At 47.5% G+C, this 116,899-nt stretch overlaps 3 protein-coding genes, 1 long non-coding RNA gene and 1 other non-coding gene across 7 annotated transcripts; 3 read left to right on the forward strand and 2 right to left on the reverse strand.

Annotated features, from left to right (window-relative positions):
• Positions 1 to 12,829: 12,829 nt before the first annotated feature.
• On the reverse strand, positions 12,830 to 12,935 carry LOC121450245. Its single transcript, XR_005974574.1, has one exon. It is a non-coding gene; the product is annotated as a U6 spliceosomal RNA (small nuclear RNA).
• Positions 12,936 to 23,577: 10,642 nt separating this feature from the next.
• LOC121449684 lies at positions 23,578 to 27,421 on the reverse strand. Its single transcript, XR_005974539.1, has 3 exons — positions 26,886 to 27,421; positions 26,697 to 26,753; positions 23,578 to 24,154 (listed from the first exon to the last, which is right to left on the reverse strand). It is a non-coding gene; the product is annotated as an uncharacterized LOC121449684 (long non-coding RNA).
• Positions 27,422 to 33,375: 5,954 nt separating this feature from the next.
• On the forward strand, positions 33,376 to 44,207 carry Myadm (myeloid associated differentiation marker). 3 transcript variants are annotated; one of them, XM_041654706.1, is made up of 3 exons: positions 33,376 to 33,615; positions 37,555 to 37,642; positions 42,195 to 44,207. In XM_041654706.1, the coding sequence occupies exon 3, from the start codon at positions 42,197 to 42,199 to the stop codon at positions 43,148 to 43,150; it is 954 nt and encodes a 317-aa protein (XP_041510640.1). In that variant the 5' UTR covers positions 33,376 to 33,615; positions 37,555 to 37,642; positions 42,195 to 42,196; the 3' UTR covers positions 43,151 to 44,207. The 3 variants fall into 3 exon arrangements, with proteins under 3 accessions (XP_041510640.1, XP_041510641.1, XP_041510642.1); XM_041654707.1 differs by lacking the exon at positions 33,376 to 33,615 and adding an exon at positions 34,877 to 34,970; XM_041654708.1 differs by lacking the exon at positions 33,376 to 33,615 and adding an exon at positions 36,311 to 36,329.
• Positions 44,208 to 48,927: 4,720 nt separating this feature from the next.
• On the forward strand, positions 48,928 to 74,293 carry Prkcg (protein kinase C gamma). Its single transcript, XM_041654382.1, has 18 exons — positions 48,928 to 49,371; positions 49,734 to 49,765; positions 50,707 to 50,789; positions 55,793 to 55,904; positions 56,065 to 56,196; positions 57,450 to 57,606; positions 58,738 to 58,872; positions 59,172 to 59,259; positions 59,554 to 59,583; positions 63,451 to 63,603; positions 64,336 to 64,524; positions 67,953 to 68,044; positions 68,131 to 68,193; positions 69,162 to 69,300; positions 71,260 to 71,340; positions 72,189 to 72,296; positions 73,034 to 73,174; positions 73,352 to 74,293. Exons 1-18 carry the CDS (start codon positions 49,202 to 49,204, stop codon positions 73,538 to 73,540), a joined length of 2,094 nt encoding a protein of 697 aa, XP_041510316.1. The 5' UTR covers positions 48,928 to 49,201; the 3' UTR covers positions 73,541 to 74,293.
• A 1,799-nt stretch (positions 74,294 to 76,092) lies between these two features.
• Positions 76,093 to 109,170, forward strand: Cacng7 (calcium voltage-gated channel auxiliary subunit gamma 7). The gene is made up of 6 exons (XM_041654661.1): positions 76,093 to 76,255; positions 79,542 to 79,766; positions 81,234 to 81,320; positions 81,681 to 81,821; positions 106,883 to 107,028; positions 107,840 to 109,170. Exons 2-6 carry the CDS (start codon positions 79,571 to 79,573, stop codon positions 108,095 to 108,097), a joined length of 828 nt encoding a protein of 275 aa, XP_041510595.1. The 5' UTR covers positions 76,093 to 76,255; positions 79,542 to 79,570; the 3' UTR covers positions 108,098 to 109,170.
• The last annotated feature ends 7,729 nt before the right edge of the window (positions 109,171 to 116,899 follow it).

Below are 116,899 nucleotides of genomic sequence, written 5' to 3' on the forward strand. Positions count from 1 at the left end.
AATTTTTGTTGTTGCTTTGGGGCAAGCCTCCCTGTCCTGTCTCCATAGAACTTGCATTGATCTTCCTGCATGCCGGGGTTACGGCCGTGTACAATTATACCTTGCTTAATTTTTCACAGTTTTTCTGAACACCCCAAGGAGCTTCATTTCAATTACTTACAAGAGGTTTTATTTATAGGCATCTTTCCAGTGGCTACCCCACTGAAGGGGAAGTGGATATGTTAAAACTCCATGTCCAAAAGCAATTTGGGAAGAAAAAGATTTATTTCAGCTTGTAACTGTCAGGTCACAGTTCATCACTGAGAGAAGTCAGGGCAGTAACTCAAAGCAGGAATCTGGAAGCAAGAACAGAAGTGGAGGCCGCAGAGAAGCACTTAAGGCTGGCTCAGTCTGCTTTCTTTTATATCCCAGGATAACCTGCCAAGGGTTGTACCATCTACAGCAGGCTCAGCCATTCTACATGAATCATTAATCAGGAAAATTCCCTATAGATTTGCCTACAGACCAATTTTATTGCAGCATTTTCTTGATTAAGATTCCTTCTTTTGCCAGGCAGTGATAGCACACGCCTTTAATCCCAGCACTCGAGAGGCAGAGGCAGGAGGATCTCTGTGAGTTCAAGGCCACCTTGGTCAACAAAGTGAGTTCCAGGGCAGACAAAGCTAGCAGAGAAACCCTGTCTCAAAATAAAAACAAACAAAGCAACAACAAGAAAAGATTCCTTCTTTACAGCAGACTGTAGCTCAGCAATTCTTAATCTATGGTTTGCAATCATGGGGGTTGGGTGGTGGTGGCGCACGCCTTTAATTCCAGCACTCAGGAGGGAGAGGCAGGTGGATCTCTGTGAGTTCAAGGCCAGCCTAGTCTACAACAGCTAGTTCTATGACAGGCTCCAAAGCTACAGACAAGGTACAGAGAAACCCTGTCTCAAAAAACCAAAGAGAAAAAAAAACCCAACCCAAAAAACAGAAATAGTGTCTTACCTTAATTCTGGTAGGCAATAAATAGTAAATAATAGTAATATCAATAGCCTGTATTGTGTTTTGGGGGGTATAAGGGACTTTCCTGGGTTACACACTGAACACAGGAATCTTCCATTTAATAACCCTGTTCTGGAACAAGCTTATTCGCTCACGCAACACTTTTGTTTAATCTGTTTAAAGTTTTTGTTTGAAATCAGTTTAGCAAATTTCCATTTCCTTTACAGTTTTGTTGTTGTTGTTTTATTTGTTTTTCAAAATAGGGCTTCTCTGTGTAGCCCTGGCTGTCCTGAAACTCTTGCGGACAAGGCTGGCCTCAAACTCTCTGGCTTCTGCCTCCCAAGTGCTGGGACTAAAGGGGTGTACTGATACTCTCATGGCTTTTTTTTTTTCCTGTTTTTTTTTTTTAATTTATTTTATGTGCATTGGTGTTTTTGCCTACATGTATGTCTGTGTGAGGATGCCAGATCCCCTGGAGCTGGAGTTACAGACAGTTCAGATGTGAGCTGCCATGTGGGTGCTGGGAATTGAACCAGGGTCCTCTGGCAGAGCAGCCGGTGCCCTTAACCACCATCTCTCCAGCTTCTTTATGGCTTTATTGTACATCCTTAGTTTTGGTTGATTCTCTGCTCTTCTCCTCTTTCCCATCTCCCCTGGAATCTTTCCATTATCAGTTATCCCCCTTCATCATTTTTTCTTTCTTTCTTCCTTCCTTTCTTTCTTTCTTTCTTTCTTCCCTCTTTCTTTTATAAAAACAGGCAGCTATTAAGTGAAGGGCATCAGGTCAGAGTCCAACCATGGTGTCAGATCTAAAGGAGAAGGGACTGGGACAAGGAGAGACCCTCCTCTCGAATGGTGAAGCAATTTACCTCTCCTGGGAACAGAGGGGTGCCTTATGATTCTTCGGTCGAGTGGGGACCAGGTCTTTATCCCCCTTACCCGTCCTAGGATTCCCAGTATCCTGTCTTAGGTTGGGGGATTTCCTGCCATAAGTCACCCGTCCTTGGAGCTCCTCAAATGAGAGTATCTAGCGAGATTTAAAGTAAACAGATCACAGGGCGCCCTGGCTTAGGCTATGTGGAGGGTACTCCTCGTGCCTGGCACCATGCCATTTTGAGCCGGTTTCTACAACCTCTGTATGGTGTGCTGTTCAGGCGAGGATCCACACTAACTCCCGTCATTGGGCCCCTGCATCTATCATTAATGAAAAGGCTGTGAGGAGCTCCTCAAACAAAATATAATGATATAATTTTGGGCACCAATAACTCCATCTTCCAGACAAGAAGAAAGGGTGTTTTCCAAACCCAGTATTCACCTTTTAATCTGGCCTTAGGTATCCTCCTTTCTAATGCCTATTCCACACAAAATTACGTGTGCTGCCTGCCAACAATTAGGGCAGTGTAAAAGGGATCTAAATCTAAAATTTTTAACATATGCATTAAACCCAAACACTTTACAGCGTGTGTCAATCCTTTCCCAACATCTATAAGCAGTTATAAGTATCAGGTCAATTGTAGTAAGAGCACAATGACATACATTGTTGTTATTAAATACTACCAGTTCCAGTCTCTGAACAGCAGGGACAGGAACCCCAATCTTTCCCCTTCTTAAGAGGCGTTAATATTTTAATTAAAATTAGTTCAGTGTCCCAAAGATTAAAACTGTCAGATGTTTAGTCTGCATCAGAAGCAGCTTAGCATTTGTGCTTCAGGGCAGGTGGGATTTCTGAGTGAGGTGAGCTGGAGTCAGCTATCTAAAGCACATCCTGGCACTTATCTCAGGCGGGTCTCCCTGGACTCTCTAGGGGCAGAAATGACACCCTGCAGAGTGGCCTAGCAGGTTCTGTTATCAGGCACTCCTCTCCTTGGGGGCAGGAAAGGCCGGACCAAGGAACTCTCCCCAGTCGCCTCTGGAACTCCTCTGTGGGCATCTGCAGCCTCGACATCAGATCCAGCTTTTATTTTCTTTCTGTGAAAAAAGCATAAACATATCCTCGACCCCAAATATACATAGGTCGGGTTTTTTCATAATGCATTGTAAGGGCTTTTCCACCTTGCCCTAGCAAAGGTTAGCTTGGTGTTATCAAGCCAGATCCGTTTGTATCAGGATCTGTTGGCAACATTTTATGAGTTGCTTTCAAGGAGCCTTGTTACGCTCCACAATTTTTTTTTTATTATTATTAGCCATATATGCACTTCTTCCATTGGAAGAGCCATTTGTAAAATTTAGCATAAAATCCTTTAAGGGATTTTTTGCTATAATATTAGCAAAATACAGGTGTGTGAATTGTAGCAATGATCTGGGAAAAGATTATTGTTTTTGCCTTTGAATTGAGCAAAGACAACTGTCTAGGAATCAATCTTAAAATTATCAATGAATGGGGGCTGGAGAGATGGCTCAGCGGTTGAGAGCATTGCCTGCTCTTCCAAAGGTCCTGAGTTCAATTCCCAGCAACCACATGGTGGCTCACAACCATCTGTAATGAGGTCTGGTGCCCTCTTCTGGCCTGCAGGCATAAAAGCAGACAGAATACTGTATAAATAATAAATAAATAAATAAATAAATAAATAAAATATTTAAAAAAATTATCAATGAATTTATTGTTTAGTATAAGAAACATTGATCATAGTCAATATTTTGTCAAACCATTTTTTAGCCTTTATCCTGTCCTTTTGTATCAGACAGGCTACTATTTTAAATTAAGAGTTTAATATCTTAACTGGCAAAACTGAGAAGGTTTAGCCATAAACAGCATTTTTTATAAAACTGTTGTAGAATAAGTTTTATATTTAATATACACATACTTGCGATAGCTGAATTATAATTAATATACTGTATTTGTTGATTACTGTATACTTTACCTGTTGATTTATGTTTTACCTGCTTGAGTACCTGTTAGGCAGCTTTCTTTAAACTCTCTATTGGAAACTGTTTTTTTTTTGTAAGAATTTTACCTAGCGGCTTAAGGTCTTACATAAGAATATTATAACTAGGGCTTTAACCATTGGACATCCAACCAAAAGTTTGTAAGCTATCCTCCTAAGTTTTAAGTCTGCCTTGCAGATAGGAAAATGGAAAAAGGAAGGACTTTAACTAATAATGCTGGCCTCGTTAGACACCAACATGTAAAAGAATGAAAATAGATCTACATCCATCTCCATGTACAAAACTTAAGTTTAAATGAGCCAAAGGCCTTAGCATATAAAAATTATGTTGAACCTCACAGAGAAAAAATTTTTGAAGCACACTTTGCCACATCTCAAACACAGCCTCAGTGGCACAAACATTTGGAGAAACCATAAATCTCCTGAACTGAGAAACTTTTGTATAACAAGGCTATATAGTGAGAAAAGATCTTTACTTATCATAAATCCATTCCAAAAATATATGAAGAACTCAGGAAATTAGTTATTAAAAATTTAATCCAAGGGCAGTGGTGGCGCACGCCTTTAATCCCAGCACTCAGGAGGCAGAGACAGGCGGAACTCTGTGAGTTCAAGGCCAGCCTGGTCTACAAGAGCTAGTTCCAAGTCAGGCTCCAAAACCACAGAGACCACCACTGGCAGGAACCGGTCATTGCAAATAAAAAAAAAAAATTTCTTTGCCGGGCGGTGGTGGCACACGCCTTTAATCCCAGCACTCGGGAGGCAGAGGCAGGTGGATCTCTGTGAGTTCGAGGCCAGCCTGGTCTACAAAGGGAGTTCCAGAACAGGCTCCAAAGCTACAGAGAAACCCTGTCTCGAAAAAACCAAAAAAGAAAAAAAAAAAAAAAGAAAAAAAATTTAATCCAAAAAATTTGTTATCTAAACTGAAAACTCTCAGACGAACTTAAAAATGACCGAGACACTTAAAAAATGTTCAAACATAACAACCGTTAGCCCTCAGAGAATGCAAACCAAAACTCTGAGATTTTATCTTATCCTTGTAGAAATGACCAAGATTAAAAATTATTGTTAACAATTTATGCTTAAGAAAAGGTGGATAAGGAAAAAAACCTTATTTTTCGAAGTGTAACTGGTGCTGGAAGTATAAACTGACAGTCACCTTTTGATCACACATAGTATTGAAAAACCTGGATAAACCAGACTCCTCCAGCAGGAAGAGAAGAAACAAAAATCCAGGGCCAGCCTGTTCAGCGACCCTGCATCAGGAACTAGCAGAAGACAAAGCCAGACTGCAATCCTGATAACAATCCCGAGAAACAGTGAGTCTCCCCAGTGAGATTATCATTGTACTGTTTTAGGAACTAGCCCAAGAGAAAGCCAGACCAGATTTTAAGAATAATCTTGAGAAAGAGGGAGTTTCCCCCTGCAGGTACTACTGTTTTAGGAACTAGCTGATTACGACCTTGGGAGTGGTCCCCAGAGGCAGGAAGTTGTCCCCCCCGTGACCACCACTGGATTTTTGGAATTTATGACCCTCCTGGACCACTGGGCTGTGGTCCCTTTTTTCAAAAATTCTTTCTCCCGGTCACTCGGGGTCGAACTCCTCCCCCGCCAACCAAGGCCACGTGTGCGACCTCAGCAAGGATGGTCTTTGGCGAACCATGGGGGGCCCCATGCCATCCCAAGACCCAAGTGAGAGTCTCCCCAGCACTGAGGGACCCTCATTCTGTCTATTTTTTGAAATTAGGCAAATATCTACCTCAAAACTTAGCAATACCCCTTTTGGGCCTAAATACAAAGTTGTTTAACCATAAGACCATGTGCTCAGCTATGTTTACAGCAGAATTACTTTATCATAGCCAGAATCTGAAAATCCAAATGTATCTCTTTTACATCTAGGATAAATGAGACATCTTTCTTCTAAATATCCATGAAAACCACAAAATATCTTGGTGTAACTTTAAGCAAGCAGGACAGAAGTTTTGGGTCCTGTCATCTCTGCCTGTGAAGGCGGAAATGTTTTTTATTTTTAACCATTATCATTTGTTAGAGTATAACTCTGGCCCTTAATAAATTTAATTAAGAGGCCTGAGGCCTGAGTCTCAGCATTCCATCCTGAAGCCACACCTGGCAGCAGGAAAGAACCTCAAGCTGAAACAATAGGACTCCCACCCAAGAGCAGGCCGTACAAAAGGAAAAACTTTTTCCATGCCGGGCGGTGGTGGCGCACGCCTTTAATCCCAGCACTCGGGAGGCAGAGGCAGGCGGATCTCTGTGAGTTCGAGACCAGCCTGGTCTACAAGAGCTAGTTCCAGGACAGGCTCCAAAACCACAGAGAAACCCTGTCTCGAAAAAAAAAAAAAAAAAAAAGAAATAAACAAAAGGAAAAACTTGTATAAGAACTTTAAATCTTGAAAGATCCCCTACTTTCTTGGGAAAGCAGAAGAAACATAGCAAAAATGACAATTTTACTGAAAGTAGTTTACAGATTCAGTGTAAATATCCATTAAAAATTATAGCAACATTCCTCACAGAACTCACATACAGATTTTAATGTAAATGTTCATTAAAATTATAGCAAAACTTTTCACAGAACTCAAAAGAACAATGTAGAACTCAAAAGAACAATCCTCAACCTTATACGAAAGAAATAAAAACTCAGGATAGCCTAAACAACTCTAAAAATCCTCTGAATGTATCACAATCTTTGATTTTAAAACTTTTTTTTTTTTACAGAAACACATCATTTTTTCTTTCTTTCTTCCTTCCTTTCTTTCTTTCTTTCTTTAATCTAACTTTATTTTTTATGTGCATTGGTGCAAAGGTATCAGATCCCCTGGAACTGAAGTAACAGACATTTGGGAGCTGCCATGTGGGTTGGGAATTGAACGTGGGTCCTCTGGAAGAGCACTCAGTGTTCTTAGCTGCTGAGCCATCTCTCCAGCCCCCTTCATTTTCTTATCATATGGGCCTTAAAGGCCCCTCCTCCCTTAAAGCCCCTTTCTAGTTTCCTTGGCTCTACATCCACACTCCCACATACATGTATGTATGCGTGTGTGTTTGGGAAAGCAGGATCTGCATATAAAAGCAAACGTTCAGTATTAGTCTTTCTGAGCCTGGTGCCTCACTTAACATTTTTCCATCTTTTAGCCATTTTCCTGAAATTTCACAATTTTACTTTTCTTCGCAGCCCCAAACAGTTTCATGGTGGGTAGGTAGCACATTTTCATGATCCGTTCGTGAGTTGATGGACAACTGTACTGATCATTTTTCCTGGCCGCTGTGAATAGAGCAGCAATGAACATGGAGACACAAGCATCTTCCTGGAAGAATCTAGAATCCTTTGAGGACACACCTAGGAGTGACACAGCTATAATACGATAGCTCTATTTTTTAAAAAGACGGTTTCAGACTGATTTACATCGTGGCTACACACTTTACACTGCACACAATCAATAAAAATTCTCTTTTCCCCACATTCTCACCAGCATTCGCTGTCATCAATTAATTAATTCATTTATTCATTTGTTTGTTTAGGTGGTAGCCATTCTCACTGGGGTGAGATAAAATCTCAAAGTGCGGGCTGGAAAGACGGCTCAGAGGTTAAGAGCAGTAGCAGCACTTCCAGAGGTTCCAAGTTCAATTCCCAGCACCCACATGGCTCACAACCATCTATAACGAGAGCTGGTACCCTCTTCTGGCCTGCAGGCGGAACACTATATACATAATAAATAAAACTTTTAGCCGGGCGGTGGTGGCGCACGCCTTTAATCCCAGCACTTGGGAGGCAGAGGCAGGCGGATCTCTGTGAGTTCGAGACCAGCCTGGTCTACAAGAGCTAGTTCCAGGACAGGCTCCAAAGCCACAGAGAAACCCTGTCTCAAAAAACCAAAAAAAAAAAAATCTCAAAGTAGTTTTAATTTGCATTTTCCCCAATGGTTGAAGAAATTAAACATTAAAAAAATATTTTCCATTTGTATTTTTTCTTCTGAGACCTCTTTGTTCATTTCTTAGCCCATTTTTAGAATGATTTTTTTTTTGTTTGTTTGTTTTTCGAGACAGGGTTTCACTGTAGCTTTGGAGCCTGTTCTGGAACTTGGAACTAGCTCTTGTAGAGCTGGCCTCAAACTCACCTGCCTGCTGGGATTAAAGGCAAGCACCACCACTGACCGGCATGATTTGTTTTTGTTTTAATTGTGTGTATACATGTGTGTCTGTGAGATCTGGGTATGTGCCTGTGAGTGTAGTGGTCAGTAAAGGCCAGAAGAGGGCACTAGATCCCTGAAGTTGGAGTTTAAGTGCTCGTGAGTGTGTGTGTGTGTGTGTGTGTGTGTGTGTGTGTGTGTGTGTGTGTGTGTGTTTAGGTCCTCTGCAACCATCCACTCTTTTTTAATTTTTAAAAAATAAAGCCGAACATGGTGACACACACTTTTACTCCTGGCACTCAGGAGGCAGAAGCAGGTGGATCTCTGTGAGTTTGAGGCCAGCCTGGTCTACAGATGAAGTTCCAGGACAGCAAAGATATTACACAGAAAAACCAATCCTGTCTTGAGAAAGCAAATAAAATAAAATGCTTATTTATTTACTTTAGGTGTATGAGTGTTTTGCTTGCATATTCTACCAAAGCGCCAAATGCTCAAGGAGGCCAATAGCCTGCAGAGGTTCTCTGTCCTGTCCTCCTCAGCAGGTGGCAGGTCCTGCAGAGAGCTGCAGGTTTCACGAGTAAGCACCCGTGCTGAAGTCAAAGTCGGGTTTTGTTTTCTTTTTTGGGGTTTATTTTCTTTGCTTCTTCTTCTTCTTCTTCTTCTTCTTCTTCTTCTTCTTCTTCTTCTCCTTCTCCTCCTCCTCCTCCTCCTCCTCCTCCTCCTCCTCCTCCTCCTCCTTCTCCTTCTCCCTCTCCCTCTTCTTCTTCCTCCTCCTCCTTCTTCTTTTATTGATTTTTCAGGACAGGGTTTCTCAGTAGCTATGGAGCCTGTCACTCATGTTTCTGTTAGTAACCCAAATAAACACACAGGTCCACCAGACTCTAATGTAATTGTAAAACTGGTGGATGTCTATGAGCTTGGGGTCAGCCTAGTAGTCTATATAGTGAGTTCCAGGACAGCCAAGGCTACATAAAGAGACTCTGTCTCAAAATTAATTAATTAGTTAATTAAAAACTGTACACAAAGTTCAGTTGGTAGAGTGCTTGCCTTTCAAGCATGAGACCATAGGTTTGATTTCCCAGTGTTAGAAAAAGGAATAATTAGGGGTTGGAGAGATGGCTCAGTGGTTAAGAGCACTGGCTGCTCTTCCAAAGTACCTGGGATTAATTCCCAGCACCCACATGGCAGCTCCCAACTATTTGCAGCTCCAAGATCTGATACCCTCATTGCAGGCAAAACACCAATACACACAAAAAAATAAATAAAAATTTAGGGGGAGGGGGAGGGGGAGGGAAATGGGAAGCGGTGGTGGGGAGGAGGCAGAAATCTTAAATAAATAAATAAATAAATAAATAAAGGAAATAAATAAATAAAATTTATAATTTTTTTCTTCTATTTTTTTTGTTTTTTTAATGGTTTTATTCAATTTATTTTAATTTATATGTATGACTGTTTAATTTTTTTTTGTTTTTAAGATTTTGTTGTTGTTGTTGTTTGTTTTTCGAGATAGGGTTTCTCTGTGGCTTTGGAACCTGTCCTAGTAAATAAAAATTTAAAAAGGAATAATGATAATAATAATCACACAATGAAGATATCTTTTTCACGCAATCAAATTGAAGCTTGAGTTACATAGCTAGCTCTACCCAGGCAAGTGATTCCTTCCTTCCTTCCTTCCTTCCTTCCTTTCTTTTTCCTCTCTTTCTTTCTTTTTTCTTAAATTTATTTATTTAATTTTCAAGTGTGTGGGTGCTTTGCCTGCTTGTACATCTGCGCAGCACATGTGCCTGGTGCCCGAAGAGGTCAGAAGAGAGCATTAGATTCCTCAGAACTGGAACCATGGATGCCTGTGAGCTATCACATGAAAGCTAGGAATTGAACTCCAGTCCTCTGCAAGCGCAACCAGTATTCGTAACCACTGAGCCATCTCAACCTCAATTTCTTTCATCCTCAATAGCTACTGAAAATCATTAATCAGTTTAATCACTGGGGTGGGGGGGGCGCATGCGCGCATAGACGCTAAGGACAACCTAACACGTGTCATTCTTTAGGCATCATTCACTCTACAAAAAAGTTATTTTTTAAAGATTTGGGTTTTTTGGGGGTTTTTTGGTGGTGTTGTTGCTGCTTTCTTTCTGTTTTTTTGTTTGTTTGTTTGTTTGTTGTTTTGAATTTTCGAGACAGGGTTTCTCCGTAGCTTTTGGTTCCTGTCCCGGAACTAGCTCTGTAGACCAGGCTGGTCTCGAACTCATAGAGATCCACCTGCCTCTGCCTCCCAAGTGCTGGGATTAAAGGTGTGCGCCACTACCGCCCAGCCTGTTTTTGTTTTTTTGAGACAGGGTTTCTCTGTATAGCCCCTGGCTATCATAGAAGTCATTCTGTGGACCATGATGGACTCAAATTCAGAGATCCACCTGGGGATTAAAAGTGTGCATCACCACTGCCCAGCTTAAAGATGTCCTTTTATTGTTTTAAGTTACATGGAGGTGTGTGTGTGTGTGTGTGTGTGTGTGTGTGCATGTGTGCACACGAGTGCAGGTTAGGGCAGGGCTCAGATTTCCTGGAACTAGAGTTACCTTATGACGTAGGTGCCAGTGGTTCCATTCCTGGTCCTCTGGAAGAGCAGCGTGCTCTTAACCACTGAGCCATCTCCCTGGCCCTGCCTCCAATTTCTTTTTGAGACAGGATCTCTTGACCTGAAATTCACAAAGGAGGCAAGGCTGGTTGGCTTATGAGCCCCAGGAATATGCCTGTCTCTGCTTCCCAGGACTGCGATTACAAGTGGCTACCTAGCACCACACCTGGCTTTAGGGCTCTGGGGATTGATTGCAGGTCCTTGGACAAGCACTATACCTACAGTCTCAAATAAGCTTCATATTCAGATTAAGAGCCTAGTAAAGAAAGGTATTCAACTGGCATTTTTAAGGTTAGTAATAATCAAAAGTGAACTGTTTTCTTTTCTTTGATTATTTATTTTATATGCACTGATGTTTTGTCTGCATGTATATCTGTGTGGGGGTGTCAGATCCCCTAGAACTGTAGTTACGGACAGTTGTGAGCTGCAAGTGTGGGTGTTTGGATTTGGACCCAGGTCCTCTGGAAGAGCAGCCAGTGCTCAACCACTGAATGGTCTCTCCAACCCATTAACTATTTTTTCTTTCTTCCTTCCTTCTTTTTCCTTCTTTTTTTTCCTTTCTTTCTTTTTCTTTTTTCTTTTGTTTTTTCAAGACAGAGTTTCTCAGTAGCTATGGAGCCAGTCCTGAAATTCGCTCTGCAGACCAGGCTGGCCTTGAACTCACAGAGATCCACCTGCCTCTGCCTCCGAGTGTGATGTGCATCACCACAGCCCAGAGCGAACTGTTTTCTTATGGGATGTAGAAGTACACTACTTTCTGAGTCCTTATTAGAAAATTTTGCATAATTTCTGAGATGCTGGGATCAAACCCTGGCTTCAGCCACACTCTACTAAAGGGAGCCACATCCCAGGCCTCTTTCTGGACTTTATAGATGTCCTCTGGCCTCTCTGGAGAGCCAAATATAGCGGGCCTCTGACTTGCAGAGGACGTTGGAGCTCAGCAGGGGGCGCTGGAACGGAGCAAGTGTAAACAGAGAACAAGCCTTGAAAGAGTCCTATAAACCACGAAGTGACTCACTCATTCCTGGGCGCAGTTAGTTAAGTAAGATAAATAGAAATCGTAAGGAGCAAAGGCTTTAGCTGCAGAGGAGTGCAGAGACCTTAATAAAACAAGTGCAAATTCAAGGTCATTGCTTTGTGAGGGGGAAAAAGGGGTCTTAATTACCTCAAGTCAGGCGACAGTTGCGGAGAGTAAAGCCGGTTCACAAGGTCAGTCAGCAGCTGAGGAGATTAACAGCTCTTGCATTAGTACTTAGAAACGTAAATTCATAAGGGCTCACGCTACGATCCTTCGATCCGATCCTTCGCCACACAGAGGGATAAAGAAAAGCTACCAGTAACACCAGCTCTAGGGGAGCTGGGGCCAAAGGTCACTCTGGGCCACAAGGGGAGGCCCCATTTTTTTTTTCAAGAAAAGAAAAGAAACAACAACAACAAAACTTTTAAAAACCACAACCTAATAAATTCTACCGACTGTTTACTTAGAAAATACTTGTGAGGTCATTGCACCATGGACCCAAACATCAGAGATACCCAATGCTGCCAGAGGATACAGGAACTTACAGACATTCAACGTTTTCAGTTAAGGAGAGAGGGAAGGATGGGAAAGATTGAGAGGAGGAGAGGAGGAAGGAGGGCATGCAAGGATTAAACTCAGATCGTCAAGCTTGGCGGCAAATATTTTCACCCACCTGGTCATCTTATTGAGCCCTGTTTTTTGGTTTTACTTTTTTTCTTTTTTAAAAAAATGACATTGACTGGTTTTTGTTTTTTGTTTTTGTTTTTCGAGACAGGGTTTCTCTGTAGCTTTGGAGCCTGTCCTGGAACTCCCTTTGTAGACCAGGCTGGCCTCGAACTCACAGAGATCCGCCTGTCTCTGCCTCCCGAGTGGTGGGATTAAAGGCATGCACCACCACAGCCCGGCAATACTGACTGTTTTATATAGACATTTCCTTCGTTATTGATGTTTCTGAAGAGCCAGCCTGCTTTCATCTTTTTTTTTTTTAAAAAAAAAAAAGATTTATTACGTAACAGTGTTCTGCCTGCATCTATGCTTGCATGCCAGAAGAGGGCACCAGATGGCTGTGAGCCACCATGTGGTTGCTGGAAACTGAACTCAGGACTTCTGCAAGAGCAGTCTCTCCAGCCTTTTTTTTTTTTAATAACATTTTTTTTCATTTATTTTACATAAAAATGGAATGCTTCATGAATTTGTATTTTGTCCTTGTGCAGGGGCCATGCTAATCTCTGTATCATCTTAATTTTAGTATATGTGTTGCCAAAGCAAGAACAACCTCTTTAAAGAAAAAACATTCATTTATTATTTTTTTTTAGATTTATTTTGCTCATTAGAGTGTTTTGCCTACACATATGTCTGTGCACCACGTTGCATGCCTGAGGGAGTGGTGAGCCTCCACATGCATGCTGGGAATCGAACCTGAGTTCCTCACAAGAACAGCAAGTTCTCTTAACCACCGAGCCAGTTCTCCAGCCGCTGCTTATTTATAGTTTTTAAGTTCGTATGTGTATGGGAGGAGCTGCTCCAGAGGCCAGAAGAGGACATTGGATCCATCCCCTGTTCCCAGAAGCTGTGAGCCGCCACCATATGTGGGTCCTGGGTGTTAAACTCGGTCGTCTAGAGGAGCAGCACTCGGTCCTCAAGACTGAGCTGTCTATCCACGCAGCCCCTTTTAGACGAGGTCTCCTGTCTTCAGGACTGGCCTCAAACCCGCCACAGCCAAGGAAGACCTTGAACTTCCTGCCGAACCTCCCTCATGCTGGGATTCTGGAGAGAAACCAGCACAGTACGTTTATCTGGTGTTGGAAACGCTCGGCTCTACCCCGTCTGGGAGGAGGAGCGATTGAGTCAGCGGTTACATGGGCTGGAGACTGTCTCCAAGGCAGGGCCCGAGTGCATCCAGCTGGTGATTTCACCATGGCTCAAGCAAGAAGCTGAGGAAAGTCTACTGAATTAGGAAACTATGCAATAAATCAGCTGGGGAAAATTAATGCTGTCAGTTTTGTTCTTGGCATGTTGACCCAGCCAGCCTGGGCGATTCTCGGCTGTTAGAGCTGGCTGGATGTTTAGTGAGATCATCTGGACCTCTTCTTAGAAGCTATCAGTAGTGTTCCCTGACCCCAACCAAAACTGTCTGCAGCCACTGCGGTTGTTCCCCAGAGGTGATGCGACATATTAAGCTTTTTTCCTCCTCCTCCTCTTTCTCTTCCTCCTCTTCCTTCCTGAAACAGCCCAGGCTGGCCTGGAACTCACTCTCTAGATTAGGCTGGCTTCGAACTCAGAGATCCTCTTGCCTCTGCTTCTTAAGTGCTGACTATCACCCAGCAGCTTTTCTTTTTTTCATTATTTTGTTTTGATTTTTGCAGATGTCACAAGATAACTTTATTCAGAAGGAGCAACAGTGAAGATTTTAGAGGGCCACATGGCTCAGGGTGACAGCTGGCCAGAGCGAAAGTATCCCAGGACCTAGTTTCTTTCTTTTTTGGAAAGGTTTATTTATTATGTATTTGGCATTCTGCGTGTATGCCTGCAGGCCAGAAGAGGGCACCAGATCTGATTACAGATGGTTGTGAGCCACCATGTGGTTGCTGAGAGTTGAACTCAGGACCTCTGAGAGAGCAGTCAGGAATCTTACTGGCTAAGCCAGCCATCTCTCCAGCCCCCAAAACCTACTCTTGGTGTTTTTGTTTGTTGGTTTGTTTGAGACAGGGTTTCTTTGTGCAGCCCTGAATGTCCTGGCATTTGTTCTTGTAGACCAGGCTAGCTCAAACTCAGAGATCCACCTGTCTCTACCACCTAAGTAATGGGATTAAAGGCTTGCACCACCACCGACTGGCCTATTCTTGTTTTAAATAATTATTATTGTTTTGTCTATGTAGCATAGACTAGCCTTAATTTCACCATTCCCCTGTTTTAGTCCCCTGAGTGCTGGGGTTACAGGATTGTACCAGTTCCCCTGGCTTGTTCTGATTCCCAGCTCACCCATCTTCTTCAGTTCAGGGAATTTAACCTAAAACATTCAAAATGCTAGGCAAGAGATTTACCATTGAGCTGTAGGGAAAATGCAGAACTGAGTTAGCAAGATGGCTCAATGGGTAAGGCACCTGCTGCCAAGAAAACCACAGGCTTTGGACTTCTGATCTTCCTGCCACCTTCTCCCAAACTGGCTCATCACTTTTTCCCCGGGGTGGGGGAGAGAGGAGTGCAGTTTGAGACAGGGTTTCTCTGTTATGTGGTTCTGGCTGTCCTGGAACTCACTGTGTAGATAACATTGGCCTCAAACTCACAGAGATCTGTCTGTCCCTGCTTCCCGAGTGCTGAGATTAAAGGTATGCACCACCACGCCTGGCCTGACTCTTTACTGCTGTATTTTTGACACTTGAGGTTCTTGCCTCTGCCCCTCCCAGAGCTAAGAAATTTCTATGTGCGGCAAACAGTTTGCCAAAGGCAATTATTCTTCTGCTGGTTACACAATCCAGGGCCTATAAACCCAGTGATACCGGCTCTACTAGGCTCTCTTGCCCAGGTTTGCTGTGACCCCAGGGCAGGTCCCACGAAAACCATATGCTCCAGGGCTCTCTGAAGTAATTCAAACCAGCTGATCCTCTTGCCTACACCTTCACAACATTCCCTCTGCCTCTTTTTTAATTTCTTGTGCATCGGTGTATTGCCTGAATGTTTAACTGTGTGAGGATGTTGGATCCCCTGGGACTGGAGTTACAGATAGTTGTGGAAGAGTAGCCAGTATTCTTAACTGCAGAGCCATCTCTCCACCCCCTCCCTTTGCTTAAGTGCTAACTTAGTCTGGGTTACTGTTGCTATGATGAAACACCACTACCAACAGGATGTTGAGGAGGAAAGGGTTTATTTGCCTCAAGCTTCTGCATCTTAGTGCATCACTGAAGGAAGTCAGGACAGGAACTGAAACAGAGCAGGGATCTGGAGGCAGGAGCAGAGGCAGAGGTCATGGAGAGGTGCTGCTTACTGGATTTGCTCTCTGTGGTTTGCTCAGCCTGCTTTTTGTAGAACCTAGGAAAACCAGCCCAAGGAGAGCACCATTCAATGGGCTAGGCCCTCCCCCAACATCCACTAATTTAAAAAAATGCTTGAAGGCTTGCCTACAGCCTTATGTTCTGGAGACATTTTCTTAATTGGGATCCCCTCCTCTCAGATGACTCTAGCCTATGTCAAGCAGACATAAAATTAGTCAGTGTGAGCGCACCTCCCCCCACAGAAAGGAAGGAAGCTGCCAGGCATGATGGCATACACCTTTAATCCCAGTCCTGGGGAGGCACAGGCACGTGGATCTCTGTGAATCTGAGGCTAACCTGGCCTACATAGTAAGTTCCTGGAGAGCCAGGACTATATGGAAAATCCTATCTCAAATAAATAAACAAACAAATACATACATAAATAAAGATGGTGGTGGTAGTGACGATGACAGTGATAATAATAATAACACATAGAAAAGAAGGAAGCTTGCTTCACTAGAGGCAGGCAAGCTTGTGCATACTTGTAACCTCACCTCTCTAGAAGTTCAGCCTCGAGGGACATGAGTTCCAGACCCTCAGAACAGCTTGGGTTGCACCGTCAGATAGCAGGAAGATCTCTTCTTCCTGCCTCTTCCTCTTTTCTTTGAAACGCGGTCTTATTACATTGTTCAGATTGTTCTCACACTCACTATGTAGCTAGATGTGGTGGTGCACACCAATGCTCTGGGCTGTGTGGGGCCAGATGTGGTGATGCACACCAATGCTCTGGGTTGTGTAAGGCCAGATGTGGTAGTGTACACCAATGCTCTGTACTATGTGGGGCCAGATGTGGTGGTGCCCATCAATGCTCTGCACTGTGTAGGGGCAGATGTGGTGGTGCACTCATTTAATCCAAGCACTTAGGAAGCAGAGGCAGGTGATCTCTGATTTCCAGTCCAGCCCATTCTACATAGCAGTTTCCAGGCTAGCCACGGGTGGGGGTTCAGGGAGATGTATTATTTACTTGTGGGGCTTAAACTCCTGAAGATCCTGCTACTACAGCCTCCAGAGTGCTGTGATTACAGGCACGAACAATGCCCAACTTTGTTATTCACTAAAAGGTGGATTTGTTTCTGTTTCATGTGTATGAGTGTTTTGCCTGCAGGTATGTCTGTGTACCACATGTGTGCAATGCCCCTGGAGTGCAGAAGAGGGCAAAAGATCCACTGGAACTGGAGTTAAAGGTTGTTAGGAACCCTCCAGTGTGGGTGCTGGGAATGGAACCCCCAGTTCTCTGCAGGAGCAGCCAGTGCTCCTAAGGCTAAACCATCTCACCAGTCCTTATCACACTTCCTTATTTTCCCAGATTTAATGAGTCCTGAGGCAGAGCTCTGGCACGAGTCTAGCCTTGCCTGGCAGGTCGGGCCAATGGTTTATATGCTTTATGCTCATTAAATCCTTCAGTCACTGAACAGACCTATAATGTGTACTTATATAATAAATCACAATGAAAAACAATAGAGGGAGTGAGACAAAACATGGTTTCATTTCATCCATGGCCTCCCCGCATGACATCCATTCCCATCTTTGCAGCCGATCCCATTTTGTCTTCACATCCAATTTCACATGTGGGGAACACATGGGAGGAGGATGTGGCCAGCTTCCATAACACACAGAGACTAAATTCCACAAGAATTCTCCCAGTCTGTATGAGGAAGAGTCTTACCACCTCTCTCTGTCTCTGTCTCTGTCTCGGGTGTGTGTGTGTGTGTGTGTGTGTGTGTGTGTGTGCGCATGTGTGTGTGTGTGCGCGCGCGCCCAGGCCCTTCACTGATGCTAGGCAAGAGGATCTACCCCTGAGCCATGCCCGTGGCCCCACTATGGTGGATTATAGTCAAGAGATCTACCACTTAGCTACATTCTCAGTCTTTTACTGGTAGATATTAGGTTCGCAATAGAACACTGAGCCATGCCCCAAGCCCCTCTGGTTGGATTTTAGGACAGTTGCTATACTGCTGAGCCATGTCTTCAACTCCTCACTCCTGGATTGTAGGCAAGTGCTCTACCACTGAGTCATGCCCACAGACCCTCACTGGTGAATTCTAGGCAGATCCTTTACCTCAACAGATCCACCTGCCTCTGCCTCCCCAGTGCTGGGGTTAAAGGTGCGCACATCCCCACCCCTACTCCTACTGGTGGGTTTAAAGCTAATTGCTCTACTTCTGAGCCACACCCACAGCTGCCCACTGGGGGATTCTAGGCAGGGACTCCACCACTGAGCCATTTTTAGACTTCTTTACTTTGAGACAGGACTCACTCTGTCATCCAGGCTTGCCTGGAACTCAAGATTCTTCTGCCTCAACCTCCTAATGTTGGTGTTAGAGATGTGTACTGCCATGCCTGGTTCTCTGCTTGTGACTTGATTGATGTATTTTCTGTCCCCAACTAATAAGCTAAACCTCAGATTTTCTAAAAAGAGCTTCTCCTAGAATTGTTTCTCAGAGCTGGTGCTTTGTGTAGCATGAAAACTGTATGGTCAGGACAGACAGAGTTGTGTATGCCTGTAATTGCAGCACTTGGAAGGCTAAGGCAAGATTATCCTCTAGGCTAGCCTGGGCTGCATAGTGAGTACTCAACCAGAAAAGGCTACATGGCAAGATCCTGTCTCAAAGACAAACAAACAAACAAACAAAAACTACTAAGAAAAAAAAACTGAGAGAGATGGGCTGGCAAGATGGCCAGTGGGTAGCGGAGACTATCACCAGGACAAGTGATGATGTGATTTTCGGATGTCCCCGGAACCCACATGGTAGGAGAAGAGAACCAACCCCCCTAAAGCTGTCCTTTGACCTCTACATTTGTGCCATGCATGCCCCCCCCCACGCAAACCAATGATGCAATTTTTCAAACTAAGAGAAAATCAAACAACCAGGGTTGGGCCTGTAGTTCAGTTGGTAGGTGTTTGTCCAGCATGCAGGAGGCTCTCACTGCCACCCTCATCGCTGCATAAGCCTGGCCTGGTGGAAAGCTAGCACTCAGCTAGCAGAAGCAGGAGGATGAGAAGTGCAAGCCGAGCATGGTAGCCCACACCTGTAATACCAGCACTCAGTAGGCAGAGGCAGACAGACCTTTGAGTTCAAGGGCAACCTGGTCTACAGAGTTCCAGGACAGCTAGGGGTACACAGAGAAATCCAGTCTCTCTTACACACACACCCAAAAAAGCGAAAGATTATCCTTAACTAAACTACATATTCAGTTTGAAATCAGCCTCAAGGGGTACAGGACATATGCATGTACACATGGAAAGGAAGGAGGGAGGGAGGGAGGGAGGGAGGGAAGTGTGAGTGCTGGCTAATTTTTTTTTGTCAATGTGACATAAACTAGAGTCGTCTGAAAAGAGAAACTTAAGTTGGGAAAATGTCTTTGTTAGACTGACCTGTAGGCAAGTTTGTGAAACATTTTCTTGATTGATGATTGACATGGGAGGGCCTAGTCCACGGTGGTACTGTCCCTGGGCAGGTGGTCCTGGGTTGTATAAGAAATCAGACTGAGTTGAGCGGTGGTGGCACAGGCCTTTAATCCCAGCACTCAGGAGGGATCTATGTGAGTTCGAGGTTCAAGGCCAGCCTGGTCTACAAAGCGAGTTCTAGGACAGTCTCCAAAGCTACACAGAGAAACCCTGTATCGAAAAACAAGAAAGAGAAAGAAAGAAAGAAAGGAAGAAAGGAAGGAAAGAAATAAAGGAGGAAAGAAAGGAGGAAAGAAACCAAGCTGAGCAAGCCACACAGTTAGCAGTCTTCTTCTGTGGCCTTTACATCAAATTCTGATTCCCCCTCATAAGGGACTGTGATGTGAAAGTGTAAGAGAAGCAAACCCTTTTCTCCCTAAGTTGCTTTTGGTTGTGGTGTTTATCTGAGTAATAGAAAAGCAAATAAAGAAGAAGGCAATAAGGAGGAAGGGAGAGAGGAGGAGAAGGAGGGAGAGGGGGAGGGGAGGAGAGAGAGGTGCAAGGGAAAGGAGATAGAGGCTTAGCCACATAGCACTGTGCCATCCGTCTTCCATTGTGTCCTCCAGGACAGGAACTTTGTTTTCTTCATAGCTTCATCAGTGCTTACAATGGGGCAGTCATCCCTATATAAATACTTGTAGATAAAAAAAAAAATCTCCTTACAGCTTACAGAGCCAGGCTGCCCTGTGGCCACCCATGGGAAGCCTCCAGCATGGTCCCAAGTATCCCAGCAGAACAGATCTCCTCCCTTCCATCTTTCAACTCACTTTTTGCTACAGCAAGACTCATTCAACTGAGCAGTGATGGTGTACACCTTTAATCTCAACACTTGGGCTGGGTGGTGGTGTCGCACGCCTTTAATCCTAGCACTCAGGAGGCAGAGGCAGGTGGACCTCTCTGAGTTTGAGGCCAACCTGGTCTACAGAGAGAGTTCCAGGACAGGCTTCAAAGCTACACAGAGAAAACCTGTCTCAAAAAACAAAAGCAAACAAACACAAATCAACACTTAGGTGGCAGAGGCAGGTGGATCACTATGAGTTCGAGGCCAGCCTGGTCTACAGAGAGAGTTCCAGGACAGTCAGAGCTACACAAAGAAACCCTGTTTCAAAAAACCTTAAAAAGAAAAGAAAAAAAATTCAACCCAGGTTCTTTCAAAACCAGAAATGGAATTGTGTCATTTCCTACCTCCAGTTGCTTCCCTTTATACTTGAACAAAAGCCAGATGCTTTATCATGTCCTGGCCTGCTTTCTATTCAGCTTCCCCATCTCATCATAGCTCCCTGTCAACTTTCCATTACACTGACCCCTGGGCTACTGGGCTCTTTATTCTGGATTCTACGCTCTGGACCCTTAGGTCTACTCTGCCCTTAGTTTGGAACGCCCAGCCTTTCCTGAGATCTTCCAAATAAATGGCTTTTCTTTATTTTTCAGTTCTTGACTTAAATGTTATCATTTCAGAATCCTTAAGAAATTAAAAATAGAATCTCCATCTGATGAGGCAATCCAGCTTCTGGGTATACATCCAAAGGAAATGAAGCCAGTGTAGAAAGAGATATCAGCATCCTCTGCTTGTGTGGACCATCACCCCAGCAGCCAAGAGAAGCAGCCTGTTAGCCATCACTAGATGAATGGATAACAGCAATGAGATATATAATGGACTATTATTCAGCCTTAAAAAAAAGAGTTGGGCTGGGGATATATTTCAGAGGTAGAGTACTTGGTTAGAGTGTGTGAGGTTTTGGTGACCACCCTCAGTACAGAGAGAAAGAAATAAAACAAGGAAAGGAGTGTCAAAGGAAGGAAGAGGAGGATTCCTGTCCTGTTTTTAGGGGTTTGTTTGTTTGCTTGTTTGAGACAGGGTCTCTCCATGTAGCCCTGACTGGTCCTGGGACTCAGTACGTAGATCAAGTCGACCTTAAACTCACAGAGATCCTCCTGCTTCCTTCTCACAAAGGCTGGGCTTAAAGGTGTGATCCACTGCATCTGGCTACGGGTTCCTGCCCTTTGTCACAAGATGAATGAACCGAACCTGCAAGACTTTACAGTAACTAAAATAAATCTGACATAGAACAAACCACTCACATGTGGAGAGGAAAAACAGTTCAACTCATGAAAGCTAGGAGTGAAAAAACCGCACCAGGGTCAGCAGAGGGGAGGACTGGGACACTGTTGTTTCAAGGACACAAAGTTTCAGCGAGACAGATGAGAAGAAAAAGGCCAAGGGAGTAACAGAGTAAAACTGGAGCTAATAACAATGATTGGTGGTGTTGAAAATCGCTAAGTAGTGTGGTGGATGCCTTTGCTCCCTGGTGTGGGATTCCCCTCTGTATGGTTAATAAAGAATCTGTTTTGGGCCTGGCAGGGCAGAATAGAGGTAGGCGGGGAAAACCAAACAGAATGCTGGGAGAAAGAAGGCAGAGTCAGGAGAAGCCATGTAGCCCCACCAGAGACAGAGGCCGGATGGAACCTTGCTGGTAAGCCACAGCCAAGTGGTGATATACAGATTAATAGAAATGGGTTAAACTAAGATGTAAGAGCTAGCCAATAAGAAGCTAGAACTAATAGGCCAAACAGTAATTTAATTAATATAGTTTCTGTGTGGTTATTTTGGGGTTGAGCAGCCAGGAACAAACAAGCAGCCTCCTACAACAGATCCGAGCACTTAGAGGGAAGAGGGAGGAGGATCTCTGAGTTTGAGGCCAGCCTGGTCTATGAAGCAAGTTCTGGGACAGCCAGGGCCACAAATAAAAACCCTGCCTCAAAAAACGAACAACATGGGACTGGAGAGATGGCTCAGTGGTTAAGAGCACTGACTGCTCTTCCAGAAAACCCAGGTTCAATTCCCAGAACTCACATGGCAGCTCACAACTGTCTGAAGATCCAGTTGCAGGGGATCTGATACCTTCACACCAATACACATAAAACAAATTTAAATAAACCATAAAAAATATTGGAAAAAAAAAGAACAGCAACAACCGAAAAAAAGAAAAAGAAAACAAAGAAAGAAAAAGAAAAGTAACTCACTACGTAGACTGAGTGGAGCTTTTTTTTGGTTGCAATCAATCTCCCTGTATGTCCCAGGCTGATCTGCCACTGTCCACACTCCTCCTGTTTTAGCTTTCCCAGTGCTGGGACTGCAGGCCTGCACTGCCATGCCCACTGGCTAAGAAGACTGTAAGTGTTCTGATCACATGAAAAAAATAGTAATACCTGCCAGGTGTGTGCCTTTAATCCCAGCATGTGGGAGGCAGAGGCCGGCAAGTCTGTGTGACTTTGAGGCCAGACTGGTCTACATACAGAGTTCCATGCCAGCCACAACTGCACAGTGAGACCCTGTCTCCAATGATATGTGAGGTTATGTATACATGAAGTAGCTTATCATTCCCCAGGATATATGTACATCGAAAAATGATGTGTACTATGGATTTATGGAATCCAGGGCTAAGTATTAAGACTGTCTCAAATTTTTAAAAAGTCAAACTTTGGGGCTGGCCAATGGCTTAGCAGGTAAAAGTGCTTGCTGCCACTACAAGTCGTAAGAAGGTTTTAAAATGTCGAACTTTGAACTCAACAAGGATAAATAATAGCCGTAATTCCAGGTCTCAGGATTCTGAGTCAGTTGAATCACTGAGAGCTCAAGGCCTGCCTGGTCTTTACAGCAAGTTCCTGGCCAGCCAGGATCACATAGTCAGACCCTATCAACAATAAGTTTGTGTGTTAAAGTGCAGAACGGAACTTCTAGGACTTGGGATTTTTGTTTTGAGTGTGACTTTTTCTACTAGATTTTAGATTCTTTTTCTTCCTTCCTTCCTTCCTCTCTCTCTCTCTCTCTCTCTCTCTTTCTTATTATTTTTCTTTCAGGTTTTATAAAAATTCTGTCTAGAAGACAGGATTCCCTAGCTGTCCTGAAACTTTCTTTGTAGACCAGACTGGCCTCTAACTCATAGAGACCCACGGGCTTCTGTCTCCTGAGAGCCTCAATTAAAGGTGTATGTTCTACCACGCCTGGCTAGCTTTTAGATTCTTGGGTTTTTACTTTCAATTTTTGTTTTGTTTTTGGGACAGGGTCTCATGCGGCTCAGACTGACCTTCACTGTCTTCAAAGGTAAGACTGACGGTGAACGACTGATCCTACTGCATGAGCCTCCTGAGCACCGGAATGACAGAGCAGCGCTACCATGGTCCTTCTGGTGACACAGCAGTCCTCTCAGGGGAACTGAGCAGAGCCCCACAAGAGCTACATTAATGGCTTCTGAAGACAGCGTCCCAGCACCTCTCAACTCTGCCACACCCAGGCCTAACACACCTCACTTAGTGCACGACTCCGGGAGGGACACACTCAAACTGCAATCCAAACCTCACCAGTTAGAGAAGAAAGATACAAAGAAGTCTTGGGTGGTAGTGGTGCACGCCTTTAATCTCAGCACTCAGAGGCAAAGGCAGGTGGATTTCTGTGAGTTTGTAGCCAGCCTGGTCTACAGAGTGAGTTCCAGGACAGCCAAGGCTACACTGAGAAACTCTGTCTCAAAAACAAAACAAAAAAGAAACAGACAAAAGAAGTCTGGAAAGGTTGGCGAGGAGCGGCATCTGGGTGAATGTATGATCAGTCAGTGTCATGGGGGCGAGGTGAACAGTTAGCTGCTCCTGAGCGGCAACCTCACAAGCCGGCTCTGGGTACAATGTGACTTGGGAAGCATTTCTCAGGCTGTCTACACTCGGCTTTCTGACAAATTCCTGGGCCTGCTTCTCGTCTTCCCATGGCGTCCCATGATTTACTCAGCATCCTCAGACACAATTCTCCTTTCCTGGTTTGCAAGGAGCCAGGATGGGCACAAGTTCCGGTGGCTGTTCTGCCCCGGTGAGACCCTGGGAAATTCCCCTGTGGTGGAGTGGGAGAGGGGCTTTCACATGGTGAAGTGAGTTTCTTTTCTTCCTGATGCAGATTGGATTAACAGATGGCAGCTTTGTCATCCTTAGACCGAAGAGGATGAAGTCGTCTGTTTTGAAGGCGTGGGCTGCATCAGGGGACAGGGCAGGAAGGAAATCTACTTGATTTCTAAAGTTGCTAAATGCATTTATCATGTTGGAAATGAGTCAAGCCTCCATGTTAAGAACTGGGTTCACAATGAAAAGTTAGATAATGTAACAGGCTGTTAAGATGGCTCAGCGAGCCGGGCGGTGGTGGCGCAGGCCTTTAATCCCAGCATTTGGGAGGCAGAGGCAGGCGGATCTCTGTGAGTTCGAAACCAGCCTGGTCTACAGAACTAATTCCAGGACAAGCTCCAAAGCCGCAGAGAAACCCTGTCTTGAAAAACCAAAAAAAAAAAAAAAAAAAGATGGCTCAGCGAGTAAAGGTCTCTGCAGCCAAATCTGGCTACCTCAGAATCTAAATGGTGAAAGAGAATTAACATTCCCACAAAAGGCCGTATGACCAGCAAGTACAACCACACACACACACACACACACACACACACACACTTAAAAATGTGAGCCATTGAGATGGTTCGTTGGATAAAGGTGCTTGCTGCCAAGTTGACTGCCTGAGTTAAATTCCCAGGATCCAAACAGATGAAGAGAGAACTGACTCCCACAGATTTTCCTCTGACTTCCAAACACTTGTGTCCTCCACCCTGAACACAAATAAACGTAATAAAATATTTTTCTTTCTTTCATTTTTTTTCTCTATGTAGCCCTAGCTGTCCTAGAACTCTCTCTGTAGACCAGGCTGGTCTTGAACTCACAGAGATCTGGCTGCTTCTGCCTCCTTAGTGCTGGGATTAAAGGCGTGCACCACCACCTCCTGGTTTGTAATAAAATATTTTTTAATGTTAATAAAAATTATTAAGGGTGGTGAGATGGCGCAGGGATTAAGAGCACTGGCTGCTCTGCAGAAGATCCAGGTTCAGTTTCCAGCACCCATATGGTAACTCACTACCATACAGTTCCAAGGTATCTGATTCTCTCTTGAGGCCTCTATGGGTACTAGGTACATTTATAGTGTGCCTAGATACATGCAGGCAAACAGTCATACACACAAAAAAAATAAGATATATAAATATTTTAAAGTTTTTAAAGGGGGTGGTGGCCCACGTCTTTAATACAGCACTGAGGAGGCAGAGGCAGGTGGGTCTGTGAGTTCGAGGCCAGCCTGGTCTACAGAGTGAGTTCCAGGACAGGCAGGGCTTCAGAAAGAAATCCAGTCTCAAAAAAAAAAAAAAGTTAAGATAATGAAATAATATACACATCTTATTTTTCTTTCTTTCTCTGGTACACAGTGATGACCAGAACCTCAAAAACATAAGAATCCTGCTGCAGCCGCCTGAGTGCCGAGAGTATGGGGGTGTCTGCGCACCGCAACACCAGGCAATGCGCATGGCTTAAAAATAGAATCAGGAAATTATGTTTACATAAATGAAAAAAATTTCAGGACAGAGTCTTGAGTTAAAAAGTCCTGGTGTAGGCTGGGCGGTGGTGGCGCACGCCTTTAATCCCAGCACTCAGGAGGCAGAGGCAGGCGGATCTCTGTGAGTTCGAGACCAGCCTGGTCTACAAGAGCTAGTTCTGGGACAGGCTCCAAAGCCACAGAGAAACCCTGTCTTGAAAAAAAAAAAAAGTCCTGGGGTAGGATGGGGTATGAAGACACAATTATTACTTGTGAGAAAACTGAGAATGTTTGGGCCTTTGAGAGGACCCAGCCGGTAAAGGCAATGGCTGCCAAGAAAGACAGCCTGAGGGGGATCCTCAGGACCTGGAGGAATCGGAGGAAGAATAGAAACAGCTCAGAATAGTTATCCTCTGATCTCCACGGATGTGCTGTTTGTACACCTCTCCCGAACAATGTGAGCAAAGAAATATTGTTTAAAAAAGAATTTATTTACTTATTTTATGTGTATGGGTTTGCTTGGATATATCTGTGCATATACACATAGTGCCCTTGGAGGCCAGATGGGAAGCTGGATTTCCTGGAACTGGACAACAGATGGTTGTGAGTGCCGGAAATTGAACCTGGATCCTCTGCAAAAGTAAGTGCCTTTAAACGAGCAAGCCAGTAAGCAGCACTTTTCCATGGCCTCTGCATCAGTTCCTCCCTCCAGGTTCTTTCTCTGCCCTCACTGCTTGTGGTGGTGAACTGTTACATTTCAGTGTGAATGAAGTAAAAACTCTATTTCCTGCCCTGCGGTGGTGGCTCACACCTTTAATCCCAGCACTTGAGAGGCAGAGACAGGCTCTGTGAGTTCAAGGCCAGCCTGGTTTATAAGAGGTGGTTCCAGGACAGGTTCCAAGGTACGGAGAAACCCTGCCTCAAAAAAAAAAAAAAAAAAAAAAAAAAAAAAAAACCAAAACCAAAAAACAACAACAACAACCAAAAAACCCAAAACTTTCTTTTCCAAATCGCATTTGGTCATGGTGGCTCATGACAGCAATAGTAACCCTAACTCCGACATTTCCTAATTCCTCCCAAACAGCTCTACCCACTCAGAACAAACACTGCAAATGCCTGACATCATGAGGGACATTTCTCAATCAAGCTGTCACAGATATTCAACAGTATCTTACCTCAGGATATTCTGACATGGACACCTACACTCCTTGAATACATGTGGATAGATATTTCTGGAAACACAAATAATGGATATTATGCAATGGATATTTCTGGAAAGTTAGAAAATAGACCAGTAAAGACAAAAAGGGAGAGGCACTGGGCATTTGGAAAGGTATTTCCTTAAATAGATTACCTCTGCTTACCTCTGCCTCTGGAGTGCTGACTGGGATTAAAGGCATGCTCCACCACACCCAGCTCTTGCCTTTTGTTTTTGTTTGAGACTCTCCTGGGATTCATTATTAGACCAGGCTGGCCTTGAACTCACTATGGGTTCACTTGAGATCACACACTCACTGGAGATCTGTTTGCCTCTGTCTCCTGAGTGCTGGGACTAAAGGCGAACGCCAACATGACCGGCCCTGCACGGCACACATTGTAAGTATGAAACCAGAGTATAACTTGAAGGAGCCATTTTGGTTCTCTCCTTCCTCCATGTGGGTCCCAGTAGCCTTGGAGGCATCTTTATCTTTATCCGACGAGCTGTCTCACATACCTCTACTTTGGCTTGCTGTGGAATAATCTTTTAGTACACTTTAGATTGAGGCTGCTACACCAATGCAGGTCCAGTTGATACACTGTCACCAATCCCACTGCACTGCTGTCTCATTCCAAAAGGTTTGTGCACCGAGCCTCCGGCCACACATGCTCTCACTCCCATGGCTCACTGAAAGCTGGCCAGCACCCAGGAGAGCAAGCTTTGCTCCACCCTGGCCTCTTATTCGGGTAGTTAGGTCACAAAGCCTCCAATAAAACTCCACCCCTTCGGCCCAACTGCTTCTTACAATTGGCTAATCAAACTGATGCCAGAATTCTTGCAACATTGGCTGTCGTGGTACTCGCCCAATAGACCAGGCTGGCCTCAAATTCACAGAGATCTGCCTGCTTCTGACTCCTGAGTATAAGTCCCAAGTCCTGGTCCATCTTTGGAGGCCCCAGGGAGGAGGGTCAAGACAGCCTGCCAAAATCTTGACCACTCCACCAGTCTATTTAAAAAGCTTCCCTGAAAGTTCTGGCATGTTCCGTGTCCTGCCCCCCATCTCCCCTCATTGTCGTCGTTGTACCCCCCCCATCACATCCGCGGCTTCCCAGTTCCCCCTCAGGTCCACCCGAGAGTGCAGGAATCCCATTAAACCTGGATATATTTTAATTTGGCTTGATTGGGATTTTTGCGTTGGCAGAGAGCTCGCGTTAGGAAAATTCCTGACACTGAGTATTGGGATTACAGGTATGTGCCACCACTGCCTGGCTTATACATCCCCACTTTTGAGACAGAGCTTCATGTTGTTGACAGAGGTTTCTGTCCAACCAGGTTCTACAGCTGTTTAGTACCAAATAAACACAGAGAGGACTACATTAATTATAAACTGATTGGCCTATTAGCTCAGGCTTCTTATTAACTCTTATAACTTATATTACCCCATAATTCTTATCTGTGTTAGCTACATGGCTTGGTACTTTTCCAGCATCTGGGTGCTGGCTGCAGACTGAAACTTCCCTCTTCCCAGAATTCTTGTGCCCTGCCTCTACTTCTGCCTGACTACTGGCCAATCAGTGTTTTATTAAAATACAATTCACAGGGTATAGACCATTGTCCCACAGCATCATGTGGCCTAGGCAGGCCTTGAACTCACTATATAGCCATGTATGAATTTGAGCTGTTGGTTCTTCTTTCTCCACCACCTTTCAAATGCTGGAATTCCAGGCATGCACCGAATACCTGGTTTATTTAGTGTTAGGAATTAACTCTAGGATACTACATTCCTAGTACACTTGAGCTGCCTTGGTGATCAGACAGATTACCATGGTATCATAGCACTGTGTCCAAGCAAACTTTATTTTTTTTAACAGTGGTCCCAAACCACAAGAGTAGTGCTGTTGGCTCTGTTTGTTACTTTGTGCTCCCATGGTCACTATTCCTGAAAGAACGTGAAGAAAGGTTTGTTTTGGTTCATGCTTTCAGAGGGTTCCATCCACTGCAGCAGAGAAGGCATGCCGAAGCTGTTTGTGTCAAGGTGATGAGGAAATGGGAAGAGGCGAGGGGCCTGGATACTTGGTATAATCTCCAAAGATGCGTCCTCACTGACCTATTTCCTCCAGCTCTTCCTGCCTCCCAAAGTTTCCAGAGAATCTCCAAAACAGTGCCAGAAGGGTATCAAGCCTTCTATACATGGAACTTTGTGGGACATTTAAGATCTACACCATAGAACTGGGCACAGTGGCCCAAACCTCTAATCCCAACACTTGAGAAACAGAGGTAAGAAGATGGCTGTGAGTTCCTAGGCTATGTTCCTACCTAGTTTCTGTCTAGATTGGTCTTCACAGTAAGATCCTGTCTCAAAACACCAAAAACATCCAGGGAGAGTGAAACTCACAATTCCAGCACTCAGCATGTGGAAGCAAGAGGATCAGGAGTTCAAGGTCAACTTAGACAATGTAGGGATTTCATGACTAGCCTGGGCTACATGAAAACCTACCTCAAAAGCACCAACAGGGCCATGGAGATGGTTTGTCTAGTAAAGGCATTTACCTGCAAGTCTCATGACTTGATTGTAAACCACCAAGTATGGATACCAGGAACTGAACTCAGGTCTTCCGCGAGAGTAGTAAGGGCTATTAACCACAGAGTGGTCTCCAGCCCCATGGAAGCTTCTTCCCTTCTTAAATAAGATCTCAGTGATGATCATGTGCACCTCTAAACCCAGCACTCAGGAGGCAGAGGAAGGTGGATTTCCGAGAGTTCAAGGCCAGCCTGATCTACAGAATAAGTTCCAGGAAAGTTAACACAGAGAAACCCTGTCTGGAGGGGGCGGTATCTCACTATGTTTCTATGTAACTTTTAAATTTTAGTGTGTGTGTGTGTGTGTGTGTGTGTGTGTGTGTGTGTGCTTGTGCATGTCTAGATGTGAGCATGGAGGTCAGAAGACAATTTTCTTCTTCCACCAGGGATTCCAGAGATTGAATTTACATGTGTTGAGCAAGCATTTGTGCTCACTGAGCCACCTTACCAAGGAAGACAGCTGTTTGCTGTTGTTGTGTTCAGTGTTGTCACTAGCCCTGGGTTTGATGCTCAGAACAACACAAACTAGTCTAGGTGATACACACTTGTAATATCAACTCTAGGGAGTTAGAAACAGGTGGATAAGGAGTTCAAGGTCACCCTTGTCTACCCAGCAAGGTCAAGGTCATTTTGGGAATAACAAAATCTTTGCTCTTCCAGACATTCAGAGTTCAGGTCCTAGTAACTACACAGTGGCTCACAACCATTCGCTAACACGCAGGGTATCTAACTCCCTTTTCTGGCCTCTGAGGGATGCTTGTGGTGCACATAAATTCACGTAAGCACACATACATTAGAATAAAAAATTATTTTAATTGAATTGTAAGATAGAAAAAGATTTGATTGTTAGCTCAGAAAATAAAACTTATATAATAGGTGAAAAGTTTCTGCACCTTAATAAGCCTCTCTGCCAACGCAGCAATCCAAACCAGACCAAATCAAACAGATTTAAAAAAACCCAGGTTTAGTGGAAAAACAAAAACAAAACAAACAAAAGGCTGGGTAATGGTGGGAGGCAGAGGCAGAGGCAGATGGATCTCTGTGAGTTCGAGGCCAGTTTGGTTTATAATGCGAGTTCTAGGACAGGCTCCAAAGCTACACAGATAAATCCTGTCTTAAGAAAAAACAAACAAACAAAACAAAAATTAAAAAGCCCAGGTTTAATGGATAAAAGGTTTTCAGATGACTTTCCAGCACCCCCCACCCCTCACCCCCACCTATAGGAGACAGGAAAGGAAGACTAGAAAACCACACTTCTGTTTTCTGGGGGGGCAGTTTAAATACTCTGTGGGAGTGGTCTTGAGCATCTCAGGGGAGGAGTCATTGTTTGGCGGGCCCTCTGAGATGAAGCAGGGTTTGGAGAGTGCTAGGGGAGGTGGCTTTGGGTGGAGCTTCAGCCTGAACATTCCAGGCTCTTTGGGTTTATGGATGCCAGGGCCTGGGGTGAAGCTTCCAGGAGAACAGTAGATGTTAGAAGTTGTGAGAATGAAAACTACCTCATAGTTTATATCTCATGAACTCTCCCATAACCACCTCTACTAGAGGGAATTTTATTATGTCACGTGGTAGACCAGATGGTCGCTTGGTGTCTCTTGGTCAGCTCTTATAGGGCCCACCGGTCTACCCCTCCTCTCAGGGTTCATCTTGAGGACAGTTTCTGGTCAAACATCTTGTTGCTTTTTCCGGCTAAACATCCTGTTTGTTTCTGTGCTCCCTCTGCGGTCCACCCCCACCCCCAGCCCCCCCTCCTCCCCCGTGGTGGTTAGCCATGGCCATTTTGGGCTTGATAATTTCCCACCTGCCTGGGGGGAATTCCACTGCGCAGCAGTTAGGTATATAAGGGATTTCCTAAGCTTGAATAAGCGGCATTTAGCATTATCTCCTCACGAATGACCCGTGTCTCTCGTATGTTCTTTTAATCTCCAGGCCCTTGCCCAGCTTGCGAATGGTACAGTAGCACAAACTGTACCCTGTACCGTAGAAAGGTAGAAAGTAACGCAGGCATTGTTATTACAAGCTCTTCTCAGGATATTTCAGCTCCTAAGCAAAAATGGCCATGGAAGACCATAGTAGATTCAACTCACCAACCTTAGCCTGTCGCATCATCAATGAATGCAAACCTTGCTGTTGGCAGCAACACTTGCTGAGCCCCCAAGGAAGCACAGTGTACTATGGAGGCCAGGCAAATGCCCAGTCTTCTGAGGACTGCATTGGGCCTCTCCTATCATGGGTTGGGCAATATGTTTTTTCTCCATGGAATAAGTAACTCTGTTCTTGTTATTTGCTTTTCTTGCCCTTTTCACTTCTGCCAAAAGCAGCCTGTGTGTGCACAATGAATGGCCCTATTCACCATTCACCATCGTGTTAAAGCACACAGTACTGCTTCTGATCAAGGGACTGTTTATTTAGAAGTTGGGTCGAGTTTGGAGAAGGGTTGTTCGTGTACAACAACACCCCCAAAGCAGTCAGCCTCCTAGAACACAGGCACAGCCTACTGGAAAGGCGGGAAGAGTGACAGATTGGGGGACATTTGGGTGGGGGCTCTGTCTTAAAAGATGTGTAATCACTGAACCAGTGGCACATACCTGATCCCAGGTTACACAGACCAGGGAACCCAAGAGAGTAACATTTCTCCAAAATCACACCCTGTGACTCACTCTTCAAATGTTTGCACCCTGGGTGGGGAAAGGTCTCAGGGGTACTGAGCTTACCTAGCATGTCTGAGGCTGGGGGTTCAGTCTTCAGCATCACACATGTGTGCACCCCAGATTGTTCTTGTATCTTGTTCATGTTACCCTGAACACTGAGATGTTTTGTTTGTTACTTGTTTGTTTTCCATCTATGCGTGTGTGTGTGTGTGTGTGTGTGTGTGTGTGTGTATGCATGTGTTGGAATGCACGCCACAGTGGATATGTGTCAGCCAGAAGAAAACTTTTGGGAATCAGTTCTCTCCTTCTACCACATGGGTTCTGGAATTCAGGTCATTAGGCTTGACATGACCTACTGAATCATTGTAGGGCCCATGGGTCTACCCCTGCTTCCGGGGTTCCTTTTGAGGGCAGTTTCTGGCCAGCCAGCATTTGCATTTCCTGTTTGTTCCTGTGCTCCCTCTTCCCCACCTGGTGATTAGCTATAGGGTTTTGTTGACTCCACTATAGGGCTTTGTTGACTCCACCTTGGGCGTGGTAATTTCCCACCTGTCTGGGGGGTATTCCAATTGTGCAGCAGCTACTGATTTAAGGTTTTCCCTAAATTTGAATTAACGGCCTTTGGCTGATCTCCTTTTGAATGACCCAGGTCTCCCGTATGGTACAGTGGCATGCTAACTATACCGAGAGGGTAACATAGACGCAGGTGCTACAAACCATCTCTGTACAGGAAATAGTTCACAGGATATGGCATGGTAGGTTGTGAAAACCAAGACCTCTGCAGACCACTTGAGATGCTTCCAACTCCGTGGTTGTGTCTGATGCTGGACCTATTAAAAACTCCTCAGCAGTTAAGAGCACTTATCTTGTAGAAGGAAGAGGGTTCAATCACCCGCAAAGGTGGCTCACAAACATATGTAACTTCAGTTCTAGGAGATCTGACTCCCTCCTTCTGACCTCTGAAGAGACCAGGTTTGCACGTGGCGCACATACATACATGAAGGCAAAACACCCAGACACATTAAAAACGAATAAATCTAAAAAAATAAATAAAAACAAACAAAAACCAAAATCCTGCCTTCCACAGACCAACAAGATACCTCAAGTAGATAGAGGCGCTTGCTAATCAAACGGATGACCTGAGCTGGAGCCTCAGATCCTACACGGCGGAAGGAGAAAACTGACCCCACAAGTTGTCCTCTGCCTTCCACATTCGCTCTCTAACACATAAAATAAGTAAACGTGTGTGTGTTTACACTAAACTAAAACCCTCCCTTATGCAGGCCAGAGGATGACGAAGAGGGTCTGTTTGTGTCTCTTCGCGGGAATGCAAAGTGAGTGTGCAGCTCTTCACCTACCCATTCCCTATACCTCGGTCCCCACCCCCACTTCAGCAAATCCCCAAGCAAGCGCCCAAGTCCCCCCCTACAGCTCCTCCCTCCACCGTAGGGCACGTTGCTGGCGGTTCTTGAGCTCCTGGACCCCTTCCGACCCTTCCCTTCGCAACGTTCCTGGCTCCCACTATAGGGCTGCGCCTCTAAACCTCCTTAGACCTCCTGGAAGACGACCAGAAGCAGCGGCGGGGAAGAGCCTAGCATCTGCAGCCGCCACTAGGCCCCGCCCAGCAGCAGCGGAGCAGGGCCGCGCCCGGGACCGCTGCAGAGCGGGGTGAGTGAGAGCGACTAGGAGGGAGGGTGCCAGGTATCCCGGGTCCCCGCCCTGCCCAAGGGGCCGGCGTTGCGACCTTCAGCAGCTCCCTCGGCAGCACGACCTTCAGTTCCCTTTCCCATTTGGCTAGGTCCAATCCTTTCAGGTCCTCAAATCCGACCAAAAAAAAAAAAAAAAAAAAAAGCCCAATCCTAAAGCCCTTCCCTGCTTTGCCCCCCCTCCTCGGGGCACCACGGGGTCCACCGTTTCCCTCCCATATGGTAGAATCCAGAATCCAGAACTCCAGGCCCATCCTCGTAAAGATTCTGAGTCCCTCCCTGTTTCCTGAAGGCAGGAATGCTAGCCAAAAATAGCTCGCCCTTCTAGACTCAGGAGGCTCAGCAGACAACTAGCCACATATATTCTGAAAACCGTCTGATAGCTCAGACACCCCCTCTCCCCCAGAATTCCAGTAATTTAGCTACTGTTCATCACCCCTTCGCCTCTCTTGACTGTGATTTTCAGAGGCGTGGCCCAGTCCTCTTGCCGCAGTTACAGTGCATGGCCCACTGCGGCCCACTCCGGTCTAGGAAGACCCCCCCACTCCAAACACAGAAATATAGTCTTTTTTCTTTGTGGGGGGAGCCTCGCTTCTCAAGGTTGCTTGCTCAGAACTCCTAAAAGCTCTAGGCCTGGCACCCTAAATTCCTTTCTTTTTCAGGTAGAAAAGACCCTAGCCCATAGATTCCGTTAAACTGTGAGGTCTGGCCCTAAATACGCTGCGACCTGGATATGTTTTTTTTTTTTCTTTCTTTTCTCCAGTCAGCGTTGGGGATCAGATAGACAAGGACAGGAGCAGAGAGAGGGAAAATTGAATGAGGGGTAAGACTAGACGTGGGTACCCAAGCTAGGGGCGAGGGGGAGCGGGGAAGGGGACTCCATCTAAAAACAAACCGTAAACATGCAGGTTTCTACGGCAACGGCATTCTCGGGCCTACCCCGGAGAGTTCATTCTAGAGCTATGTCAAGGAGGATAGCCCCTGGGAGCCCCCGCGCCGCCAGCTGCTGTGTCTTCCTGTTTTGTCTCCACGGCAACGGTGACCTCAGCCCTGCACACCCTCCCTGGTTGGGCTAGAAATAGGCGACGGTCTAGTCTTTAGAGGGGGCGTGGTGTGACATTAGCCCCGCCTTGGGGGCCGACCAGGGATAGCTCAAGCGGAGGGAAAGTACCCCCTTCACCGCCCAAATCAGGCCCAAACCCCGCCCTCAGCCCCGCCCTCGCACGCTTCTCAGATGGTCAACTCCACCCAGCCCAAGACCCTTCTGGTCTGCAGCTGTTGGCTCTGTTTCTGCTGCAGACGCCACTGACTGGAGAGGTAAGGCTGCAGAGACCCCGAAGGGAAGGAGTGGTAGCCCAAGATCCTGGGGTCTGGAAAGAGAAGTGAGCAGGGATTCAGATGTCTGGGTCCCTAGAAACACTCCATTTGAGCCAGAACCCTGAGCTCATTCAGGTCTAACATGGTAACGAGAAGGGATTAGAGAGTGGGCGCCTGGGTCTGAGGTAGGACGGTGGGGGTTGAGCCCTTGAGGCTGAGAGAGGTGAGATGGGGTCTGGAATACTAGGTAAGACCGAACAGGCCTGGGATCCGGACTTAGATGGGTCTTGGGGCACGGAGGGCTGGATTTTGGGCTTAATCCGGAGGAGGGCGGGGGTCTGAATTTATTCTGAGGGAGGAAGGACTGGGCTCTGAACTTGGACTGAAGGAGGCGGGTGCGACTGGGATCCGGACTCCAGGGTTTGAGGACCTGGAGAGATGGAGTATAGATTCCTGAATTTCAGGGGAGATGGGACTCTTGGATACGAGGTTTGCATCTGGTGCCCAGCAGTGCTCAGGAGGGGGAGAATTCCGTGGTCTGAACCTCCTTCCACAGGCCCTGTATGGGCAGTTGGAGTGTGGGGGAAGTTGTGGGATTAAGGCTGTGCCCACTGATGGTGTGGGGCGTGGCCGGGAGTCTGATCCGGGCAGTGCCCGAGTCTATGGAGTGATGGATGACATCAGGAGTGTAGCTGGGGGGATGATAGCAGGGGTGCTGGGTGTGGCCCAGGAGAGTGGAACTAGAACTAGGAGGAAGCTCAAGGGGCGTTTCCTTTCCCTGCTTAGGTCTTTGAGCATTCCTGAGCTCTGATTTCAAACGGTGCTGGAGGCCCTGTTGAGGGGCCAGGGCGTTGTCACTCTTGTGTCTCCCTTTCTCTTCTTCCTCCTTTCCTAAACAACCTTCCTCCAGACCAAAGGATTTTTGCTCTTTTCTCCTCCTCCAATGTTTATGGCGGGACAGTAGCCTACTTTTAGCCTACTTTTTTTTTTTTGGAAGACAGGGTCTCTCCATGTATAACCTTGGTTGTCCTGGAACTTGCTCTGTAGACCTCGCTGGCCCTGAGCTCGCAGAGATCCGCCTGTCTCTGCCTCCTGGGATTAAAGGCGATCAGTAGCCCACTTTTTACAGTGCTGGGTATGGGACTAATCCTGGCTTCCCATTGGCCGTTCCAGGCAGAACTGAGGTTCTCCTTTCCTGTGGCATCTACCAGGTGAACTAGCACTGACCTGAAAACATACATTTATTTTGTGTACCTAATTCTAATTTAGCATGAGTTTTACAGCCTGGAGCTGGGAAATCGATGCGTCCTCCAGTTTAGCAAGGCGAATTCGGAGCGTTTTTAAAGGAGTTCAGGTCTGGTGGGTACTCAAGAGTTTAATTTCCCTAACCACATCCCCACTGGTTGTTGGGGGTTGAACCCAGTACCTCCACCTACTTCACCACTACCGATCTCCCCGCTTCCCTATTTTTTTTTGTTTTTTGTTTGTTTGTTTGTTTGTTTTTTGTTTCGAGTTTTGGTTTGTCTTGAAGTCTAAGACTACAGGAAGGCCTTGAATTTCCAATTCGGCCTTTGCCAGGGTTCTGGGAATATAGTCCTGCGCTACCAGGTCACACTCTTCTCCAATCCATTCTTGGAGGGCCAAAAAAAAAAAAGATAAAATAAAAAAATTCCCAGTACTTGGGAGACAGAGGCATGCGGATCTCTGTGAGCGCCAGGCCAGCACATAGTAAGCGCCAGGAGAGCGAGGGTTACAGAGCAAGAGCTTGTCTCAAAATAGATTTTTAAAATGTACTTGCTTTGCATGGGGTTGGGGACGCACGTACCACAAGGCATGTGTGGAGGTCATAGGACAACTTGTGGGAGTCAGTTCTGTCTGGCACCCAACTCACTTTTCAAGGAACCACACACCCTCTCGCCTCCTCCTAGAACCCAGGATTCTTCCCCATCCCCCCCACCCCCACACGCTGAGTCAGTTCTGCCTGGTTCTCCCAACTCACTTTTCAAGGAACCACAAATCAGACCCTCCTGCTTCTTTGGAAACGCGCGCGCACGCGCACACACACACACACACACACATTCTCCTACACACACGTACACGTACAGCCAGTCTCTGGCTAGGGTGTCCTGGAGGGGCTGGCAGCCTCCGAGTGGGTCTCCTGGATTTTGGCACCACCTCCTGGTCCCTGTCACATAGCCCAGACTGAGGCCCTTAAAGCCCTTATAAGGCGCGGAGACGCCGGGCGAGGCTGGGCTTCCCGCTCCCAGAACCTCCGCCCAGGGATCTCACTCCAGCCGACTGCAACGCTGGGCTAAACAGTTAACACACTCAGGCCCCTAGCGGTCCCGAGGGCCGGCCCTTTGTCCACTTTTGCTTCCACCTCGCCCACGCGGTTAATCCTAGGGGAGGGACGAGAGGGCGGTGCTTCCTCCGGTTACCCTCTGAGACCTCACCCCGGGGCAGGCCGCCAAGTATGCGTCCCCACCCGGAGATTTGTCCCTGCTGTCGCGTCTAGGGCTCGGGGTCAGGGTGCTGCAAGGGAGGACAGTCTGAGTTCCGTCCTGACTGCCTTTCTCCTTCTCAGGGCTTCTGTTCAGCCTTTTCCAGGTGCTCAACCATTTCCGCCTTCACAGCGTGATCTTCCTCCTTCCAGTCTTCAGTTAAGACAGCAGGTGAGTGTGCTAGTGTCCCCATTTCCTAGTTCTTGAGAGTGAAACAGTTGTGGTCTGGACTGTAGTTACAGTTCTTGAAGGTGAACGGCTGGGGTAGGAAGAGCTCCGAGTTTAAGGGAAAAGGCTGGGGGGTTCTGGATCTAAGGGAAGAGTATCTAGGGTGCTTTTCTTTTGAGTCTTTGGAGGAGGGCCTGGAGCCTGGACCCCTGAGCCTAAGAGCGAAGTGCTTGGAACCTGAACTTCTGAGTCTATGATAGGAGGGCTGGTGATTTCCTGGGTCTTAACTAAGGGAGGTTGACCAGGAATACTGAACTGGATCTGCAGGATCTAGGGCCCCATCTCTGGGTATGAGGGAGGATGGGAATGGTGCCTCGATTCCTAGATCCCCGATAGAGGAGGAGCCTGGTAAGGTTCCAGATGATATAATCAGAGTTATCCGTGTGCCTAAGAAGTTGTATCCAGGAGCTGGCTCCTGTGTACTTTTGGGAGCTCTTCTGGGACGGTGTGAGCTTCCAGAGGTTAAAGCCTGCCCTTTTGTCTTTCCACGGGCCTGACCTTAGCATGACTTTTCCTGAGGGAACGTTAGGAATAGCTTATGCTTGTCTCGGAGCATAAGATGATGTACCGCTGCGGGATGGTGGGAAATAAGGGAGGCAAAGACAGGCGGATCTCTGTGAGTTCCAGGCCAGCCTGGTCTACAGAGTGAGTTCCAGGACATCCAGGGCTACACAGAGAAACCCTGTCTCAAAAACAAAAAAGGATGATGGACCAAAAAAGGATGATAATCTGTTAAGCCAGGTACAGCCTGTTGAGCCAGTGAGTTGATTGGGATACTTACAGGGAGGGGCATGGGCATCACTGAAAAACCCACCCCAGCATGGGTGATGAAAGATACATTTCTGGGTCACAGGTCGGTGGGCCTCGTACCTTTTACGCATGGACAGCCGTAGATGCCAGCGCGGGAAGATCCCTAATTTAGGCCAAAAATGGGTTCAGAGTCATGTGTGAAAGCAACCTGGGACAGGAATAAGGGTGAGGTGTTCGGCCTGGACCATCCCAGCAACCCAGGAGCTGGTGTGGGTGTTTGTATGAAACTTCAAATTGAAATATATTTTCAGTATATAGCCCATGTAACCCAGGTTGGCTTTGAACTCCCTGAGTAGCTGAGGATAGTCTTGAACTTCTGATCCTCCAGTCTCCACCTTCCGTGTGCTTACAGTCATGTACCAGCCCACACCTGGTCCATCCTGTGTTGAGGATCAAACCCTCTACCAACAGAGCTGTAAAGTCATACCTTCCTCGGTTTGTTTGTAAAATGCAGCCACGCTGAAATACTTCCTTCAGGGTAACTTGAATGAATTCGTGTTCACGACCTGTTTGGCTCAGAATAAACTATCATGTCTTTTTTTTTTTTTAAAGAAAGAAAGAAAGAAAGAAAGAAAGAAAGAAAGATACATTCCTGGAGCATACTTGTATGTAGCTGGGCAGAAGGTTTTTCGAGACAGGGTTTCTCTGTGTAGATCTGCCCATCTGCAACTCCTGTAGACTAGGCTGGCCTAGAACTCAGAGATCCACCAGCCTCTGCTTCCCAAGGACTGGGGATTAAAGGCGTGCGCCACCACTGCCCAACTAAATAAAATATCCACCCCCCCACACTCCCCGAATCCAATGAAATATCCACCACCCACCTGCATCCCATCTTAATTGCTCAATGCTTCCCTCCGACACACAAGGTTTCTCTGTAGCTTTGGAGCATGTCCTGGAACTTGCTCTGTAGATCAGGCTGGCCTCGAACTCTGCCTCGTGAGTGCTGGGATTGAAGGCGTGTGCCACTATTGCCTGGCTGATGCTCATATATTCTTGTGGTGGGGCTTCAGTTTTGGTAAGGGACCTTATACCGTAACCTTGTAACTTTCTAAGTGTGTTTCCTGAACGTTGAAAGTTCCTATGGTCATTTTTCTTTCTAACATGTAATTATTTCGTGTGTATGTTTTCTTTTGTGTTTTTTTTTGTTTGTTTGTTTTGTTTTTGTTTTCTGGGACAGGATTTCACTGTAGTTTTAGAGCCTGTCCTGGAACTAACTCTTGTAGGCCAGGCTGGCCTCACACTCACAGAGATCCGCCTGCCTCTGCCTCGTGAATGCTGGGATTAAAGGTGTGTGCATACCTGAGGCAGTATATGGAGGTTAGAGGACAATTTGCAGAATTCAGTTCTATGCACCATGTGGATCTTGCGAGTTGAATTCAGGACTGCCATGCTTTGTTGCAAGTTCCTTTACCTGCTGAGCATCTAATTTGGCCCGGGTCTTCTTAGCTTTTGAGTCATTTGAGCCTCTCCCCTCCCTCCAGCAGCTGATGTTAAGTCAGAGGAAATAACTGTAGAATGATACTAGCAATAAGGAAGTTTATTTTCCAGGGTCTGGGAACCACCTCCCCAGCATCAGCTGAGAGGTCAGACAGTCATGCTGAGGAGGGCTCTGGCATCTGGTCCCTGTTCTGAGTCTCCAGGACAAGGAAATAGAAGCTGTGGTTTGTCACTGGAAAAAAAGATGGTAGTCCTTCTACCCCCATTCTATGTCTGGGTCACATGGGACGTCAGAAGAGTGAGAGGCCTGTCCTGAGGTCCAACCCTGCAGGACTGATCTTGAAAACTATAAATTACAGTGGATGAAGCTGGGCCACTGATCGGTGGGAGTAGAGGGAGTTGGATTTTCCTGAACTTGAGGAACCTGTTGACTGAGTCCCTATAGGAAATGATAAGGCTTACTGATAGGAAAAAGGAAACCGAGCTGTCTTTTTAACATGTTTCCACGTCTGAAGTAGGATTAGGGGGAGGATGGGTGAAATTTAGGAGGGAAAGAAAACTTGATGTTCCAGATCAGAGGTCTTTGGGAGGGCAGTGAGAAGGATGGAGGTCCAGCACTCTGGTTAGATGTGGGCGCTGGAACTGACGTTGGACTATTGGATGTGTGGGGGCTGCTAATGTCTAGGTTGCTTTTACATAAAAGAAATCTTTTTTTGTTGTTGTTTCTGTTTTTTTTTTTTGAGACAGGGTTTCTCTGTGTAGTCCTGACTGTCCTGGAACTAGCTCTGTAGACCAGGCTGGTCTCGAACTCACAGAGATCCACCTGCCTCTGCCTCCCGAGTGCTGGGATTAAAGGCGTGCACCACCACCACCCGGCCATAAAAGAAATCTTTTTGCTGGGCAGTGGTGGCACACGCCTTTAATCCTAGCACTCGGGAGGCAGAGACAGGTAAATCTCAGTGAGTTCCAGGCCAACCGCTGGGGCATTTATACAGAGAAACCCTGTCTTATACTGAAAAAAGAAAAAAAAGTTTACTCACAGGGCCTAAAGTATGAGGAAGTTTGAGTCTTGGCTGTGGGGAAACTACAGAGGCCTGGCTTGCTGCAGAGTCAAAGGGGGAACCTCCGTTCATAGGGCCTGGGGTATAAAGCCCCAGGTCATGCAGAGGAGGAAATGACACAGGCAGGATCTTAGACCATAATGCTTTTTTTTTTTTTTTTGCTGGTGGACCTCACTGAAGGTTGAATGATATAAAATATATATATTTAAAGGTAGAATCTTTCATTTTGTAGCCCAAGCAGGCCTAGATTAACACAGGCTGGCTTCTATCTCATGGTAACCCTACCTCAACCTTTGAAATGCTGGGTTCACAGTCTGCACTTCTGCACTTCGTCTATGCAGTGCAGGAGTTGGAGCCAGGCCCCTTCCTGAATGGTAGGCAAGCGTGTTATCAACTGAGCCACATCCTCAAGAGCACATCTTAGGTGCGCATTTGGGGTGGGTTCTGTGTGTACACACGTGTGGAGGGGTTGGTGCTCTCCTTCCGTCCACCAGGTGTCTCCCAGGGATCCAGTTAGGTTTGTCCAGCATGGCAACAAGTTCCTTTGTCCACTGTCTCCCTGGCCCACAATACTTCAGTAGTTGAGGGTTTGCTGAGTTCCTGGGGAAGGAGAGCAAGAAGTGCTGCTTTGGGTCTCTGGATTCTGAGTTCTCTCACAGGTAGATTTGGGATGAGCCTAGAACCTAGGTGACCAATTCATTTTTTGTTTTGTTTTTTGTTTTTCAAGACAGGGTTTCTCTATGTAGCTTTGAAGCCTGTTCTGGAACTCACTGTGTAGACCAGGCTGGCCTGGAACTCACAGAGATCCATTTGCTTCTGCCTCCTGAGTGCTGGGATTAAAGGCGTGTGCCACCACCACCTGGCTGACCAATGAATTCATTCTTATAGTTAATAAACAAGTTCCACCACCCCTCCCCCCCCCCCCCCCCCCCCATTTGACAGGGATTCTCTGTGTGGCCTTAGCTGTTTTGGAACTTGCTCTGAAGACCAGGCTGGCCTCGAACTCACAGAGTTCCTTCTGAATGCTGATATTAAAGGTGTTCACCACCACTTCCTGAGTAACAAGTTCCATATTTTGAGGCATACCCTTGTCAGAGTTCAGAGTAATTGTTCCAAGACAGATGAGGGGCTGGGTGCCTGGATTCCTCGCTATGAGACCTTATCCAAATGCTTTTGTTTTTTCTCAGCCATGCCGGTAACAGTAACCCGCACCACCATCACGACTACGACGACATCATCCTCCACTATTGTGGGGTCCCCTCGGGCACTGACGCAGCCCCTGGGCCTCCTGCGTCTCCTGCAGCTAATATCCACTTGTGTGGCTTTCTCACTGGTTGCCAGTGTGGCTGCTTGGACTGGGCCCATGGGTAACTGGGCCATGTTCACCTGGTGTTTCTGCTTTGCTGTGACCCTCATCATCCTGATCGTGGAATTAGGCGGACTCCAGACCCGCTTCCCCCTGTCATGGCGAAACTTCCCCATCACCTACGCGTGCTATGCAGCTCTCTTCTGCCTGTCGTCTTCCATCATCTATCCCACCACCTATGTGCAGTTCATGGCTCACGGACGTACCCGGGACCACGCCATCGCCGCCACCACCTTCTCCTGTGTCGCCTGTTTGGCCTATGCCACTGAAGTGGCTTGGACTCGTGCAAGGCCTGGTGAGATCACTGGCTACATGGCTACAGTGCCAGGGCTGCTCAAAGTTTTTGAGACCTTTGTAGCCTGTATCATCTTTGCCTTCATCAGCGAACCGCTTCTGTACCAGCAAAAGCCAGCCCTGGAGTGGTGTGTGGCAGTCTATGCTATCTGCTTCATACTAGCTGGGGTGACCATCCTGCTCAACCTGGGGGATTGTACTAACATGTTGCCCATCCCCTTTCCCACCTTCCTGTCAGGCCTGGCCTTACTGTCTGTCCTCTTGTATGCCACTGCCATTGTCCTTTGGCCCCTCTACCAATTTGATCAGAGGTATAATGGCTTCCCCCGGCGTTCCTCGGATGTCAGCTGCACTTATACACACCCGCACTCAGTGTGTTACTGGGACCGCCGACTGGCGGTGGCCATCCTGACGGGTGTCAACCTGCTGGCATATGTGTCTGATCTGGTGTACTCCACTCGTCTGGTGTTTGTCAAGGTCTAAGGTTAACGAGGGGCTCCCCTCCCCATCCCTTCTTGCGGCCTCTTCATCTGATTACCCACGCTTTTGGTATCGTGCTGTTTCCTCTTCCTACTTCCCTCCCATTTGCTCTTCCTCCTATGTATTCTTCCTGACTTACTGTTCCCTTTCCTTGTTTCCTTTTCTTCCCTTTCCTCTACCTGTTTGCTTGCCCATATCCTGTTTTGCCCCTGAGCTCTCTCCGTAGCGCTCTGCCTTACCTCTTTCGTATTGTGTTTCTCTTGTTCTCTGGTTGGTTTTGTCACCTGCCTGTTTTCCTGGGAGCCCTCAGAATTCCTGCTTTCTCTCCCTCACCCCTCAAAGGTGCTGGCCCCACACATCCCATACTCCTTTGCAGTTCTTCATCCATGGGCCTTTTTCGGGGCCTCATTGCCAAAGCATGTCTGCCTGCCTGCTTGTCTGCCTTAGCTGTGCCTTAGTGTGTGTGTGTGTGTGTGTGTGTGTGTGTGTGTGTGTGTGTGTAAGTGGTTGGGGAGCAGGCTGTATATCACACCTCTCCTTTAGGTTCAAAACCCTGGAGGTCAGTGATTCCCTGTAGCCAGGAGTCATTAAGTAGAGTCTGTCTCTATCTGTCACTCAGTTTTCTTTAAATTGGCTCTTGAATTTTTACCAGATTTCCTGAAAACCTGTTTATCCTAGATGAAGCAAAGGATGGATACCTTTTGCTGACTTATTCTCTGTGCTATTCCAAAAAACAAGCATAAAAAGCAACAAACAGAAATCCACCAAAATAGCCACATGGTCTTCAAGATGACTCTGAAGTATTTCTGAGGGGCAGTCACAGTACCCTCCTATCTCAGTGTTAAAAATACCATGACCCGCTTTAGCATGGAGAAGAAAAGCGGCCTCTGCCGGCCTTAAAGGCACTATTAGCCTCTTTGATTTTTTCTTCCTGAATATGAAGGCAAAAACAAAACATCTAAGAAGCTCTTTTGGTTTCTGGAGACAGGATTTCTCTGTAGCCTTGGAGCCCGTCCTGGAACTAGCTCTTGTAGACCAGGCTGGCCTCGAACTCACAGAGATCCCCCTGCCTCTGCCGAGTGCTGGGATTAAAGGCCTGCACCATCACCCACCGCCCGGCTTTTTGTTTATTTTTTTTAAAGGTTTTTGAGACAGGGTCTCATATAGCTCAGGCTGGTTTCAAAGCTGTGTAGCTGAGGCTGCCCTTGGATCCTTGGTCTTCCCATCTCCGCTTCCCGGTGCTGAGATTACAGGTTTACTACCACACTCCAATTGTGTAGCCTCATTCAGGAGAGAAGTTCCTTAACTCTTAACAATCTTTTCTTTGGGGGGTGGGGGTGTGTGTGTCAGGGTTGGAATGCCTTGTGTGTGCTGCACACACACCCAGGTCTGTGTGTGTTAGTTGCTTCTTGCTGCTGCTTTTCTGCTTCTCTGGGACTCACATGCATTACTTGGTATACATATATATATATAAAATAAGTGTATAAATATATATTTTATTTTTTTTTAATTTTCTGGAGCTTTCAGTTCCTCTAGCTCCTACTGTCAGTCATCCCTTCCCACCCCCCACGTCCATAATGTTCTTTTTTAGAATCTCAATATAAAGATAACAGGAAGACTCATGCTTTATTTATCACGGCTGGGGGGAGTCTGGGAAGGTGGGTGGGGAAGGCTCGAAGAGAGGGTTGAGACCCAGATTTTTCAGTTTGATGTCGGAGGGGTGTTGCGACTAAGAACCTTGGGCTTCATCAGAAAACAGTGGCAGTGTCTGGAATTTTTTTTTTCCTTGAGACCGTTTCACGTAGCCTAGGCAGACCTCAAAATCACTATGTAGCCAAGGATGAACTCAAGGCCTGCCTCCACCTCCAGTGTTGGGATTGCAGGCATGAGCCACCACTTCCCCTTTATGTAGGGCTAAGGACTGAACCCAGAGCTTGGCACTTGGCCAACGGAGCTATGTACCATAGCCTCTTTGTTTTCTAAATTATTCTGTAAAACCATGAGAGCTCGGAGGTTGGTTAAAAGCACATGCTTCAGCATCTGACTTTGAATCCCGGTACCCATGGAATAAGCTGAGCATCTCTCAAATTCATGCAACATTCCTGCCATGGATGGGGGACAGGGGAACAGAGACAGGAGAATCACTGGGGCTTGCTGGCTTCCTGCCTCAGAGTGAAGGAAGGTGACTAGATTAACTCTTTTCTGGCCTCCATGTCCACATTCACACAGACATACACAGACATTTTTCATCTTTTGTGGGCTAAGAACGGCATGAACATGATTTCTCCCCCAGAGAGTCGCATGAGTACGTGAGAAATACAAAGCACCATGGCTTGGCAAGTGGCTCGCTTAGCATGTACAAGGCCCTGGCAGTCCTCTCCCTAGCAACGCACACAGAGATTCAGGAGGAAAATCTCAGAAATCCAGTATCCTGGGGCCAGAGGAGGTGACCTTGTAGTTACAAATGCTTGACCTCAGCCCAAAGCACCCACATCAGCAGCTCACAACAGTTTTAGGAGACTGGATAGCTCAGAGGTTAAAACTGCTGACACCCTCTGGTCTCCACCACTTACACAGACTTATACAGGTAAGCCTTAAAAAAAAAATTCAGCGTCCAAGCTGAGCATGGTTGCCCCTTGCCTTTAATGTTAGCACTAGGGAGGGAGAGGCAGGCAGATCTCTGGGTACAAGGCTAGCCTGGTCTACAGAGCTAGCTGCAGAACAGCCACTTCTACCCAGGGAGCCCTGCCTCAAAAAAAAAAAAACAAAAAACAAAAACAAAACAAAAAAAAGAAAAACAAACATATATATTCCAATTTGAGTGCAAAAGCTTTCTCCAAAATGCACTCCTTTCCCCCTGTTTCTCAGCACAGACTCTTGGTGCATGGAGACCATTCTTTCTCCTGAGTTCCACTCATATCTGCCTCCTCCTTGACTACCCTCTGTCCAACTTATCCTTTCCCCAAAGGGCCCACTCCATCCAGTTCTGATCCTGCCCATCCCTGCTGAAATACACCTGAAGAAGGTATCACATACGGAAAACACACGCGTAGAACACCTAGAGATTCCAGGATCGGGTTGGAGAGATGGCTCAGGGCTTAAAAGCACTGGCTTCTCTTCCAGAGGACCCGAGTTCAACTCCCAGCACCCACATGGTAGCTCACAACTGCTTACAACTCCAGTTCCAGGTGTCTGGCACCTTCACAGGCAAAAGACCAATGCATATAAAAATAAATCATTAAAAACAATTCAAGGATTAGCTGGGCAGTGGTGGTGCACGCCTTTAATCCCAGCATTTGGCAGCCCGGTCAACAAAGCGAGCTCTGGCAGAGCCAGTATTGTTACACGGGGAAACCCTGTCTGGAAAAACCAAAAAGAAAAAATTCAGGATCACAGGATCCTTTTTTTTCCCCACCTGTAACTTGGAAAACGAAGGACATGACTGCTCTTAGGTATGATGGAGGAGGTTTATTGTAGAGAAAAGGGAGAGCATAGCCAGAGAAAGACATCTGGGAGAGTTCAGAGTGAACAGGACTGAGCTGGGCCCCCGTGAGAGAGTGGGGAGGGGAAAGCCAGGAGACCAAGAGGTCAGGACAGTAAAGGGTAGACAGAAGAACTGTGTAACCAAGCTAGCTGGGCTCTACACGGAAGGACAACTGGGGGAAGGGCAGCTCAACCTCGTCTGGAGAAGTTCAGGTAGGGATTGGGGTATGCTAGCTACACTCTACTAACAGGTAGGGACTGAGGAAAGCAGGGAGAACCTGGCTGCCAGGTCTGCTTTGATATGTTAAATAGGAACGTCAGCCTTTTGACCCGGGTTTAAGATTCAACAGGAAGTACATAGGAGAAGGGCCAGTTAGGACACGCACTCAGCGAAAGAAAAGTCTTTTATTTTTTTATTTTTCAGTGGTTACCAAGACCTATGTGCATGAATCCCTCTTTTTAGGAGGGCATCACACCCACTCCTTCCCCTACCTGGTTCAGAATACCTTCTAGAAGATACCAGAAAGAACAGCTAGAGGGTTGTGTTGATGGATCAGTCGGTACAAGGTCCTCGGTTTAATCCTCAGCACCTGAGCACTCAGGCTGTGGTAAGCCACGTACACCTAGAGGTGGCTTGCAGGGTGGGCAGGGAACTCTGCGTTCAGCGTTCTGCGAAGGGTGCTTAAGGGTTGACTTGAATTCCTCCACCACCCCTGCACCTTCTGGAATCCCGAAGCAAAACCGCAAAGAAGGCGCGGTGCTAAACAGGCAACCGCGCTAATGCCTGCGTCCAGTCCGACGCGCAGGGCACGCTGGGAGGAGTAGTTCTCTATTGCTTCCCAAAAATTGCCCCTACGAAGTCCCAACTATAAGTCCCAGAGTGCACTGAGCTCGACGGTCTGGCGGGCCAGGGTTCTCCAAGACCTATGAGCCGCTTCCTGCCAGAATGGACCGGTTGGAGTGCCAGAACTACGGGAAAGGCGCACCGTGGGGCGTGGCTTGGGGGAGGAACGCAGGGGAGTAAACCTGGTGGGGGTGCCTGGGAAACCCCAGGGAGACACAGAGTCGGGAGAAGCCCCCATCCAGATTGTCACAGGGAGACACGAGAGACCCACGAGACCGAGTCACAGAGAGATCCACAAAACCCTCACAACCAGATATAGTCATAGGGAGACACCGAGGAGACAGGCCCTCAGAGATGGAGAGTTACAGGGAGACACGCAGTGGGGAGGAACCTCCAGAGACGGAGAGCTGTAGGGAGAGACACAGTGGGGGAGAAATCTCTGAGACTCACGGGGAGATAGAGGAGGGAGAAACCCCAGAGAAGGAGCGGTCACAGGGAGACACCGAGGAGGGTGGGACTCCCAGAGACAGGGGAATGCGGAGGGCGAAAAGACCACTAGAGACAGAGTCACAAGGAGTGGGGAGGGATCCCCAAAGACAAAGAGGGTCACAGAGCCTAAAAGAAAAATCCTGAATGGGTCCGAGAGAAGGGGACAGAAGAAAAGAGGCATAGGAAAGGAGGGACAGGCAACTATTCAGGGAGAGCATCCCCTAGCGACAGAAGGGGAGAAATACAAAAGCAGGGAGTGACGGACATCGGAAAACGCTGAACTTAACGGGCAGAGAGGTGAAGCAGGGAACATATGTTAGTGGAGAAAAGACCGGGAAAGGCAGGAAGGTGGAGATGAAAACACTTCCAGTGCACCAAGTGGGGCATGAGGAGAGATGTGAGCAAGAAAACGAAAGAGGCAGATTGGGGAAATGGAGAGAAAACACAGAGGAGAGAAGAAAGAGAAGAAGAGACAAGAAACGGGAGAGAAAGGAGGGACACACCCAGAGGGAGGCGAAGCTGTAAATTCAGAGATCAGAGAGCAATAAAGAGCCTGCAGCATCACGGGGAGTGAGACGCTAGCCTCTCGGTTCATTCGGAAGTCCTCAACACTGAACACAAAAGTTTCTTGATTCAAGGATTAATATGACCAGAGAACCACAGATCTAGCCCAGATTCACGAGCCTGACAAGACCGACCCATGCAACTGAGTAGGGAGGAAAGTGGAGTGAGGGGGACCAGGATGACAGAATGGAATGGATTTGGGGGGAAGGGGATGGACAAGTGTAAGAGGATGTACCCTACCTGCATATAGCCTGCGGAATGGGTGTGTGCACGTGGAGAGGAGGGAGGGGACATCTGTCCGGGATTGGGGGGGGGGGGGCTCGTTGCTCCTTTAAGCTGAAACCCCGCCCCTTGGTCGTCATGGCAACGCCTCTCCCACCCCCCCCACCCCCCACCCCCAGCTTCTACATTTCAGCAGGTGCCGGGAGTCGGAGCTCCCGCCGCCGCCCGTGCCTGCGGCTCTTCGGTGCCCCTGCTTTCTGCTCTGACCCCACCCGCCTGCTCCCCCTTCGGTGCAGCCGGTGCCGGGGTGCTGCTTCCTACCCTGCTCCTCTCACCGTTAGGTGCCTCGCCCCTGTCCTTCCCATCTCTGAGTCTGCGGAGTCTCCCTTTCCCGTCCACCTGTTTCCTCAGAAAAAGGGCCAGATCGTGGTCCCTACTGCGTTCCTGGGGCCATGGCGGGTCTGGGCCCCGGCGGAGGCGACTCAGAGGGGGGACCCCGGCCCCTGTTTTGCAGAAAGGGGGCGCTGAGACAGAAGGTGGTCCACGAGGTGAAGAGCCACAAGTTCACCGCTCGTTTCTTCAAGCAGCCAACCTTCTGCAGTCACTGTACCGACTTCATCTGGTGAGGGAAGCGGACTGGGGGAGAGGGCTGGAGGAAGAGGGGACTAGAGGGTCAGTCATGTCACGCCTGTCCCCAAGCGATTGAGCAGAAAGGGGCTGTAGCACCCATTTTGGGCTCAAGGGTGTGTGTGGGGGGGTGGTGAAGCCTAGGTTCCTGGGTCTGAGGGAGGAGGGGCTGGAAGCTAGATTCCAGGGTCCAAGGGAAAAGGAGCTGGGACTAGAATTTCTTGGTTCTAATAGAAAGAGATTGAGACTCACACAGACACCTGGGTGAGGATGGGAAGCCGCAAACCAATGACTTGCAAAGGTGGGAGGGCCCTGGTACCCCTCTTTGCACTGACCTTAGATCCTTGATTCTTCCAGGGGCATTGGAAAGCAGGGCCTGCAATGTCAAGGTAAGAGCTGAGACCTGGACTCCTGGGACCCCCGAGGGTGGAGGCTGGGGCCTCACAGCTGAGGCGGCTGACACACGTGTTCTGTGGTCCCCAGAGAGGCGCGGGGGAGCCCTGGGCGGGGGGTGTGGCAGAGACACAGCCTGTGGTGGGGAGGGAACTCTGATGGCAGGGCCATGGCGGAGGTGGTGCTGGGGGCCCCTCCCTCGGCCGGCTCCAGGTGGGGACAGATATTTGGAGAATCTGTTTCCATGGGAACAGAGAGATTTGGAAAAGGGGAGATGAAGGGGGGGGGAAGGGGCTCGGAGATGCAAAGTCAAAGCCCCCCCCCCCCGACTACCGTTGCCATGACAACACCATCCATCCCTAAAGCAGGGGCAGGCCGGGTGGGGTCACTAATGGGCGGGTGGGGGCCGGGCGAGGGGGGCGAGTCCTAAAACACCAGCTGCCACTTGGCTGAGAACAGAGTGACTCAAGGTGGGGGGCGGGCCGAAGCAGCGCCCCCAGACTCACTTCTGTTCAAGTTGCTGCTGTCTGCTATGTCTAAGGATTTCTGTTTCTCTTCAAAACCCGTCTCTCTCCTTGCTTTCTTCTCTCTCTCTCTCTCTCCTTCTCTCTCTCTCTCTCCTTCTCTCTCTCTCTCTCTCTCTCTCTCTCTCTGTATGCGCACGTGTGCGCATGGGGGTTGTGTCACTGTGTTTCTCTGCCTCTTTTTGTCTTCCTTGAAGTCTATATCTTGGGGTTCTGCGTCCTGCTCTCTGCGTTGTGTCTGTCTTTCTCCATGTGGTCCTTGGTCTGAGTCTCTCCTCTGCCTTTTCTCTCTATTGGACTCTATGTGGGAATCCCTCTTTTTGTGGTCTTCTGTGGACTGAAATGCCTGGCTCTGAATTTGTGTCTATGGGGGTCTCTCCCTGCCTCTGTGTCTCTTGCATTCTCATCTCCAGTCTGCAGCTTTGTGGTCCACCGCCGATGCCACGAATTTGTGACCTTCGAGTGTCCAGGCGCTGGAAAGGGCCCCCAGACGGACGTGAGTGCCCAGACACCTGGTTCCTCCTCCTCAGGCCATGTCCCCGCCCTCACCCCCTCGGCGTCCGTCCCAATTTCTCTTTCTATTTTTAAGGCTGGGAGGGGAGGGGGGCTGGAGAGATAGGGGGAGCTAGTCTGGCCCAGATTCCTTGCCCTTGGCCTGAAAAGGGGGACTGAGAAGGGGCCTGGAAGAGGCTGGGGACACAGGTGAGGGCATAGAAAGGAAGCAGGGCTTGAAGGGACCAAAGTCATTGAAAGGATGAAGTTGTGATCGGCACCCGCGCACACAGACAACATACAGACACACAGACACACACACAGAGAAAGAGAGAGAGAGAGAGAGAGAGAGAGAGAGAGATTAATGCCAAAACCGAAATAGTAAAATAGGCAGAGAGAATCTCAGAAGATGGACAGAGATGCAGGAAAAGAGAAATTTGAAGTCGGGTGTCATGGCACAAGCCAGGTATCCTAGCACTTAAGAGGTGGAGGCAGAAGGATCTGAAATTGAAGGCCAACTTTGTCTCCATAGCAAATTCCAGGCAAGCCTGAGCTACATAGGACTTTTCTGAAGAGTGTGTGTGAAATAGGAAGTGGTAGAGACGTTTAGATGTCTAGGGAGACTCAGAGAGACCCCACAGTGCACAGAAACTTTGCAGATCCACAACCATCTCGCGCTGTTCCTCTGCACAGCAGTGTTGATAAGCACAGTCAACTCTGGGCACTGGTTTCTTTCCTCTTCTTCACTTTCTCATCAAGCCAATGATTCTTCCCCTGTTAAATGGAGCTGTGACCTAGCAGTGACCAGTGGAGCTGTCTGTGGTAATGGAGACGTTTTCTTTCTATGCTTGCCATCAGCAGCATGCAGCTGGCATGAAACAGGGATGCTGTGAGGAAAAGAAACCTAAACTCCGTTTTGCTCAGATCGATTTCAATTTGAACACCTACATGGTTGAACGGGGTAGCGTCAAACTAGACATTTCCAATCTTATGTTAGCGGTTCAATGGAGCTTATTTCTTCCCAGAGTTTGGTACAGGGCAAGAGATAGTCATATGATTCATAGACAAGGAAGATAGCAATCGGGAAGTTGAGGCAGGAGGATCATGAGTTTGAGGGCAGACTGGGCTAAATAGCAAGACACTATTTAGCAAGACAAAGAAAAGACAGGAGGAAAGATTCACGGAGGTTCATGAGGCACCTGCCTACTTGTCAAGTAAAGAAAACAAATTTGCATAAAGAATGTGACTACATAGAGCACATATTGAGCACCACTATGTACCAAAGCTAGGGTGTATTGTTGCCTGCCTGTGCACCTGCTTGCCTCCAACGCTAGCTGTGTCTTATGAGGTCCTGATTACATACATACTCATCAACTATTTTACACCCAGTGTAGGCTTGAATCCGTATAATTGCTCATAAGATTAGATTAGTTGCTTCTTCATCTGTTCCCATCTGAGCAGAGACTCTTGAACTAGAACACATGATCTGAATGCCAGTCCCTCTATGAATGAGGAATTATCTCTTACAGTCTTTCTTAAAAAAAATTTAAATACATTTTAAAGTCTTTTCTGTTTCTTTGGGAGAGATCAAAAAGTCTTTTTTGCTTCTTTTGGAGGTCTTGTTTTTGTTGTTTTGTTTGAAATAGCATCTCACTATATAGCCCTAGATGGCCAGGAACTTGCTGTGTAGACCAGGCTGACCACATAAAATCCATTTGCCTCTGCTGCCTGAGTGCTGGGATTAAAAGTATGCACCACCATGTCCCATGTTTTTCTCTGTTTTTTGTTTTGTTTTGTTTTGGTTTGGTTTTAGATAGGATCTCTCTATGTAGTCCAGGCTGCCCTTAAAACCCTATTCTACTGAGGACGCAGCCCCCCAAATGCTGAGATGACAGATGTGTGTCGAAACAGCTGGCTTAATTCCTTACAGTACATCTTAAGTTCGTGGGCTATAAAGTGAGGTGAGAATTGTGCCTAATTACGGGGTCATTTCCTAGTATCAGTTGCATCAAATCCTTGGGATAGTATCTGAAACAGAGTAAGGAAAATATTGGATCATCAAGATGGCTCAGCTGGTAAAGACATTTGCTGCCAAGGTGGGCAACCTGAGTTTCATCCCTAGGGCCCACACAGTAGAAGATGGAATTCCTGCAAGCTGTCCTCTGACCCCCACATGTGTGCCTACACATGCACACACACATGCACACTCACACGTGCGCGCACAAGTTCAAAACAGAAAACTAGGGACTGGAGAGGTGACTCGGTGGTTAAGAGCAATTGTTGCTCTTGTAAAGGACACAGGTTCAATTCCATGCGTCCAATGGTGGCTCACAACCATCTAATTCCAGGGGATCAAATGCCCTCTTCTGATATCTGTGGACACCAGGCACATACATGTGCAGCATATATATACATATATACATGCAAGCATGCATGCATACATACAGGTAAATCCCTCATTCATATAAAATCATAAATCTAAAAGGTAAAGATAGCAATCTCACTAAAATAAATGAAAGCCTGAGAATATCTTCACTTTCCTCCCTTTAGGATAATCTTTCCAATGCTTGCTCAGAGAAAGGTAAATCTGAGGCTGGGGCAGTAGCTCAGAAGCCAGAGCACCTGCCCAGAAGCCCTGGGTTCCATCCTTAACACTGTATAAACTGTTCATGGCAAGGGATGCGTGCATCACAGTGGTAGAGGCGGGAGGATCAGGACTTCAAAACATCCTGAGATACACAATAAGTTCCAAACAAGCCTGTACAAAGGACGGAAAGGAAAATCAGAGAGAAGGATGGTGAAAGGGAAGGAGGTAGGAAGGAAGAAGGAAGGGTGGAAGGGAGCAGAGGAAAGTAAAATAATTTTCTAAGAACCAGACATTACCCTGAGGGTGGAATATGGGTGGGGAAGGTAGTGGCTGATGTCCTAAATTCCTGAATAATTGGGCACTGGGCATTTAATGTCGCTTTAAGACTAGAAAGAATGTTTATTTCTATTTGACAGAGAAGGATGCTAGGACTCACAACTGGGAAATGAATTTCCTCCCCCCCCAATAATCATTCATCTGGGAAGTGACCTAGCTGATATTTGAACTCAGAGCTCTTCAGAGCCAGCAATAAAACCACTCCTAATAACCACAGCACCACAATAACTGCTGTCAGACAAGCAGCAGTGGGCCTGTCCCACATAATAAGTTCTGCTGTGAGTCTCCCATTAATCTAGTCAGGCCCTGTGGTGCCTGCTGTAACTGATTCTTGTCTCACATGGTGCCCGGTGAACCAGCCTGGAGGGAGGCAGCAAGCAGAGGACCTGGGGCTAAGGGTGGCTCACCTGTCCTTGGAGAGCAAGTTGAGGGAGAGATGGACTCTGGGGGCTCTCATGCCACTTTGTGGATAAGACCTTCCCTGAACACTCCTTTTTGAGTCTCCAACATCAGATTTTACTCCTTCTCATCTTCCTCCTTCTTCCCCTTTTTCTTCCTCCCACTCTTCTCTCTCCTTTCATTTTTTTCTCCATCCTGTTCCTTGGTTCTCTCCTCCCCTTCCTCTTTCTCATTTTCCTTCTTTCCTTCTTCTCCTTCGTCCTCATTCTCAACCTCCTCTTCCTCCTTCTCTTTTCTCCTCCTCTCTTTCCTCCTTACTCTCACCTCCTCCTCTTCCTCCTCTTTCCTCCTCATCTCCCCCCTCATTCTCTTACCTCCTCCTCTCTGTCCTCCTCCTTTCCCTCCTCTTTATTCTCACCCTCTTCCTCTCCCTCCTCCTCATTCTCACCCTCCTCTTCCTCCTCCTCTCCCTCCTCATTCTCACCCTCCTCCTCTCCTTCTTCCAATCCTCCTTCTCTCCCTCCTCCTCCCCTGCTGTCTCTTTCTTTCCAGCCCCCCCCTCCCCACCGCTTTTTTAAAATACTGGGATCAAACCCAGAGTCTCATGTATACCAGACAAGTGCTGTATCACCGGGCAACACTCCCAGCCCCTTTAAAATGTTAGACAGGGTATCACTAAGTTACCCAAGCTGGCTTTGAATTCTCTGTGTAGCTCAGACTAGCCTTGAATTTCTGATCCACCTGTCTCACTTCGAGAATAGCTGGGATGACAGGCTTATGCCACCAGGTCCCTACCGCTGCTTCATTTTCCTCCAAAACAGCCATGGACATTTGTCTTACCATACTATTTATTTATTTATTATTTACTGCGCTTACTATTCCATCCCCCTCCATTAGAAAGAAAAGAGAAATGTCAGGTGACGAGTGTTTTCATTGTTCTTATTTTTTTTAGATAGGGTTTTGAAGCTGCTCTGCAGCTAAAGGATGATACCTTGGATTCTTGACCCTCTGGCATGAACCACCACACCCAGTTTATGGGGTGCCGGGGAGCAGAGGATTCCATGAAGGCCAGACAGGCATTTCATAGTGCTAAATCTCTAGTCCCTCCACGCGACAGATTTCTAGTTGTGTGTATTCAGTGCTGGGCTTGACACACAGCAGGATCTCTATGAATTCGTGTAAAGGAGAGAGGTGGAGCAGAAAGCTGACGGATAGCGAGGCCAAAGGAAGAAAACCGAAAGGATGTTTCTCTGACTAGGGACACTTCTTTGTTGGCAGTTCTATCCAAGCATGGTGGTCCATGCCTACTACTATCTCAGTTGGAGGCTGGAGGATCAGGGGCTCAAGGTCAGCCTCCACTACATCTTGTTTAGGGCTGGCCTGGACTACATGAAACCCCATCTCATGGCTGGAGAGATGGCAAAGCAGTTTAGAACACTTGCTGCTCTTGCCAAAGCATCTGAGTTCCTTTCCCATACCCGTATTGGGAAGTTCACACTTCACGTAACATCAGCTCCGGGGCATCTGACGCCCTCTTCTGGCCTCCACCTGCACTTGCATTCCCGTGCAGACGTGTGTAGGCAAAAATAATAAACCATATTTTTTTTTCCAAAAAATCACCTCTCTTAAGATTTTAGGACCCTTCCCCAACCCTATTTCCCTAAATGGCTCTTCTCTGCCCCCAGGACCCTCGCAACAAGCACAAGTTCCGCCTGCACAGCTACAGCAGCCCCACCTTCTGCGACCACTGTGGGTCCCTCCTCTACGGGCTGGTGCACCAGGGCATGAAATGTTCCTGTGAGTGTGCCAACCAGGATGTCTGTTGCCCTAGCCCAGATCGGGGACTAGGGGGCGCTCCTTCTTCAGCCACAGTGCATCGTCTGGGTGGAGGGGAGATTTAAGGGGGAAACGGTGAGCGCCTGTGCCTGAAATACTAACTCCAGTTTTGTCCCTCCAGGTTGCGAGATGAATGTGCACCGACGCTGTGTGCGCAGCGTCCCCTCCCTGTGCGGCGTGGACCACACCGAGCGCCGTGGACGTCTGCAACTGGAAATCCGGGCTCCCACGTCAGATGAGATCCACATCACTGGTGAGGACTTGCTTCCTCAGTAGCCACGCCCTCAACCTATAGCTGAGGCTGGCTGAACTCACCTGGGGTCTTCTCTGTGGGGAACCAGCATACCACACCCCCACAGACACCGCCCACGTTTCTGACACCATCCCCACTGGGCTCCATCTATCCAGTCCCTTTCTAGCAGAAGACCTGTCTTCAGCCATTGTCTTGCAGCTGTGATCTCATGTATCCCAGGCTCATGTCTGTTTGAGAACTAGATATGTAGCAGATATGCAGGAGAGGCTGGTCTCTAACCTGTGGCCTACATGGCTCTACTTCCCTAATGCAGATATGCAGCACCATGCCAGGCTTGTGTGTGTGTGTGCGCGCGCGCGTGCGCGCACACTAGTACTGGGGATTGAACCTAGGAATTCATCGTGCTTATCAAGCACTCTGTCATTAAGCTATATGCCCACTCTCATCTCAGATTTCCAATTAGTGGCACATGTTCCAGACAACAGGCCTTACGTCCTGGATATAGGTGGTAGAAAGATAAATCCTAGAGAAAGGAAACTGACCTTAAATTCTGTTTTTAAGAATATTGTTTTTAGATGTATTTATTTTCTGTGTGTGAGTGTTTTGCCAGAATGTATGCATGAGCACCATGTGAGTACCTGGTGCCCATAGAGGCCAAAAGAGGGTGTCAGATCCCCTGGAACTGGAGCTATAGTAGCCAACCACTATGTAGGTGCTGGCAACCAAACTTAGGTGTTCTGCAAAACAAGTACTCTTAATGACTGAGCCATCTCTCCAGCCTCTATTACTTTATTCTTTATTTTTTGAAGATTTATTTATTTATTTATTATGTATACAATATTCTCCTGGTATGTACGTGCCAGAAGAAGGCACCAGATCTCATTACAGATGGCTGTGAGTCACCATGTGGGTGCTGGGAATTGAACTCGGGACCTCCGGAAGAGCAGGCAGTGCTCTTAACCTCTCAGAAATCTCTCCAGCTCTCTCTTTTAAACATTGATTTATCTGTCAGGTACACGTGTACATGTATGCACTGTGTGTTACAGCGAATATGTGCAGGTCAGAAGACAATGGGAAGAAGTCATTCCTTCCTGCCATATCAGAGGATCAGGATTGGTGGCCGGCACCTTTACCATTTAGCCGTCTTGCTGGATGTGAACCTGCATTCCTTAATCACTGGCTGTGGGAGGGCTGGGAGCTATTTCTTGGATCTCTAACTCAAGAAGTCATCTTTCCTTGCCTTCTACCTTCAGTTGGTGAGGCCCGGAACCTCATTCCCATGGACCCCAATGGTCTGTCTGATCCCTATGTGAAACTGAAGCTCATCCCAGACCCTCGGAACCTGACGAAACAGAAGACGAGGACTGTGAAAGCCACGCTGAATCCCGTGTGGAACGAGACCTTCGTGTTGTGAGCTCTGGGGCTGTGATGACAGAGGAGGATCTGAGAGTCCCAGAGTGCTTGGGGGCAGGGTATTAGGGTAGAGGAAGTCTCTAATAAGAGACAGGAGAAGGTGGGAGACAGGAATGGAATGATAGAGGAAGACAGGGATTGAGGAGCTGAGAGACAGGTCTCTGGGTACTTACTCCCCCTCAGTGCCCTACATGTCAGAGTGAGGAGGACAGGTCTCTTAAGAAGCAGGCAGAGGGGCTGGAGAGATGGCTCAGTAGTGAAATGTGAGTACTACTCTTGGTGAGGAACTGGGACCTCAGCACCTGCATGGCACAGCCACTTGCAATTCCAGTTCCAAGGGACCTGGTGGTCTCTTCCGGCCTGTACAGACACCAGGCACACAGGTGGTCTGTAGGCATGTGCCGGCAAAATGTTCATACACATTCAAAATATTTAAATTGTTAAGGAAGCAGTCAGAGAGAATGAGCGGGCAGGATGATGGATACACAAGTGCTCAGACAGGCTGTCAGAATATGTGAGAACAGAAAGAGAGAGAGAGAGAGAGAGAGAGAGAGAGAGAGAGATTCAGAGAAGAGTCCAGAAGTAGGGTGGCACAGACAGAGAAGGAGAGAGGAACAGACAGACAGACACAACTAGGAAGGTCAAGAGGCTGGGCATAGTTGTGCATGCCTATAATGTAACTCAACTTGGGAGTTGAGGCAAGTTCAAAGCTAGCTGGAATGATATAGAGAGGCTTTGTTTCAAACAAATAAACAAAAAAACCAAAAGAAAGAAAAGGAGTGAGGGAGAGAGGAAAGATAGAGAGAGAAGAGAAGGAAGGAAAGAAACAAAGAGGAGAGGAGGAGGGGAGTGACAAGGACAGAAAGGGAAGCCAGGACATGAGGACAGAGACCCTGTGAGGAGGAGCACAGAAAGTCAGAGTAAAGAGAGAAAAGGGGCAGAGAACTGATGGGAAGGGACCAAGAATTTGAGAGGAATGGAGAGAGCTTGTGATAGCTATGTTTATAAACAGTGACAGTAGGGGAGGCTCTCTGAGGGTCAGAGTTGGGAAAACCTCCAGTGCCTGGGATAAAAAGAAATGGGGAGCCATGGCTTTGGCTCCTCACTCTGCTTCCTCCCTTCCCACAGCAACCTGAAGCCAGGGGATGTGGAACGCCGGCTCAGTGTGGAGGTGTGGGATTGGGATAGAACATCCCGAAATGATTTCATGGGTGCAATGTCCTTTGGCGTCTCAGAGCTCCTCAAGGCCCCTGTGGATGGATGGTGAGCAGCAGGGCTGGGCTGGTGGTGGACCTGGGTGTCACCTTCTCTTTCCATATGTGGTCTCTCTTTTAGGCCACCATCTTTTCCCCCTTTATCTTCCAACATAGCTCCTCCCCTTTCTCCTCTTCCTCTTCTCTCCCTCCCGCCTCTCCCCTCTCTCCGTATCTCACTCTTTCTCTCTCTCCATCTCTGTGTCCGTCTTTCTGTGTCACTTACCTCCCTTTGGATGTCTTTGCCTCTCCCATGGGTGCCCTGCTTCCCCCATCCCTGCCCGGCCCTGGTCTCCGTCTGTATGTCAGGTACAAGTTACTGAACCAGGAGGAGGGCGAGTATTACAATGTACCGGTGGCCGATGCTGACAACTGCAGCCTCCTCCAGAAGTTTGAGGTACCCTGACCGACTGACTGGCTTCCCCCAGGGGAGCCCAGCCCAGCCTCCCCATCTTCAGTGCTGGCTTTGCCCTCTATCCCTGGTAGATCACTGGGACTGGGACTACAATTCCCAGAAGACTCCAGGGCTCCTTCCTCAACTTTTCTTAGGGGTCTAGGCCACAGGGTCTCATGGGAATTGTAGTTCTCCATCCCCATGACTTTGGGGTATTAGGTGCCCCTGTGGGCCTTTGCTCTAGGGCAATTACCTATCTCTCAAGGGGTTCTGACTGTGACTTTTCTTCTCCTTCAGGCCTGTAATTACCCCTTGGAATTGTATGAGGTGAGTATCACTCATTATCTTCCTGATTCCTGTCTTCAATTTTGCACACATAAGTTGACCACCTACTTTGTGTTTGTTGAATAATATCAGTGACTACATGAGGTAGGGCCACCATCATAGGTATTTGAGTTCAATTACAGGTCCTGAAGTCTTAGTCTACCCCGAAGAGTGAGCAGTCAGTGAGGCTTCTGCTTGAATTGGCCCTTGAGCTTTGTGTCTCTGTAGTGAGGACACTTTCTCTTCATTCACTCATTTGGTCATTGAACACTATTTCCTGAAGCATGGCCAGCAAAGAATCAGGCCATTCCCTAGGGCTCCTCTCTAATGAAGGAGACAGCTTGAGACATCAGAATGAGGATGTGTTTGATGGTGGAAATAGCTTCAGGCATCAGGGATAGTCTGAGAGTCAGGACAACTTCCTAGAGAGTGCTGATGGGTGGGAGGAGGGAAGAATGCAGGGAAGGAGGCAGTGTGACTCTTCCCCTCCTTTGCTCTTTCAAACAAACAAACAAACAAAAAGCACATTTCTGCATACAGGGCAAGGGTCTAGTCCCTGGGGATCCCTATGCAGCCAACAAAACAGTCCTTCCTTCCTCCATCCAACTCACCCATGATGTAAGACATGATTCTGGCCTGGTGGTGCCTGCCAGCTATCCTAGCTACTCCGAAGGCTGAGGCAGGAAGATCACAAGTTCATGGCTTGCCATCTACAGAATGAATAGACAGCCTGAGCTATAAAGTGAGTTCAAAGACAGCAGGGTAAATTAGTGAGGCCCTGTCTCAAAATGGAAAGTGAAAAAAAAGGGAGGGGGGCTGAAATTATAGCTTAGCAATTGAATTCTTTTCTGGAATCCACTAATGAGGGACTGGGGTGTGACTCAATGGTAGAACCCCTGCCTAGAATCCCCTGTGAGGGGCTGGGGTGTGGTTCAGTGGTAAAGCCCCTGCCTAGAATCCCCCAGTGAGGGGCTGGGGTGTGGTTCAGTGGTAAAGCCCCTGCCTAGAATCCCCCAGTGAGGGGCTGGGGTGTGGCTCAGTGATAGAGCCCTGCCTAGGATCCCCTAGTGAGGGGCTGGGGTGTGGTTCAGTGGTAGAGCCCTGCCTAGGATCCCCTAGTTAGGGACTGGAGGTGTGGCTAAGTGGTAGAGCCCCTGCCTAGAATCCACCAGTGAGGGGCTGGGGTGTGGCTCAGTGGTAGAGCCCCTGCCTTGAACCCATGAAACTCCAGATTCAGTTCTCTTACTATTAAAAGCTAAAAGTGCATGACAGTATGTTAGGAAGTCATAAGCTATAGGGAGCACAATGAGCACTGAGTAGCATTGGGAATTCTGTTGGTAATACTGCAATCTTCTTCGAGAAGCACTGGGAATTCTGCTGATAATAATGTGAGCTTGCAGTAAGAAGATTGCCCGAGAAAGGGACTGTTGGGCAAAGATCTAAATGAAGCAAGATAAAGAGTGCGGATCCCCAGAGAAGGGTCTTGCAACAGAGGGAGGGGCATGTGTGAGCCCTTGAGGTAGGAGCCAGGTAGGAGGGCTGGGAGCAACAAGGACAGTGAAATTTGGTCAAAGGATGTGGGGGAAGGAAAGGAGATGGCATCAGAGAGAATGCTGTGTCATTCCTCATGAGGATGTCTGATTTTAAGCCAAGCAAAAATGGAGGTTTCTGGGCGGAGCTGTGTTGTATCCTGAGATAATTTAAATATTAAACTGGGCGTGGTGGCACGTGCCTTTAATCCCATCATCCTGGAGACAGACAAAGACAGGTAGATTTATGTGAATTTGAGGACTGCCTGGTCTACACAGAAACTTCCAGGCCAGCCAAGGCTACACAGTGAGACAATCTGAAGAAAAGGCGGTGGGTGGGTGGGAGGACTCATATAACCCAGGATAGCCTCAAAATCACTATGGAGCTGAGACTGGCCTTAAATTTCTGATCTTTCTGCCTCCCTCTCCCTAGTGCTGGGGTCACAGGCATGTGTCACCATACCCAGTGTAGACTAACTGCTTAGTCCATGAGTACCAATGATTAGTATGACTGTGTGTGGTGTTTTCCACAGCTGTCTCCACAACCAGTAAGCACACATTAGTGTCACCAATGCAGACCTACTATGTGACATACCAGGGCTGCACAAAGAAACCCTGTCTCGAAAAACAAATAAAGTCCCCGAGAGGCTGGAGATAGAGCTCACTTGCCTAGCTTGTTCAGGCCCAGTGCTGGGTGAAAAGGGGCATGCTGGGTACTGTTCTAAGAGATTTGCGGATGTTAATCACCAACTCTTGCTAACTCTATTGGAAATTACACCTATTACACTTACATTATAGATGAGGTTATAAAGCGATGCCCTTGGTGATTGGGCCCCAAATTCAGAAGGTCAGACTGCACCTCTGCGTAAGAACACATCCTGTAGGAACTCCTTCTTGAATCCAGGTTAGATGGCTTGTCTGTGTAATCCTAGTACTTGGGAAGCAGAAGCAGGCAGATTGAAGACCTCAAGGCACATGGCAAGTTTGAGGCTGGTCTGGGCTACATGAGCTCTTGTCACACAAAAATGCAAATACTCCTACTTTCTGTCCCTTTCTGTCTTCGTCCGTCCGTCCATCCGTCCATCCGTCTCTCTATCTCATATATGTGTGCAGTTTTTCTTGAACCTGGCTCTGCTCCAGGCGCTGTGTCTTGGAGAACAGACTGCCCTGTAGGATCTCCCAGGGAGTAAGGCGACAGTCACACTGATGGGGAGTTGCTAATTACTCCGAGCCACGCAGGAGCTGTCCATGGTAGCCAGGGGCCTCAAGAGAGGCGTCTGACCCTGCTAAAGCCACCAGGAGACACCTGCGAAGGAGACACTTGATTCTGATCAAAAGAAGGAACAGATTGCAGGAGATGGGACAGGACAGCCTTTAAGAAGACTCGGTGTCACCTCCCGAGGCTTTGAGGGGAGACAGAGGACTAGGCAAATGAGGCCAGGGTTTATATCATGGAAAGAAAGGGAGGGGAAGAGAGAAGGACATTCAGGACCGATCAGAGCCTGGTTTTGAAGCTGCAGGGAATAAAATCTTAATACACGGAAGCTGTTAGAGGCTTTGAAGGCAAAGGGAAGGTATGACCTGATTTATTTATTTTTAAATTGGTCCTTCTGCCTGCAGAGCAGAGAACATATCAGAAAGAATGGCAGTGGATATAGAGGGACCCATGTGGCAGCTGTTGTAGTTCAGTCATGGGACCCCCAACTCTGCTCCCCCCTCGAGAGGTGGAGGCACGAAAGGATGAGAACACTCCATCACCAAAGCTCAGTGTTGTCCTCAGACCAATGTCCTCAGGCTGTGTCCCCTTGGATCTTGTTTCAAGTCTAAGTTCTCAGGCCCTATTTCCAGAAAACCTGGAAATGAGACTCAGGTGGTTTTTTTTTTTTTTCTTTCTTCTGATCCCTCAAGGAGTTCTGGTTTAGTGGCTAACAGGTGCAAATCTATAAATGTGAATTCTTTGGATCTGACTAGGTGTTAGTTAAATAATATGTCCATCAGCTATGGAGAATCCTGCCTTCCCTCGCTCCCTCACTCCCTCCTTCCCTTCCTTTTCTCTCCTTCCCTCCCCTCTACCCCCCCCTACTCTCCCTTATCTTCTGAGACAAGGTCTTGTGGCAGCCCAGACTGGTCTTATGCTCTCCATTCTCCTTCTTCTGGTTCCCTAGTGCTGGGATTACAGGTGAGCATAGCCAGAGAATGTTCTTAACCTAACACAGAATGAGGACAATGCTGTTTTCTCTCCATTCTGTCTCTCTTGGTCCTTTTCATTTGGGGGTGCTGTGTCCCTTGGGGACTTCTCTAGGGTCTGACTGTCTCTGAATCTCTCTTTTCTTTCTCACAGAGAGTGCGGATGGGCCCTTCTTCCTCCCCCATTCCTTCCCCATCCCCCAGTCCCACGGACTCCAAGCGATGTTTCTTCAGTGCCAGTCCAGGACGCCTGCATATCTCTGACTTCAGCTTCCTCATGGTTCTAGGGAAAGGCAGTTTTGGGAAGGTTAGATTCCTGGGATTCTGGAGGGAGGGGAGGAGGCCTGCAGACAGGTTGGATTTCTATTCTTTAGGGAGGAAGTTTGGGGGGGGGGATGTACTAGGCTCCTGAGTCCCTAAATGGAATTAGGCTAAGATTAGATATCTAGGGGCTGGAGAGATGGCTCAGTGGTTAAGAGCACTGGCTGCTCTTCCAGAGGATCCGGGTTCAATTCCCAGTACTCACACGGTGGCTCACAGCTCTCTATAACTCTGCACTGGCTGCTCTTCCAGAGGACCCGGGTTCAGTTCCCAGTACTCACACGGTGGCTCACAGCTCTCCATAACTCTATTTCCAGGGGATCCAACACCCTCACAAGGACATGCAGGCAATCTGAATATTTCTGCTACATACTGGGCTGTTAACCAAAACTGGGCTGCCACCAAAATAGCAAAGCAGATAAAGGCGCTGGCCACCAAGCCAGACTACCTGAGTGCGATTCTCAGGACCCATGTGGCAGGATAGAGTAGACTACCCCAAGTTGTCCCTGACTTCCACACACTCACTGACACTCCTGTCCCTCCCCGTAGCAAACATGCCAGCACTCTTCTGAAGGGGAGTAGACACGACTGCAGAATATCCGGTCCTCTGGGAGAGGAGGAAGGGGCTATCATCCTGTCTTCTGTATGAGGAGTGGTGCATGTCCCTGCGGTCTGGAGTTTCTCAAATGGACTGGTCCTTTCGGACATCTGTTTGTAGGTGATGCTGGCAGAACGCAGAGGTTCTGATGAACTCTATGCCATCAAGATCCTGAAAAAGGATGTCATAGTCCAGGACGATGATGTGGACTGCACCCTAGTGGAGAAACGTGTGCTGGCACTGGGAGGCCGAGGTCCCGGAGGCCGGCCCCACTTTCTCACGCAGCTTCATTCCACCTTTCAGACACCGGTGAGGAAGGAGGGATGGGGGTCATGGTTCAGAAGGCTGAGTTCAGGGAAAGGCAAAAAAAACCCCTTGTGATCTGAGAGGATGTGGTCAGTGCTGAGAGATGGCTCTCTGGGTAAGAGCGCTGGCTTCACGAGTGTGAGGGCCAAGTGGGAATCCCAGTCCTCACTTAAGAAGTCAGATATGGCTGTGCAGTGGTGGCGCACACCATTAATCCCAGCACTCGGGAGGCAGAGGCGGGTGGATCTCCGTGAGTTCGAGGCCAGCCTGATCTACAGAGAGAATTCCAGGACAGGCTTCAAAGCTACACAGAGAAACCTTGCTTTGAAAACAAAACAACAACCAACCAATAACAACAACAACAAAAATGAGGATACAGCTGTGTATTCTGTGGCCTCAGCATTGCGGGGGTGGGGGGTGGGATGGGGGGTGGTCAGAGACAATAGGTCCAAAGATAGCCAGGCTTGTCACTTTGGTGAGCTTCCAGTTCAGAAAATGACCCTGTCTCAAAGCAATAAGAGAGCTAAGAGACACCATTACTGCCACATGGGACACATTGGTTCACACGCCTTCACACTCACATGCATGTAACCACACTTATAGATCACATATAACTACGAATAAATTGTTAAAATGAATAAGTCTGGAGGTGATGCACACCTTAAATCCCAGCACTCAGGAGGCAGGGGCAGGTGGCTTTCTGAGTTGGAGGCCAGCCTGTTCTTCAGAGCAAGTTTCAGGACAGCTAGAGCTACAATGTGAGACACCATCTCAATAAAATAAAATAAAAATAAAGAGATGAATGAGTGATCTGGAAGGATGGCCCAGCAGTGAAGAGAATGGGCTGCTCTTGCAGAGCTCCTAAGTTTGGTTCCCATGGGTACCAGATGCGCAGTGGCTCCTAACCACTTGCAGCTCTAGCTCCAGGGGGTGCTGATGCTCTGGTCTCTGGGGACCCCTGTGATCATATGCACATACCTGCTCCAATACCTAATTTAAAATCATTTTAAAAATTAATTTTATTTATTTTTAATAATTTTTTTTTTTTATGAGACAAGGTTACTTTGTGTGGCACTGGCTGTTCTGGAACTCACTCTGTAGACCAGGCTGGCCTGGAATTCAGAGATCCATCTGCCTCTGCCTCCTGAGTGCTGGGATTAGAGGTGTGTGCCACCGCCTCCCATAAATTTAAAAATGAATGAATATGGTCCTACAAGAGGGATCCAGTGGGGTGGGGTTGCTGGTGCCATGCAGGGCATGGTCAGAGGACGAAATCTGAGTGGGTGTGGTCTGAAGCTTTGTGGTTCCTGTGAACTCAATTTCCAATGCTTGTAGTCAGTGTTCTATGGCTTTGAGCTGAGAATAAGTTAGATGGGATTTTTTTTCCCCTTGAGACAGGGTCTAGTGTATTCCAGGTTTGTCTTGAACATGCTATTTATAGAGGATGAGCCTGTTGATGCCATGCTGGGGATCGAACCAGGGCTTTGTGAATGCTAGGCAAGTTTTCTACCAGACAAATTGTATCCCCAGCCCTTAGTGATGTCTTCTAATTGGACATGCCCAGAATGGTTGGGCTTCCAGGGTGAGCTCATTACTTTTGGATTCTGACTGAAGTATGAGTCACAAAAGGGAGTTTCCCTGAGACTGAGGGATTAAACAAGAAGTTAGAATCCTCGGGGCTTGGGGAGGGTATGACTTCACTTTCCCTGGTCTCTGACCAAGCAAAAATTAATTGCAGGCAACTGAGTGTAGTGGCCTACATTTGTCATCCTGGCCCTTGGGAGGCAGAGGCAGGATCTCTGTGAGTTCAAGGCCAGCCTGGTCTACAGAGTGAGTTCCAGGATAGGTTCCAAAGCTACACAGAGAAACCGTGTCTCGAAAACAAAACAAGGAAACAAAAACAATAGGAGAGATGGCTTAGTGGGTAGGAACGCCTGCTGTGCACACGTGAGGACCTAAGCTTGAGTTCCCATCACCCATGTAAAAAGCCAGCTGTGGCTTCATGAGCCCCTGTACCACCAGTACTGTGGGGGTGGGGACGGAAACAGTGTCACAGGGGGTCTTTATTGGGTGCCACCTTAACTCTGGGTTCACTAACAGACCCTGTCTCAGGGAATAAGGCAGAGAGTGATTGAGGTGTGCATCCTGTTTTCTCTGACCGCATACATGCACACATACACGTATGTGCACACACGTCTACAGTTTCCCCCTAGAGAAATAAAAACTGAGAGCTGCAGAGAAAGCTGGCCACCGTTGGTCCCAGACAGCCAGAGCTACACTTGCGTATGGCTGCAGCATGAGATTCAGTGTTCCTGGATTTCAGTCCAGTCCTGTGGGTCTCTTAGAAAATCAGGTAATCAGAGTAACAGAGACAGGGCTGCGGAGATTCTGAGGTGGCAGGGTTAGCATCTTGGAGCTTGCCTCTGTGTTTGTCCAGTTCCTCTGGATTAGTGGCAGAGTGAATTGGGAGGTTTCCATGTCTGTCCCAGGTGGGCAGGAGGAAAGAGCTGTTCTTAGATCCCTGTATTCCCAGCACTTGGAAATCAGAGGCAGAAGGATTATGAGTTCAGGATTATCCTCAGTTACACAGTGAGTTCAAGGCCAGCTTGGGCTACAGGAGACCATCCTTGTCTTTTTATTTGTATGTTTGTGATACAGGATTTCTTTGTTTTAGCCCTAGTCATCCTGAGACTTGCTCTGTAGACCAGGCCGATTTCAAACTTAGAGATTTGTCTGACTCTGCCTCCCAAGTTCTAGGATCAAAAGCATGCACTACCACTAACCTTGTCTTTAAACAAACAAACAAACAAACAAAAAATAGTTTGGGGCTGGAGAGATGGCTCAGTGGTTAAGGGCATTGCCTGCTCTTCCAAAGGTCCTGAGTTCAATTCCCAGCAACCACATGGTGGCTCACAACCATCTGTAATGAGGTCTGGTTCCCTCTTCTGGCCTGCAGGCACATACACAGAATATTGTATACATAATAAATAAATAAATATTAAAAAAATAGTTTGGAGCTAGGGAGATGACTAAGCAGTTAGAGACACCGCTCTTGCAGAAGACCCAGGTTCAGTTCCCAGCATCCACATGGTGGAATCTCCGGGTCCTTGGCATCGATTGATTGTCCTCTTCTGACACTCAAAGATACCAGGTGCAAATGTGGAGACATGTATACATGTAGGCAAAACACTCAAAAAATAAAAAAGGCGGTTGTGGTCCAGCCCTTTAATCCCAACTCTTGGGAGGCAGAGGCCGGCAGATCTCTGTGACTTTGGGGCCAGCCTGGTCTACATAGAATGTTCCAGGACAGCCAGAGCTACACAGAAAAACCCTGACTCAAAAAACCAAAACCAAACCAAATCAAAACAATAAAACTTTTCTGTCCAGGTGTGGTGTGTCCCTGACACTAAGCCACACCTACTGTTCCTCAGGACCGCCTGTATTTCGTGATGGAGTACGTCACTGGAGGCGATTTAATGTACCACATTCAGCAGCTGGGCAAGTTTAAGGAGCCCCATGCAGCGTAAGTCTCAGCAACAGTGAAGGGAGTGGGAGGCGGGAGGGGGTGGTCTTGTCACTGACCTTCCCACTTCCCATGTGCTCCTCCAGATTCTATGCTGCGGAAATTGCAATAGGCCTCTTCTTCCTTCACAACCAGGGCATCATCTACAGGTCAGTAGCCCCAGCACTTTCCTTGGAGCGAAAATATGGATGCCATTCCAACACATAGCTCTGGATTGCTGAATGCTAGTTGCTTTGGGTTTTGCATCCCATTGCTGTTCTAAATTGCACCACAAGGGGGTTGGAAAGATTGTTCAGCAGAAGACAGAAGTCAACTGCCTATAACTCCAGCCCCAGGAGATATGACATCATCTTTTTGTTTGTTTGTTTGTTTTATTTTTCGAGACAGAGTTTCTCTGTGTAGCCATGGCTGTCCTGGAACTCCCTTTGTAGACCAGGCTGGTCTTGAACTCACAGAGTTCCACCTGCCTCCGCTTCCTGATACTGGGATTAAAGGCGTGCAGTACCACCACTCAGCCATGACATCCTCTTTTGCATCCTTCCCCAGGCACCTGGACACACACACACACACACAATTTTTTGAATCTAACAAAAGCTACCTAGGGACACTGGGCAGGAGTAATGCATGCCTTTAATCAAGCACTCGGGAGGAAGAGGCAGGTGGATCTCTGTGAGTTTGAGGCCAGCCTGGTCTACAGAGTGAGTTGCAAGACAGGCTCCAAAGCTACAGAGAGAAACCTTGTCTCAAAAAAAAACCAAAACAAAAATCAAAACAAAACCAAAAACAAGGAAGGGAAAAGTTTGGTTTGGCTCACAGTTTCTATCACTGAGGAAAAGTCAAGGCTGTTCACACCCACAGGTAAAAGTAGAGAGCAATGAATTAATTCACGAAGCTGGTGTCCTGCCTAGAGTGGTTCCACCCACAGTAGACTAGGTCTGCCTGTCTAAACTAAAGTAATCAAGAAAGTCTTCGCAAATATGTGCACTGGCCAACCGGCTCTAGACAATTCCCTCACTGAGAGTCTCTTTCTGGAGATAGTGCATTGTATCAAGTTGACACGGAACGCTGACCATCACACTACTCTTTCGCAATTCTCCCTTGTACTCTCACCTTCCAGGGACCTCAAGTTGGATAATGTGATGCTGGATGCTGAAGGACACATCAAGATCACAGACTTTGGCATGTGTAAAGAGAATGTCTTCCCTGGGTCCACAACCCGAACCTTCTGTGGGACCCCAGACTACATAGCACCTGAGGTAACCCTGAGCCTGCTGCTCTGTGAACATCTGTCAGTGGGTGCAATTGTCCTTGGTTTGTGGGCATCTTACCAGTCCCCATCTATGGTTGTCTCCACCACTGCCTTGAGTGGAGAGACACATAGGCTGAGTACTTTAAGTCACGGAGCTGGTCACTTTCATGTTAAGAGCAGAAAGCAATGTGTTCACATATGTGCTCAGTGCTCAGCCCATACAGCTTTTACTATTCCTACACTTTAGGCTTTCCTGCCTAGGGAATGGTACCACTCACAGTGGTCTAGATCTCCCTCCTTCAAGCGGGTAAAGCCAGCAGAACTAGAGGATGAGTAGTGTACAGGAGTAGGATCGGCGTGTAGGAGCGTGAGTAGAGCATGCACTATTCCCAAGTGGAGAAGGTGGAGACTATTTCTAGTATATTCTGAGTGGGAAGGCCTGAGAACACTATGCCTGCTGTGAGGCTTTGTCTCTTCTGTGTGCTGGCTGGGTGGGGCTTACCCTTTGGTACGGAATTGAATGGCAGCTCATTGATAGTACATGTAGCTTTGCTGTTGAATTTTAAGGAGCTCTTTCCATTTTTCTAGTGTGTGTTTGTATAGTGACATGTATATGCATGTTTGCATGTGTGTGGGCACATTTGTGCAGGCATGCAGAGGCCCAGGGTTATGTTAGGAACCCTCCACCACTCTTCTGTTTTATTCACTGAAGCAAATTTTCTCAGTCAAACCCAGAGTTTTCTGATATAGCTAGTCTCCCTAGCCAGCTTGTACTAAGGGTTCCTTGCCCCCACCTTCCAAGGCTGGAATCATAGATGGGTCACTACACCCACCTGGCATTTATGTGGGTTCTGGGGATTCAAACTCTCGTCCTCACACTGATGTGGCAAGCAGTTTTAACCACTGAGTAATCCCTATAGCTCACCGTCTTTATTTTTTGCTTCCTTCCTTCCTTCCTTTCTTTTTTTTTTTTTTTGAGATAAACTTTTTCTGTGGTTTTGTTGGTTTTTTTTTTTTTTTTTTTTTTTTTTTTTTTGGTTTTTCGAGACAGGGTTTCTCTGTGGTTTTGGAGCCTGTCCTGGAACTAGCTCTTGTAGACCAGGCTGGTCTCGAACTCACAGAGATCCGCCTGCCTCTGCCTCCCGAGTGCTGGGATTAAAGGCGTGCGCCACCACGGCCCGGCTTGTTGGTTTTTCAAGACAGGGTTTCTCTGTGTAGTCCTGGCTGTTCTGGTTCTTGCTTTGTAGATCAGGTTGGCCTCGAACTCCCATAGATCTGCCTGCTTCTGCCTCCCGAGTTCTAGGACTAAAAGTGTGTGCCACTGTGACTGGCCTAGATAGGTTTTAAAATATTAAGTTTATTATTACTTTGTGTACGCATGGGTATACATGTCACAGCATGTTTGTGGGGGTTATAAGAAAACTTTACAGGGCCTGTTCTCGCCACTTAAAAAAAAAAGTATTGCATTTACGAGTGTGTGTGTATGTGTGTGTGTGTGTGTGTGTGTGTGTGTGATAGGTAACATGGTAACATATGGAGGTTTCTGGGGATCCAATTCTAGCCATCAGGCTTTATGTGGAAAGGGCCTTTTTATCTGCTGTTATCTTGCCAGCCCTTAGGTAGCCTTTATATCTGACCGCAAAGGAACATTGCACGTATATAAACATCATTTCCTGGATTTTCCAAAGGGTGGAGCTCTTGCTAAAATATTTAGAGTGGAAAATATTTGTGTCAAAAACACTTGAAATAGGTCAGGATCTAGAGAGAGAGAGAGGCCAGAGGAGTTCTGCACATCTTAAAGTAGCCACAGCCAGGCACAGTGCCACATATCTGAATTCCTAACACGCAGGAGGTGAAGGCAGGAGAATAAAGAGTTTAAGGTCACCCTTCAATACATAGTTCAAAACTAGCCTGAACTGCGTGAGACCCTGTCTCAAAAAATGTCACTCTTTACTTTCTCTTTTAGATCATTGCCTATCAGCCGTATGGGAAGTCTGTTGACTGGTGGTCTTTTGGGGTCCTGCTGTATGAGATGTTGGCAGGACAGGTAAGGGGAAGTGCCGATGTGTTGACTTGATTACATTGAGTGGATGCTCCTTTTTGTATGGCATGATTCTTGAAGGAAGCGGAGTCCAGTCTAAGAAAACGTGCTAGTAGTGCTAAACCGCAGGAAGCTGGGGCAGGACAGCGCTGTCCACGGTCCTGAAACATTGGCTTAGCCCTGTCAGTTTGGCTTTTGTTTCATCCTTTTCCTGTGGACCTCTTTAGGTCTGATGAACCATATCACCACTCCCCAGAACAAAGTGATATCCGTGGTATGAACATGGGAAGGATGTCTTTAAATTCAAAAGATTACTGTGTGTGTTATTATATGCCTATAACTTCAAAACTTGGGAGGTGGACATAAGGGGATTAGGAGTTCCGAGTCATCGTTAGCTACCTAGCCTGGCTAAATGAGACCCTGTCTCAAGACAAACAGATAAACAAACAAACCTTTACTTCATATCGCATTTCCTAACCATGGAAAACTGAACACTTTCAGTGAGGGTAATTGTTTCCAGTCTTCCCTGCAGCCTCTCCTTCTGTGACTCTCTGTCCCTCTCTGTGTGTGTCTTTCTCCTTCCCTTCCTCTCTCATTAGATGACATATTTCCTAATTAACACTCCATTGATGCGCATAGCAGAAAAATACAGGCCGACAGGAGAGAGATACACAGAATTGGAGTATGTGTGGGAGGCGATTGGAGATGAAGGTGGGATAGTTTTCTAGGTTTTTCCCAGGGCAGTTGTAGAGGTGCATTATCAGAATGCTTCTGTTTGAAGTGGATAATAAAGAGATGCAGCCTCGGGAAAGGCAGTCTGTCAAGCCCTGACATTATTCTCCCTACTTCTGTAGCCGCCCTTTGATGGGGAAGATGAGGAGGAGCTGTTTCAAGCCATCATGGAACAAACTGTCACCTATCCCAAGTCACTTTCCCGGGAAGCAGTGGCCATCTGCAAGGGGGTGAGAGCCCCAGATCCCAGCTTCTTCAGATCCACAACCCATACACCCCAGTTTCCAACTCTTTTAGAAATAGGTTCCTATCTCTCAAACCTCTTTATGGCCATCTGCTGCAAAAGTTGGCTGAACAGTAGTTTGCCACCTTGCTATCATTCCAAACCAACGTTGGCTTCTACTTAATCATTTTTTGCAGTACCCACATCCTGGCACTCTGTGGGGAATGCCGAAAGGGAAAGGCCTGTTTTTCCAGAGCTGGATCGGTCAGATTACCTCCAATTCCTGTGACTTTTATTTTTTAGGGATCTTGATGAGTCGCCCAAACTGTGAGCCCCAAGCCCCAGTTTCTTCTTCCTTAGTTGGCACAGAAGATCCAGAGGAGATCTTCTATTTCCAGCTCTCTCTCTCCTCTCTCTCTCTCTTCCCCTCCCTCCCTCCCTCCCTCCCCCTTTGGGATTTTTCTTACTTCTCTTTTATTTTCTCTGATCCTTAGACCACCACACTTGATTTTTAAGGTATTTTAAATTACATTTTTTAATCTGTTGAGTGTGTGTGTGTGTGTGTGTGTGTGAACACACACGCATACCATAGCACATATGTGGAGTTCAGAGAACAATTTTAGGGAGTCATTTCTCCCTTCCATCATGCGAGTCCTAGGGATTGAACTCAGTCATCTATCAGGCTTGTGACAAATCTTAACTCAATGAGCTATCTGGCAGGCCCTCTCTGTGTGTCTTTCTCAGTTCTTGACCAAGCACCCGGGAAAGCGCCTGGGCTCAGGGCCAGATGGTGAACCTACCATCCGGGCACACGGCTTTTTCCGCTGGATCGACTGGGAGAGGTTGGAGAGACTGGAGATTGCACCTCCGTTCAGACCACGTCCGGTCAGTTGCCCTCCCAGCTTCCATCCCTGGGGGTTGGAGTTCCCGACCTTCAATACCTGTGTGTGTAGTTGTGGGGACCCTTCTGCAGAGATGCTTCCAAAGGGAGTATCAGAGACTACGGGGGTGTGCCTAGGTTCTGATTATCAGAGCTTAATTTTCCATCCGTTCATATCACAGTGTGGACGCAGTGGCGAAAACTTTGACAAGTTCTTCACACGGGCGGCGCCAGCATTGACTCCGCCAGACCGCCTGGTCCTAGCCAGCATCGACCAATCGGATTTCCAGGGCTTTACCTATGTAAACCCGGACTTCGTGCACCCAGATGCCCGTAGCCCCACAAGCCCAGTGCCCGTGCCTGTCATGTAATCTCACCTGACACCACTAGGTGTCCCCAGTGCCCCCCTCCGCCACGTCGGCTGCAGCCCCTCCCTGCCTCTAGTCCAGATTCTAGGTCCCGCACCCCAGCCTCTGGCCTCTTTCCCGCACCCCAACGGGTTCTAGATGCTGTTCCCAAGCATTGCTGGCATTTTAAACGCCATACAGTCTCTAGAGCCTTTCTGTGCTCTAGATTCCATTGTGCTGAGCCTTGTTTCCCCACCCCACCCCCAACATCTGGATGCTGTTCCCACTGTTCCCAGAAACCCCACTCTGTGAGGGGTTCTAGACTCCATCTTGGTAGTTTTATGCCTTCTCCCCCCTACAACACCCTGGGAGAAGTAGTCTCATGAGATTGCCTGCTCCAGACTAAGATGCCAGATCAGCCCGCCCGCATCCTTCAAGGCCCCTCCTACCTCCACTTCAGTTGTAGAGTTAAGTGGGAGGCTGGGCTCCGTGTTCCAGGCCACCTCCCTTCCACGCTCTGGGGATTCCTGGCATGCACGGAGGATTCTTCCCCCGACTGTTATCAGTCAGCTTTTGTTCTAGACTTGTTCCAGAACCCATCACTGCTCACCTGCCCCCGTGCATGGCTCCAGCCTTGGTCGGAAGCACACCTCCCCATCCATGTCCTCGGCAGTGCCTGCCACTCTCTGGGACTTTTTTCTCCCCCACCCCCTTCCTTTAGCCTCTCCCACCCAGACACAGCTGCTGGAGAATAAATTTGGGATGCTGATGCTAAAATGTTTGGATGTTTTCTTGTAAGCTTGGGGAATGAAGGGGGTGCGGAGGTGGGCCGGCTGTACATAGAAACAAACATAGGGGGTGTGGAGAGAGATGGGGGAGAGAGACTGCACAGACCCGTAAAATAAAAGCGAAGACACCTTCGGCATGTGAGCGACATACAGAGACTGCTTTAAAGAAGCAGTCAAATACTTAATGAGAAAGAACACCCCTTGACCATTAATTGTGTCAGCAAATGACCCAAATGACCGACCCTCCACCCAGATACCACACGTGTATACTCACCCAGAGCAAAGTACACACACACACACACACACACACACACACACACACACCAGGATCCAGAGAAGTCCATGGGAAGGGAGATGAAAGGCTAGCCTCCTATGGAGAGACAGACATGATCAGAAGGATGGACCCCATGTCACAGAAGGCGAGACAATCAGAACCTGGGGGCTTAGAAACCAGTTAGCAAGGCAGAAAACAGGCAGAAGCGTTCTCCCGGCCTCTTTCTCTCCTGACCCACTTGCAAGTGTGTGTGGAGGGGAGTGATGAGTGTGTGGAGTGGAGCAATCAATTCAGACTACGTTTCCCAGAAGACATCGGTGAAGACCCTGACCCCCGCTCCAGGTGCTGGCCTCTGGCCGCCAGGGCTGATGGGGAATGTAGTCACTGGATCGGGCAGGCCAGCAGAATGGTGTGCCAGTCAGTGTGTTTGGAGGGGACAGAGCCTCAAAAGCTTAGCAGGTTCCTTTGAGGGCCTGGCATCTCTCCTGGGTTTCCGAGTCCCACTCCAGCTGGATGCTAAAACTATCCCTTTCTCCAGTACAACCAACCCTGTACCCCTATCCCCGCTCCTGAAGGCCCCAGCCCAAATTCCGACCCTCCGCAGGCGGCCTGCCCCTTTAAGAGTGGCCCCGCTGACATCACGGCGGGGGGGGGGGGTTGGCCCCGCTCCCGGCTCCGCGGCGGCTGCAGGACCCGGCTCTGCTCTGCGCCTGCCCGCCTGCTGCTCTAGGGACCCCGGCCCGGGACGCCCCTTCCCGCCTTCTCCAGCTACCCAGACCCCAGGCTCCGCCCCTTGCCTGACTACAGCCCCAGTCCTCACCAGGGGACCTCCCACTCCGGCTTGCCCCTGCTGTCTCTCCTCAGAGAGTATCTATCTATCTATCTATCTATCTATCTATCTATCTATCTATCATCTATCATCAATCTCTATTTCTCTTTCTCCCCCACTCCATCTCCAAGCTCAAGATCCCTGGATTTCAGTTTTTCTTGACCCAAGGCCTCTGAGCTTTCTCCTGTCTGAATTCTGGGGCTCTCTGACCTCTCCACTTCCAGGGCCTTTGACTCTCTGAGCCTCTGTAGTGGTGGGGGTGGGGACACCTGAAACTATTCCATCTCTCTCCTCTCTCTCCTTTTCTGTCTGTCTCCTCCAGACTCAGGACTCGTGAGTTCCAGAATCTCTCTCTCTCTCTCTCTCTCTCTCTCTCTCTCTCTCTCTCTCTCTCTCTGTCTCTCTCTCTCTGTCTCTCTCTGTCTCTCTCTGTCTCTGTCTCTCTCTGTCTCTCTGTCTCTGTCTCTCACTGTCTCTCTGCTCCTCTCAGGCTCTCTGCCTCTGTTTCTTTTCTCTCTCCCTCCCTGCCTCCCCCCCCCATCCTGAAGGCTCATCTCATTCCGTCTCTGCATCCTTCCCCCTCCCTTCCCGCCCCTCCCCTCCTCCGCAGTAGCCAATGAGCGGCCGCCGGTCCCTGCTCCTGGCTGCGTCCGCCGAGTGAGGCCGCGGGCGCGGGGGGTGGGGGGTGGGAGGCCGGGAGGGGGCCGGGACGCCGGGCTCGGGGGCGGGGGCGGGGGGCGCGGGCACCGGAGACCCCGGTGGCGGCGGCGGCGGCCGGGGGAAACCGCGGGGCCGGTCATGCGGCTGCGGAGCCCGCGGCCCGGAGCGTCCGCCCAGCCCTGAGAGAGGTAAGTGTGAGGGGAGGGTCCGGCAAGGCAGGGGTCTCCGCGCTAGACCACTCTCAGCGGGAGTTGGGGCTCAGGGAGGTTAGAGAGGGCTCCAAGAGTGGGATCCTGGGGATTCCAGTGTCGGATTTGGGAAGGTTTGGGTGGATGGAGGGACATTTGGGCCTGGTGGATCCCAGAGGACCGGGATCCAAGGGTCCGGGAGTAAGAAAACAAACTCTGTCGTGTTTGAGTTCAGAGATCGTCGCCACTGGGCAGGGTCTAGGCAGGGTCTTTGAAAAAGGTGGTAACGGATAAAGGCGGAGGGGCCCAGGCTGGTAGAGCAGCTGTTAGTCTGGGAAAGGGTCCCCAGAAAAGCGAAGAGTTACGGTCTGGGAGATTGAGTTTGGACTTGGGCTTTGAGGAATGGAACTTCAGCCATTCAATATCCAAATCGCGGAAACGCTGGGGTAAAAGACCAGAAGGAGATTCCAGGCCTGGTAAGTGATGGCGGTGGGGGTGTCCCAGAAGAGGAATGGCTGCAGATAAAGAGCTCTGAGTGGGTCAGGTAGAAAGAAGATGAACTAACTGGACGGGAGGAGGAGTGGGATTAGTATGAGAAGTGAGGGGAGCTGGAAAGGTCCAGCTTCCCCACTGTGGGTCCAGTCGGAGGAGCAGACCCGGAGGCTGAGGTCAGCTACCTGGACCGAGACAGTCCAGTGACTGGGTGACTGGGTGACTGGGTGGATGATGCTTGTTTGAGCCGAGGACTGGAAGCTGAGCAGGCAGCTGGCGGTCAAGCTCCAGAGCCGCTTGGAGGGGGATGGGAGGAAAATCTAGCCAGAGCTCTGACAGAATCTAGATCTTTGGGTCCTCCACGAGGCGAGGCTGAGGTTGGAAGCCAGGCGTTCTGGAGGCTCAGAGTGCCGGGATGTCGGGGGTGACTCTGATTCTAGGGTCTTATTGGGAAGTAGATTCCCAATGCTCACAGAATTATGAGGAGATGTGGAAACTGGGGTCTCAGGTCGTCTTAACTGCTCTGTTGGGAAAATGTTTGGGGGAGGTGTCTCAAACTTTATAATGAAAAAGATCAAGGATGGGAGCTGGAGAGATGGTGGCTCAGTGGTTAAGAACACTTGCTGCTCTTCCATAAGTCTGGAGTTTGGTCCCAGCACCCATACTAGATGATTCACAATTGTCTGTTACTCCGGTTCCGGAGTATCCATCACCTCTGGCCTCTTTTCCAGGGGTCTGTCAACTCTGGCCTCATTCTCCTGAACATACCCACATGCAGACTCACACACCTACAAATAATTTTTTAAAAGGGGAATGAGTGTCTTTGCTCATAGAGGACTCTGGTTGAGGTAAATTGCAGACCCCAAGATGAGTCCTGTGTGCACGTCATGGCATTTTGTGGCAAGGCGGGATTTCTTGTGTGGTGAGTGGGGGTGTAAGTGTAGATAAAGAATTTGGGGACTGTTGAGATGGCTCAGATGGTAAAGGTCCTAGTGTCTGGCTTGTCTAGCTGATGACCTCAGCTGGATCCCTCAGACTCACATAGTGAGAAGAAAGAACCAGTTCTCGAAAGTTGTCCTCTGACTTCTACATGATTGCCATGATCACACACACACACACACACACACACACACAATGAATACATTACATAAAAAAAGATTTGGAAGCCTTCAGGACACGCCCCCTATTAGCACTTCTGAGCTCCCAATAGGAATTTGGGAGGTCGAAGATGGTATTTCTTGCTTGAAGAGTGCAGGACTGAGACAATACTGACTGGAAAGTTCTACTATGAAAAATCAAGGCCCGGAGTCTGGCAGAATTGGGGGAATGAGATGGAGTGTACTGGAATTCCTGATTAGACAGTCAGTTCAGAGTGCTGGTTTCTTGTTTGCAGGATGAAGGGCATTGGTTTTTACTGGAGATCTCTGGGAATGTTATCTTGGAGGGCCCAGCTCAAGCTCTTGTTACTCTAGAGTCTCTAATCCAGATGATGCTTCAGAGTTCTGGGTCCTAATGTCCTGGACCAAAGTCCAGCATCCCAGGTTCAGAGACATGCCTGGATCTGGAAAAGTGGGGTTAGGTTTGGAACTGATATTTTACAAATGATTTGACCCCAGGCTAGGGAAATGACTCAAAGGGTAAAAGCAGTAGCCACAGAAGTGTGAGGACCTGAGTTCAGAGTCCTAGAACCCACGTAATGGTCATGGTAGCATGTGTCTGTAATGAAAGCATTCCTAGGATGAGATGGGAGATACAGACAGATGAGTCCCTGGTTCAAGTTTGTATGGCAGCTAACTTGGCATATGCAGGAACAAACAACTCAAACATGGTGCAAGGTGACAGACACCTGAGGTTGTCGTCTGACCACCACAGTGAACACACACACACACACACACACACACACATGCAGCGGGGGGGGGGTGTTAAAAATTACAACTGAGTGTTGGGGTAAGGATAGACATCCAAGAGTGTCAACTCAGGAGCAGGCCTGAAGTCAAGTGTGGGAGTCCAAAGTACGGGGTTAGGGAGCCCTGAGTGGTGACCTACTTTGAGGATTATTAAATGTGCTTCAGAAACAGGTTCTACAGAGAACATTCCAATATACAGGTCAGAGCATAGAGTTAAAGCTGGGCAGCATGGGATAGAATTTCTGAATAAACCAAGTTGTCCGTAATTCAGTGTCTAAACCTAGTACCCCAGTTCTTAAAATGTGCCAACAGGTCCTTTGTGGGGGGCCTGTCTAGTGTGCAGAGTTGAGGGTTAATCAGGGCACACAGTCAGGGTTGAGGTACCAGGTCCAAATTTGAAGCTGTTGAATGAGGCTTGTCTCTGAGTCACTGGCTTACTTCAAAGGTTAAGGACTCTGCTAAGGTCTGGCTTTTAAAATTGAGCTTGCAAGCCAACACAGGAAGTTGGATCTGGGGGACTCTGTCATGAGTTGCGAATTTGGAGTCTAGTCAGAATCCTGACTGATACTTTGGACCTCTGGTCTAGACATGGCTCAAGTCAAGACATGGCTCATCTCCCGGTCGAACTTAAAGACTGTGGCTGCAAGTCTTATCTCAAGTTGAGGATCTGCATTCCTAAGAACAGAGCGCAATGAAGGGTCAGGGAGGTCCAGTGTGGAGGTTTGGAGTCAACAGAGTTCAGGGCTGGGATGGTGGTTCACTGCACAGAAATCAAACCTAGAAGTTTGGTTTTGGGTTTCTGTGTGTCTGACCGGAGCTCATGTCCTAAAAGGCTGCGTGGGGCTGGGGACTCTGGGCACTCTCTGTTATATTTTCTGGTCCCGCAGGCCCCGCAGGGCGCCCCCCGCCGCTCAGGATGAGTCACTGCAGCAGCCGTGCCCTGACCCTGCTGAGCAGCGTGTTTGGTGCCTGCGGCCTGCTCCTCGTGGGCATCGCGGTCAGCACGGACTACTGGCTGTACATGGAAGAGGGGACCGTTTTGCCGCAGAACCAGACCACCGAGGTCAAGATGGCACTGCACGCTGGCCTCTGGAGAGTCTGCTTCTTTGCAGGTGCCCCCCTGACCTGCCCTCTCTCACCCCAAAGTCTTTATCTATAGTCACATATTGTAGACTCCAAGAATCCAAAAGTTGATTTTATTTCTCTCCGGAAGTTAATTTCAGCACAGAATCCTCGTGCCTACCCCTTTATCCCCTAGATAGTGAAGCTAAGATACTCAAAATCCATGTCTCAAACCTTCTCCTGGCTTTAACTCTGAGAAGTCAGCAGCCTAGGTCCAGGGAGGTGCTTCAGTGGACGGGGTTTTGATGACCTGAGTTTCATGCCCAGACTCACACACATGCTGGAAGGAGAGCGTCTGTTCCAGAATGTTGTTCTCTGACTTCCACACTTGCAGGCTGGCACACTCACACCTGTCTCCCCCAAAATGAGTAATATACTTTTTAAAGTGACAAAAATAAGCCAGAATTCTAGGTCTAGAGCTATAGATAGTACAATTGGTCGAATGGCCGTTTAGCACACAGTAAGGCCTGGGACTGACCCCTGGAACTTCAAGAACTATGTGTAAGAGTACTTGTCTGTAATCGCGGCCTGGGCGATCAGAGGCAAGAAGATCAAGGTCAGCCTCAGCTATGGAGAGAGTTCAAAGCCAGCCTGGAATACGTGAGTCCGTCTCAAAAACGAAAAGAAAGCCAGGTGGTGATGACACACGCCTTAAATCCCAGTACTTGGCTGGCAGAAGTAGGTGGATCTTTGTGAGTTTGAGGCCAGCCTGGTGTACAAAGTGAGTTCCAGGACAGCTAGGACTGTTACACAGAGAAACCCTGTCGGGAAAAACCAAAATAATAATAATAACGACGACGACAACAAAGAGACAAAACCTGTCAACAGTTTAGATTCAGAACCTACTCCTTGGACAGTTCCCATGTTTCATGGGTAACGGGGAAGATTCCCTGCCTTCTAGCTGAACATTAAGACTATTTCCTTTCAGTTCCCTGGACCTTAGGAACCCAGGAGTCCTTGTCCACAGAGCCCTCCTCATTTCAAATGTTAAAATCCAGCCCTGTCCTCTTCCACCTTCCAATATTCAGAGCAACTAAGATCTTCCAACACTCTGATGGCTCGCCATTCTATGAATTTCTTCATTTTTCAGTACTTGGGAAGGAACCCAAGGCCTCATGCGTCCTTGGCAAGTGCTACATCCCTAGCTTTCTCTTTGCTTCCTATTTTGAGACAGGGCTTTATTAAATTGCCCAGACTGGATTTAATCTCATTTATATAGCCCAGCTGGCCTTGAACTTACAGTTCTCCTGCCTCAGACTCCCCAGTAGATATGGTTGCACTCCTGAACCCCCAGGCTCAGCTGGCTCAACTCTTTCTCTCCAGCCCCAAGAGTGCAGATTATAAATGTTGGGTGAAATTTCCCGTCTCCATCCTGGGTCCTGTTCTGTTCCTGAGAGCTTCCCTTGAACCCCAGAGCCTCTCCTCCACCCATGCTTTCTTATCTTCCTCCCCACCAGGTCGGGAGAAGGGGCGTTGTGTGGCTTCCGAGTACTTTCTTGAACCAGAGATCAACTTGGTGACGGAAAACACGGAGAATATTTTGAGTGAGGGGGATCAGGGAAGGGGCACAGGCAGCAAGAGGGTTTTGGGAGAAAGGGCAGGATTAGGTAGGGAAGGGGTGGGTTCATACAGAGGCCAGAGGGTTGAAAGAAGAAAGAGTAGTGGGAGAGAAGAAGTCAAACAGAAATGTCTTGGCTGGGGTGGGGAGGTATCAGCAGGAGACGGGTGGGGTTGATCCGAGTGTGTGGTTTGGTTGAGAGTGGAGTCAGCAGAGGACATAGCTCACAGAAGGATGGAGTAGGTGAGAAGGGGGAAGCTAAAGGGAATAACAGTGAAGGGCATGGGGAAGTAGCTCACTGGAGACTTGGCCCTCACCCCTGCTTCTTCTTGTCCACCTCCCCCAGAGACTGTACGCACGGCTACTCCCTTCCCTATGGTTAGTCTCTTCCTTGTGTTCACCGCCTTTGTCATCAGCAACATCGGCCACATCCGACCTCAGAGGACCATTCTGGCCTTCGTGTCTGGCATCTTCTTCATTTTATCAGGTGAGTCCAAGGAACTGTGTGTGGGCTGGGGCAGGGGTGAGGAGGGTAAGAGACTTTCAGCTTCGGAGCTAGAAAGGGACCTTCTCTCACTGAGAGGTTTCTTTGCTGTGTGGCCTAGGAGGCATGTAGGATCTCTGTGTGAAGTAGAGACGGTGTAGTGTCCATGCACTGTGCTGTTTAGTGGGCTAAACTACAGCTACGTTCTTGATCAGGTGTCAGGCTCTGCTCTGATAGAAGCCCATGAGGTGAGGACTATTAATAGCCACATTTTATAGACATGGAAGGAGCCATTCAGAGGGGTGAAGTCATTTGCTTGGGGCCAAAAGAGAGTGAGGGGTAGAGCTGGGAATCAAACTCACGTCACTCGCCTCCAGAAGTTGTATTTTTAACCAGCACTGTTATTTTAGAAATTAACAGTTTACAGAGCTCTTTATTTTGGGTGCAACATTTTATTATTTTGATTTTTTTCCACAAACAAACAGACAAGAGTTTCGTAGTGAGCCACACGGGCCTATCAATTCCAGTCAGCCAATGACCTGTTCCTGGGTTTACATTTCCTTTTACCATTCCCTCTCTCTGGTTTTCTTCCTTCTCATCGTATCTCCTTCCATTTTCTTCCATTGTCTCTCCTCCTTTCTCTGTCTCTTCCCTTCCCTTCTCTTCCCTTTTTCTCCCTTTTCTGTTCTTGGAATCAGGGTCTCAAATAGCTCAGGATACCTTCCAGTTCATCATGTAGCTGAGGTTGACCTTGAACTTCTGAGCCACCTGCCTCCACCTTCGGAGTACTGGACATACAGGCACAGTTTATATGGTGCTGGAAATCAAACCCAGGCTCTCATGCGCCTAGGCAAGCCGTGTACCATCTGAGCTATATCCAGCCCTTTATCTAAGCTTCTAACTATCTATCATTTATCTCAGTTTTTGATTTTTTTTAAGCATTTCAAGGTGTATTTCTGGTGTCCTTCACCACCAGCACTTCACAGTGCATGCCATTAGCTAGAGTGCAGATTTCATCGTCTTCTGAGCTGTGAGGCTCTTTATCTTTAGCATGTGTGAGCTCCACCCTCTAAGAACTCTGTGGGGGAGCTGTTAGCCATCCCCTGATGAAGTAAGGGTTCTAAGATCCACACACCCAAGGCACCAGCACAGACCTCTTCCAGATGATGCCAGTGTCCAGAGATCCAAACACCGCTCTCTGGGGTGTCTTACCTTTCCAGCTTTGTCCAATCCAGTTCTATTCAGATCAGCTTACTGATGGGATGAAATATATTTCATCCCCTCAATCCTGTCCAACTAACCCCGATTCATTCTGACTTATTTCTCCAATTCAATCCAAATTAGTTCACCATTACATAATTTAACTCAAACCAGGTCCTTCCAATTGATTGCCATTTTAATGTGTGTGCATTGTGTGTAGTGTGATGTACATGTGAGGTAGAGGAATCCTTGCACCTGTGCGTGTACAGGCAGAGACCAGAGCGGGGTGCTGGGTGTCTTTTGACGGGTCACCCTCTGCCTATGGCCTTGGTAAAGGGTGTGCTCCTGCCTGAGAAGCTCAACTTTTCAGTGAGACTGGCTCCAGCGAGGTCAGAGGATCTGCTTGTCTCTGCCCCCACTCCCCAATGCTAGGGTTACAGACACGGTAGCCATGTCCCTTTTTGTACATGGGTGCTGGAGATTTGAACTTAGGTACACATGCCTGAACACTCTTCTACACTGAGCCATCTCTCTAGCCCGTTGAGCTGATACTTTCTATATACAAACTTATGAAATATTATATTAACCTATCGTGTGTTTCCTCTTCACTCTGCCTAAGCGTGGGTCCATCTTTATAGCTCACTGTGTTACGGAAGGATATCCCTGCTCCTCCCCCAGCTCTCTTGAGGCCAAATCTTCCCCAAGCCTTCACCCTAACCCGAGGAGACCTTTTCCAGGGAAAGCAGGGTGCAGCCTCCGTGCAGACTCAAATCTCAGCATTCGAGCCAGACACCGAGCTAAAATAAGACATGTTGGATATCACGATCCCAGAGTGTCAGAGCAGAAAGGGCTCATCATTTCTGAGATGGAAAAATAGTAGCCTAGAGAGAGAAAGTGGGGCAAGAATGGATCCCATGGGGACTTTTATTCAGTCTTCCCAGTATGTTGGATATAAAGTCCCACTGTTTGCAGATCACAGGAATGGAACTGGTTGATTCAGCCAGTCAATGGCAGAGCTGGGCTTTGAACCAAGAGTATTCTGTGTCTAAAAGCCACCCTTCCAGCACTGAACCAGTAGCTGTCTGCTGGGCCAAGGTCAAACTGCAGATTAATGATGCCTTTGGGGCTGGAAGTCTGATGCGTGGGTGCGTGCGTGTGTGTGCGTGTGTGTGTGTGTGTGGTGTGTGTATGTGTGTGTGTCTGTATGTGTGTGTGTGTAGTGTGTGTGTAGTGTGTGTGTGGTGTGTGTGTCTGGTGAGTGTGTGTGTCTGTATGTGTGTCTGTGTGTGTCTGTGCGTGTGGTGTGTGGTGTGTGTGTGTGGTGTGTGTGTGTGTGTGTGTAGTGTGTGTGTAGTGTGTGTGTAGTGTGTGTGTGGTGTGTGTGTCTGTGTGTGTGGTGTGTGTGTCTGTGTGTGTGTCTGTATGTGTCTGTGTGTGTGTCTGTATGTGTCTGTGTGTGTAGTGTGTGTGTGGTGTGTGTGTCTATGTGTGTGGTGTGTGTGTGGTGTGTGTGTCTGTGTGTGTCTGTGTGTGTCTGTGTGTGTGGTGTGTGTGTGGTGTGTGTGTGGTGTGTGTGTGGTGTGTGTGTGTGTGGTGTGTGTGTGTGGTGAGTGTGTGTGTCTGTATGTGTGTCTGTGTGTGTGTGGTGTGTGTGTGTGGTGTGTGTGTGGTGTTTGTGTGTGTGGTGTGTGTGTGTGTCTGTGTGTGTGTGGTGTGTGTGTGTGGTGAGTGTGTGTGTCTGTATGTGTGTCTGTGTGTGTGTGGTGTGTGTGTGTGGTGTGTGTGTCTGTGTGTGTCTGTGTGTGTGGTGTGTGTGTGGTGTGTGTGTCTGTGTGTGTGTGGTGTGTGTGTGTCTGTGTGTGTGGTGTGTGTATGTGTCTGTGTTGGTGTGTGTGTGTCTGTGTGTGTGGTGTGTGTCTGTGTGTGTGGTGTGTGTGTAGTGTTTGTGTGTCTGTGTGTGTGTGGTGTGTGTGTCTGTGTGTGTGGTGTGTGTGTGTGGTGTGTGTGTGGTGTTTGTGTGTGTGGTGTGTGTGTGTGTGGTGTGTGTGGTGTGTGTGTGTGGTGTGTGTGGTGTGTGTGTGTGTGGTGAGTGTGTGTGTCTGTGTGTGTGGTGTGTGTGTGTGGTGTGTGTGTGTGGTGTGTGTGTGGTGTTTGTGTGTGTGGTGTGTGTGTGTGGTGTGTGTGTGTGGTGTGTGTGTGTGGTGAGTGTGTGTGTCTGTATGTGTGTCTGTGTGTGTGTGGTGTGTGTGTGTGGTGTATGTCTGTGTGTGTCTGTGTGTGTCTGTGTGTGTGGTGTGTGTGGTGTGTGTGTGTCTGTGTGTGTGTGGTGTGTGTGTGTGTGGTGTGTGTGTGTGTGTGGTGAGTGTGTGTGTCTGTATGTGTGTCTGTGTGTGTGTGGTGTGTGTGTGTGGTGTGTGTGTCTGTGTGTGTCTGTGTGTGTCTGTGTGTGTGGTGTGTGTGTGGTGTGTGTGTGTCTGTGTGTGTGTGGTGTGTGTGTGTCTGTGTGTGTGTGGTGTGTGTGTGTCTGTGTGTGTGTGTCTGTGTTGGTGTGTGTGTCTGTGTGTGGTGTGTGTGTGTCTGTGTGTGTGTGTCTGTGTTGGTGTGTGTGTGTCTGTGTGTGGTGTGTGTGTCTGTGTGTGTGGTGTGTGTGTGGTTTGTGTGTGTCTGTGTGTGTGGTGTGTGTGTGGTGTGTGTGTGGTGTGTGTGTGTCTGTGTGTATCTGTGTGTGTATGTGTGTGTCTGTGTGTGTCTGTGTGTGTGTGTGTCTGTGTGTGTGTGTCTATGTGTGTGTGTGTGGTGTTCTACTTTGATTTCTCTCACTGTGATTAAACACCCAGGTGAAATATCCAGGGCATACATAGGGAGGGGCTTAGATAAGCTTTCCATATATAGATCTGATTAGCCTAAAATTCATGGCCATCTACGTACCTCATGTTCCCTAGTGCTGGGGTGATAGGTGTATACCACCACATCTTGACTGAATCTTTTTCTTGAATTCATTTAATAGATTTTGATCTGTTTACCCTATTCCAGGGTATTTGCTCACGTGTTTTCAAGCCTTTTGGGTTGCGGTAGCTGAGCCACATGTTGTAAACCTAGAGAGATGTTCGTTCAGACCCCTTACTGCCTGAATGAGCTCACTCCGAGAGACGAGAGAAGAGTTTCCAGGATGAAAATATTGTTGTAGATCATGATTTCACAGATTTCATTTGTGGGTTGTCTGGCTCCATTGATGTGAGCCTGTGGTGGGGCAGAATGTCATAGAAGTAAAAGTGTGTGGTTTGGGGTAGGGGGATGGCTCATTAGTAAAGTGCCTACCTTAATTTGGATCCATAGCACCATGTTAAAAACAAAAACAGCAAAAACAAAAAAGCATTATGGCAATGCATGCCTCAAATCCTATCACTGGGGAGGTGGCCCCTCGAGCTTATTGACTTAGTTGAATAATGAGCTTCAGGTTCAGTGAGAGACTCTGCCTCAAGGGATAGGTGTAGAGTGTTGGGGAATTATGCCAGAGCTCCCAACCCCACTTTGTTCTCGCTTGGTCCTTTTAAATTTTTATTTTATTTGATTTTTCTGTATAAATGTGTGTCTGTGTGTGGGTATGGGAACTAATGTACTCGTGGAGATGGAGTTACAGGTGCTTGTGAGCTGCCTGATATGGGTGCTGGGACTGAACCTGCATCCTCTGCAAGAGCAGTACACAGTGCTAACTGAGCCATCTCTCCATCCCCTCTGTGTACCTCAGACCACACACACATCCTCGCCTCCATCATAAACGAGTGTCGAGTTGAACAAAGTTGCTAGAGAGCAGAGACAGTGCGTAAGGACAAAATCTATATCCAAGTCATCTTTTAGCTCAGTCTCACTTCCTAAAGAAACTTCTAAAATTACAGCCCCAGCTGGGGAACAAGCCTGTTGGGGTACATTTCGTATTCAAATCATACAGTGTCATGGAATATTTTTTTCTCCCTCTCTCTCTCTGTTTTTCTTTTCTATCATGAAGTTAAAAATGTAAAGTCCATCCTTAGCTTGCAAACCAAACAAAACCAGGCACAAACCAGCTGGGTGGTGTACGCCTTTAATCCCCAAGCACTCCAGTGGCAGAGGAAGGCAGATCTCTGTGAGTTGGAGGTCAGCCTGGTCTACAGAGTTAGTTCTAGGACAGCCAAGGCTGCACAAAGAAATCCTGCCAAAAAAACAAACAAAGAAACAAGCAAATGCCATGCAGAAGAAGAATTGCAATTGTCCGAACCCTGATCTCAGTGGGGGACATCATGTTTTTGGACTGTAACAATAAGTGTTCAACTGTATGTAGTAGAACAGACGAATAAGCTGAGGCTGTAGTAGTAGCTCATTGGTAGAGTGTTTGTCTAGCATGCACAAATCCCTGGGCTCCGTCCTCAGCATCACATGAACAAAGTATGGTGGTCCATGCCTACAATACCAGCCCGTGGAAGGTGGAGGCAGGAGGATCACGAGTTTAAGGACATTTATATCTACAAAATGAATTAAAGGCAAGCTTGGACTACATGAATCCTGTCTCAAAAAAAAAAAAGAAAGAAAGAAAGAAAGAAAGAAAGAAAGAAATAGAACAAAGCAGAAAAGATTGATAAATAAATAAATGTGCAGGTATTGGTAGTGTCCCTGCTGGCTTGGTGGCGTGTTTGGGTCTGGGCAGTTCTGTTTTATGTGAATTTCATTATTTCATTTCCTTGACTATTAATAGCTCCATTAAAAATTTATTATTGCCATTATCATCATTATTACTGTGTGTGTGCATGCACACACGTGCACATGTATGTGAATGATGTCTCTGTGGTTGTGGGTGCAAAGGTGAACATGTGGTGGTCAGAGGGAAGCCTTGGGAAGTCAGTTCTTGCCTTCCACTTTGGTGTGGGTTTTAATAATCGAAATCCTGCTTGCTCAACAGGCGCCTTTATCCTCTGAGCTACCTCGCCAGTCCCAATATCTTTGTTTACCCCTGTGAAAGCAGAAGCAGTAGGAGGTGAAGTTGTTCAGAATGAGACCAGGGTTCCAGACCAGGCATTTTCACCACAGCCCTGCACCACCCACTAAAATCACAGCTTCTAAAACTCTACCAGGCATGTGCCTGTAAGCTCAGCTCTCAGGAGGCCGAGGCAGGAAGACTGAGAGTTTGAGAACAATCTGGGCTACATGGCAAGACCATTTTAAAGGAACAATAATAACACTGGGCATGGCAGTATGCGACTTTAATCTCAGCACTCAGGAGGCAAAGACAGGCAGAGCTCTACAAGTCTGAGGCCGGGGACTCATCTATGTAGAGAGCTCCAGTCAGCCAGGGCTATATAGTGAGATCTTTTCTTATGCCAACCATACACACTGGGTGTGGTGGTACACACATGATATCCCAGTACTCAGGAGGTGGTGGAGGCAGAAAGATCAGATATTCACAGTCATCCTAGACTATATAGTGAGTTCAGGACCAGCCTAGGTGACATGAGACCTTTTCTCAAAACCAAACCAAACAGAAACTCCATGTGTAACATCAATTCCTTAGACCTTAGACTAGAATCATCTGGTCTAACTCCCTGTTCCCAATGAAGACTTCAAGGCTCAGAGACAGGAGTCACTTCCGAGTTTATCACTGATACATCAGCACTCAAAACTGGAGAAAGTGGTGCTGGAGATTGGAGCAGGAGAAAGGAAGAGATGCAGCTGGCTGTCAAACATCCCTCAAGGACCTGTTGGGAAAGAGCTGGGGGGCAAGAGACTTGACTGGTTAATTTTTTTCTTTTTTTATTGTTGAGACAAAAGACCTAAGAAAACCAACTCAAGGATGTAAGGGGTTATTAAAACTCAGGGTTCTAGGGTGCAGTCCACCCTGCTGGGAGGAGCAGGAGGCAACCAGTCACATTCATCAGCAGTCAGAAGCAGAGAGCCATACATGCTGACCTCAAATGACCACCCCTGTTTAGGGTGAGTCTTCCCACCCCAGTTAGCTCCATCTAGAAACTCCCTTACGTGTATGCCCGAAAGTTTGACGCTTAGATAATTGTAGACTTGGTCAAGTTGACATTCAATTTTATCCATCACAAGGCTGAGAATGGTCCAGACACACAGCAGACGAGGTCTCTGCTGGGTGTCACACGGCTGTGAGAGAGAGGGCTATTGACAGGAGAATCGATAGACCCTATGACTGACTGACTGGAGAGGGGAGCTGGGAGAAAAGCCAAGGTGGCATAGATTTCCTTTTCTTTCTTTTGTATTTTTTTTTTTTTTTTTTTTTTGGGCAGGACTTCTCTGTCTAGCCCTGGCTGTTATGGAACTTGCTATGTAGACCAGGCTGAACTCGAACCGAGAAATCTATCTGCCCACCTGTGCCTCCTCCTTAGTGCTCAGATTAAAGACACACACCACTGGGAGCTGGAGAGATGGCTCAGAGGTTAAGAGCATTGCCTGCTCTTCCAAAGGTCCTGAGTTCAATTCCCAGCAACCACATGGTGGCTCACAACCATCTGGAATGAGATCTGGTGCCCTCTTCTGGCCTGCAGTCATACACACAGACAGAATATTGTATACAAAATAAATAAATATTTTTTAAAAAAAAAGACACGCACCACCGCCCAACTTGCATAGATTCTTGTAGGTCATGACAGACATCCATACACCCCGTACTCATTCCAGCTCTCAAGCTTAGTCTGTACATTTAATCCAAGCAAACCAAACAAACACGCACCCTAGAAAGGCCTTGAGCGCATGGTGTAGCTGAGAATGACCTTGACATTCTGATCTTCCTGCCTTTTCCCCGTCCTGAATCCCCCAGCTCGGGGACCACAGCCCACGGCATCACAGCTGCCGCATGCACTGCTGAGGACTGAATCTAGGCTCGTGCACACTAGGCAAGCACTCCACCAACCAAGCAACATCCCCAGCCCCGTATCTGCCTTAACATTCATCCATCAGCTATCCAGGGGAGCGGGTCTCACGTGGCTAAATCTAGGTGAATGCCCTGACAGTCTCAGGACAATCCCATCTCCATGCTATTCCTAGCTAGTCACAGTTTCCCGGATCTCTCCTGCACATTTTTAATGTGTCAAAAGGCATTCGGGTTGTTCACTCAGCCAACAAGGTCTTTTAGGGTCTAGCTGGTGTCCAGGTCCGAGACCTCATCTCCGACCCACTAATGCTCCACATCTCGCCTCTTTAGGCTGTCCCAGCCTCATTCAATTGCTGGAGCGCGCAGAACCCAGCCTCCCTGCAGGACCTCTGCACTTCATTATTCCACCCTGCAGGGGTCTCTTTTCCTGACCCTCAGGGCCTCTTCCAAAAATTGCCTCTTCTGGCTGGGTTTGCTGGTCTATGCCTGCAATCTCAGCAATTAGGAAGTAGAAGAATTGTTTTGAGTTTGAGACCAGCCTGGGTTATGCAATCAGTTTAAGGGCAGCCTGGAATACATGGCAAAACCCTGACACACACACACAAAAGTCTCTGAGGTGGCTCAGTGGGTAAAAGTGCCTGTCACAAGACTGAAAGCCTGCGTTCTAGTCTCAGGATCCACATGGTAAAACGAAAGAACCAATAAATCTAGATGCTGTCCTCTGACCTCTGCACGAACACAGTACATGAATAAGTTAAACAAACAGACAGTGAAGAAGTCAGGCGGGCAGGCAACAAAGGGATTCCCCTACAATGGAAACAATTTCTAATGTCGTAATACATCATATCTCCCCCCAACGTGTGTGTGTGTGTGTTACACTCACATGTTACACACACATGTAGAGGCCAGAGCAGAATGTGGAGTGACTTTCATTGTTACTTCCTGTGTTTTTATCTTTTTTCTTAAAAAAAAAAGTTTTATTTTTTTATTTTCTTTTTTGACAGCATTTTTCTATGTAACCTTAGCTATCCTGGAACTCACTCTGTAGACCAGGCTGGTCACAAACTCAAAAATATGCCTACTTCTGTCTTCTGAGTGATGGGATTAAAGTCCTGCACCACCACGCTCAGCTCTGTGCTATTATCTTGAGACAGGCTCTATGACTGACAGAGATTTGTCTTTTGAGTGTCACTGGATGGCCAGTGTGCTTGCAGGAAGAATGTGTCTATCCCACACCCTGGTGCTGAGGTTACAGGCATAGCAGCAAGGGTTGACCTTTGGTATAGATTCAGGGGATTTGAACTTAGGTCTTCATGTTTGCAGGGCAGGTCCTCTTATCCACTGAGCCATGTCTCCAACCTTCCCGTTTTCTAGCCCAGGCTGACCTGGAATTTACTATGTAACCAAAGATAATATTGAATTCCTGACTCTTGTGCCTCAATATCCTAAGTGCTGGATTACAACCATGGGCCATCATGTCTGCTTTATATAACAGTAGGAGTCAAACCCAGGACTTTGTCCCTTTAGTTCAGCAGTCTACCAACTGAGCCACGCCCCCACTGCCAACTGAGCCACGCCCCCACTGCCATACAGATTTTTCATATCCCTTATTTTTAGTCTCAGTCTCATTATTTCTTTTTCTTTTTTCCTTTTTTTTTTTTGAGATAAGGTTTTTTTTTTTTTTTTTTTTTTTTTTTTTTTTTTTTTTTTTTTTTTTTTTTTGTGGTTTTGGAGCCTGTCCTGGAACTAGCTCTTGTAGACCAGGCTGGCCTCGAACTCACAGAGATCCAGTTCCGCCTGCCTCTGCCTCCCGAGTGCTGGGACTAAAGGCGTGCACCACCAACACCCAGCAAGATAAGGTTTCCAGTGTAGCCCTGGAACTAGCTTTGTAGACCAGACTGACCTTGAACTCACAGAGATCCACCCACCTCTGCCCTTGGGATTAAAGCTGTGCACCATCACTACCATGCTTATTTTATTATCTTTATACCTGCTTTCAAAATATAAACTCTAGGGGCTGGAGAGATGGCTCAGAGGTTAAGAGCATTGCCTGCTCTTCCAAAGGTCCTGAGTTCAATTCCCAGCAACCACATGGTGGCTCACAACCATCTGTAATGGGGTCTGGTGCCCTCTTCTGGCCTGCAGGCATATGCACAGACAGAATATTGCATACATAATAAATAAATAAATATTTAAAAAAATATAAACTCTAAAACACATTCACCTTTCCTTTAATCCTCCCCCTTTCCTCTTCTGTGTGTGTGCCTGTGGCTGAGGTGAATGTTCATGTGTGTTCATGCATGTTGAGTCCCTGAGCTGAGGTTGGAAGTAATTCTCTATCATTTTCATTGAAGCAGGTCTCTTAGTCAAATTCAGAGGTCACTGATGTGGCTCATGTCTCTAGAGAGCTTATTCTGGGATCTGTTCCACTTTCAAGGCTGGAATCACAGGCAAACCCCCATATCCACCAGGCATTTTCTTGAGTTCTGGGCTTCTAAACTCCAGTCCCCCCATTTGCATGGTAAGCAGTTTAACTGCAGAACCACCCCCCCTAGCCCAACAGGGAACTTTTGAAATGTACCCTCATTTGTGTGTCTGAAGAATCATATGAATTTCCAGTAGGGAGGAGGTATTTGGAGAGTGGATGAGAGTGACGGATCTGGCATTCCCAGAAAAGAGAATATGCCTTGACCTGGCACAGTGTGACGTGGGGAGCAACAGGGATGGCTTCCATAGGCAGCCCATTAAAGTGGATTGCACAGAGGGAGAGATAGGCAAAGCAAGACAGGTGCCTTGAAATGAGCTACAATGTATAGCACAGACTGGAGGCCATCAGACCAGAGCTGCTACGACCGCAGTTGTCCTGGGTCCTGAAGAATCTCTGCTCTAATGTCGGGGTGATTGTGTTCGCTTGGGATGTGATGTCTACCGTTAGCTGAGATTTGTGCACAGATGAACTTGAGGGGACACAGAGAACATGAGAGATAGATGCACTGCAGGTGTAGAAATGGAGAGAGAGAGAGAGAGAGAGAGAGAGAGAGAGAGAGAGAGAGAGAGAAAGCCATTTTCAGAGATGCTGCCAAATGGCCAGGAAGGGAAAAGTCTTACTGTGCAGGCTTTTCAGCTACTGGGGCAGCTCAGCCAAGCTCGGCCTGGGCTACAGAGTAAGTTTAAAGGAGGTTTTATCAATTTAGCAAGACTGCCTCAAAACAAACCAAAAAGTAAGAGGATTGAGAGGGTAGGGGAGGGGGGAGAGACCATGTTGCTCTCCCAGAGGACCAGAGTTTGATTCCAAACACCCATGTCTGATGGCTCACAGTAGCCTGTAACTCCATCTCCAGGGAGTCTGATGACCTCTTCTGGCTTGCAACCTCATGCACATGTGTGCACATACATTCACACAGACACATACACAGAAATAATAAAGGACATATTTTAAAATAATTTTTAAAATTTATGTGCATTGTTATCTTGCCTACATGTAGGTCTGTGTGAGGGTGCTGGATCTTCTGGAACCAGAATTATAGACAGTTGTGAGCTGCCATTTGGCTGCTGGGAGTTGAACCCAGGTCCTTTGAAGAGAAGGCAGTGCTCTTAACCTCAGAGTTATCTCGCTAACCCCTGTACATACAAATATAACATATATATAGTTAAGGCTAGGGATATAGCTCAGCTGTAGAGTGCTTCTTGTCTAGAACACCCCAGTGAAGGATTAGAGGCATGATTTAGTAGTAGAGCACATCCTAGGATCCCCTAATGAGAGATGGGGATGGGGTTTAGTGATATTCCACCTACCTAGAACTCACCATTGAGGAGCTGGAGGCATAGCTAAATGGTAGAGCACCTGCCTAGTGGTAGGACACTTGTCTAGCATTCTGGAGCCCCATAGATTCAATCTCCGTCACTCCTGGGTACTGGGGAGGCTAGTTTAGTTCATGAAATTCTCCAGAACTTTCATTCTCCTTGCCTTAGTTAGGATTACTTTTGCTGCGACAAAACACAGTGATCCAAAAGCAAGTTGAGGAGGAAACAGTTTGTTTGATTTACACTTCCACATTGCCGTTCATCACTGAAAGAGGTCAGGAGAAGAACTCCAACAGGGCAGGATCCTGGAGGCAAGAGCAACGCAGGGGCCATGCAGGGGTACAGCTTACTGGCTTGCTTCATGTGCCTTGCTCAGCCTGCTTTTTTATAGAACCCAGGACCAACAGCCCAAAGATGGCCCCACCTACCATGGGCTGGGACTGGGCCCTCCCTCATTGATCACTAATTGAGAAAATAAATGCCTTATAGCTGGTCCTCATGGAGGCATTTCTGCAACTGATGCTCCTTGGTCTCTGATGACTCTAGCTTGTGTCAAGTTGACACACAAACCCAGCCAGGACATGACTGTCTTACATGTGCTAGATGCAGTAGAAAAGACGATGGACTCATTCCCAGAACCATGGAGCTTAGAGAGCTTTCTAATGAGGTGGGAACAATGTACAATAAAACAGCAACAGAGAATACAGTCTAGGTAGTGATGGGTGCTGCAGTGAAAACAATCCAGGGACCAGTAAGATGAAGTGAGGATGCTTGCTGCCAGCCTGCCAGCCTGGGCTCTATCCTTGGGACCCACATGGTGGAAGGAGAACCAACTCCTACACGTTCTTCCCTGACCCTCACATACTCCATGGTGTGCCTCCACCCCCTCCTCACAAAATTAACTAATAAATAAGACAGGCTGGGGGGAAATGAGAGATAAGAAATGGTTTTATCCACCTATCTGAACTATCCAGATATTTCTCCATCTCTCCTTCCTCTTTCTCTTTTCCCTTATTCTTCCTCCTTGTGCGCCTGTACATACGCACATAAGGGTGCAGTGCCAACAGAGACCACAAGAGGGCGTAAAATCCCTTGAAGCTGGAGTTAACAGGTGGCCATGAGCTGTTTGACATAGGTGCTGGGAACTGAACTTGAGTCCTCTGGGAGAGCAGCGAGTGTCCTCCACCACTGAGCCGTCTTTCCAGCTTCCCTCCTTTCCTTCCACGCAGAATGCACCTTCTGCCCCCCAAAACACTGGGGACTGAACCAGGATCTCCCACGTGCCAAGCAAATGCTCTACCACTGGGCTACATCCCGGATGTTTTATATTTATTAATGTTGTCCTTGCATGAACTCTCTCTCTAGCTCAGGCAAACCTTACACTTGGCATCGTCCTGCCTCTGTCTGCTGAGTAGGTGTGATTACCAATTACATTTTTTTCATTACCATTTGAAGATAAGTTTTAGAGCCGGGTATAGTAGGTAGTACACATCTGTAATCTTTGAATTCGAGAGTTTGAGGTAGAGTTGGCATTGTGGCACACACCTTTAATCCTAGCACTTGGGAGGCAGAGGCAAGTGGATCTCTGTGAGTTCAAGTCCAGCCTGGTCTACAGAGTGAGTTCCAGTACACCTAGGGGTATATACAGAAACTTTGTCCCCTCCACTCCTAAAAACGAGAGACTAAGACAAGGAAGGCTGCAAATTCATGGCTAGCTTGGGCTATAGACTGGGGCTTCCTCAAAAAAGCAGGAGGCGGTGGTTGCAGAGAGAGGGAGAGAGAAAGAAAGTAAATTGTAGATACTGTGTCATTTTCCTGCTTTTAAGTTAGGGGACTGGGGAGATGACTCTGGGCGAAGTGTTTGCCACCCAAGCATGCACACTGGAGTTCAATTCCCAGCACCCACATAAGAGTTTCATTTGGAGTACACATCTAACATCTGAACCCCTAGAGCTGGGGAAGGGGAGACAGGAGGATCTAATCTAATTAGTCATCTCTAATTTCAGTGAGAAACCCTGTCTTGAAAAACAAAACAAACAAGCAAAAAAACTAATGTGGAGCCTGGCGGTGGTGGCGCACGCCTTTAATCCCAGCACTCGGGAGGCAGAGGCAGGCGGATCTCTGTGAGTTTGAGGCCAGGCTGGTCTACAGAGCTAGTTCCAGGACAGTCAGGACTACACAGAGAAACACTGTCTCAAAATAACCAAAGCAAACCAAATCAAACAAGAGATTGCGGAAGATGTCTGGTGTTGACCTCTGGCACCCGCGCGCGCGCACACACACACACACACACGTGTCTGAGCACACAGAAACATGAACATGTACACATACTTATCACAGTTTTAATGATCTTACAACACATTCTTTGCATGAATACAGTGCCAATATATATCACACCTAGAATTTGTCAATATGTGTCTAATGTAATGTAATTTATTTTCTTTTTAAAAATTGCATATATTTATACAATATGTGTGACATGGCACATGCATGAAGGTCAGAGGGTAACTTCTGGGAGTCCGTTTTCCCCTTCCATGCTGTGGAACTCAGGGATCAAACTCAGGTTTTCAGGCTTAGCAACAAACACTTTTTATCCACTGAGCCATCTCACTGCCCCAATTTAATCCATTTTTGTACTGTCCCATTTGTTTCAAAAATACCTTTTCTGAGGTTGGTGGGGTAGTTCCAGGATTGTGAGCATATGTACTTGAGGCTCTGGGTTCAACAGCATTGAAAAAAAAGAAGAAAAAATACTTTTTTTTTTAGGTTTCTGTTCAGAACCAGGACTCCATCCAGCCTCTTGCATTTTATTTTGTTAATAAGTCTTTTTTGGTATATACTGCCACTGTTTTTTTGCCCCATCCCCAACAGTGACTTTTAAAATATGGAAAAAAATAGTGTAAGGAAATCCCATGCACCCTTCATTCAGTTCCAACAATTGCCAGCATATGGCGGATCTTTTTTTAGCCAACCACTGCCATGTCCCCCCTCCGTGCTTTGCTGCCTTATTTTAAAGCCAGCCTCAGACACCAGCAACTCATTTTGTCCTCACGTATTTTAGTATGTCTCCGAGTAAGAAGTACTCTTTTATTTACGCCAGCCACACTAGCCACGGTACCGCGACAGAGCCTGAACAAAACAAACCAAAGAGAGTAAGTTAATACCATCTCATACCTCCTTACTATTTATTCCCCACACTGGTCTCAGAAATGCCTTTTAACTGTGAGCGGGTTGCAAATCAGCATGTAAATTACAAGGGGCATTTATCTGATGGCTCTCTGGTGCCTCCTTTAAGCTCAGACAGTCTCTCTTTTTCCTGGTAAAAAATAAGCATGTATTTATCTGTGGCTGTGGCTCTGCACATGTGTAGGGGATCAGGGGACAGCCCGTGGGAGTCAGTTCTCTCCTCCCATGTGTGTCCTAGGGATTGAACTCAGGCCGTCCAGGTTGGCAGGAGGGGGAGCATGGCAGTTAGTGGTATAGAAACCTCCCGTTCTGTGTTCTTGTTTTGTTTTTCTGAGACAGGGTTTCTCTGTAGCTTTGGAGGTCTGTTCTGGAACTCGTTTCTTAGGCCAGGCTGGCCTCGAACTCACAGAGTTCTACCTGTTTGTGCCTCGTGAGTGCTGGAATTAAAGGTGTGTGCTACCACCACCAGACTTTGTGTTCTTCTAAAGGCATTCCATGCTGTGGTTGAATGCATCCATCCGTCTTTGTAAACTAGGATTTTGAAGAAGCTTGGGAAAGCCTGGTTTAATTTCTTATTGTTTTGTCAAGAGCACTTCCTAAAGTTGACTATGCTGGACACACGTCTGTCTGTAATCCCACCATTTAGCAGATAAAGACAGGAGCATCGGGAACTCAGGGTTGTCCTTGGCTTCAAAGACAGTTCAAGGTCAGGCTGGGTTATAAGATAGATGGGGCTATTAAAGTTCTATTAGGAAATGCAATGCTCTCTCTCTCTCTCTTCCCCCTCTTCCTCCCCTTTCTCTCTCTCTCCCCTCCACCTCCCTCTCTCCCTCCCTTCCCCCCTCTCTGCTGCAAGGATCGATCCCTGGTCCATTCACCGCTCTTAGAATGCCGCAGGGGAATATCCTCCCTTGCAGTTTTTGGTTTTTATGTTTGGTTTTAAATAATTAATTCATTTACTTTTATTTCATTTGCATTTGTATTTGTATTTTGCCTCCATGTATGTCTGTGTGAAGGTGTCAGATCTTGACCTTAGAGATAGTTGTGAGCTGCCATGTGGGTGCTGGGAATTGAACCCAAGTCCTCTGGAAGAGTAGTCAGGGCCCTTAACCGCTGAGCTATCACTCCAGTCTCATTGTTTTGTGTTTTTGAAATAGGATTTCTCTGTGTAATCCTGGCTGTCCCGGCACTTACTTTATAGACCAGGATAGCCTTGAACTCGCAGAGATCCACCTGCCTCTGCCTCCTGAGTGCTGGGATCAAAGGCACGTGCCACCACCACCCGGATCTCACTCTGTATTTTATCTGTTTCCTTGCTTAGCTTATTTCTCTTTCCTGTCTGTGCTGTAATCTGAAAAGTTTTGCCTGGATTTGAGGCTCAAATTGCATTTGGGTTAAACATAGTTGGCAAAAGGAAAAAAAAAAACAGTGCTGTTATGAGGTTTGTGATCTTCTCTTCGGGTAGTAGTTGCATCTCTCCCTGTAATGTTTGCACTCACTTCTCCTGGGCAGATGGTAACCAATGTTTATTCTCTCAAGGTAGGGCATCAGTGAAGGACCAGAGTAATGCACCAAATTCTAGCTTGGTAAACTTGTTCGTTTATTGGGCTTCCTTACAGGAGGATGGGTGACGGGTTACAGGAGTGTGCCTGAGGAGTTACCTATAAAAGTGTGGGTGGCTGCTCAGTGGGGGCGCATGTCTTTAATCCCAGCACTTGGGAGACACATGCAGGTGGATCTCAGTGAGTTCGAGGCCAGCCTGGTCTACAGAGTGAGTGCCAGGACAGCTAGGACTGTTACACAGAGAAACCCTTTCTCGAAAAACCAAAACAAAGCAGCTGTACTGAAAAGCCTCACCCTGGCATGGACAACCTCCCTATAGCGGCACAAATGAAGCTTCAGCCAGCTTCTCACCTCTGTATTCTGCCTACCATATCTTCTAAAACCGCATACAACTGGAGCAGAATTACATACAGCTCTCAGGGAGGGAGGGAGCGGCCGAAACCTCGTGGAGGTTAGAGGACAGCTTGCTTGCTTCCACTATGCGAGTTCTGAGGATCAAACTCAAGTCATCAGGCTGGGCTACAGTCCTGCTGAGCCGTCTCAGCAACCCACCGTTAATTTTATTTTGAAGTTTTTAAGAGTTTTAAGAGTCTCATTTTGTTGCCCAAGATGGTTTCCAAGTCACAGCAATGCTCCTGCTTCAGCCTTCCAAGTGCTGGGGTTAGAGGCGTGAGTTACCATGACCTGGTTCTTCTTCTTGTTTGTTGCCCTTTCTTGTATCAGACCAGCCCACAGCTTGCCATAAACAACGTTCTTCCCATACTTTGCCTTTAGCTCAGCAGCTTTCTTGTGTAGCTGCCAATCATTTACAGCATGCCTGATCCACGGCTTTCCTGATCGCTTTGCAACACCACCGTGGCCAGGCTCAGCTGTTCTTGGGTTTGAGGGCAAAACTCAGAACAGAAAAGAAGGTCAAGGGAGGCCTCTTGGGTGAATATAGATCCTTAATTTTGAACATTTTTTTGTTTGTTTTTGAGTCAGGATGTCCTGTCACCTAGGCTGACCTCACACTCATTACACAGCCAAGGATGACCTTGAACTTCTGATCTGCCAGTGTCCAGTAGTACCCCACGTTTTTTGTTTTGTTTTTGTTTTTATTTTTCTTAGTTTTTAGACACAGGGTTTCTCTGTGGAAACAGTCCTGGCTGTTCTGAACTTGCTCTGTAGACCAGGCTAGCCTTGAACTCACCACACTCCACCTACCTCTGCCTTCTGAGTGCTGGGATTAAAGGTGTGTGCCACCACCGCCTGGCCACTACCCCAGTTTTATGCAGGACTGGACACTGAACCCAGGGCATCATGCAATCATGCATGCTGGACTAGCTAAGCTGCATCCCCATATAAACATTAATCAACTCTCTCCTCTTCTTCCTCCTCGTCTTGTTTCCTTAGGAGGAGGGGTCCAGTTTTGTTGTTGTTGTTGCTGTGTGTGTATGCATGTATACACATACATACATACAGGATGTGTGTGCCTAGTGCCTGTGGAGTTTAAAAGTGGGCAATGAAGCCCGGCAGTGGTGGTGCATGACTTTAATCTTAGCACCCAGGAGGCAGAAGGAGGAGGATCTCTGCCTTTGAGGCCAGGCTGGTCTACAGAGTGAGTTTTAGGATTATACAGAGAAAAGCAAACAACAACAACAAAAATAGGCATCGAATCCCCTGGAACTGGACTCTGCTGGGAGTGGAATCAAGGTCCCCTTCTGGAGTGACAAGTACTCTAAACTGCTGAGCCATCTCTCCGGCCCTGAGGTTTCTATTATTCACATGTATCACTTACACATAGTAATGGGTTTCATTATCACTTTTTTCTTTCTGGCTTCCCTGAAACTCACCAAGCTACACTTGCCTCTGCCTCCTGAGTGCTGGGATTAAAGGTGTGCGCTGGGGGCTGGAGAGATGGCTCAGTGGTTAAGAGCATTGCCTGCTCTTTCAAAGGTCCTGAGTTCAATTCCCAGCAACCACATGGTGGCTCACAACCATCTGTAATGGGGTCTGGTGCCCTCTTCTGGCCTGCAGGCATTCACACAGACAGAATATTGTATACATAATAAATAAATAATTTAAAAAAAAAAAAAATAAAGGTGTGCGCTGCCCCAACCAGTCCACCGTAACACTGCCATGCATGTGTATCATGCATGGTGTGCACTGCCCCACCAGCCCGTTGTCACACTGCCATGCATGTGTATCATGCATGGTGTGCACTGCCCCACCAGCCCGTTGTCACACTGTCATGCATGTGTATCATGCATTTTGATCACAGTCCCTCCCATTACCACTTCTTGTTTCCTTCTCCTGCCTTCTGATATCTTTCTTACTAGCTAAATACCTTTCTATTTTCATGTTTACTTTTCTTCTTCATTTTTTATAAAAACTGGACTTGGTGCATATTTTTAATTTCAGCATTCAGGAAGCAGAGGCTTTCTATTTTTATGTTTAACTCCTTTTTTCCCCCCAATATCATGGTGCCAAGGCACATACGTGGAAGTCAGAGGACAACTCCCAGCAGCCAGTTCTCTCCTTCAGTTATGTGGGACCTAGGACTCAGACTCCAGTTTGAGTTTGATGGCAAGCTCTTCACTGCTGAGCCGTCCTGCCAGGCCATGTTTTCTTGTTTTATTCTGTCCATCTTCCTTCCTTCCTTCCTCCTTCCCTCCCTCCCTCCCTTCCTCCCTTTCTCTCTCTCTCTCTCTCTCTCTCTCTCTTTCTTTCTTTCTTTTTTGTGGTGACCCAATGTATTTTATCAGGGTTTCTTTCAATATTGTTCTTGAAGGATTATTGATTGGGGAGTGAGCTCTCTACCAGTGATTATATCACTGAAGAGAATATCTGTCTGTTTATCCCTGTCCCAGCAATTCTTATTTGCCTGTGAGTCCTCAGGGAGGTGGACAGGTCCTCAGATCCATCATGGCAGGCCTTATTTCCATTTCTCTCTCCTAAGCAGACTGCCCACATATGCTCTGCCTTCAGACATTCTCTTTAGCAGAACAGCCTTGTCCTTACAGGACCATTGTTTAGAAACACAGAGCAGACCAAAGGATCTGAGCACCTCCTGCGCCCCTGGGAAATCTGCTCAAAGAATGCACATGTGGACGCGCTGGTCTGATTCTTTTTCTTTATTTGTGTTTTCATGCAGCATAAAGGTTTATGGGAGTGGGCCCATCAGTCCTTGGCCGTAGCCTTGCTCATGTCTGCCAACCCGTTGCTTAGCTCCCCCTGCTTCTTCTTGGCACAAACGTATGTGGCCACCTTTTCTTGATGAACTTGTGTGAGCTCTTGTCCTTGAACACCATGAGATGCTCCACGGCCCTCCGCTTGTAGGGCGCACACTCCCACATCAAGTACCGCACGAACCTGATGTGCTTGGTGAGGTGCCCACGGCTTGCTGGGGGCGGGAGAGCTAGCACACATCATGGCTGCTGTTCTCCCTTAGCGGCCGTAGCTACAGGAAAAATAGTACCACGCAGAACCTGGGATATCCTGCCTCTGATTCTTAGAGCCTGATTCGCTGTTTCATAATCTTCCAGAGTGCCCCGGTGCCCGGCATACCCCAACTGCATCTCTGTGGAGCTCTGAGTACTCCAGTGGCGTTTTCTTTATCTTTTATAAAGTTCTGTCACTTTCCTTTACTCTTTCATGTTGACATTTTTATTGCAAAGGGCAGCCCCACAGTGTTCTTCTCAATGGATTCAGGTCGCACAGCTTCAACGGGTACAGCATAGGAAGGAAGGAATAACTTACAGACTTTGTAGCACTTGGTGTTTGGAGTCTGTCAGTGATACTAGCTTGCTCAACGTGATACCTGCTGGGTCAAGAAATCACAATAAATGATACGTTTTTTTTTTCTTTGCTTGTTTTGAGACAGGGTCTAATGTATTAGCCTAGGCTGGGCTCAAATTCACTATGTAGTTAAGGATGACCTTGAACGTCTAATCCTCCTGCCTCTACCTCCCTCGTGCTAGGATGACAGACTTGCACCACCATGCCTGGTTAATATGGTGCTGGGGGAAGAATCAAAGGTTTTGTGTACACCAAGCAAGCACTGTACCAGCTGAGCTACATCCCTAGCTGAGAAAGGTGCTTTTAATCTCTTGGTAACGAGTCGGTATTCAATGAGGAGATTCTGCTACCCTTTGATTTAGTGTCTGTTGATGATTTATTTTTAATCACGTGGATCTCTGTGTGCACAGGAGTGTAAGTGACCTCAGAAGCCACACGTGTTAGAACCCCTTAAATCTGCAGTTACCGATGTGAGCTGCCATAGGGGTGCTGGGAATCGAGCTAGGGTCCTCTGAAAGAGCAACCAGTGCCCTTGCCCCAATCCTTTGAGCACTCTCTCCAGCCCCTGTTGGTGATTCCTGCTTGGTGACTGGTGTTACATCTGACATTGTCAAGTGTGTGTTGTCTTGTGACTACCATTCCATGTACACATGTAGATGGATGTGCTACCATAACAAACCTTTTGGCGTATTCATTTATTCACTTCATTTATTCATTGTCCTCATTCTTATTATTGGATGTGTGTTTGCATTCAAGCATGCATGATTGTGCCACTGTTTGTGGAGGTCAGAGAATGACTTTCAGAAGTCAGGCCTCTCTCTGCCTCATGGGTTCTGGGGATTAGGCTCAGGCCATTAGACTTGTGTGGCTCTTTGACCCTTTGAACCATTTTATTTGCCCAGTTTAAAAAAAATGAAAAGAAAAGAAAAAAGGAGAAAAAAGAAAAAGAAAGCAAAACCCATAGCTGACAATGTGGCTTAGTTTGTAGAGTGCTTGCCTAGCATGAATGAGTCCTGGTTTCTCTCCCCAGCAATGCAAAAGCCAGGCATGGTGGTGTGGACTTGGCACTTCAGGACTCAGGATGTGGAAGCAGGAGGATCAGGGAGTTTACGGTCATATTTAGCTACATTGCAAGTTTCACCAAGTCCGGACAAGATAAGACCCTATTTCCAATAAGAAAACAAAAATCTGTATAGAATTTGGGTTACATGAGGAGATCATATGTCAAACAAGCAATCATTGTATATTATAAATGCACTCACACACACAAACATACACACACAAATTTGGGATCAAACTCACAGCCACACATATGCTAGACAAGCCCTCGACCAACATGAGCCATATCTCCAGCTCACTTCATCTCTCTCTATCTCAGTGGACTATAAGCCTTCAGTTTAATGACTCATTTTGTTGCTCAGATTGTCCTCAGTTTGACTCAGGAAACTCTTTAAGCTAGTTTCCGTGCCCCCTTTGACCGGCTCCCATCATTTTTGAGCATGTTCTTTTTAAAGGCATCTTTATTTTAACTTTGTGTTATGAGAGTTTGTCAGCATGCATGTGTCTGTGTGCAGTGTCCACAGACACCGGAAGAGGGTCTTTGATCTCCTCAGGCAGGAATTACAGATGGTTGTGAGCTGCCATGTGGGTCTTGAGAACTAAACGCTGGTCCTCTGGAAGAGCAGGCAGTGCTCTTAACTGCTGAGCTCTCTCTCAAGCCCCTTGAGCTCTTTCTTATTGCAGGGCAAAGCTACACTTTTACTTGGACTCTCCTTGGCTTTGGAGATGTTTCTTCAGGGAGTCCTGTTTCCTTTCAATGGGGGATGGGTTCAAAAGCAAAGAGCTGGCATGCCTGTAAGATCTAACAGTTTGAAGACTGGGCTGCATAGCAAGAGAGATTCTACCCTTTAAAAAGATAGATGGGGTGGAGAGGGAAGGAGGGAGGAGGGAAAAAGGAAAGCTAGAGAATGAAGTTACTGGAATCGTTCTCCACTCTTTTATTTTTATTTATTTTTTGGTTGTTGTTTGCCTTGCTTTTGAGACAGAGTTTTGCTATGTAGCTCAGACGAGTCTCCAACTCTGTCCCTCTCTCTTCAGCAAGCTGCCATCACACCTGGCTTTGATTTTATCCCTTGAATGTATAAAATATTAACATAACTCTGAAGATCAAAATCATGCAGAATTGTGTGCTTTTTCTCATCTCCGTGGTCTACCTACTCCATGCTGCAATCAGCCTCACTTGTTTGTCAGTTCTCCTTATGCTTATTTGTGCAAAAATAAGCAGATGCACATGTATTCTCTCTCCTCTCTCTCTCCCATTTCAACACTGAGGATTGAATTTAGGGCCTCATTCATGCTGGACAAGGCTCCTCTCCTTTTACATTCCCAGCCTGGGGATTCTAGACTGGTGCTTATCACTGAGCCATGCCCTCCAGCCCCTCACCGTGCAGGGGAGGATTCGCACTGAGCTATATTCTCACACCTCTTCTTTTTTTTCTTTTCTTTTCTTTTTTTTTTTTTTTTTTTTTTGGTCTTCATTATCTTGACATGGTCTCACTAGTTTGCTCAGGCTGGCTTTGAACTCACAATGATCCGGGCTAGTTACAAACTTTCAGATGTGGGTCCTCTGAAAGAGCACCAAGTACTCTTAAATCCTGAGTCATCTCTTGAGTCCTCCTATTGTACTTTTTTTTAAAAGTATTTTTATATGTATGTGTGTGCATGGTGCCCAAAGACGCCGGAAGAGATGTCAGATCCCTAGGACTATAAGTATAGACACCGTGGGTTGCCATTGTGGTGCAGAGAATTGAACCCAGGTCCTCTGGAAGAGCTGCCAGTGCTCTTAACTGTTAAGCCATCTCTCCAGTCCTTGTATTCTGTTCCTGAGGCAATCTGGATTTGATGCCTAGAAAGCACATAGAAGTGGAAGGAAAGAATAGACTGCACATAGCTGTCCTTTGAACTCCATGTGTGTGCTGTGTTAGGCACAGCACCCCTCTCCAAACACACTGTCCACTCACATACAGTAACAAATACCTCTTAAAATGATCCCTTCTTTTATGCTTAAGAGTACATTCTAACCCAGGCATGTTGGTGAGCCCCTTTAATCCCAGCACTTGAGAGGCAGATGTAGGAAGATCCCTATAAGTCTAAGGTCCTGGTCTACATAATAGCTCTCCGCCCTTGGAGAGACTGGGTATTGTCAGGAATGGGTTAAAGATGAGTTCACTTGTAGTTTTTATGAGTAGTATGAGTGTTGGTCTGCATGTATGTCTGTGCACCATGTGTGTGCAGTATCCACTGAGGTCAGAAGAGGGCATCGGATACCTTGGAACTGGAGTTACAGACAGTTATGAGCCACTGTATGGATGCTGGGAATTGAACTTGGGTTCTCTGCAAGAGCAACAAGTGATCTTAATGGATAAGTTATCTCTCTAGATTCTAATGAGTGTATTAAGTATTTTTTCATTTATTAATTACTAAGGGGTACTTGCAAGTGCCATAGAGCTCATTTAGAGTTCAGAGGACAACTCGTCTTTCTACCATGTCTGTCTTGTGAATTGAACTCAGGTCTTCAGTGTTGTCAGCAACGCCTTTACCCACTGAGCCATCTCATAGGTGTGAAAGTCATAGGCTTTAAACATTTGAGGTATAACTCATATAAGACATAACTCATATATAACTTTTAGTAGAGCCAAAGCTGCATAGTTATCCCCTTAGCTGGTTTTAACAGATCTCCTCTAGGACTGAATATAGAGAGTTGTGAGCTGCCATTATGATGCACAGAATTGATCTCAGGTCTTCTGGAAGAGCAGCCAGTGCTTTTAACCACTGAGCCCTCTCTCCAGGCCTCCTAGGATACTTCCATTTGTGTGAGTGTTAGTTGGTGCATGTGCACCTGCACACACAGGCTGGGGGCTGATACATGGTATTGCTTTTCATCTCTTTCCTGGATCTCATCCTTTAGGATGTGGAGAAAGACCTATTTCTTTGATCCCTTTGTTCTTCTTATCACAGATGGATTTGTGCCTAATGGGTATCCACTATCCTGTCTTTTACCTCTTTCAGTTGCACTGAGGTCTCAGATGTGGGGTGGGGTGAGGGCAACTGGTGGATTCATCTCTGGGTTCTCTGTACCCAACCGAGGCCAGGAACAGGTGGTCCTTCAAAACACAGAAGTGAAGTCCCACCTGGAGACACATACAGGCTTGTCACGACAGCTACTTGGAAGGCTGAGACAGGAGGATCAAAAGTTCAAGCCTGTCCCGGCAAGTTTCCGAGATCCTTTCTCAAAAAGTAAAAAGAAAGGGAGAGAGCTCTGTGGTCGAGCTCCAGCCTAGAATCTGAGAATTAGCTGTGGAGTACCTGCCTAGATAGAATTCAGCAGGGAGGGGCAGAGGTTATGGTCCAGCGATAGAACTCTTCCATAGATTCTCTGGTGTGGAAGCATGGCTCAGCAGCAGAGTGCTTGCCTAGAACCTCCATTGTGAGGCTGGCGGTATGGCTCAGTTATAGAGCAGGAGCACCTGCCTAGAGTCCCCTAGTTGTGTGAGGGGGCATTGCTCAGAAGTAAAGACTTGCATAGCATGCTGGGTATAGTGCATAAGGTGAAACAGTGAGCTGGAGTTGGGGGTGCTCCCTTCTCATGTTCCTGGCACCCTTCTCCCCTTAGGTCTCTCCTTGGTGGTGGGCTTGGTTCTGTACATCTCCAGCATCAATGATGAGGTCATGAACAGGCCCAGCAGCTCTGAGCAGTACTTTCACTATCGATACGGGTGGTCGTTTGCCTTCGCTGCTTCCTCTTTCCTTCTCAAAGAGGTGATGTGTTGGGCCCAGTTTGAAGAAGGAGGTGGGAGTTTCGGGGTGTTCTAGCTCCTGGGGGTCTGCAGCAGATGTCTAAAGATAGGATCTTCTGGGTTTGGGAGGAGAGAGAGAAACAGAGAGGGGGGGAGGGAAGGAGGGAGGGAGGGCGGGAAGGAAGGAGAGAGAGAGAGAGAGAGAGAGAGAGAGACCCTGAGGTTTGATGACCTTCTGAGGCCTTAGAGGTGGGAGTCCTGGGTTCTTGGGGAGGAGCAGCCCAAGGATGGGACTCCCTGAACAGAGAACAACCTGATCCCTATGCCCAGGAGGAAAAGAATTCTGTGGGTTATGAGGAAGGTGGATGGACTGCGGATCTAATCTATGGGTCCCAGAGAGGGAAAAGTCTAGGGATTCTAGCTCCTGGGGGTCTTGGGAAGGCAGAAGCTGAAGGAAAGCCTGTGGGTTGGACCCTTGAAACTTTGGAGGAGGATGAGGAAGTCCTTGGTCCTGGGAAAGAACAGAGCTGGGGGACCAATCTCTCTACTTTGCAGTGGGAGGATCTAGCAGTCTGATTCCAGGAGGAAGAAGAGGCTGGGGATGTGCCTGTATTACGAGGGAGGTGGGTTAGATGTGGATCCAACCCCTAGCTCCTGTAGAGGAAGTGGTCTGGGTGTTCCAATTCTTGGGGTCCTGGAGGAGATGAAAGGTGAGGCCTCTTGGGTTTTGCAGAAGGAAGTCTTGGGGGGTGATATTCAGCAGTGACTCCCGGGTTTTGGTAGAGGAAGCGGCAAGAGGGTGCCTCTGGGATTCTGACGGTGCCTTGCCACAGGGGGCCGGAGTCATGTCCGTGTACTTATTCACCAAGCGCTATGCGGAGGAAGAGATGTATCGCCCGCACCCGGCCTTCTACCGCCCGCGTCTCAGCGACTGCTCTGACTACTCGGGCCAGTTTCTGCAGCCCGAGGCGTGGCGTCGAGGTCGCAGCCCTTCCGACATCTCCAGCGACGTCTCCATCCAGATGACGCAAAATTACCCTCCAGCCATCAAGTACCCCGACCACCTCCACATCTCCACTTCACCGTGCTGAGGCTGGGCTCCCCCCTCTCCTCTTCCTCCTCCCTCCCCTCACCTGCCCTTCCCCAACGCGGCCCCAATCCCTTAAGGGACTCTTGGCTGGGGGCTGCTGTGCCACCTCCAGGCCCCAACCCATCATCCTCATTTCGATGGCTCCCTCTTTCCAACCTCTCCTCATTAGTCCGTTATACTTCCAAATGATTCCCTCCCTTCACCTTCACCTGCCTAACCCCGGGTGTACCCGTCCCCTCTCCTGGTCCCTCTCCAACTCGGTTAACTATCCTCTGGTGGTATCTTGCACCTAGCTCCCCCAAATCCTTCAGGCTCCCGCTTCCCTACAGGGTGCTGGGCTGGAGAGTGGGTGTGACAGCCACTGGGAATGCCCTTGAACTCCCTTCTTTCCTAGCACAACACCACGTGCCCTGCAGGTCCCTGGTGGTGGCGGGTGGGAAGAAGCTTGCTCTGCCCACATCTGCTGGTCGGGTCAGGGGCTGCAGGGATACGACTGTGGCTTACCTTGACTTTTCCTTTTCTGTCGCCTCTGGGAGACACTATTTCCTCTCTTTCTGTTGTCCTCTGGAAGGTGACCTTCCTTCTAATAGATCCTTCTTCTTTCTTCTTCCTTCTCCACCCTCCTCCTCCCTGCCCTCCACCCCCCTCTTCTCACTTCTCTCTTTTCCTTCTTCCACCTGCTCATCCGAAGTCCCTAGGTGCATCTGGTCTCTCACACCAAACAAGGATGGGACCCCAGGGTGGAGGGAGGTTCCCTCATGCTATCTCCACGCCTGTGCCCGCCTCTCCCCCCTCGAGGTCCCATCGGGGGAGGGAGGGGCAGTAGCGGGGGTTAACGCCCCCCAAAACCTGTCTTCCATTTTCTGGTACTCCCTCTCATCCATGTCCCTCTTCCCATCTCAGTTTCCCTAACTCCGGCCTTTTTCAAGGGCCCGTCCGCCCCCTTGGACAGTTTGGGGGGGGGGGGTTGCCAGAAAACCACCCATCCCACTCCCTTTATTAGGGGAGGAGGGGCGAGGTAGCACAGTGTTAACACACGGAACCAGAACGGCCCCGGGGTGGGGGGAGGGGACGGGAGGGGAGGGACCAGGGGCTTTTAGTTTGCATCTTAGGTGGGAGGGGGGAGGGAGAACCGCAGCAGTTATAACCTGTCTTTACGCAGCGATTTTTAATGAGGCTGGGGGAGGGGGGAGGGAAGCAATAAGGGTGGGGAAACGGTGGGGTGGGGGGCCTGGCTCTGTTATTTACCGTGTATCATATGTAAATACCGACAGAAACTTCAATAAACTTTATTTCAAACACGTCTCTGCCTAACCAAAGGGAAGGGGTTGAACACAACAGGCCTATATACTTGTATTGGTTTTTCCTGTGGGTAAAGCACTATTATACTGACTAGATCTTACCAAGTGTGGTGGCACACACCTTCTGTCCTAGCACTCAGAAGGCAGAGGCAGACAGATCTCTGTGAGTTCCAGGACAGCCAGGACTACACAGCGATACTTTGTCTTCAAAAATAGAACACCACAGGACCAGGTTTGTAATTCTGGACTTGGGAGACAAGAGACAGGAGGATTGCTGCAAGTTCTAGGCAAACTTTCAAGGCTTTCTCAAAAAACAAAACTAATGCCACCAAGATGGCTCAACTGGCTATCTGAGCTTGGTGCCTCGAGCCCATTCTCGCAAGTTGTCATCTGACCATACACATGAACACACACACACACACACACACACACACACACACACACACAGTGGCATGGAGTGCTTGAGGCCCCTTCCCTTCCTCCCCATATTAATAATAAAATTAAAAATAAGTCAGGCAATGGTGGCACATGCCTCTAATCCCAGCACTTAGAAGGCAGAGGCAGGCGGATCTCTGAGTTTGAGGCCAGCCTGGTTTACAGAGTGAGTTCCAGGACAGCCAGGACTGTAAAAAAAAAAAAGTAAGCTAAGGAAGGATTTGGGATGTAGCTCAGCTGGTAGAGTGATTGCCTAGCACATCTGAGGCCTGAGTCTTATTCTCTGCCAGGCATGATGGCACTCAGGAAACGGGGAAGCACTAGGAACAGGAGTTCAAGGTCATCGTTGGCCATGAAGAGAGTTTCAGGGCTCAGAGAGAGAGAGAGAGGAGAGAGGAGAGAAGAGAGAAAGTGTTGAAATATTAAGTTATTTAGGTAATTTTATTTTAGCATCACCTCAATTCAGTTCTTGTATGAGGACAATAAATGACCACAGGGTTAAGGTCAATGCAAAAACAAAAGCAAAACCAAGAAAATGCCCATCTCTTGCTATTCCTCTTGCTGCTTACTGCACTGTCCCCGCCGCTCACACTGCTCTATGTGACTTTCTTCTCAGGCCCCCTGTTGAATTTCCTGGCCTCTTTGTGCCCATTCAGCCGACGAGGCCAATGAGAGCACTCCTACAAACTGACAGCCTTTGACTGGCACCAAGTCAGTCTGGCTCCCAGAGCCGAGCTTCCTTTCCTGGTACAGGCGACAGTGGGCTTCCCATGCTGGGCCCTTTTGCTAGGCTTAGAAGCAACTGCAGCTATTTATCGTACATCAACCATGAGGCAGGTGCTTCCATCTGAGCACAATCCCATGAGCCATTTGCAGCAGTGGGTGTGTAGGAATTCCCACTGTTTGTATAGGTGAGGGAGCAAGGCTCAAAATTGGATTCTAAGAGCTGTGATTCCCCTATACTGGGAGACTGAGAACAGCCAAAATATAAAATATCTGATAAATTTATAACTGAGATTCACCCCCCTTCCACAACTGAATCCTGGAAACCAAGCTAGAACTCTGTGTCACTGAGCCACACCCCCGTCCCTCTATGGGGGTCTAGGCAGATGCTCTACTACCGGCAAAAGCGCCCCTCCCCCACCCCGTGGTCCCCATAAACTCAATCCTGAAAGCTATTGGAAAGAAGTATGATGTCTGCCTCGTGTTCTGTCTCATCTGTGCAATGATAATGGCCTTGCAGCCATGACACGTGGGTCACAACCACAGCCATGAGGGAACACGTTCTGTTTCTTCAGTCATTGGTTTTCCCCACCAGCCTGTGAACTCAGCATTAGTCCCATGGTACAAGTGAAGAAACTGAGGCCCAGGGAGATGAGGTTACTCAGCTATTAACGTGTGAGCTAGTCCTGTGTCCAGGCTTTCCTTGGTTCACAGTTAATTAACTCTTACATTAAAAAAAAAAAACACGGGAGGAGGTGAATGAGGGGCGTGGTGCGCACATGGAGGTCAGAGGACACTTTCAGGAGTCCCTTCTCTCCCTCTACCATGTGGATGTCAGTGAACGAACTCGGTGTCAGCCAGGCAGCAAGCTCCTGTCCCCTGCTGAGACCACTTGCCACCCCCAGCTGCCACATTTTACCCCTGAGATTTTATGCAAACTCATGCTGTGACCTTGAGGGAGCCTTTTTAATTCCCGAGGCTTTGCTTTCCTTTTCTATCTAAAAAGAAAAACGAGGGGGATGGTTTAGAATGATCCCAAATCTCTCTGGACCAGGCAGGATGATCTGGGGAGGTTCTCAGGAAAGAACTCAGATCCTGCAGGGTCAGACTCCCGGAGGGAAATACATTCTGAGTCATTTCCCATGATTCCAGGAATTTCTGAAGGTCAGGCTTGAGATTCGCAATGGCAAGCACAGTTCAGCTTCTTTGCTGAGACTAATTGATTCCTAGCGGTGGCTTGGAACACAGTATTAGAATTCTATGAACATGGATTTGCTCAGGAGGAGAGAATGTCCCTATCTACTGGTGCTGTCTGCCATGCTGATAGATTGATGCTGTCTGTCGTGCCGGTAGCAGGGGCGGTGATGGTACAAGTGCTGGCGATTGCTATATGTATAGAACGTAACAACCTCAAATCCGGAAGCTGATGCCCTCTTTTAAAAATCAGAAGCCACAGGAAATCAGAAGCTCACTGGGTAGGCGCCTTTGCTATCTAGGGTATGAGGACTTGAGTTTAAATTTCAGTCACTCATAGAAAAATAGCTGGGCATGGCCACACGGGCATGTAACTCCAGCGCTGTGAGGGGCAGACAGGAGGGTTGCTAGCTTCTGGCTTCTGGCTTAGTGAGGGAGTGAGAGGGTCTGTTTCAAAAGGAATATGGCAGAAACACCTGCAAACTCCTCTGGCCTCTCCTTGTGCACATGCAGTTTCCTTTGTAGACCTGGATGCCCTGGAACTCTGGAACTTACTCTGTAGACCAGGCTGGTCTTGAACTCACAGACATCTACCTTCCTCTGCCTCTTGAGTGCTGGGATTAAAGGCCTGCGCCACTACCGTCCAACAGGTTTCTGCCCTCTTACTGAGTCAAAATGATTGGTTCTTCCTAAAGTTTCTTTTTGTCAGGTGTTTGTTCACAACCAGAGGAACAATAACATTCATCTTGCTTTATTGTTTGCTACATTTTGACGAGGAAATCCAGAGTGGAATTTTTTTGGTTTTATTTTGTATTTTTTTTTGTTTGTTTGCTTTTGTTTTTTGAGACAGAGTTTCTCTGTGTAGCTCTGGCTGTCCTGGAACTCACTCTATAGACCAGGCTAGCCTCGAACTCACAGAAATCTGCTTGCCTCTGCCTCTTGAGTGCTGGGATTAAAGGTATTCCCCACGACTTCCTAGCAAAAAATTTGTATGAAAAAAAATCTATATGTGTGTGCATATGGAGGTCAGAGAACAATGCTGTCCTGGACCTGGCGAGGATCGAACTCAGTTCATCAGGCTACACAGCAAACCAACCAGGTATCTCTCTCACTGTCTTAGTCAGGGTTACTATTGCTGTGATGAAATACCATGACCAAAGCAACTTGGGGAGGAAAGGGCAGTTCATCATCAAAAAGCAGTGAGGGCAGGAACTCAAACGGCAGGAACCTGGAGCAGGAGCTGATGCAGAGGCCATGGGAAGGATGCTGCTTACTGGCTTGCTCAGCCTGCTTTCTTACAGAACCCAGGACCAACAGCCCAGGGATGTCACCACCCACAATGGACTGGGCACTCCCGCAACAATCACTAATTAAGAAAATTCCCTATAGGCCTACCTACAGCCAGATCTTATGGGAACATTTTCTTAATTGGGGTTCCCTCCTCTTAGATGACTTTGGCTTTTGTCAAGTTGAAATAAAACTATCCAGCATAGCCACCATCAGCAAGAACCATTGCCAAGGTACTATCAGAATTCTGTTTGTTGATGGGTAGAGTTTTTTTGTTTGTATTTTGTTTTTTGCTTTTTTTTTTTGACAGTCTTATGTATCCCAGGCTAGCCTCTAACTCATCAAGTAGGCAAGGCTGTCTCATGTGCCATCATCTCTGCCTTTTATTTTATTTTATTTTTTCAAGACAGGGTTTCTCTGTAGCTTTTGGTTCCTGTCTTGGAACTAGCTCTGTAGACCAGGCTGGCCTCGAACTCACAGAGCTCCGCCTGCCTCTGCCTCCCGAGTGCTGGGATTAAAGGCGTGCGCCACCACCGCCCGGCCATCTCTGCCTTTTATGAGGTTGGGTGATTGAAACCAGGTTTGTGTGTGCTGGGCGTGCATTCTACAAACCGAGTTGTATCTTCAGCAGGTACCGTGACCTTTGAGCACATCTCTTGAGAAGCACTCTGTGATGTTGCTTGCACAGGTGTCTGTTTAGATGCACACACAGATGGGCAGGAAGCACGTATGTGTACATTTTACGTAACAGTCATCACAGAAGGCTCAGAGTTCTCCACCTTCCAACTACACATGTGGAGTGGAGCCAGTTTCATATCAGTTATATAACCCTTCTTGACTATTTTCCAAGGCCACTTAATAACAATAGTTTGCATAAATCAGTTGCATAATTTAGCAAGTACTTCCTGTCACTGGCCACTTTGCTTTAAGTCGTTTACGTCCGGTAACCCGTGGAGGTTTGGCAGTTATTATCATCTCATTTTCTAAATGAGATCCTAGGGCATGGAGAGGTTAATTAACTTTCTGCTCATCACACGGCTAGAAAATCACCAAGCTAAAATTGAATCCTGGGAGTCCCGGAGCCTGTACTACTCACCCATGAAAGGGTATGCCTTTATGTACGGGGAAGCCACATTTCTCTCTGTGACCGGTTTTCACAGTGTCCTGCATCTTATGTTATTTACAGAAGAGTGTCGCACATTAGTGGAGCTCAAATTGTGACCCAGAAGCCCTGGGGATCCCTGGGATATATTTAAAAAGCTAGAAGATTCAGAATCTGGAAATAGGATTTATGAATCCGAAGTTCTACCATGGAGCTGGATGTAGCACACACCCATAACACCAGCACTCAGGAGGTTGACTTGGGAGGGTCAGGAGCCTAAGGCAGAACTATACATGGAGTTTGAGGATAGTTTGAGATGGAGATTCTATCCAAACAAACCACACACACACACACACACACACACACACACACGCACATTAAAATTTTATAAATATTTAAGGAAGCAAGAAATAAATAAAACGGGATCTAAATAAACTTATTTCACCCTTATATTATTATTTCCTTATGAAATATAGAGTATAGCAACATTAGGACCAGTATGTTTGTTTTTCAAGACCAGATTTTGTAACAGCTCTGGCTCTCTTGGAACTTGTTGTGTAGACCAGACTGACCTCAAAGTCACAGAGATTCACCGGCCTCTGCCTCCTGAGTGCTGAGATTAAAGGCGTGGGACCAGTGTGAAGATGATAGAATGAACAAAGAAATGGGCTTTCACTTGGACCCAAACCTCACACATACTAGGCAAGGGCTCTACACCCAGATTATAGATTTAGTCGGCTTTTGTTTGTTTGTTTTTATGTTTTTTGAGACAGGGTTTCTCTGTAGCTTTGGAGCCTGTACTGGAAATCGCTCTGTAGTCCAGGCTGGTCTTGAACTCACAGAGATCAACCTGCCTCTGCCTCCCGAGTGCTGGGATTAAAAGCACGCATCACCACTGCCCAGTTAGCCCTTTTTGAATTTTTATTTTGAGACACAGTCTCACTAATTTGCCCAGACGTGTGTTGAATTCACTCAGTAGCCCAGGTCGGCCTTCCATTTACTCTCCTCCTGTCTAATCTTACAAGTAGCTGCGCTGAGGTCCCAGCATGGCTACACAAACCGCCCGTCCTTCTATTAGGACATGGGTTGCATAGATTTTTTTTAAAGCATCTGCATATGCTTCTTTTGTTTTGGAACTCCCTAGAGAGTTTTCGCAAAAGCAAGTTGCTTATGTAAGCATGCTGTGGTCTAGCTATTTATTAAGCTAGTCTCTCACTGTGGAGTCTAGGCTGCACGGAACCTTGATGAATAGCCAGGGCTATCTTCAAACTTGAGATCCTGAGGCTGGAGGGAGGTCAGTAGTTAAGAGTACCCACTGCTCTTACAAAGACCAAGAAAGATCAAGGTTTGTTTTCTAACACACAGTAGATCACAAACATCTGTAACTCCAGTTCTAGGACATCTGACACCTTCTTCTAACTTCTGAGAGCACCAGGCATGCACATGGTATATGTACATACTTGTAGGCAAAGCACTCAAACATATAAAATAACTATATCTAAAAAGTAAAATAGATGGACAGTGCCCGAGGGAGGGCACCTGAGATTGTCCTCTGACCTCTGTGTGTACACACACACACACTCACAGAGAGAGAGAGAGAGAGAGAGAGAGAGAGAGAGAGAGAGAGAGGGGGAGAATATGTCCTGGGGCTAGAGAAATGGCCCCGTGGTTGAGAATGCACCTCGCTCAGTCATGAGGACCAGGGTTCAATTCTCAGCACCCATGTTGACTGAACTGCTTACAATCCCTCCAAGGGATTTGACACCGTCTTCTGCCCTCCATGGGCACTGGCACATATATTAAATTAAATATGAATATACACTCATACAGGTACATTAAATAAAAATATTTTAAAATGTTTCTAAAAAGAAAAGAAGTTTTCAGGGCTGGAAAGCTCAGTGGTTAAGAGCGTACATTGCCTTTTCAGACCATTGAGTTGGGTTCCCAGCACCCACGTTGGGTGACTCACGACTAACTGCCTGTAACCTCAACTCCAGGGGATCTGGCGCCCTCTTCTGGTCTCTGTGGGCAGTGCACTTAAACTATGAAGACAGACATTCACCTAGGAAAAAAATATTTTTTGAGGCAGGGTTTTAGGAGCACAGAAGGCTACAAAGAGAACAGGTGGTTTAGAGTCTTGGCTCAGAGGTCGAGTGCCGATGAGGGATGTCCTGATGGCATGGATTAGAGGGTAGAGCACCTGGAGTGCACCAGTGAGGGGCTGGAGATAGTGGCTCAGTGGTAGAACAACTGCCCAGCATGCACAGGGTTCTGGGTCCGACCTCTGGTGTCAGAAATAAAGGAAATAAAATAAGAGTAGGAAAGAAAGAGAAACAAGATGACTTTACAATTTGTATTCTTTTTAGTTTTGGCCTCATCCCTAGGTGATGTGACCATTAGCAGTTTCTTCTTTTAGGTCAGTGACTCTCACCTGGAATGGTTTTGCCTCCAGGGTAAAACAAGTGCTTTCTGTACAAGTGAAGATGGAAGACTGGCATCTGTAGGGATTCTGCAAATGTGTTGGTAGGCACTGGCCACCATCTATCTGCAGCAAAGATTCTTCTGGTCTAAGATGTGATTATAGTGAAGTTCCAAATACTGGCTCTAGGTATTACCCATTCACCTATATTCTTCTTCCCTTTCCATTCTTTTCTATTGCCGTAGCTGATCTACTCTTCTATGTACTGTCTCTCTTTCTTGTTGTAGAACATTATTTTAAGACGTATCATATTGGTTTATGCTTGGAACATTTGTTTAATGT

Source organism: Microtus oregoni, unplaced genomic scaffold, assembly GCF_018167655.1.
Source record: "Microtus oregoni isolate MIOR12 unplaced genomic scaffold, Mior012 000006F_ref0000085, whole genome shotgun sequence".
In the NCBI taxonomy this organism is placed as follows: Eukaryota; Metazoa; Chordata; class Mammalia; order Rodentia; family Cricetidae; genus Microtus; species Microtus oregoni.

Bases quoted from the DNA above. Each gene is read 5' to 3' on its own strand.
- Myadm (XM_041654706.1), top strand. From the start codon at position 42,197: ATGCCGGTAACAGTAACCCGCACCACCATCACGACTACGACGACATCA.
- Prkcg (XM_041654382.1), top strand. From the start codon at position 49,202: ATGGCGGGTCTGGGCCCCGGCGGAGGCGACTCAGAGGGGGGACCCCGG. The intron at 64,525-67,952 runs GTGAGGAAGGAG...ACTGTTCCTCAG, and splicing joins ATTCCACCTTTCAGACACCG to GACCGCCTGTATTTCGTGAT. The intron at 68,045-68,130 runs GTAAGTCTCAGC...GTGCTCCTCCAG, and splicing joins TTTAAGGAGCCCCATGCAGC to ATTCTATGCTGCGGAAATTG.
- Cacng7 (XM_041654661.1), top strand. From the start codon at position 79,571: ATGAGTCACTGCAGCAGCCGTGCCCTGACCCTGCTGAGCAGCGTGTTT. The intron at 81,321-81,680 runs GTGAGGGGGATC...CACCTCCCCCAG, and splicing joins AAACACGGAGAATATTTTGA to AGACTGTACGCACGGCTACT. The intron at 81,822-106,882 runs GTGAGTCCAAGG...TTCTCCCCTTAG, and splicing joins CATCTTCTTCATTTTATCAG to GTCTCTCCTTGGTGGTGGGC.